The sequence below is a fragment of the Motacilla alba genome, chromosome 2, assembly GCF_015832195.1.
Source record: "Motacilla alba alba isolate MOTALB_02 chromosome 2, Motacilla_alba_V1.0_pri, whole genome shotgun sequence".
In the NCBI taxonomy this organism is placed as follows: domain Eukaryota; kingdom Metazoa; phylum Chordata; class Aves; order Passeriformes; family Motacillidae; genus Motacilla; species Motacilla alba.
In genome coordinates, this window is record NC_052017.1 from 69,524,983 (window position 1) to 69,664,709 (window position 139,727).

General features: G+C 41.4%; 9 protein-coding genes and 1 long non-coding RNA gene across 20 annotated transcripts; 2 read left to right on the forward strand and 8 right to left on the reverse strand.

Annotated features, from left to right (window-relative positions):
- The first annotated feature begins 6,277 nt into the window (after positions 1–6,277).
- Positions 6,278–32,498, forward strand: WRNIP1 (WRN helicase interacting protein 1). Its single transcript, XM_038125031.1, has 7 exons — positions 6,278–6,968; positions 16,836–17,027; positions 18,038–18,282; positions 24,924–25,156; positions 30,216–30,371; positions 31,200–31,279; positions 31,725–32,498. Exons 1-7 carry the CDS (start codon positions 6,288–6,290, stop codon positions 31,998–32,000), a joined length of 1,863 nt encoding a protein of 620 aa, XP_037980959.1. The 5' UTR covers positions 6,278–6,287; the 3' UTR covers positions 32,001–32,498.
- A 4,638-nt stretch (positions 32,499–37,136) lies between these two features.
- Positions 37,137–45,758, reverse strand: SERPINB1 (serpin family B member 1). 6 transcript variants are annotated; one of them, XM_038128474.1, is made up of 8 exons: positions 45,054–45,190; positions 44,589–44,679; positions 44,100–44,275; positions 41,881–42,018; positions 40,963–41,080; positions 40,205–40,347; positions 39,360–39,527; positions 37,137–38,625 (listed from the first exon to the last, which is right to left on the reverse strand). In XM_038128474.1, the coding sequence occupies exons 3-8, from the start codon at positions 44,265–44,267 to the stop codon at positions 38,224–38,226; spliced, it is 1,137 nt and encodes a 378-aa protein (XP_037984402.1). In that variant the 5' UTR covers positions 44,268–44,275; positions 44,589–44,679; positions 45,054–45,190; the 3' UTR covers positions 37,137–38,223. The 6 variants fall into 6 exon arrangements, with proteins under 6 accessions (XP_037984402.1, XP_037984400.1, XP_037984403.1 ...); XM_038128472.1 differs by lacking the exons at positions 44,589–44,679; positions 45,054–45,190 and adding an exon at positions 45,624–45,758; XM_038128475.1 differs by lacking the exons at positions 44,589–44,679; positions 45,054–45,190 and adding an exon at positions 45,395–45,504.
- Positions 38,517–42,043, forward strand: LOC119697564. 2 transcript variants are annotated; one of them, XR_005255874.1, is made up of 3 exons: positions 38,517–38,608; positions 41,543–41,741; positions 41,844–42,043. It is a non-coding gene; the product is annotated as an uncharacterized LOC119697564 (long non-coding RNA). The 2 variants fall into 2 exon arrangements; XR_005255875.1 differs by having other exon boundaries at positions 41,827–41,966.
- A 1,950-nt stretch (positions 45,759–47,708) lies between the features above and the next one.
- Positions 47,709–53,699, reverse strand: LOC119697562 (serpin B6-like). Of its 5 annotated transcripts, none has more exons than XM_038128470.1 (8): positions 53,645–53,699; positions 52,867–52,976; positions 52,311–52,488; positions 51,150–51,287; positions 50,444–50,561; positions 50,073–50,215; positions 48,860–49,027; positions 47,709–48,185 (listed from the first exon to the last, which is right to left on the reverse strand). In XM_038128470.1, the coding sequence occupies exons 3-8, from the start codon at positions 52,476–52,478 to the stop codon at positions 47,781–47,783; spliced, it is 1,140 nt and encodes a 379-aa protein (XP_037984398.1). In that variant the 5' UTR covers positions 52,479–52,488; positions 52,867–52,976; positions 53,645–53,699; the 3' UTR covers positions 47,709–47,780. The 5 variants fall into 5 exon arrangements, with proteins under 5 accessions (XP_037984398.1, XP_037984397.1, XP_037984395.1 ...); XM_038128469.1 differs by having other exon boundaries at positions 53,569–53,694; XM_038128467.1 differs by lacking the exon at positions 53,645–53,699 and adding an exon at positions 53,590–53,621.
- A 558-nt stretch (positions 53,700–54,257) lies between these two features.
- Positions 54,258–60,830, reverse strand: LOC119697561 (serpin B6-like). The gene is made up of 7 exons (XM_038128464.1): positions 60,696–60,830; positions 60,110–60,287; positions 59,080–59,217; positions 58,337–58,454; positions 57,957–58,099; positions 56,202–56,369; positions 54,258–55,255 (listed from the first exon to the last, which is right to left on the reverse strand). The coding sequence occupies exons 2-7, from the start codon at positions 60,275–60,277 to the stop codon at positions 54,851–54,853; spliced, it is 1,140 nt and encodes a 379-aa protein (XP_037984392.1). The 5' UTR covers positions 60,278–60,287; positions 60,696–60,830; the 3' UTR covers positions 54,258–54,850.
- A 2,776-nt stretch (positions 60,831–63,606) lies between these two features.
- Positions 63,607–75,162, reverse strand: LOC119697560 (heterochromatin-associated protein MENT-like). The gene is made up of 8 exons (XM_038128463.1): positions 75,106–75,162; positions 73,442–73,617; positions 72,286–72,372; positions 70,659–70,796; positions 68,602–68,719; positions 67,666–67,808; positions 65,460–65,627; positions 63,607–64,555 (listed from the first exon to the last, which is right to left on the reverse strand). Exons 2-8 carry the CDS (start codon positions 73,607–73,609, stop codon positions 64,154–64,156), a joined length of 1,224 nt encoding a protein of 407 aa, XP_037984391.1. The 5' UTR covers positions 73,610–73,617; positions 75,106–75,162; the 3' UTR covers positions 63,607–64,153.
- Positions 75,163–80,257: 5,095 nt separating this feature from the next.
- Positions 80,258–88,078, reverse strand: LOC119697057 (heterochromatin-associated protein MENT-like). The gene is made up of 8 exons (XM_038127138.1): positions 87,956–88,078; positions 86,532–86,708; positions 86,102–86,188; positions 85,569–85,706; positions 84,913–85,030; positions 84,079–84,221; positions 82,814–82,981; positions 80,258–81,779 (listed from the first exon to the last, which is right to left on the reverse strand). The coding sequence occupies exons 2-8, from the start codon at positions 86,697–86,699 to the stop codon at positions 81,366–81,368; spliced, it is 1,236 nt and encodes a 411-aa protein (XP_037983066.1). The 5' UTR covers positions 86,700–86,708; positions 87,956–88,078; the 3' UTR covers positions 80,258–81,365.
- Positions 88,079–91,073: 2,995 nt separating this feature from the next.
- LOC119697056 (serpin B10-like) lies at positions 91,074–98,816 on the reverse strand. The gene is made up of 8 exons (XM_038127137.1): positions 98,556–98,816; positions 97,385–97,562; positions 96,291–96,404; positions 94,546–94,680; positions 94,059–94,176; positions 93,552–93,694; positions 92,810–92,965; positions 91,074–91,972 (listed from the first exon to the last, which is right to left on the reverse strand). Exons 2-8 carry the CDS (start codon positions 97,550–97,552, stop codon positions 91,568–91,570), a joined length of 1,239 nt encoding a protein of 412 aa, XP_037983065.1. The 5' UTR covers positions 97,553–97,562; positions 98,556–98,816; the 3' UTR covers positions 91,074–91,567.
- A 9,995-nt stretch (positions 98,817–108,811) lies between these two features.
- Positions 108,812–113,660, reverse strand: LOC119697059 (ovalbumin-like). The gene is made up of 7 exons (XM_038127141.1): positions 113,457–113,660; positions 112,778–112,828; positions 112,112–112,240; positions 111,397–111,514; positions 110,584–110,726; positions 110,251–110,406; positions 108,812–109,207 (listed from the first exon to the last, which is right to left on the reverse strand). Exons 1-7 carry the CDS (start codon positions 113,622–113,624, stop codon positions 108,812–108,814), a joined length of 1,161 nt encoding a protein of 386 aa, XP_037983069.1. The 5' UTR covers positions 113,625–113,660.
- A 14,127-nt stretch (positions 113,661–127,787) lies between these two features.
- LOC119697060 (ovalbumin-related protein Y-like) lies at positions 127,788–132,308 on the reverse strand. The gene is made up of 7 exons (XM_038127142.1): positions 132,129–132,308; positions 131,426–131,476; positions 130,704–130,832; positions 129,837–129,954; positions 129,459–129,601; positions 128,967–129,122; positions 127,788–128,189 (listed from the first exon to the last, which is right to left on the reverse strand). Exons 1-7 carry the CDS (start codon positions 132,294–132,296, stop codon positions 127,788–127,790), a joined length of 1,167 nt encoding a protein of 388 aa, XP_037983070.1. The 5' UTR covers positions 132,297–132,308.
- Between the last annotated feature and the right edge of the window lie 7,419 nt (positions 132,309–139,727).

Genomic DNA, 139,727 nt, shown 5'->3' on the forward strand with positions numbered 1-139,727 from the left:
ACATACAGAAGGACATACATCTGGGCAAGATTTACCATATTATATTTCCTGCCAATACACTCTTCTTTCCATCCTTTCCTGATCAATATAATCAAACTGCTCATCAGGCCATCAGACTACACTAAGGTCTTTTAAGAGAAGGTCTTGATTTTCCTTTTATCAATATTAACAGCCAGTTAGGGCCCAGTTATCCCATTGAGAAATTAAAAATAAATAAAAAAAATAATTAAAAAACAAACAAACAAAAAAACAAACACCAAAACCCAAAAATAACTAATGTTTATGTATCTGGAAGGCTCACTCTGATGAGGTATATTACCAGAGCTCAGTTAGATTGTTTTTCACCTTTGAAGTCTTGTTCCCAGGAGACTGACAAGCTAAAATGGGAATACAGAGCTATTTCTCCAGCTTGCAACTAGCCACCAGCTGTTCATCTTCTAAATGTATTCCTTTCTCCTCTATTGCACCACCAAAACCTCCCTACCCTTTCTTACAGCACTCTTAAGAAAGGGCCAGTTCCAACCATCAGATTAAAGAAGCAAATGACAATGAAATCAAGACAATGAATTAAGAGACTCTGCAGCACAAACTGGCAAAAAATCCCACCCTATCTGCAATTCAGTAGCAAGCTAAGATACATTAATACAGGCAAAGCAGCTCTCAGTCCTTTTGCTGATCTTTTGGATCGCTGGAAGAGAGAGCTACGTGGCAGAAAGAGCAGTTTTTGATGTCTCACTTGTGCAAATTGTTATTTTCACACTGGAAGTATACTCTCTTAAAAGAGCCAATAACATCTTCCAAACCCCAAACACCCCAAAATTGTAGGGGGTTTGTTAGTTCTCATTTTCACTGTAACACTAAATGAAACTCTCTAAAATAAACATATCCTACTTGAGATATGATTTGTTTGTTTCAATATAAAGTTCTCTTTCTATGTCTACAAAGTAAAAAATTGCAGTACCTTCCTGAAGACTGGAATAATTTTGAACAAAAGTGACTCAAAAGATTAAGGAGTTTCAAAAATTCAATTTCTTGATTGGATAATACAAATGGAAACACCACAAAATTTACCTAACACCAGTGCTCCAGGGTATCATCTGAACACAAAAATATTCAGAACCCTTGAAAAACTGCTCTGCCATATCAGCACAATCAGCATACAAACAGCCACAGCACAAATTTTTCAAGTATTTTCACAAACTGGTATGTAAAATTAATCTCTCTTCCTACTGCAAGTGGATTTTCTCAGTTCTTATCTAAATGATGCGTCAGTAAAAATACCGCTTCCTTTAGATTCTTACATAGAAAAAAACCTGTAATACAAGAAAATGTGCTGTTATTTCTAAACATATTTTAGCTGATCACTGAGGCATTTTCCTACCAGAGACCCCATACCATGATACCTAACACCATTCTTAGTGGAGACAGTTGGAGAACAGAGCCACACTGATAATACTCAGCCCTGAAAGTGTGGTACACAGCACGTAACCACGCTCTGCTCACCAGGTAGCGGGGAGCAAAGCACAAAGCTGCCTCAGTTCCTCTGGAGAATCTGCTCTTTCCATGGGATTCATTCAGTCCCCACTAACTCCAGAGCTATTAAACAGGACAGATGCTTTCAAAACATGAATCCAACAAAATCCATGTTTACCTTCTAATTTCGAAGGGTGGCAGAACCACACAACCCTTTTATACAATTTCTGAATATTAAGTCCCCTAGAAATTAATCCCCAGAAGAACAACACATGCTCACTTTTACGAACCAAAAAGATTAAAATATGCAAACCAGTCTGTAAGAACCTAAAGATCACAGTCGCCTGTCCCAATCACTGTTAGGGCTACAGAAGGACTTTGCCACAAGCAAAGCACAGAACGGAGCGACGGTGTGGTGCTAACTCCAGACCTGGTGGAGGTGAGATCTGGTTACCACATACTTGGTAATTCATCCAGACAAAAACTGCCAGTGTGACAAACTGTGTAAAAAAGCAACTGCTTGTATGTATATCACTAGTCAAAGATCATCCCAAGTTATGGAACAGACAGCATCTGCCACCACCAAAGCTCTCCCCCAAATAGTTAAGCTACTGTGACAAGAACTTGAAATAAGATAATGATGTTACTATTGTCTGAGTGTTATCTCAATAGAGTGTAACCTCTATTGTCTGAGGTTAACAAAGAGGGAGGAGAAGAATGTGTCACTGAAAATGGACACAAAGAATGCAGAATTTATGGGCCATGAGGAAAGCTTACTCAGCAACTGTACTGAAATCAGCTCTGACTGGGTAAAAATTAATTCCAGCAGGGGGAGATTGAAACCACCCACAACTCAAGAAACCCACCGACCCATAAGAAAAGATTCAGCATGTGCACTAGTTAGTATTAGAATTGAGGCAATCATTCAACCAATAGAATAAGAGAACTGTGCAGCCAATGAACATTGATTCCTTTATCTGCTAAGATATATAAATAGTGAAAAGTTTTGAATGACCTCATGACCTTCACCACTGAGAAGCCATGGGTAAAAAAGGACCAATGGGATGTCATTTGACCTACAGGTGGTGACTAGCTTCTGCTCGACCTCTCTCTCTCCCCCTACTCTTTTCCATTTCTATCTCTCTACCTCAAATTCATTGTTAACTAAAATCCACACTACTGACTTTGGCATGTGGTCTCATTTGCACCTTCATTTGGGCAGAGGCATCTCTCAATATTCAGATCTTAACATAGTCTCTCACAACTGCAATACATTTTTATAGATGATAATGAAAAATCCAGATTTACTGGGAAATACACAAAGTAAATTCCTTAACTAGCTGAAAAAAGAAAGAGGCAGTGCTTTTGAGAAAACAAAATTAATTATGCAGTTAGTTAGTTACCTTTTTCTTTTCTGTTCCAGGATCCGATTCACTGAATTTTTCTTCCTGAAAGCTTCTAGTCATCTTCATTTTCTCCACACTCTGAAAAAAGGCTGTTTTTTCTAGTCTGCTTGTGCTGAATCGTGTATTTATTTCTTCCAGCCTGTTAATCTTAAGTAGCTTCATACTATGTCCAGTTAATTTACTTTCTGTTCTCCTCTCCACCTTAGATTCATAAACCAGTGAACACTCATAACTTCTGATTTCTCCTCTTTCTTGGCTGTACAAAAGAAAGACAAATAAGAGGTTTTAGTGTTATTCATGCATTTTGGATTAGAAAATTACCAAGTTGCAACACTTTATATTTCAACTCTCTCTCCTTATACTTGCTGAACCAAAACTCAGAGTATACAGCACTGCCTGTTCACAGAGACTGTTTTACACTGAACACCAGATAATTCAAGAAGGCTACAAGACCAATAAAATTGAATTCATTCATAGAAACTACTTAGCTCAATGAAATCAAAATGCTTACTGCTGTTGCTGTAGACCTTGCTTATGGAGCACTCCTCACTTTTTAGCCATTTCAGTGGTTCCCTGCTGCTCAACATGTTCTCTTTTCTGTTACAGTTCCAGCAAGTTGATATGCAAGGACCCTGCTATTAAGTCCAGAAAGATTTCAGATACTAAACAAAGTAGTACAGGCATGAACACAGGCCTTTTCTCTCTCTTCCCACCATCCTGTACCACAAAAATAGGTAGTTACAAAAATGGTGGCAATTTCTGGCTCTCTCTTGAAGGGTGCAGAAGAGCACAGTCCTCAGCTGGGTTCTTCTCCTCTGCAGGCCCTTGTGATGTGCCTGGCAAGTACAGGATGTAGAATCACTAAGGCTTGTCTAACATTAGGATTGGTTGGAAGGCCACTGCAAGTCAAGCCTTCTCTGTAGAAGGCTTTTATTTCACAGCAAGGAAGTGGGTTCCCACCTGAAGTAAGCATTTGGTTACACTTGGAATATACGTCCTTCTGAACAACTAATTTTTTTAAAAGAGTACTCTAAAATTTTACTTAGCATCTCTTTATATACCCAGGAAATACAGGACCAAAACATTTCTATTGCTGTTTTTGCAACCCTTCCTTCACTGTATTGGAAACCCAGCTACAAAAGAACAGTGCTAATGCCTTAGCTTGAGAAAGCTGAATCTGTCAAATCTCATTACACAGCTCATAGTTTCAGTTTAACTTGCATAAACACCATAAATTATATGGTGTAATTAAGAACTTATATACAACCTTACAGTCACTGGCAGCACAGAGAAACAGCTTTCAGAGTACAATCAATGACCCAATTAAATCAGTAATTTTTTACCCAAACACCTTCCAACAGAAAATGTTCCTCAGTGTTTTGACCCCATATCTGTGCATGTGCAGCAGATCAAATGTGTACCTACACCAAGTAACTGCTCTGCCCACAGTTAGCCCTCCAAGCTTCCCAGATGTGAAAGATGCCACGTACTATCCCATGTGACACAAGAGATGGTTGGATAGTGGTGACATTTAAAGATGATGGACAGCAAAGAACCATGTAAACTTGTAGTTTTCAAATGAGCCTTCCAGAGAGATTCCTGCCACCATGTTGTTGTAGACTGTGCTGTTAATATGGGAGATGCAGGCACACCATTGTGGGCCTGTAAGGCATTTGTCATCTGAAGAAGTCATGCATCCAGTATATAAAAATGTCCAGCCTGCTGCATCTAGCATCTCTCACCAACTTTCACAGCTCTGACACCTCTCCCTTTTCATCGCCATCAGCTGAAAGAACACTTTATGAGATTTTCTTCCTCCAGTTCTCAAAAGCAGGTTTGTGGATTTTCTTAACAGCTCTGACAATTGCAAGTGAAATACCCAACAGCTCAATCTGACCTTTGAGCCATTATTCTACAGATTATCTGATCTACTCCACAGCAAGAGATGATAAGATGTAATCAAAAGCTGTCAGAAAAAAGTGGGACATGTTTCCAGATGCCCTCCTGCTACCTCCATGTCTGCAGCTACTCAAATCCTACAGTGATTTAGAGTGACCTGGCTGTGAAGATCTTGTGGCCTGACAGGACTTCAACCAAGGAAAGCTGATTCAGGTTCTCCATAGCTCTTCAAAGAGCACATCATCCTATGCTTCGATCACCAAATGTGGCCATCTATCTAATGAGAATGACACGTCCGAATTAAAGGACATGTTTCTTCAAGCTGACCAGTGAGTTAGTTATCTGCGAAAATATTAATGGGATGGCAAACTCAAATGTCTTACTGGGCTCTGTTACCAAGCAGATACTAGGATTGAGTCCAAATGTGATTGTGCTCTCCACCATTATCTTAATACATCCCTGAAACAGAAAGCTGAACAATAGAATGTGAAATTTGTTTGCAAGGGCCTCCTCCAAAGTCCCAGAGAAGAAATCTCACCCTGGTCATGTACCACTGAGCAATGGGAAACTACAACCTTCACATGGTGTGATGCTCCACTTTCCCCCAAAGGAGGAAAATGGCCACTTTCTAACCTTCCCCCAGTCATTTACATTTCCCAGCTCCGGCCTGGGAGATACTTTCTTCTACTTTATGGGTCATCTTCAGCAAGTCAATCCCTCACTCCAAGCAAAGTATCTTGCCTCATGAACCACATCTTCACTTACACACTCAGAGACCACATATGTCCTAAAAGCATTGCTTAGCTATAAGCACAGGCAGTGCATATCTATAGTCCTGCTGCTTTCTCTACCCTATACCAGCAAATCAATATATTTGCATTATAAAAATATAAACAATACAGTAATTGTTTCTAAATCTGACCAGGAATAGATATGCGCAGGTAAATAGGTATTAGCTGAAAAGTGGAACCCACAAACACCTCATTTCACTTTCAGTATATGGGTTTAGATTGTAATCCCTTCAGTAAGAACTAGGTTTACATGATGGGCCTTAAAGAACTTTGCTTCAAACTCAGTCCTTTGGTCTCCCTCATCAGTTCAACTAAAAATTTTATTTCTGACCTGTTGGCCACTTTCTAACTAGCCATTTTCAAATTTTAAACCTGGGGGTGCTGTTAGCCAGCAGCCAGACTTGTTTACCTCCTAATACAGCTGACATTAGACTGACCTGAATTTTACAAGCTGGGAACTATTATGTCACAGTGTATAATTAAACCTAAACATATACTTTAAGAAAGAAAACAAGATGTAATGTGGAAAGAATTACCAATGGGTCAAGTTCGGGTCATAAATTAGGATGCGAATGGACCCGCTTACTGCGCCCATCTTTGAAATATAACCTGCCCTGCATTCTGCAGAATACAAGAGTTCGATTTGAATCTAACTTTTTTAAAAAAGAGTAATTTATTGATGGTTTTTTCACAGAGAATGACGTTTTCACGTATTTCAATGAAAGACCAGGTGGACCCCAAATCCACAGACCTTTGCTCAGCAGCCGAGGGCAGTAAAGCCCGGTTGCTGGGGCGGGGAGCGGGCCCGGGCGGACTACAGCTCCCGAAGGGCTGCGGGCGGCTCCGCTTCCTGCCCCGGCCGCGGGAGCCCATGGAGCCGACGGAGGGCGCCGAGGAGGAGCGGGTGGTGCAGTGCCCCGTGTGCCTGCGGGAGCTGCCGGGCGCCGACATCAACCCGCACCTGGACCGCTGCTTGCAGGCCGGCGGCGCCGAGGCCGAGCCCCCCAGCAAGAGGCCGCGCCTCGCCGCCGCCCCGCCGGGCAGCCAGGCCGAGGGGCAGCCGGAGGAGGCCCGTCCGGCCGCCGGGTCCCCCGTCTTCTCCCTCTTCCACAAGGGCCGCGGCGGCGGGCAGAGCCCGGCAGCCGCCGGCGGGAGGAGCGGCGCGGGGCGGGACGAGGCCGCCGAGCAGCCGGGCCATGGATGCGCGGCCGCGCTGTGCGGGGAGAGCCTGGCGCAGAAGCTGGAGGGGAAGCCCCTGGCCGAGCGGCTGCGGCCGGACGCGCTGGGGGACTACGTGGGGCAGGAGCGGGTGCTGGGGGCGCAGACCCTGCTGCGGTCCCTGCTGGAGTCCCACGAAATCCCCTCCCTCATCCTCTGGGGGCCGCCGGGCTGCGGGAAGGTGAGTGCGGGCGGCCCCGCTCGCAGCCTGCGGGGTCGGCCGGTGCTGCTTCACGTGGCTCTTGAGGCTGCTGTACGTAAAACCTGTTAATTTTCGGACTTTCTCTCTTCTTCGCCCTTCTGTCTTCTTGGTTTCTTTTGTAGATTCCTTACGTTGGCTGATGTCCACTAGTTTTCACTTAAGATTACAAAAAACACAACCTGCCTCATGAATAAAATAGAATTGGTCCACCCCCATGAGCCCCGCTCCATGCAGTTTGCTCTTTGGTTACACAAGGCCTCTCTTGCTTTCAGATAATTCAGATTTTGTAACTCCAAAGTCTGTACCTAAAACATAAGCCGTGGTTTAGTTAATGGCTGAGAAGCTGAAAAACTGCAACAACACAGAATCTCTAAATATGTCTAGGAAACCAGCAGGTTAATACAGCACAGTTTGCAATGTTATAAATGTAATTACCAATTAAGCCGGATTAATAATTTGCAAGAGTCAAATTATTATAAAATAACAAAGTATAAAATTTATTTTGCATTTGAATTTTAAGCCAGCCACAAAGTGAAACGGACAGAGTCAAGCCCAGGACTTTGGCTCTGGGTAATACACGTACGCAGCTCTGAGCCTCTGTCGCGTCAGAGAGGCAGTGGCACACCATAGCCATGTCCAAGTCCAGTTTTTATACTCTTTTTCTTGCCAGAGGCAAGGATGTCCTTTGTCCTTTTCATAATCAATTGAGTTTCCAAAGCTTCTCTGGTCCAAGGATAATACTATCAGATGGGAAGATAGTCCAGTCCCCGAAGTCTTGGGAATAATTCGTAGGTTTCTTGTCTTCTGCTAGAGTCCTTAAGGATCACACAAACCCGTGTCCGGGAAGATATACAAGTTAAACAGTCTTTTACTGGTAGTCCTTTACATGTTGGCAGATTTCCCAGAAACAGACTATGGACTAAGTGAATTATCATTAAATATGCTATCTCTCCAGCTATCTGAGGCCAGATGTGCCACTGATATCTTATTCCTGACAGTTAAGATTCCCCAGTTCCTGTGCTGTTTTCCTCTTCTTCACATGTAAATGTAGCAAGACTACGGGTGGTATGTGTAGGACAGCTGGTTTCCCAACCCCTGAGAGCTACTGTGCAAACTCCATTCTTTAGCTTTGGTAACTAGCCTGGACATGTTTCCTTTAGCAGTTTTCATATGGTCAGTGCAGCTGTAAACCTTTAATATTCTTATAACAGATCTAAGTTTTTATAACAGAACCATATTTTAGTACATTCATAGTACTAGACTTATAATAACATTACATTCAGTATATTAATTGCATAATACTATTTTATCCACCTATGAATTTTGACATCTCTATAACAGCAAGTGCCAGGTTTATTTTAGCCTACGAATTCTTGTCCCTTAGAGAAGGCAGCACTGGTGTAGAAGGCAGGTAGCGTTACGGCTAGGCCATCATCCAACTTCAGTCACTTTTAGGCTGGTCGGTCTTTGCAGGATCTGATCACTGCATATTTGTGTTCTGCCTCCTTTAGCGTACCAGGGCCCATCATGAGTCCCCAGAGACGCTCTAGCACAGCAGTGAAGGGATTCACAGTTGTTGTGAGGGAAGGACCAAAGGAATGCCTCAGGTGTGGTTGAACAGTGTTTAAGATCTGTTGTTCCACGTATTTCAGATTTGTGGTGTAGCAGGGCAAACAAAATACAGTTTTCTGTGTCAGTCTAATGTGTTCACAACATTTAGTTTCATGTATTATATATTTATATAATTTGGTGTGTTGACTGCGTGAGAGTATGTTTGAGAAATCTGGGATGGGGAAATGATTAATGCTTAGCAGAGAAGTTAAGGACAGCAGCAGCTTGCTGTTGTCAGCACACTTAATTGAAAATAAAAAGACTTGCTGTGTGGTGTTTGAATAATAATGCTAGTCAATCAGATTAAATAAGGAGCAAGTGTTAGAATTAGATGACTACTATTAGCAATTAATTAGATGAATACTATTAGCAATGATGCAGCAGGTTTCTTAGGCTAGGTAACATACACCTCAAAAGAACCAACTAGTGAACTTCAATAATTGCCACTTCCTTTAAAATAACAAAGTAATAGCAGAAAGTAAGAGCTCAGAATAGATGGGGTAAAGAAGCACTGTTTCTGAAAGCAGACTAAAGAGGAGGTGGATTGACTGAAGTAAGGATGGCCAGAGAGAGAAGTGGAATTCAGTTCTTTATTAAGAAGAATTCTCCTTTCTGAATGAGTAACACATTAAGGGACTTGCTTCTATATTTTTTGTGGTCTCCTGTCTTTTGTTTCTTGTTACCTCTGTCAACAGCACGTGCTTGCTCTTTCTTGAAGCCCTCTTTGCAAAGGAAAAAAAAGCTGTACAAGTACAGTGGTAGCAAAGCAAGGGGTGCAGAACAGCCTCTGCAAACTGGCACTGGCTTCAGTGGCCTTTGGGTTGTGATCCGATGAATGCACCTGGCTTTGACCATGGAAGTGCTTTTTCATGAGCTCGTGACAGCTTAACAGTTGTGTTCCAGGTCTCCTTTAGGAACCTTCTGTGGTACTGAAAATGTCTTTGAGTAATGGGCAATCTGTTTTATGCCTGTAATGTCACAGCTTTCATTCTCCTTTCATATGGCACATCCTCCTCACCCATATGCTTTACGCACAATTCTATTTAGTAAGCTTGCTTTTCACTTTTCAGAGTTTAAATTCTGTTGCTCCTCCGTTGTCTGACTTGAATCTTTTCTGTGCCTTTTGACCCATCAAAGAACAGTTCCACAACTCATCTGTTATATTTTTACTCACTGAGTAAAAATACTATTGGGTAACTCATCTGCTTTCTAGGTTATTCCTTCTCAGCAGAGTTTTGAGTCTATCTGCTTTCATCTGCCTCCTGATGAAATGCCCATTATTGGCTGAACCAGAAATTCCTTCTGCAAAAAGTTGAGCATTCCCCCTTCACCCACATTTATCAATATTTCTAGAATGGTGCTAGAGTTGAGTTTTATCTCAGGCCTTCTTCCCCATAAATCATAATGTCAGTTTGAGTTAAATATCTGAAATTTCTGTTCTTTTCTTGCATGTGTCCTTATAAAATTCCTCTCCTAACAGATTTAACATGCAAGCAAAGTAGTCTTCCTGGAAATGAAAAAGGAGATCCGTTCTTGCCTGCCTATCTCGCCCACTTACTATTTGAGTTTTGTGTATATAATGTGTCTAAGAAGACATTTCATGAGAAAGCAACTTAGGGCTTGAAAACTTGAAAGATCCTGTGCAAGAGAAGTAAGTATTCTCACTGCCTCAGGACCTGGTTGGACTGATCAGCAAAAACTTCTTCCATTAAGTACAGCGCTTTTCAGCAGGAAAAACACTAAGAAATAACTGCATGCTGTGTAGTCTCATATGTAACAAGGCCATATGCTAAGCTCTGCCCATCAAAGAGCTAAAATAGCAGCATAATTAGATATGTTGGTCTAAATTCAGAAGTGCTGTGTAAGGTGGTCATACATTTCTTAAACCTCTACAGGCTCTTGCTACCCATGGAATCTGGTTATTGCAGTCCATCTATGCCTTCTTCCATTTCTACAGCCAAATGCCATGGTAACTGATACTTTTGAAAAGGGTAGAGCAGGACTAAGTGAAAAAAAATAAATGAACATGGAATAAATCATCAGGGCCGAATTTCAAATAAATTTATGTATTATTTTTCAGTCTGGATGTTTATGAGAAATTGTAGTTCAACTGACTTTTTCTAAGCAAGCAATCTTGCTTGTTAAAGTGCTATCAATTTAATATTTCATATTGTAGGTCAAGAGTATTTTTGGGGTATTTTTATCGTGAGAACAATAAAGCTAGGTACTGGAGTAAAAGCATGTGTGCTATGTAACTGCTCTGCCCAAGTCGATTTTGGCCTCAGCTGCACTTGAATATTCAAGGAAACATTCTCAAAATTGAAAAGACAAAATTGGGGTATTTTGTTGTGATCCTCTTTTCTTTTGAGTTTCCATCTGTCCTGAGTCCTCTTACTTTAAGGGAACATGATCTTTGTACCTTGAATCTCTCATCCTAATTACGTAGGAAGCCAAGGTGCTCTGGATGAAAAGACTTTGGCTTTTTGTTTGCACTTCTGTCACTCTGAAGTGTTGAACACAAGAGCCAGTTTTCTTCTTTTAAGAAGCTGACCCAGACTCAGGCCAGAAGAAACATTGCTTCAAAGAGATGCCGTGGTTATTAACTTAGGAACAGTTAGCTTGTTCATACTGACTATGCAAATTTTTAAAGGCCTGTATAAATCCGAGTGTAATGTGAGTAAGCTGTGCTGTGATTTATGGCACCTTAATACAGGGATTTAGATTTTTGCATGTCTGCCATTGGGGCACCAATTTTAGTAAAGAGTTAGCAGGGGGACACAGAGTAACTTGAGCACCGAATAATTTTGCTGCCACAGATGAAGTTTAAGCCTTATAAACCTGAACATTCTGTATTTAAATACAGTAAACATTCCCTCTTATGGCTGCTGCATAACAAGAAAAAAATAGGCAGCAAGTGGCATGAACCCGCTCCTTACAGAAGATAAGACAAAGAGCATTCATGCATGATTTTTTGAGGTTCATGTCTGCCCTCTCGTAATAAAATAAAATACGCAATGTTGGTATGAGTGCAAAACTTTGAAGTATCTATCAAATCTTCTCTGACATTATATTTTATTTCTAGAACTCTCTTGTATTTCTTTTCTTTGTTTGCATTCAATAAATGACCTATTGAAACACAGACAAAAAGTCCCAGCACCTGTTTTGATGCACACATATTTATCATCGCTTCCCAGTGCTTCCTATTTTGCTGATTCAAGTGGTTACCTAATGGGCTGTTTGATTGCTTGAGTGTGTTTTGTCTTCTCTTATTCATACAGCTTGGGGCCTGATTTGAACCATTTGAACTAATGAGTTCTGTAGATTGATTAGCATGAAATTTTAAACTGAAAATGCATCATGTCTTTTACATTATTGTAAACTGAAAGTCCAGGACAGCTCTGAAAAATGGGTTTGTCTTTGCAGTTGCTTGGGAGCAGTGTTGTAGTGCAGTGTGCTTTGCTTTGCTTATCTAAATCAGGAATAACTTGGGGTGGCTCTCTAGGAAGAGAACACTGGAAGAGAAAATACCATTGTATCCATAAAAAAAGTTGGAATTTCAGTACACAAATCAGGATACAGCAAATTGAGATACAGTTCCATTTCAATAAACATTATGCAATGACCTTGCATCTGTTTATGCTTGGTTGGGCTTGGATTCTGGAAGTGCTGTAAAGCACATGCTGTGTCTCTTGTTCAGTGACACTTACTCCTCCAGTAGTATCTCAGTGGGCTATTTGGGGTCTGAGGAACCAAACAAGATGGGTAAGAATAGCATCTGCCCTTATATAAACGCCAACTGCTGCTACTTTTGATTGTGTTTATCTGTATAGACAGTGTCCCCAGGCCATGTTCACCTGCTGTGCTGCCAATTTCCTTTAGACACGGCCAGGCTTATCTCCTGTGATGCAGTGTGGCACAGAGAACATCCACAGAGCTATATCCCAGAGAACTGCTGCCCTGTGCGGCATCCAGGGATGCTGTTGGTGTCTCCCTCAAGGCAGTGAAACAGAGCACGGCCTTTCTTGATCGCTTGGCAGCTACAGTATGACCCTGCTGCCAGCAAAAGGAGGGTTGAGGGTGAGGGAAGGCCATTGATGGCAACACCATGTAAACAAAGATTTGGAAATCCTGGCCAGAATAAAGGAAGAGCAAAAAATAGCTAGAAAGTCATGGTCAAACAACAGCAAATAAAATCAGGGTACTAGTTCAGCACTCTGATAACATGGCTTAGACCTTACAAGTCCGTAGGGTCTAACTAGCCTGTTGTGTTTTGCACTAGGCTTACCAGTCTCTTGTCATCCCTGCCACAAACATAATTGATACTGTGGTTTGCTCTGGAACAAACCAGCAAAGTCACCTGTTGGGGAAACCTGCATGCCAACTAGATTATCCCTGCTCAGGAATAATCCATGCTGCACTGCACTTGTGCCAGTCTGCCAGATCTGATTTGGTAACCTAAACGTGGCCTGGCAGAGCCTACAGCCTTCCAGACTTCCTGGGAGAACTGTGTATATTGGAAAAACCAATGAACCTTAGGTTTCACAGTATTCTTGATATGATCTAACCCTGTGTTCTAATCCCTTCCCAGTTTTTTCCAACTCCACTTCCTGAAGTGAGTTAGGCAGTACCACTCTTCATTCTTGTAAGGGGCTTTGGTGAGCTAATGTGATGAGCATAGTTTAATGGCCTGGTACAGGGCTGCAAAAATCAAAAAGACCACCTTACTTCTGAGCAGGTAGTCCTTGAACATCAGCATCAATAAGACTGGTTTAACTTGTACGAGCTTTTAACTGTTTTCTTCCGGCCGTGGATGTGAGGGAGCATTGACTAGTGGCAGTGGAGAGAGGAGAGAAATAGTTCATACTTAAAGAGTGTTGCCCAGTCAGGGAAACTTCTAGGTATACAGAACATTCTTGTCTCCTAGTACAAACACCCAGCTTACCAAACCACAAATCTGATTGACTTTTCTGCGCTGACAGTGGGAGGTGTGTGGAGCCAAGCATGATTTGTGGGTTGCTTTTGGTTCATCCATAACTTGTATCAAAACCTAGAAAAACAGGTAGTATAGTTGCTCTGAGTGAACTTGTTTGTTAGTTTGGTTGGTTGATGGTTGTTTGTAAATCTGAGACCTCTGAGAGGTTTCAGCCTCTGGGAAAGGATATTCTCATTTGGACTGCCACAAAGCAATAGGTACAGGATGGTCAAGGAAAGTTTCAGTAGTTAAGTGTTTGTTCTGTGTGTTATGAGTCTGGAAATAAATGACCACGGGCTGAAGATAAGCGTTATTCATTGGTGAATAATGGTTCAGAAGTTTCTAGGTGAATATGTTTCTGTTTTAGAACCGCTTTTTATGATGTCACTGCTTTAGCTTGTCTAAACAGGTAGGTCGGTAAGGTCTCACAATATTCAGCATAAAAGCTGAGATAATAATTTGAATGAGTTTGAATAGTTTGGCGTCATAGAAGAGAACTAAGAATGGTTTCTGGAAGGGGCAAGGATATTACACTGAGCTTTGTAAGGTGTTATTTTTAGTGAAGGTAGCAAAAGATTAGTTGGCAGGATCACTCCTTAATTTGTGGGAAACAATATTCCTGCTCCTGCACATAAAGAAAAAAACATGAACTAAATAAGAAACACCTGTATAATAAAAGGAGCACATTATCAACTTGTTTGGATTTCCTTTTTGGGCCTGTTATGCAGGTTCTGATTCAGGGGTACTTAGAGTAAATTGCAACATCAGTGTCACTATTTTAAAAGATTTGTTTTCCAGTGTAAGAATCAAACTTCAGAATTTATTTTCAATTATGAAGGATAATCAGTGTGTTTTCTTCTGTCTTATTCCATATCAGATTTCTAATTTTATTCTTGTCCCTTAAATACATTGCCCATGGGGAAAGTAGGAAATTAGCATATGAGTTACAGTTGTTCTGTGCTAGTGCCTTCATATTTTAGCTACTTTGCTTACATGAATTCTCCACTAGGTTATGTGTTCCTTTAGGTTGTAACCTGAAGTAACAAAGAGAAACTGTAGCTTGTTACTGACTTTTGCTTGAGATGGTAGGACAAAAAGCAACATAAAAATCCTGCGCTCATGGGATGTCTTTCAGAGGACCAGGGAAAGTTTTACAACTGTGTGATAGGCAGTTTGACTTGCTGAATGATTGATTGTGCAGAACAGAAGGAAGAGGTTGTGAACATGCCTGTCCTTGTCAAGCATTGGATTTGAAAGGCAATGTATGTTATTCTTATTGCAACCTTTGGTAACCCACAAGTTGGCAGAGGGGGAGAGGTATCTGCTGGCTGAGATCCATGCAGCAGATTTCAAGTAGATTCTTGGTCTAACAGTAACTTTCAAACAAATCTCTTTGATTTTTTCCCCCTAAATTAGAGTTAGAAATATGGACTCCTGTGCACGTGTATAAAACAAAGTCCTTACTGCTTTTTTTGTAAATAACAAAACTCTCTGAGTGACAACCAGGGTACAATGTGAGCTACCAGTCCGGATGGAGCTACAAGAAGAATAGCTGCTTAATTTTTTTTTCTTTCTCGTCTCACCACTGCCACTTTTAGAGAAGGAAGAGGTACATTTTCCTTTTTCATCCTCAGGTTTGATGTATTGGGTGTTTCTGTGCTTTCAGAGATTTTTAAGGCATGGATATATCCTCTGAAGTAACATTCTGATTCCTTTTGTAAGGAAATATGAATTTTGGTTTTAATTTGGTAGCTCAGTTTCAAAGATATTTTTCTTTTGGTTTTGATGGGGTGGGGGTGGAATTTGCTTGTTTGTTTATTTTCTCAGATCTTGCTAATATCTGTAGGCTTTGCTGCAAACACTTTCCAAGTATCTTTCCAGTCTTGTCCTCTGCAATGATACAACTTGGGGATGGGCTGGTGGATTGAGCTCCAGGAAGCAAGGAAGGATCTGATATGGGATGCAAGTCTTGTATCAGGACCTGAAATGACACCGCTTCTGAAGGCAGTCAGGAAGCCCTTACTAAAATTAAGGCAAGAATGAATAACAAAATATCCTTCTCCTTAGCCTCCCATTTTCTAACTTGGGCTGGTTGTGGTTTCAGGGACAAGGAAATCCATTAAATGGACAGAGCAGGGTACTGCAGAACTGTTGGTAGCCAAGTGGTAGGTGCTTGTTTCTGCAGCCTCCCTGCAGGAGGATCAGGTTGACACCACCTGCTGCTTTAACCTCAGCACTTAGAATATCTTCTGAGGTGATTTTGTTGGCACCTGTCCCTCCTGCTGAGGCTCGCCTGTCTTCAGTCTCCTATGGATCCTTCTCTAATAGAACAGTGAGCTTGATGGAAGAATCACCTGTTTTCTCTAGCAGTACTTTCAAATAGAGATAAATTCTCTTTGAGGCATACACCTGTGCTGACTAAAGGGTTGTGAAGGAAAGTCTCAAAATCATGTCTGTGATATGTTCTGGTGTAGTAAATCTACCCAGGAGGTTGGTGGAGGTTGTGTCTGTGCTTTGTTAGGCTAAGTGAAATTATAAAATTTGAAGAGCTTGTTCATGAAGACAGAAAAACAACATAGCTGCTTACTAAAAACAGCCAGTTTGTTCAGCCAGCTGCCTTTTGCTTCCCTGGGCCAGCATTTGATTATTGTTGACTATTTAGATTTAAGAGTTACATTTTCTTAAGTATACATGTAAATTTATAATACTAATGTTCTCATGCTTTTGTAGAAACTGCAGTCTGATTATTTTCATTTTTATGTGTATTTGAAATATAAAAGAGTTTGGTTAATAACATTGTAGCTTTTTATTTCTCACATGCAGTTGCACTGTAAGCTCTTAGGCAGGTGTCTTGGGGCAGTCCAGCTCTTTATCCATTAACATGCTCCACAAAATAACTGCACAGGGAATTGCAGTCAGCCTGTCTTCTGTGACAGAAATGTATTTGGCAAAGAGTTCTTCTTCCGTGACAAAGGAGACAGCTGTCAGTGCTGTCCTTTTCAGTACTGAGGCTCTCTGGGTCTGGTATGGAAAAGTGCAGGCATTGGAAATGCAGCAGAGGAATTGGCAGCTACCTCTAGCAGGAAGTTTTTAAGTCTTCTGTGCCATAGAATAACGTGAGCTAAAATGCCTTAACTCTGTAAACTGTCAACACTGTCCCTATGTCCAAAATATATAGCTTTGTTCTTTACAGATTTCCTTTAAATTGGTACTTTCTGTGTCTGAAATGATTTTCACAAAGCTTTCTCCTATTGCTGTTTCAGACTACACTGGCACACATCATAGCCAACAGCAGCAAAAAGAATGGCATGAGGTTTGTGACACTATCAGCCACAAGTGCCAAGACAAATGATGTTCGAGATGTCATCAGCCAAGCCCAGAATGAAAAAAGACTCTTCAAGAGAAAAACTATCCTCTTTATTGATGAGATCCATCGTTTCAATAAATCTCAGCAGGTATTGTACTACGCTGCTTTTTTTAAAAGAGCCTTTGTCAGCACTTCTGTAAAATCTCCCACTTTGCCTTAAGGTGATACCTTTCTCTGGGCTTTTGATTTCAATGGTAATACTTTGTAGTAATTGTAGTAGATGAATTTGGGAGAAACATAAAAATTAAACTCCTTAGCTAACTTCCAACCAACATTTAATTACTGTGATTCAAGGATTTAAATAAAAGGCTGAGTTACACTTATGTGCCAGTCTTTATATGATACTTTTATGAAATTTTATTTTTGCAAAGTAATGTTAGTAGTGTTTGCTGCACACATCTTAATTTCAGCCTCAATCTGGGGGGGTAGCATTTTGTATTACCTTTACAAAGTTCTGGAATGTGAATGTGCCAAAGGTGTGTATTTTAATGTTGTCCTCTCTTCTGTGTAAGAAAAAAATAAGTCATGGCATGGTACTTCAGGATAATACTGTAGCCATCACTTGGGCTTTTTTTTCTTTTTCCTTTCCTAGGTATAAGTTTTTTTTCAGTTGTGCCATGGAAAGCTTGAATTCTGTACTACAGAGTGCAGTGTTTAGATTGAACTATTCTGTAATCTTCTTGTAGTCTTCTGCGTACAGAATTAGGCGGGGAATTGTAGCCTTAAAGACTGATTCAGAGCATATTTAGGAATAGCGCCACTATTTGTTATACTTGATAAGGCAATTTCATGATTTCTTGTGTTGCCATGCAATAAACCAAAGTCACACAAACCCAAAATTTGCAGATTTCTTTACCCTATTTCTTTTCAGCTGCCAGAGTCATTCTCAGTGCAGTCTATTATTAAGGTGTTGGATGCATGAAATTAAATCATTTCCATATCTGTGCAGATGAACTGCCTTGTCAGTGTGGTTATTTGTCATATCAACAAGGAACCCAAAGTCTCACAAGATGCAAAAAAAAAGGAGCCTACTCACATGGGATGTTTCAGGTTGTCATTAATCGAAATCAGCTTTTTCTGTTTCCCTCCCATGCTCAGGACACTTTCCTTCCTCACGTCGAGTGTGGGACGGTGACCCTGATAGGAGCGACCACAGAAAACCCTTCCTTCCAAGTCAACGCCGCTCTCCTGAGCCGGTGCCGGGTGATCGTCCTGGAGAAGCTCTCGGCTGAAGCGATGGAGGCAATTCTGATGAGGGCGGTCAGGTTCTTAGGCCTCCAGGTTTTGGGCCAGGGCGACCAGCACGGCACCCCTGCGACTGGCAGCAGCAGCAAGAGCTCGGAGTGAGTACTTTATGGGCTGCGGGGTGTTAACGTGCACAGCCCGAGGAGCTGACTGCCTGCCAGGGAGAGAATGAAGCAGTTGGGGGGTGGGAAGAGAAACCCTAGCCACTTCTGATAGTAAAGAAAAGAAGTGGCAGCATATGGCAGGGGCGGGGGTGACAGGAGAGAGAGAATTCAAAGCATTGGCTCTCCCCATCCAAAACATAATCTCATCGTCTGGATTAGGAGAGAATTTTATACTTGGATCCGTAACTCCTGACTCACCCTCTCAGGATATTTAAATCTGTTCTGCTGCTGAGGATTTGCTGTGAAAGCCTGTATTTGGGTCTTTGTCATGTCCTAATGTGTGTTACTTGTTGCTACTGGTTGTAAAAGCATCATGTTGCCATTAAGTGCTGGATGGGCTATCCCCTCTTAATTCGGAAGTGCCTGGCAAAAGTTTGTTGTTTTCTGAGAATTTGTTTTTAATAAGATCAGGGAGGATGATGCTGCCTCTGTTCTTTAGTTGCAGAATAAGTCCTGTGCTGTGTTTTAGGATATTCAGTGACGAGAGTAGACTGTTGCTGTGAGATGTTAATAGATTGTTTTAAGAGAGACTTTGTTTTTCTCTGGCCCTTGATGTCCAGACAGATAAATTCATATTAAGCACTTGAGAATGTTTTGGAAAAAACAACATCCAGATTTGTCTACAAGAGGTGTTATCTGCCTTCTGAAACAGGAGGCTGGCAAATAAGAGTAATGTAAGGTACTGTGGTACTCATGTGCAAGCTATTACACTTCCTTCGTGTTGGTTCTTGGCTGCACTCCTAGTAATTTACAGTGCATTGGCATGGTGGTGATTGACAGACTTTATGAAATAAATGAGAGGGAATCCACTTGAACTTTGTCACAGAATGTAAGCACAAAGAATTGCCAACCTGTATGCTAAGGTCAGGACAGGTAAGGAAAGGCATTACTTTTTTATTTTTAGGTAACCCTGCCTCATGGTTTAGTCATTTGTAGCTTTTATGTGTTGTAGTAATGTGAATATTAGAACAGAAGGTAGTACTGCATGTCAGCATTAATGTAGTGGCACAGCTGTGCTTGTGGCTACACCCTGACTGGGGTTCAGAGACTTTCCTTTCTGTACAGGATTAAAGTACAAGGCATAGTTTCAGCTGCAGTTGTTTGGGTTTGGGTTTCGCTGGACTCTCCATGTCTGTAACCTTCTGATAGCTATGGATGATTTAAACAGCACGGTGCTTCATCAAACTGAAAGAAGTCTGGCAGGCAGACTGTCAGACTAACACAGTTTCAGAAATCTCTCCTTGGCGAGAGAGGGCCACACTCCAAAGGCAGTCATGGGAGCCAAGCGTTTAAAAATAAAAAATGGGGGTTTGAATTGAGGAGGTTTTATTGCAGTTGTTTGTCAGGACTTTCTTATCTTTCATTATGCGATCTGGTGCTGAGCCACAATTCCTACATTCTGTTGCTGATAAGTTCAGATTTTTATAAGCCATCCACTCTCCTGTGGTTCTGGTTTGGATTCCTCACTGATTCCTGCTTCTTGCTTCAGTATCCATACCATTTCTGCTTCTTCATTTCCTCTCCACTGTTGTGCAGGAGCAGCTGTCTCAGCTTTTTACACCCTTGCCTCTGTGGAACAGGACTGTCATTATTAGATGCAGGCAAGTAACTGTTCATGCTATCCTGAAGAATAAATGGGAATCACCAATTACAATTGATTTGGTTGTTAACGGTGCTCACCTTTATACCAGAGTGAGAAAAGGAGCCGTAAGGCAGCACGTCCCCAAACCGTGGGGTGTACCCACTTTGAAAAGAGATCTAGCAGAAAGGCACAAGAGATGTGTACGTTGAATTTTCAGTTTCATTTCCCATGTGAGTCTCCCTTTCCAAGCCACAGCAGTGTAGTATGAAGTACTGTGTGTGCTACTTCGCCTCAGTTAATCAGATGGTTTTAGTATCACATCAGTTGTCTGACTAAGATTTTGAAAGAGAGGATGATTCTTTGTAGTCTCTCCTATTACCTTGAGGAATAAGGTGAGGGTGAATCTTCCTTAGTCTTTACAAGCATCTTCTCTGCTTGGCAAGAATGCAGCCATCCCCGAGTGATTCAGTGGATTTCATCATCTGCACTCCACAAGTGTGCTCTACCCAAAACTGTTCCTTACATTTTCTTTGTGGATTTTTCTGCTCTTGCTTCCATCATTGGTGCAGGTTTCTGATAAGGTTTGATCACCTGGATTCTCTTTCACTCCACCGTGGCCTTTTTTTGCTCTAAAGCTGGAGCAACTAGCAGTGAGTTTTACTTCTTGGATATCTTTCTATTTGTTGTGTCATCATGGCTTACAAAGGTTCTTTGACAGTTTTTATGTTAATTACTGGATTTCTTTAGGATAACATGTGCTTTTTGTTATATTTTCATCAGCATTACTGCCCTCAAACTGTGCCTCTGAAGTCTTCAGTAAATCTGAAGACTTTACTGAAGTACAGTCTTCAGTATACTGAAGATGGAGAAATGAGAAAGGAAGAAACATACTCATGATGAAGAAAAGTAAGAAGTCAATGTAAAGATGTTTTTTATTGCTGCAACTGCTTGTGCTTTCTGCAGTTTATGCTGTGTCAGTAGTAGCACCAGCTGTTCCAGGTGTGCACTGATACATTACACTTGTATGTGCCAGTGGTGGAAGAAACCAAATTCTTCTCTTGGCTTTTTGTCATTCAAGTGCTGCCTTCAGAATGGTATCTCTAATTGAAGTCAGACAGTAAACTGGATGGTTGATTAATGTGTTTGAAGCTAGATAGCACAGAAGGCACACAGCTGAGGGGAATTGAAGGAACCCCAGGTTCCTGTTGGCAAGCCCAGACATCATGCGGTTCAACTTATTACTGGCTGTATTACAAGTTCTGGCGTGTTTTGAATTCACTGGTTCGTAAATCACAACACTGAAGGTGGAATTCCTCTGGATCTTCGGTGTTCAATACTTCCTTAAAAATTATTCCTTAATTGGAATATCCATTCAATTTCCTTGCAGGAAATGAGTTGAAGTGAGAGTAAATACTGGGAGACAATGCTGTGAGGCAGTGAGCAGTACATATCATACTGCAGTAGTTCAGTTGAACAACTGTGTTTGCCTGTAAAAGTGTTGCAATCTGCCAAGGAGTGAACATAGTGAGAATAATTGCGCTGAGAAAGTAAGAAAGTACTGATTTATATGGGAAAGAAGCTGTGGGTGCTTTGTCTCGTGTTTTCCTCAGTAATTTTTAAAATTTTGATCACACAGGTTCTCCTTGCTTGGGCTTCCTTATATTTACTCCCTGATAACTGCTTATGCTCTCTTGTCATTGGCTCAAATGCTGGTGTGCTGTGTGGGTTTAATGGGTTGTTCATCATACATTTCATGTTGGTTCTTGGCACAAGCTGTCTCGAGGGTATGGCGATAAAGAGGACCTGGAAGAAGGATTTATTATCCTGTAGTGGTAGTTTTCCATTCCTTGAGCTAGTATATCACCTTCAGCCCAGTGAGTGATGAATCCCAGCACGTCCCTTTTGACTTGTTTATGTTTTGGTCTCCGTATCATTGGTTACAAGGTACCAGCATTGAACATTGGCATCCAGTGGGTGTTCGGTGTTAATTTTGGAAGTTGAATAAAATATGGGATTGCCCATCTGCAAGCGTATCAGGAGCTTGGAAGGAAGTCAGGAAACATGGGAGTTACTCTGCCTTGCGGTTCTGATGGGTGCAGAAGTTGGATAAACTGGAGGGAGTGGGGCACTTGAGCTTCTGAAGACAGGATGGGCTTAAAAATGTAAAACACAACAGTGGTTTTTGGAAGCCAAGGTATTGAAATAATTGCCATCCTGATTTTGAAAGTTAAATCATCAGAAAATGGAATTTAAGGTCTTAATTGCTCAGAAAAAAAATCTCAATTCAGTTATTCTGAGTATAACATTTTACTATTTTGAAATACTGAATTTGTATGGAGCTGAGATTATGCAACAGAGAAGCATTGTGTTATTTCCAATCAGTAATTCTCATCAATGTGCTGTGCAAACAGCTTGTATGTGGAAGTTTTCTCCATTTATTCTTGTTCTTTATCACAGCCTGCATGTCCATGTAGGCATGGACTGGATCAGCCAATACATAATGCATTATTTGGATTGGATTGCTGTTATCCTTAGATTACAACTGAAATTTCACCATGGAAATGGACAAGGCCATTGCTTGTAACCAGATTTTTCATACTTTCTTGTGAATATTTGTTTCACTTGCTGTAATATAAATTGCTTATGTTGAGTTAACAGGGCAGTTAGAGTCCTATAGTAAAACAAGAGACAGGAATACAACTCAGCTTTAAATTAGCAAATAAATTGCAAAAGTGCTCTGAGGCCTCAACTTTTTTTGGGAAAGACTGTCCTTAGCTTCTTCTGAGGTGGCCTTTTAGTGCTCTCAATGCTTCCACTTTCTTGGAGTCACTGCCTGCAGTTGTGGTATCAGTGTGAGGAGGCCTCAAGCACATGGTGTGCTTCTCTGCAAGCAGCAGGCAAAGAGCTTAGTCCATGAAGGTGAAATCTTCTCTCAAATCTTCTCATGCTCTGATGGTGTGTGAGAAGTGTTTGCTCAGCATGTTGTATATTTGGGGTCATTTCTGTTGAAGGAGGTCTTAGCAGCAGGATGTCTGTGTGTAGTGCCTGATGTTTTTTTAAAAAGAGCTTTTGCTTTCCTTGCTGGCTTTTTTAATTTAATGCTTATGAAAGATCTGGTACCCATCTATAGTGCTGAGGGATGAATGTTGCTTCCTGATTTTCAAGGAATTTGAGGCTTGAGATAATTGACTAAGTCTCTGTGCAGTTGCATTGTTCTGCTTCCTTGTTCAAAGACAGTGTTTAAAACAACCTGGCAAAAGTGCTACTCTATGTGTGTTAATATTTTTTACTAGATTCATCAAATACATGAGAAATAAGGAAATGGAAAAAAGTCATGATGAGATGCATGTGGTGCATCTATTTTTGCCAGGGTGCGATTCCTACTGTCTACTCTCTGCAGTATGGGATTTGCTTCTAGAAGACATTTGTCAGCTTTCTCTTAGAGTGGTTGATTGAGATTGCAGCTCTACTAGTTTTTCTTTTTTATGTGTGGCCATGAGAGGACTCAAATATTAACTGCTAAATTTTTTTCAGAACCTACAATCTTTTTCTTTTGTGTGACAAGTGCAAAGTGGGTTTGCAAGGAGGAAGAGAAGGCAAGTAAAGAAAATCAGTGGACACGGCTGTCTGGGAGCTCTGATGCTGCCTTTTTTTACACCACTGGTAGTAACAGTAACACATCTTTTGGTAAATGAAGTGCAGGGCTGTTGTGAATCCTTAATTATTTGACACACAAGAATTTCATAAGAAGTGGCCTCTCACACCAAGCCCTATGTGCTAATCCATACTGATACCTGTCACTCTTGATTTACAGTGGAGCTACTAGAAGTGACTCAGTTAGGGCCATTAATGTCATGTTTGAATTCCATTAGCTGCTCTCTCCAAATCAGATCAGTAACACCCTCTGCCTGGCAACACCTTAGATGTTACCTTGTCTACATAACTGAGGTTTGAGGGTTAAATCCACAACAGGGTGCCTGTGAAACATGCAGAGGTGAACTGGTTTGGATGTGTCGCAACAGTGAGGACTGCAGCCTAGCAGGTGAAAACCTTGAGACAAAACTTGAGGACTTTGTTGTTCTCACAGATTTTTCACGGACTCATTAGAAGATCTCAGGAGATCCTGCAGCTGCATTTCTCAGGTCTTCCTGTCTTCACAGAATCACTGAATTTTCTGAGCTGGAAGGGACCCACCCACAAGGATCATCAAGTCCAACTCTTAAGTGAATGGCCCATACAGGGATCAAACCCTTGATGTTATCAACACCATGCTTCAATCAACTGAGCTAACCTCGGTGACTTGTTCATTTAGATTGTGATTTCACTGGAATTTGGCCTTTTTCACTTTTGTTTAGTTCTGGCACACTTAGAGCAGTAGATGGCAAGAAGAGTGATGGACATGTATTGGGATGCAGCTTCTTTCTAGTAAGATTTTTTTTTGTACTCCAGTGACTAAGTTGTAATACCAAAAAAGTAAGATGAATGTGTTTTACATTGTAAACAGTCTTTTCAGTTGTTGTTTTCTAAAGAACAATTGATAGCACCTCTTGCTGTTGTTAGTAGTTCAAAACGTTATGCTAATGACTTTATAACTCACTATATTCTCTCACCTGCATTTGGATAGCTTGCTGCCTTTTCACTGTTCTTCCACCAAGGAATTTGAACTGCTAGCAGGGAAATGCTGATGGAGTAAAACCCTGTAAAGTTCAGCTGGCTGTATCAGAATTGGGCTGTGATGAAAACCTAATCCTAGTTTTTGTTGAATTTAATGAGGTGAGGAAAAATAAGGGGGTTAAATAGGTGAGAGTTCCTGCCCTACATCTTTCATGTGCAATTGTATTTAGCAGGCATTGGAGCCGGAGGAAGAAGGTGGGCCCCTGGTTCTGCAGGACAGTTTAAGATCTTAAACCAGGCTGTGTATCAAGATCTCCAGCGCAACAGGCAGGGAGAGGAGTGTGATGGGGACTAAGGATGTGTGGTTATTCTGTTGCAGATTCCCGGTGTACATAGAGGAGAAAGCTCTGAACACACTTGCCTATCTTTGCGATGGGGATGCCAGGACTGGGTTGAACGGACTCCAGTTGGCAGTTCAGGCCAGAATAGCAGCAGGAAGGAACGCTCCTTTGAACACCACTGCCAAAGGTGGTGCTGCAGATGGCATTCTGGTAACAGAAGAGCATGTAAAGGAAGGGCTCCAGCGATCTCACATCCTGTATGACCGAGCAGGTGAGATGCAGTTTCTGAGATGCAGTGTTCTCAAAATGTGATAGCTTCTCTAATTCCTCTTTCTTCTCCCTTTTTTGTACCAGCTGCTCTATTGAAACAGTGGTTGTACTGAAGTTTGTTCTAAAAGTTACTTTTCCTCTACAATGTAGTTCAGCTGGAAATTCCTTCTCAACCAGGAAGTGTAGATTAGCTGAAAGACCTATTTCCTGTCCTGAGAACAGTTAGTTGCATGGTGAAATTATTTGTTATTTAAGGTCTATGAGGGTTTCAGTGAAAGGGGCAGAAGGATTTGATGAGGACATTTTTCTTGAAGGGTTGGATATCTTCCATTGCACTTTTACTCCTTTGAAAGTCTTGGAAGTTCTCACATCCACAGCAATATGTTATGTCAAAACCTGAGAAGTTTGCTTTATTTTTAGAGTTGCTTTTTAAGGTAATGAATTCTGTAGCTTGCTTAGGGCAGGCCACATAAATCACATTGCACTTAATGCTTCCTAGTGTGATAACCACTCTTGCTAAATTTGTGACTTGGCAATCTTAGGCATCACAGTAGTTGGGCCACTAAACCATTTTATGTTAGAGGGTCAAAAATCAGTGAGTATCAGATTAGGTGAATCCCCTTGAATGCATATGCTGGTTCTTCAGCAACACTTGAATGAGTGTGCAGAATAGTATGAAATGATTATGCCAAGCAGTATTTGAAGAACTGATTTATTTTCTTTTTTATTTTTTTTGGGCCACTGTTTCTGATATTCTGCATTAACTGCCACTGTTCAAAACCTGTGATGAGAGGTTTCTTGAAGTTGGTTGTAACATATGCCTGCTTGCAGCCTTCTTGCTACAAAGAAATAATGATGACTCACTGTCAGGAGAAAGGCAGCTGGGCAGATAGTGATCTATTGGCAGCTGAGAAGTCGAGGGCAGGCAGGGGGAGGGAGAAGAAACATTTTATGGGGTCTGTGGCAGGAAGAGGTCATGATTAGAAGGAAGTGGAAAATCTGACTGGTTCGCTGGTACGAGTCTCTTGCACAGTGTAGGTCCCTTGTGTGTTTGCTGTCGCCTTGTGGCCACTGTCACACAGAACTCTTGGCTGTGTCCGTTGCTCCCAGCCCTCCTGCACCTTCTTGCTCTGGTAGAGATGGCACAGAGTGCCTCTTCCTGAGGCTTGCATCAAGTCTGGGTAGCGTGTGTCAGGCTCTTCTCTGTTGCAGTAATCTTTGTTGTGGTTTATTGTGGGGTTTTTTGGTTAGAGATTTTCAGAATGGTGAAAGCAGTAAAAACCCTGTTTTTCTGGATCGTATAAACACCAGAAAGCCTGACACAGTAGCAGGTTGCCCAAGTACATGTCTTTCCAGAATTTCTCTCTTCTGTGGAATGGTCTGTGTTGACCACTGACTGTTGACTGCAGGTTGACCACTTTTGTCCACAGTAGAGATAGCTGTTTGTACTTTTAAATACAAAGGAATTTCAAATGGTGGCTACTGCATAAATTTATTTTTTTTTGGTAGCATGTTTTAGCTGACACATTTTGAATCACAGCTGTGGTGGTGGGATCTACAGTCCTCTAAAATGAAACGCTTCAGTCTTTTAAAGTGGAGGGTCTAATCATGATGGCAGCAACATACATGTGTTTCATGTTCATGTAGAAAGCACCAGATAATTGATTAGTGTTCAGAGTGTAAATATGGACTTTTTATTTTACATTACGTATTGTTACCTTCTGCAAAATTTGCCAAATATGTGTAATTTGGCCTTCTCTTCTGTATTTTCATCAAGTAATCTAGGAAAGAAATCATTCAAAATGCAGTTGTTAGGCTGTTGTTCTAATCTACGTGCAGACATGTAAAGAAAAGGTCTTTGTGCAGATAGTTTATGCATTTTAGCTGGAAGATCAAAGAAACAATCAAATTTCACTGCTAGCAGCTGCCTGAAGCCCTTGCAGTTGGAGAGGAAACAGAAACTATTAGTCATATTTTAGTTTTTAATTGCAGTTGTTAAAATTTTGACCATTTTAGAAAAATGATGTAGCAACCAAATTCATTGAAGTTTACCAGCAGATGGGCAGTGACTAGATCTTTTTAATCGAGTTGTATTATTGCCCCTTCCTTTTACAGATCGTATCACTCTGCTAACACTGATTTAATAAGATAAATGTCAGTAATTTCACTGTGTGGTGACATAACTTCAAGTATGTTAAAGACTGGGAATGTGTTATGCTGAAGTTGATTTATTTTGCAGTCTGGAACACAGTTTTTTCTTTACCTTCTCTGGAGGAGGAAGGAGAAGGTATCTCACTGTCCCGGGTTTGCTGTCGGGGCAGAGCTTAGAGCCATGTAGGCAGGAATAAGTTGCTATTCCATACCATGCACATCATTGCTGGGGTAGGGGAGTGGCTTATTTGGAGTTGGATTCCCAACTGGTGTTAAATCACCACACTCACACCATAATGGTTTTTTCCTGCTCAGTTTTTTCTGCTGGATCAGAATGAGAAGTCTTTTTATCTATGCTTTGGTCTAGTCTGACTTCCAAGGCTTTATTCTTTCCTTTATCAATGAGCAGTTTGATGTTTACCTTTTGCTAAGATAGAAAATAATTTGAGATAGGGACTGATTTTAGTTTTGCCCACTGCTTTGTGAATAGAAATTGTTTAAGAAACTCAAATATTAATTATGGTCAGTGAACAAGACCTTTTCCCTATCTTCTACCAATATGACTTGAGATAAATCGGTGTCTTAAAGTAGTCTGAAAACTCCTCATGAGCACATAAAGCAATCTCTAGGCATATGTTGGCAGGATTTCTGCATCTGTATATGTCAGACACTAGAAAACTGTCTCTTCCACAAAGCCTCTTTGTGCAGCGTCTTGTTTCAGAAAGGTATTTGCCTTTGTGGGAACTGCATAGAGAAAATTTATTTTGATTCCAAAAACTCTTCATAGTTTTGATTTCAAGAGGCATCTGGAATACAGCAGAGATAGATAAACTGGTATGTGTCTGTCTCTCAACTGAATTGATAAGGCCCAAACCTATATGGTAGCTAACCAGCAAGAGAAGGCTAATAAATAAAGGTTACTAAAAGTTCTATTTTTTAAACTGCTTTTGGTATCTCAGGCTATCTATAAAATGTATTTTTAGACAGAAATGTAAGATCTCTCTCCAATGCACATCACTGTATTTTGTCTTTAATTGGTAATGCAATGTGATTATTCTGATATATAAGTATTGTCATTGTAGCTCTGTCACCAACACTAACTTTGTAAGGAAGGAAATAAAAGGCACTAATTCCCTTCTCAGCCTGAAGTCTGAAGTTCCCTGCAGGTTTATATATCTAGATCAAACCTATTTGCTGGATTCCTTCTGCCTCTCCAGCTGGTATCCCCACATATGACACTTTACAGTCGCCCAAACAGCATATAAAAGCCTCCAGCAGAAAAATCTGGGTGATTGCAACCTCTGGAGATATTTAAAGGCCATCTTCCTTACTTTCAAGAGACCAAGAGACGCCTCCTGCAAGAGGATGATGCGAGTTCAGCTGCTTGGGGTTATTGCTCCTGACTCAAGTGTTATGGTGGAGCACGGACATGCTGTTTGTGTTGGCTCGAGTGAGGGCTGCATACCAGGGCTCTTTGTGTGGAGTCCTAGCAAAAATAGCTGTCTGACTGCCTGTGCTCGCCAGCAGCGTGCTGAATTCCCCACAGAATCACACTCCAACAGGAGCAGAGATGGGGGCAGTGGACCTGGCAGGTGGAGGTCTTGCTGGCTACAAAAGGAGCAACTGCGGCAGCATGGTGATTTTGGTTCTCAGACTCACTCAGGCAGCCCTTTTATTTTTCAGGGCCTACAAGCCACTGGTGTGTTCTGGTGTTGCCCTCAGTCTGTAAATCCTTTTAGCCTTAGGAAGAAGAGGAATATTAACAGATGGCTGTGCATGCAGCCAGTTGCCTTTAAAATACATACTTATCTGTGAGCCAAGGAATGCCAGGCACTTGAAAAAATAAAAAAGGCAGATAACATGGAAAGTATAACAATATTGCTGCAAAATACTCTTACAAGTTTGATTAAAAGACATGCATAAGAATCAAAACCAGTTGCACAGAGGAAAATTGTAAGCAGGAAGAGTCTCATTCAGTGTTTGTAATACTGACTCTCTATTTTTAAGTGTAGCCCTAGAAGATCTGTGGAATAGCTTTGTTTTTCCTTGGAGTCCAAATCTAATAATATATTAAGCTTTAATATTTAAAAAAAAAAAATCCTTGTATTTCTTTCACTCTTCCCACTTTTTACTTAGAAGCCTGGCATTTCAAGTGTTGTTGCAGTAGGGCAGGTGTCCACAGTTGAACTCAGCATTTCTTAGGGGTTTGCCAGGGTTGTGCACTGCAATTCTGTTTTTTCCAAATTTCTGTTTGATTTTCCATCATAGTATATCCATGGCATTTCCTTTTTTCTCATCTCTATACAGCACATCAAACTTGTGTTTTACTGCACACTTTATTTTCAAGTTTTAGATGATGTGAAATGTCTTTTTTCTAAAATATCACTACTGTATCACTGTATCCAGTGATATCCTGTATCACTGGATTTCTCTGATTCCTGTGTTGTCTTCTCAAAGCTCTGTGTGTGTCCAAAAGCAACGATCAGTTATTTGTATGTGCTTGTACTTTTGGGCATAACTTAAGTTATTTATGTAGAGTTTTCTTCCTAACTGCTTAAGATATCTGGGGTTATCTTTTTTAATTCTTTTTCTTTTAAAGTGAATGCAGTTAGTTAGGTTATGAAACCCAAACTGTTTGCCTAGCAATGTTTAAAAAAAAAAAAAAAACTTCCTTTTCATCAGCAGTTGCTCTGTTTTGCTTATGTAGTTAGGGAATCATTCACATGGGAAACCATGAAGGCACTGAAAACAATAATGAATGCTGTAACCACATATCCATAAAAAGAGCTTGAAAAAGCAGCTTATGTTTACTGATGTGATGTAATAAAATATATTTTGTTCCCTTAAATAAATTTCACTTAATTTCCTCCTAACAGCTTTGTGTATTGCTTCTCCCCCATCCTAAACAGGAGAAGAACATTACAACTGCATCTCTGCCCTGCACAAGTCTATGAGAGGCTCTGATGAAAACGCCTCCCTTTACTGGCTTGCTCGAATGCTTGAGGGCGGTGAGGATCCACTCTATGTAGCAAGGAGGCTGGTGAGGTTTGCAAGTGAAGACATAGGTCAGTATTTGCAGTATTTCACATTGGAAAATCACGTTGAATGAAGATCGTCCAGGCTTCTCTGGTTTCTAAAAGTTGGCTTTTGAAAAACAAACAAACCCAAAACAGTTCTATGCAGAATAGGTACAAAATACTGAAATGCTCCACACGGTATAAAAACTTGGTATATGCAGGCAGAGACCTACATGAGGTGTCATTGGGATGATTACCTATTTCAGGAAAGACAAATGGTTTTGAGGTCATGTTTGGTGCATATTAATATGGATTCTTTTAAACCTTGCTGGTTGTAGGTCACCAGTAAACTTGTACCACAGAGAGTGTGTATTTCAGGGATGTCTGATTTTCTGATAAGTCTGGCATGTGAATACCTACCCTGACCTGCAAACCTTAGGTTTTATACCTGTAAGGCATCATTATTTACTTATTCAAAGTAGCAGATCCAGCAACAGTTTTAGCACGTATGTGATAGGTGAAGAGTTAGGAGACCTGTGGAAGCTATGTCTGTACAGCAATATTTCCCCATTTCTTTGCTAACTAATTTCAAAAAGTAGGAGATTCATATGTGGTCAACTATTGCTCAGGCTGCCACTGTGTGGCAGCAGATGCAGTCTAAATCGTACCCACAGCTTACACTTTTTTTTTGTGGATGGAGGGAATGTATCTTATGCATGGTGTGGTATTGTACCAGAAATTCCAATATCTGAGAAAGCATCTCTGAAAGGTGCATGGATACCTTACAGGAAAGAAAAAAAAATTTAACCAAAAAAAAAAAAAAAAGCCATTAAGTTAATTGACTTTAACCTGCTTTTATCTGCTTCCTTTCTGTAGGACTGGCAGATCCTCTGGCTTTAACGCAAGCAGTTGCTGCTTATCAAGGCTGTCACTTCATTGGAATGCCTGAGTGTGAGGTAAATGCTTCATTAATTCACTGATTTGAAAGTTCTGCAATCTGTAAAACCTATCTGTAACTATAAAAAGAAGCAGATTGCAAGGACAGGGCAGACTTAGTTACTTGTTCATTCTGCATGTCCCTTCTTTGACAAGAGAACATTGTAGCTCTTGAAATAGATGCTGTAGTTTAAAATAAAAGTCACTGCATATTTATTGTTAAAATGTGATGCATGAACATGTATCATTTTTCTCTGTCTGTTTTTTTCTATGATAGATAAAGTAGCTATTATTTTCTGGTAGTAAAAACCATGGAGCTATGGTGTTGTTAAATAATAGTATTCATATTATAGTAGCAGGCAGAGGTCAGTTTAAAAACAATGCTGTACAACCAACCTGAATAGCAGGCCTTTTCCCAAAGAGCTTAAAAGAAGTAATTTAACATTTCCCTCTGCTTGTTTGCAGGTGATTCTAGCACAGTGTGTAGTGTACTTTGCCAGGGCCCCAAAGTCTATAGAGGTGTACAGGGCATATGGCAAGGTCAAGGAATGCCTGAGGATGCACACGGGACCACTGCCCCCTGTTCCTCTGCACCTGAGAAACGCCCCAACAAAGCTCATGAAGAACTTGGGCTATGGAAAAGGCTACAAATACAACCCCATGTACAAGGAACCTGTGGAGCAGGACTATCTACCAGAAGAATTGAAAGGAACAGACTTTTTCAAGGAACAAAAAACATGACTGCTGTGCTCAGAATGGGTTTTGATTTTATGGCTCATACATTTCTACTGGGATCAAAATTCCCCTACAGTGTCAGCTAGCTGTTACTGTGGTTGACAGGATTAAGCCACCAAGCCTTCCATATACTTTTTTATCCTTCTGCTTTTATTGCTGTTGTTCAGCAGTTACTTTGTAAAGGATTGCAGTTAGGCAGTGTAGAAATGCAAAAATAAGCTTAATCCATATAGTGCTGTCACTGGTTTAAATGAAATTAAGAAAAATCAAGAGACTTGTGTTTCTGGCTCTTGCTGTGAGACAAGAAATATTACTGTGCTGCTTTTTAAAATCAGTGTCTATTTCAGATTTGGAGAACATCATTTTCCAGAAAAATAATAAATTGTACCCCCTCTGCTAAAATACTGTACAAAATACAATTACAGAGTAATTTTTGCTTGTTATGATGTTTCAAAGACCAATTTTGTACGACAGTTATTGAACCAATAAAGCTGTTACAAATAGGGTCTTTGCATTTGTTTAAATACTCCTATGACAGCAGTGTGGTTTTGAAAGTTTTAACTCCCTTTAATTTTAATTATCCCTACTTTCCAGGGGGGAAAGTTTAATTCATTTTGTAAGCAGAATAGTCATGAAAATGGCCACTGGAGTGATACGAGCCCTTTGCACCTCTCTCCAGCTGTGATAGGACTCGGCCACCTGCGGGTCAGCTGTCTGGAACACACCAGTTGCAGGTGGGTATTTCTTGACAGCTGAGGCATTTGTGCTGTGTGGGCTTAGATAGAGAGGTTGCCACAGCTGCGCATCTGGAGTTCATTCAGTGCAGCATTCACAAGCCAGGAGGTCTGTGGGCTGAGAATGCAGTGCCAAGTCCAGAAGCAAATTTTATTCTGCTTATTGCTCTTAATTCTCAAGGCAGATTGCTGACCCTTGGCCTCGATCAATAGTTTTGGATATACAGCCTCCAAAACTTTGTGATTTTTATTGGAAATTAATTTTGTTGTGAGACTCCCTTCATACAAAGTTCTGCGTAATGTAGGAGTCAAGCCAAAGATCCTGGTGTAGCTGAAGTGTTTCAGAATTTGAACCTTTTGCATGATTATGTACTGTTAGAGGGCTTCACTCAAATTCCTTAAACACTTCTGTGTTCTCCTACCTTAAATAAGTAGGTTTTGAATGGGCAAAATGTTCTAAAGACAAGCATTTCAACAAGCTTTATTTATGTACATTTGCATGCTTTTCTTTTTAACACAATTCACTTTGTTATTGTTGTTGTTTGTTTGGAACTTGCTTGTTGCATAAATTAAGGGGGTAATTAATTAGATTAGTATTTTTATCCTGATGGACCTCTAAAGTGCCTTTGGAGGAATAAACCAAGGCGTGGTCTTTTCCAGTGCTGAACCAGCATGTGCTCACCTTCAGAGGGCAGCACAGGTTGGCAAAGGGTTCAGACGTGATGCTTCATTCCTCAGCCTCCGATGGAGACAGAAATCGTGCTCCTCAGGGCAGATCCATCAGACAGCGCTGTTTAATGGGCTACTAAAATATTGGTAACTAGAAGTTAATGGTGTTTTAAAGCCATTGTGCCTCATGGCTGCTCTCCAAGCCAAGTATTACTTACATTTTCCCTTCCTCCCTGTGGTAAACTGGAGAGGGCTGCTTCCTGCCCTCTCCCCTGCTGCTAATGTGCATCTCTTTTATAGCCCTTTATGGAGGGTCATCTCCTCTCTTTAAAGAACTCCATGCTCCATTAGAAAGTCCATCAAGACCAGATGCACTCGGAGGTGAACATCTCCCATCCCTCCAAAACAGACCCAAGGCAAAAACATCCATTTGCTCTCTCGGCAATTTATGCAGTCTCCACACGGGATTGGCAATGCTGCTTTCAACAAGCAGAAGCCAATCTTCTAGTGAAACTGCTTCAAAAGCACAAGATGAAAGAATAAAATTCAAAAATCACAGAGCACATTTTCTTTTTTGTTTTCTGGCTTTTGACTACCTGAAGTTTACCCTGAGAAGCTCACTGAAGGGCAAAAATGGTTATGAATTGCATGTTGGTATAGTGGTGTATTTATTTACTGTTCAGAGTGTAGAGCTTTAAGGAAATACCAAACATTGCAGTGTCACTAGAAAATTTGGATTTCATCAGGTAGCAATTGCTTCTGCTGTGAGGAACACCATCAAAATCCACCATGGCACAATCTCTTTTTCTCTTACATAAGTTGTGCCACTAAGAAATAATGTAGATCATGAGAAAGGCCATGCCCTAGCCATTCCATGCTGGGGAATTCAGTACTTTGGGAAACAAATTGTTCTCATGTAAGTTGTTTCTTCCAGTAGTAACATGCCCTTGTGAGAGATATGGATAACCACCACAGAAATATCAATTAAATAATTCCCCAAATTAGTTCCATTGCAGGATTTTTTTAGAAAATTACCTAATGAATATTGTTTCCAGCATTTAGCTTGTTTGACTCTCACAGATAAAAATTTGGATGATACAGCTGGCAAGGAGTTGTCTTATACTAAATATTTATGTGAAAACATTACTTGAATTTTATTTTTCTTGTCCTGTTCTCTGTGCACAAAAAGTTGAAACCCTCAGTTTAACCTCTGGACTGCATTCTTTTTCTCTTTTCTGTGAGCATTTTCTCTCATGTTAAGAGAAAAGCGCTTGACCAAAATGACCGCATGCCATTTTCCATAAAATTACTTTAAAAATGTAAGTGTTTATACGAGCTAGTTGTTTGAATTCCATCTATCCTGAAGATGCATTTTCTGGCTGCTGTGATGAGTTCATTATCTGAATTGCCAGCAGCTACCCTGCATGTTCAGCATGTTTCCAGACAGGCTGTGGTCTCCAGGATTTTGGCTGTGGTTTTTGTCTTTTATTGTTACTAAGTAGTCTGGGATTGCGTAGGCCTCTTAGTGAATGTGGCTAATAGCATGCATTTAGATGGTACCACAAGATAGTATGACAGAACTATCGGTTCACTACAGTAAAAAAATAAAATAAAATAAAAGGAACCCCAAACATTAACAACAAAAAAAAAAAAAAAAAAAAAAAAAAAGGAAACCCAAACCAAAGCAATGCTCTGATTTCGATTGTACCTTTTTATCTCAGTAGGTGCAAGAGAACTGGACTGGTTTTATTTCTGTAATAAACCATAGTAAATCAACTCAACCATCCATCTCCAAGACCTGATGAGGTTTATGCACTTTACGAGGATTTTGGTCATATGTAGACATGTAGAAATGTTTAACAGCAAAAGTATAGCTACACATGCTCTGAGTTAAATCATCTGTGTCAATTTATCTAATAAATTTATCTCTTGTATAAAGTGACGTAAAATGCAGAGATAACTGTCTTCCTTATCCACACAATGGTATGTACTTCCTAGGATGAGCAATTTCAAGTGTATGAATCAGACAAAAAGCAGACAATTTGTGGTAGGTGGTGGTGATTTTTCTGTTTACATGACAAAACCAAAGGGCTTTCCTAGGAAGTCTGTTAGCAGAAGTACAAAGTCTGGATTACTCATCACAGCACAGTGAACAAATATTTCTCAGAGTTCTGTCTTGTTATATGAAGGCTGGTCTCCTTGGGAGAGGCCAAAATGGAGGGGGAAATCCAGCTACTGTAATCCTCTACTTCACTGGAAGAAACTCACATATTATCTACTCAAACCAGCAGCCTGTTGCAAATTGGTTTTGAACAGGGCACCCAAGTACTCAACATGCTCAAGAATTTACCAATTCCCTCCTAGGAAGTTTAACTGCAGTCAGGCTGACTTTTTGATGTTGCATTCCTAAGAGTTAATATAAACCACAGATTTTGCAAGCAGAATTTTTTATGTGGTGCGTGTGGATTTATGAATGCTGCTTTGCTAAGACTAAGGCTAAGCTCGTCATTTTATACTGAGATTTTTGATGTTTCAGTCTCTCATCTTGTATCTCTTTAACTCATTAAAATTACATTTTCTACTATTTTTCTGAGTTAAGACATCTTCTACTCAAAATTACCCTGCTTTGAACTTAGTGAGGCCTGTGTTCATTCAGTAGTTCTACAAACAAAATCCTTCTCAAGATTATAGTTGAAGCAGCATATTATTATTTAGAAATGTGAATACAGATAGCATGCCAGCTTTCTCTGTTGTAGTCAGCCTTTGTCAGTCATTTGTTCTGACAAGAGCACAGTAAGAAAGCATGAAGTACTAAGGAAAAACACAACCATTTTATTGTGGGGCATAAATTATGGGAGGGGAATACCGGCCAGTAGGGTTGCTGGGTTTTTTGAAATGGTTCAATGTGAAGCTGATTTTACTGAGATTCTTATTGTTGATATTTTGTTTTGTGCACCCTGTCTTGTCAACCAAACTTGTCTCAGTGTAACTGAGTTACAGTTCAGTTACTGCATGCTGATACCAACACAATAAATACAGACAGACATCAGTCTCCTCATGAAGCTGATTTGTACCATTATGCAAGTTTTTATCTTTCTTCTGATTTCCTGGTAATTGCTGCCCTAAAAGCCTTCATGTATCTTGCAGGCATTGACTGAGTTTGTGCAAATAAAGATAAGGATGCAATTATAATGGAGTTTTTGAGCCTTGCTTTGGCAAACCCCATCTACAGCAGCAGCAGCTTTTTTTGCTAAAATGCTGAAACAAGGCCCAGAAACTCAGAATAAACACAACATCAAAGTGTTCCAAATTTTTGCATGGGTTTTGTGCTAGTACTTTTTGTTTGCAAGTCACTGGGTTTTTGAAGCACTTGGACCAGAAAGTATTGCACTCACATCTGCAGGCCGCAGTACACGCTCTCCTCTGCAAACCTACTAGAGCCTTTGCAACCACGTATTGCAGACCAAGATCTTGTGCCATTTCATAAAACAATGTTTCTCCCTGTTCCCTGTGGGGGTGAGCAGCTCAGCTTACACTCCCGGGGGAAGCTGCTGGTTCATGCAATCATGTCTTCTATTGAGTAATTTGGTTTTCAGTATTTTCACGTACTCTGAACGGCTTCAGACAGCCGGTGGCACCTGGAGCACCAGTGGATTTCTGTGGCTCTACTCTTTAGACAGTTATTTTGATACTCTGAAATAATAAATTGCATGCAAAAAAATGCCACTTTGAACAAAAGTTTAGGTTAAAGACTTTTATTTGTTGCTTAAAGACAAGATTAAAATACAGTTTGCAATTATATAAATTATTGTGCCCCATTCAGAGCTGAGGATGTACAGGTAAATGTTACACTATCAAGATACAAGCAAAGAACCTCCAAAAATAAACACAGAACATGACAGTATGTAACTGGCTACCAGGAATAAGGCTGTGGTACAGTAACAGAGGTCTCTGCAAAAAGAGGTAGCAGAAGTCAGCTCAGTACATGTAGAATCCTTGTACATAAAGAGAAACATCAGATATCTTGCAGATCCTCCTCTGAAGTCTCTTTTGGGAATGACAGAGGTACTGGCCAGAATCTAATGTCATATTGGCAGCTTCTGAACTTTCAAAAAGGCACTTAAAATCTCTAATCCCTGAAACATTTTCTTTTAACACTTAATGTAAATTTTAAAAATCCTTTTTAAACATATCACCTAAAGTCTTAGTCATTTTTTCTTTCTCATTCAAAAGCTGTGTTGCAATTTTTCCCAGCTACTAGCTTCAAGGGTTTACTTTTGTTTAAATAGCTTAATCCATTCTCTATTAATAGATGTCTCTAAACAAATGTTATCTGACCTTCTATTTCATGACAGAACTGGGTATACCCAGCTGTTTGAGACATGCCTTTTAGTGCCTAGAACAATTTTATTACAATATTTTTCTAAAGCAAGATTTTAAGGAAGGGATAGCTCTGCAAGAACAACCTAGTGTTTATGCATAAGGAGTGACTGGATTATTATGGAGTGACTGTTCATCGCAATGGGGAGCTGTAGACACAAAAAAAACCCATGTGAGGATGCATAAAGGCTGATATTGTGCTTTAAGAGACATGCATTTCTTCCAAGAAAATTTATTTCTACTCCAAGATTTTCCTTGTTCAATTAAAGATGATGTCAATCTCAAGAAAGAAAAATAAATTACTCCTCATTTTCTCTGGGGCTGTTTAAATGGAAAGGCAGAATCTCAGTCAAATTACTAGGAACTCACAACAGGAGGATTAACTTGTTCAGAAACAAAGCTTTCATTAACAACAGCAGGAACTGCTGCAAATGCTAAGTTTTCTTTTATGGGGAAGCATATCTGCCCAAGAAAAGGATGTTTTGTGTTGGGTTGTGGCGAATAAAGAAAAGGAAAGGATGGTCAGCGTTGAAATCCTCTTCTATGGCCATGCAGAGCATAGCAATGCCTGCAGTGGCAGCTGCAGCTTCCGTGCCTTCCTCATTCACTTCCACAAAAGCCTTGTGGACAACTGCAGAGAGGAAGAGGTCACGTGCCCCTGACATTCCTGACAGGTCAGCCTTGCCACTGTCAAATACATCCAGCAAGCCCATAGCAGCTAAATCTGACTTAAGGTCATAGCTTTCCTCCAGCTTAAACTTTGGCAAATGCACGCGAACGTCAGCGGAATACAGATGCTCTGGACGTGTCCATTCCTGGAGCTTCTCTAAGGTAAGCTGCTTTTCCATCTAGAATTAAAAGGATAGAGAGCATTACTTATCATCAGTGTGGTAATTCATTTTCAGTAACATTTATGAGGCTTTATTTATAGAATATTATAGGAGGGTAAAGCAGCTATGCAAAAATGAACATACCCGTATCTTTGATAGCTAAATAGAGATAAAAAAATACCATTAAAATTAGGTGGAGTCAGGGCAGTTTTTTACTTTACAAAGTAATGCAGACATTTGCTTCTTGCTGCAGTGTACAGAAGGGGAAATCATGCAGTGATAGCAAGCCAGTCTTCTTACTGTTTCATCTAACTAAATGGAATTACCTATTTAAAAACAGGTAACAAAAATCATAGTCGGAGAGCTCAAAGAAGCTGGTCATTTAATGGAAAACAGTCTCAGAACTTCATGGATAAGAAAAGAAAGATTTTCAAAGCTACTGAAAGACTAATTCTGTCACTAAAAACAAACAAATGAGGCAAGGTAATGCTCACAGTTAACTCTGTTTTCAGTATTCGTCATGGTTCACTCAGTTCAGCGGAGGACACATGAACACAAGCTACAAAATTAGAACACAACTTCTCTTCCTGATGCAGTACCTCCATTTATTCTTTACTGCTGTACTAGTAGAGACTTGTCTAAAAATACACCAGATAGATCTGGTGCTCTGAGAACATGGGTTCACTAAGGCTTTAATTTTGAATAGCCAAACTTAAAAATATTGAACAACTGCTTTGGCTTAGATGGGTCACCTTCTGCAGTCCAGTGGAGTCCTCTTCAGTATCATCAGGTAACAGGATGATCATACTAAGTTCTCTTCCATCATAAGGCAGCTCTAAAACACGGATCTTCTCTTCAGGGATGTATCCAAAATTAAATTTATTTTTCTGATACATCATTTTTATTGTCCTTCTTTCATTCTGGATGGATAAAAGGCACCAAAAGTAACAGTTAAGGAAATACTCATTTAAAGAACCACTAGAAGACAAGTAAGTTAAAACTGCATTTATGTAAACACTTATCCTCCATTATAAAACTTCTTTCAAACTTCTGACTGCCTGTTAATAATGATTTCTTCTGAAGAAATAATGAGCTTGTATTATATTTGGTTCTCCTTTGGCTTCTATAGCACAGTCCTCACAGAAGCCGCAAGTTTCTTCAAACTGTTGTATGAAAATGTTAAGCCAACAAAGATCAACTCTGTTCAGCATAAAGCAGATGACTGCACACAGTAACTTGTAAAGCTGTTAACATAAGCAGAATATAGAACAAGAAGATGAGGCTTAATCAGAATGTCCTGTCATTTTAAGACTGCTTACCTATCATCACACACACAGCTCATAGCTGCTGATCTGCTGCAGACAGAAACTCTGCTAGGTCCTAAACCATAGCTGAGAATTGTCTCTAACATTATTCTGGTAAGAAAACAAATATCTTGCTGAATATGGAAAAGTACTAAAAGCCATAAAAATAATTAAAATATTAATAAGTTACTTCATACTTAAAAAAAAATTATCTGCAAGCAATGCTTTACATTACCACCTATATTTTTAGACCTTTTCATTAGATATGTCCTGCCAGGACATATCTGTATTACCTTATTTAACCGAAATGGTGCATCAGTGGTGTCAGCTTCTTGAAATTTCTCTGCCCAGTTCGCTTTGAAATAAATAGCATTCACCAGCACCAGCTTGGTCATGCTATCAACTGTGCCTTCAGCCAGCAGATCAGGGATTTTGCCTTCAGAGGCAGCAGAAAAAAGGGTTACAACAGAATCATGCAGTAAGTTGATGGCATATAAAATATACATTGAGAAACTGATGCCATAGAAATACTACAAATGTAAAACCAATCTATTCCTCTAATAACATGTATTTCAGTACCTCTCTCACTACTTCACCATATTTTTTCTTAATACACTCTACCGTAACTTTTGACATACAGTGATTTGATGCAAAGGTAATATTGTTAATCTAAACTGTCACATGCAACTCATCTACTCCTCATACAAGAACTACAGAACTCACACATTAAGGAATACTGAATTTAGAAATACGTATATACAATATATATACGGACCAAGACAGACTAAGCCAAATTCTCCAGCTCATGAGTACATCTCCATGTTTAGCCATCTCTCCTGCACTCATGGCACAAACACAAAAACAGAATGGAAAAGTCTCAGGACTTATGGAACTGTTTAAATGCCTTGCTTAGGTAATTTCTGGCTCTGTCCATGCATCAAATTAGTATCCCAGGGCAGAATTAAACTGTTTGAAAGACAGCAGAGAATAAAGCTCATTCCTTCTTCCAATATATGAAACCCTGCCAGTTATTAACAAAAAATTAATTTACCTTCAGTTTTCTCCTCGACCCACTGGTTAATTTCTTTCCTCGCTTTATCACAAGCGTGAAGAAAATCAACTGTAGCCAAGTCAGCTCCATATAATTTCTGTGTATTAGTCAGGAAATCCTAGATTTTGGAACGATAAGAATAGCGTTCACTGCATGCAGATAAGAAAATATCTAATTATCAGGTAGATGAGGTATACTCAGATTGTCACCAACTCTGAGATGGGGTTCTAACAGTGTGTTGCTTGGGGGGATTCTGAATTTAACAGGTTTTTTTCCCCACACTTAGAGCAAGCCTCATAGTACACCAGCCATGTTTAGAGCTAATGGGGTGCTTACTGCAGGTGTTGTAATATTTACCTATCATTCTCCTGAAACAGGCTCAAGCACAGTTGGGATAAAACAAAACTTTCCAAAACAGCTGAAGAGGGACAAAAATATCACACAAAGTTGTAATTCACTGGCAAAGAGGCATGTTGTTAAAACATATTGGATATCCCCTTCCAAATAAATAGTGTTTTCAAAAAGATTGAAGTTACGTAGTACTACTCTGACGAAAATCCTAAAAAGCTGATTGCAACAGGAACAGAACTGGCTGCAACCTAAAAAGCTGGCTGCAACAGAGTGGGATGTCATGATAGTTACTGTAAACTAAGAACATAGACCAGTGATTCTTCTCCTGAGAACAAGAACAGCAGAATTGAACAGGAAGAGAAAGGGTTTTTTGTGTTACACCCTTCAGGTGAGAGGCACAGATACTCACAGCTATGGAAATGCACATGGTAAGTACGAAGCACTTTTGTCAACTTCCCAGAAAAGTTTAGAAATAGGCTTGGAAATAGTTCTTTTTCATAAATATTCAAGCAGCTGCACTTTCCCCCCAGACCCCACAACATGCCATCCTGATGTGCACCACTGTACCTGAAGAAAGCTGTAGGACTTCTCTCCAAAGAGCCGACTGGCCAGCCGCAAGAGATAGGGAGCATTGCTTCTGTTTATATCCGTTGTCAGATCCTGGAATCTTGAATGAACATCTTCAACTTTGTCAAGATGAAGCACCTGAAATAAAAAGAAGTGAACTAGCTGCTGTTAATACTGTCTTAAAAGAACATACTGGGAATCTGTAGGGTAGGTCTGATGCAGCAGGGTATGATCCAGTAGGTAGGCTGAAGAAAGAGAAAAGAAAAGGCTGGAAGCTGCATAAGAGACTTCTGAAAAACCCCAAAGAATGAGTCAAACTGTCCCTTGGTGCTACGCTACCCATGTCAGCCACTTGTACTGTGATCCTGGTTTATGCACAGTCACAGCTGAAGCTCTTGATCACAACCCCAAGTCCTGTCTGCATTTCTGTGGGCCTCTCCTCTGTGGGCCACTGGGCCCAAGAACTCATTCCCAGGTGAGAAATCAAAAAGAGAGACGATACCATGGAGATTCTTTTGCTTTCTTGGTTCCCCCTCTGGCCCAAGGGCATGTGGGTTTGTGTATTTTCACAATATACAATCATTACTATCACAGGTGGGGTATTAAGAAAACTTAGAGCGATTATCTTTTATAATTTTATGAAAATGTAACTCCATAAATATATATGCAATTCATATATACTTTGTATATATGTATGTATATATATATATATATATATATATACACATACATACATATATATATATATATATATATATATATATATAGTAAGTATTAAGTTTAAGATCAAGTGCATTACTGCAATGTCTCTTTATCAGTACCTCCTCTTCCAGAGGCAAGCTGGCTGGCCAGGGCTTAAAGATATGACAGCAGAAGCTGCCAGACCTCACGGACACAGATGGCTACACCAAAGAAGGGACACTCATTTTCAAACTCAAACCATGTGTTTCCCAGTAGGAAACACTGCTGTGAAGGTGTGATTGGATTCAAAGGAAAGCCCTCTCTTTCTCTCACTGGGTTTTTGGTCAGGCTTTGCTGACCACCTCAGTACAAGCTGAGCTGTACAGGTGCATGGCTGAGCAAGAACATCACAGAGGCAACCCTTACAATAGAATTATGATCCCGCAAACAAACGTTTGTGTCCCTGCAAACAGCTCTTGACAATGGCTAATCGCACCCTCTTTAATTAGCACTGTGTTCATAGGTGAAGTGTTATGGTACAGAAACATGCCCTGTTGAGGATGACTGTGTTGAAAGACATTTATTTTTCCCCCAAGTTCCTTTTGCATGATTTGTGCTGTCAGTAGGTTTATCCTAGGTGGGGCTGTCTGTCTGATTACATGAAATATGTTCAAAGTCTGTTTGAACAAGTAGTGGGGAAGTAATTTTATTGAGTAAGCCCAGCAATACTCAACAGTGTAAAACAGTCCCTCCTAAAGTCCAGAATACAAAGGTGAAATTATTCATAGGCAAATGCATGAGGATGACTGCAACGAGGAGACTCCCACACCTTTTTACAGGTGTTAGCCTAACGAGGGTGCAAAAATAACAGTGACTGAGTCCCTTCCATGACAGAGGTTTCAGGGGAAACTGGCACACTTCCAGCACCGTTTTTGCAATTCATAAGGGTTTTTTTAACTATCCTACCTACTTTAAAGCTATGGTAAGGACAACCATGCAGACTTAGCTCCTTTGAGATATCTGAGTGCCTGTTAGTGAGAGATTGGTACTTAGGTAGCATCACCATGTATCATCATAGCTTTAGATATAAAACTAGAGAATGCTACTTTGTTTTTTACAAAACCACACAGAATTATTGAAAATTACCATACCATTGGTGATCTTGTGTTATGAAGTATAAAGTCTGTCAAAATGTCTCATGAAAACTCATAGAGCCTTGCTGCTAGAACTTATGATCTATTTAAAAGGAGACTGACTAATTAGTTTCCTCTGTCTAATTAGTAATTAGTTTCCTCTGTCAAGAATTACCTACTGAAATTGAATTAACAACAAGGGCCATAGAAAATATAGACAGAGGGCTCTGGAGCAGGGTAGGCAGAGGGTAACTAGCTGCAGAGTCTGAGGAAAACTGAGTGTGCATTACAGAAATCTTGTCCTGAGCAAACAAAAACACCCTCATTTCATCTTCCCTCCTCTAAAACACAACCCTTTTTAACGTAAATAAAACAAAAAAATAATGACCATTTTATTTTACTAACCTTCAACACCTGGGCTTCTGTATTACCTTTGGCCCCCAAAAGGACCATGGCCAGAGCAGCAGAGATACTGACAGGAGAAAAGAAGACATTTCCTGTTGGGTTTGCCTCACTAAACCTTCTGAACAGATCAAGTGCAAATCTGATGTTGGCGTTGGACAGGTTCTCCATGGTTATAGCTGAAAAATAAAACAGTTGATAAGGACCCTGGGAAACATTCTTCAAACACCTTGTCTAACCTTGTGTGACTCACAGAGTAAAGACTGGATTAAACTGCAGGCAGCTGCTTACAGAAACAGCAAGAATATCGTCATCAGTGCACCTTATTCTTTAAAAAATCAGTCACATTGAAAAGACAGGGGATTTTTTCCATGCTAATTGTTTGTTCCAACCTTCCTTATCATACTAACTTTATAGACATTATTTTTAAAAAATTCCTTTCATGCAGATCTGAAATTGAAAGTATATGTGCTGGTAGGGTTGCAGAATTACCTCAGCCTCACAGACCCAGCACAGGCCAGGACTCTCCCTCCTGCAGCATTCCCTCTGCTCCTCCACAACGCACAGAGGACATTCAAAGTATCTGCTCAGGGACATTCAGACACCTCTCACTAACTCCCCTCGCCTTCATGCCACAAATCCATGTCCCTGAGCGGTGTCAACCCTGCCAAAGGCTTCCGTGCACGCTCTCAGCAGCGGAGAGCACCGCTGTCCCCCGCCCGCGCTGCCAGGAGCACGGAGCTGCCTGCCCGCCGCATCCAGAACCACCGGGGCTAAAGGCACGGGCAGAGAGTCCGGCGTCCCGGGGGCTGCAGGTGACCTCCCGACAGGCGGGGACACAAGCGAAGCGCAGAACAGGCAAAGCGGCAGGGCTGACACGGAGCAGCGATGCGTTTTGGGGAGATGCTCAGGAGCGGGCTGAAAGGCGAAAGGGCCGCGTCAGGCACAAAACCCCACCCAAGGGCCAGCGGCGGCACCGCTGGATGCTGCGCCGGCTGCCTGCTCGCCCAGCTCAGAGTCCCGCCGCTCTGTGCTTGCTTGCAGCCGGAGTCTCGGTTTGTTTCTTTTTCTCATCCGGACGCAACTGCGTGGAGGAACTTACGCCAAAATTTGGGTGTTTCCTGCACAGTCTTTCTACAGCAATTGCAAATCATCACGATGGGCTTCCCCCGTGCCAGACAGATAAACGCCCGGCAGCTTTGCGACGTACTCACCGAGCTGCAGGCTAAGGAAAGACCACCAAAACCCCAAAAAATAACCAAACCCAAGCCCCAATGCGTACTTTCACTTTCGTTTACCTACACCTCACTACGCAAGCCTTTCACCCAAGCCAGCTGTTCGACAGTGCCCACCCCCGCTGCCCGAGAAGCGCCCCCCGCCCCGCGCAGACCCCGCCCGCTGAGGCGGAGAAGAAAAATTTCCCCTTCTCGTCCCGTTCCCGTCGCTTTCCCGTAGGATGCGCCGGGGGCAGGGGCGGAGGCAACCCCGCGGAGCCCCAGCGCTGCCAAGGGCCGCTTGGCCGCCTACCTGCCGGGCAGCGCGGAGCGGGCTGGGATGGGACGGATCGGAAGGAGGCGAGCGGCGCAGTGACACCGCGGTGTCACCCGCGGGGACCCCGCCGGGGCGGGGAAGAGGACAGGGGCGGGGCGGCAGGTGTCACCCCGCGGCCGCTCCCGTACGGGTGTCCCCGATTTTGCGGCCGAGAGAAGAGGGAGCTTCGGGAGAGGGAATAACCAACAGCCCCCACCCTGCCCCAGCGGTAAGAGATCCAGGTGTTTTAGACCCATGGGGCAAACGCACCCCTGCTGCCCAGGGAGGCTCCTCTCTGCCTTACCACCCTGTGTCTCTATTTACACTCATCTTTTATAAGGTTATTTTGCTTTTTTTTTTTTTTTTTCCTTTTTAATTTCAAAGAAGGTAACTGCATAGGGAGGTTTCTGTGGTTTATCACTGTCTTCGTTCTCCATCAGTCCTCGGTCTGGCTCCCAGGACATCCCCAACTATACTGCCCATTTAGGCTTCAGCTGCACAGCCCTTTAACTGCAGTGTATGGCATGCTACCCGGTGACAAAAGTGTTGGGTCTCATCCCTCTCCCCTGCACATAATGCTTTTGTTTGCTTCACCTGAGACAGCTGGGTTTCTGTGCACTGAATAAAGGATAGGCCCATCTAGCACCTTTTGGATACTGTCCACCAAGCCTTGACGTCAACCTATGCAAAACACGAAGAGGAAGCAATGCAGTGCTGCCCAATAAAAAAAAAAAAAAATTATCTAGGGAGCCCCTTGGTATCCTTTGAAATACCTTGAAATCCTTTCAAGGACAACCACTAATTCATGGCGAGCCAAGTAAGCACCTCGGGTTTTCACTTACCCAGAAAAATCTTGCTTTTTAGCAAAGAATTCCAAACAAGCTACATAGAAGCGAGTATTACAAGAACTAATTTTCAGAAAAATGGTTAAAAATGCACAATTAATAGTAGCAAAAAGAAACAGACCTCTACAGCACTTGGAGTTCTCTCAGTATTTCAAAAACAGAAAGTGCAAAAAACATCCTTATGTCAGGAATGCCGTTTCAACTTTGTCTTTGGTATTCCACAGTCAGACTACATTCCTGTTAAAGGTCTAGAACCAGGTGAATGGTAAAAACCTCAGGATCTCCTGTGGTGATGGTTCTCACCATAAACACCCTCTAAGGACATCTGCTGCAAATTGTTATTTACTAAGTATTGGTCCAGTTATTAGACAAAAACCCCACATCTACACAAGAAGCTCAGCTAGAACCTGGAACAGGCTGCCAAAGACTCCTTTCAGCTCCAGGCAATCTATCAAGGCACTCAATGCATGAGTCTGGAAGGTAAAAGGGCAGGGCAGCTACAAATGCTCTCCAGCCTTGTCACAAGCAAAAGTAACTTCACTCCTGTGGACTCTCACTGCCTGACTCTGCCTGCTGGACACCAAAAGTGAAGTCAAGCACAGAAGAAGCACTCACAGAGCAAGTGGGATGGTTTTTGTGTCAACAAGAACCTAGAGACCTCTGCACACAGGTGTTGCCCGAACAGAAACACAAAACCCGTAAGCTTTGTGCGGTGCTTTATTGAAGGCCCGGGAGTCTGGGGACCCCAGTCCCAAATCAGAGCTCCAATGCTACTAATACATCAATCTCCTTATATACTACAGTTTGTTACAGATTTCTCCAAGTAACGGACGCCCCCCCCAACAATTCCCTTTCTTAGCAACTGGCTTCTTGTGAAACACACGATATACTCCTTAAGCTACAAACAAGACTATAAATCAGGTACCTATCATGATTTCCAGTACATTGTATGCAGATCAACATTCTTGCTTCCCTCCCTGATTAAACATTCGTTACGGTTGCTTGAATACTATGGTTACACATTCCAAAGGTTACACCACACTTCAAACAGCTACTAATTCCTACATACTATACTTTACAAAATTTCTACATTTAAATGATTTCCAACACAGGCACAGCAGGGGTTGGACATGGCAAGTGCTCTGTTTATCTAAGCAGATCAGTTATTCCTGCCAAGACCAAGAAAAAGAGCACAAAAGAAGTTCAGGCACAGCTGAAAGAGACAATTAGTGTAAAAAGGAGTTGCTTTATTCAAGGGAAATATAAATTTATTCTGTAATGGCACCTATGCAGCCAAGACATCACCTCCTTAAGGGCAGCAAAATCTACCACAGAACAAAATGCTGGAGGTTTTGTTGTGCCGGATGAAGAAGAGGAAGGGGTGATCAGCAGTGAATTCCGGAACTCTCAGTGCACAGCAGTTCATCACCACTGCAGCTGTGGCAGCAGCTGCTTCAGTGCCTTCTTCATTGACTTCCACAAAGGATTTGTGAACCACTTCAGAGAGCACCAGCTTGTTCCCAGATGAGATTCCTGAGAAGTCTGCCTTGCCCATCTCAAAGGCATCAGGCATTCCCATGCTTCTTAAAATAGGTTTCAGATCATAATCTTCTTCCAGTTTAAATCTGGGTAAAGACACCCTCATGTGTGCAGACTTCATCATTTCTGGACTGATCCAACCCATCAGCTTCTCATGTGTAAGTTCTCTTTCCAGCTGAAGAAAAATCAAAAATTTACTTAATTACAGTGGGAATTGAGTCAATATTACACAGCCAAAGTAGATATTTCTGTGTGTTTCTTCACATAGCACATAACATTCCTCTTTTTTTTTCCTATGGATTAAGCATGAACACGGTGGAGGCTTAAATTTTTGATATGGGAATAAAAGGCACACAAAACTTTATTCATAAACTCCTGGTGGAGAGTGCCAAAGAGCCCAAACTAGTATCCTACCCTCAGCACAAAAGAGATCCTGCCCTTTCCTCTGAGCCTCTTTCCAGACCGTGAGCCACACACCACCTGCCAGCTGCTCAGCACAGAAGACCTACAGGACAAGCCACAGGACTTCCAAGGAGCCCACCCAAAATCCCCCTCTGCACATTCCATCCCCACCATACTGTGCCTTCACCACACCCACAGCTGACCTCTGCTCCTGACCAGGGCCAGCTCTTCTTCCAGTTCCGCTGCCCAAGGGAGCAGCACACAGCCTGAGCAGCAAGGACATAGCAGGGGCTGTCACATTGGGGACAGGGAGCAGAGGGACATTTCCGCCGGCCTCCAGCACCAGCGACACAATTGCTCTGGAACTGAACTGCAGGTCTCTGTGAAATATCAGGCTTTCTTCCCTGAAGGATTCAGGCTGTCTTTGCCCTCAGCTCAACTACTTACTCTTTCCAAGCCTGTGGAGCCATCCTGGATTGCATTAGGCAGCAGGATGATCATGCTCACTTCATTACCCACATAGGGGAGCTCAAGGATTTTGGTCTGGAAGTCTCCAATGTAGGTCATGTTAAAATTTGCCTCCTTGAACATCATCTGCACAGGTCTGGTTTCATTCTAGAAATCAAGAGATGCCAACAGTTAGTGCTGAGCTTCTCTGCCTGTCTCAAACTACAAAGCAGGCAGCAAGTTAGTCATGGTCTTTTAGGGTTTTACCAAAGGGAACTGATCACACATTGATCTACAGCAGCCTTACTGACTGCAGCCCTACCACTGCCTTTTGTAAAGCACATGGTAAAACCTGGCCAGGTGCACAGTAACACACAATATTCCACCACAACTCAAAAGGAAATTACTCATCAGCCCTATATCATGTTGGTGTTGCAACTGGAAACTTGGTTCTAAACTTTCATTAGTGCAGGGAATAGAAAATGGAACATTGTCTCTGGATACTGCTGCCAGCTTTTTCAACAGATTCCAACAGGGAGAGAGCAAAGTGGCAGGAACCGAGTCAGTCCAGCAGTCTCTGAAGCGCTGTAGGGCTAGTCAGGGATGAGCAAAAACATTCTCTTATAAATAAGTTATATCAGCACTTTCAAATATTCTTGGATTTATTTCACCATTGCAGGGGGAACAGTTTCCAGACAGACACGAGGGCTTCAGTTTTCCTCAATGGTTGCTTCAAGCAGGTGAGTTAAGGAGGGCACATTACCAGGTCTTGTTCATGACTCCTGGAGGCCAACCCAGAGCTGCAAAGAATCCTGAGGGGCAGCCATGGCCTGCCCATGCCCAGGAACAAGTCCTCCTCAAGAGCAATTCTAAAAACAAGACAGCAGAGCAGATCTTCAAAGGAAATTTGCTTTTCCATTTATTTTGGATTGCCTCAGGGACAGAAATGCAGCAAGGAAGCTCTGACTGAAGCAGACTGAAATTCACAAACTTTCACAACTGTCTTTGTGCTATATGAAAGGTTCCAGTAATTATGTGAAAGTTCAGAGAAACTCAGCAAAGAGAGACTTCCAATGAAAGGGAGGGGGCATAAGGAATTGCAGACAGCCTATCCAAGGTAACCCTGACTGAAAGATCTAATTTCTTCTTAAAGGTGTTCATTACATACAACATCCACCTAACAGTCTATTGTCAGCATTTCAGCACATCATACCTTATTAATTTGGAATGGCCTCTCTCTGGTACTCTGTTTGTTGAACTGCTCTTCCCACTTGCCTTTGAAATAGATGGCATTCACCAACACAAGCCTGGTCAGGGAATCAAGAATTCCCTCTGCCAACAGGTTCTGAATTTTACCTTTATGACACAAAAGAAAAAACACTAATTAAGAGGTTGAAGTGGATCTAATTACTATCCAAGGTAGTATCAAGTCTGTATTAAATGCACAGTTGAGAATTATGTGCCAGACACAGCAATAGCTCACCATTTCAGTTGGTTGAATTCACAATCCTCTAGCCTGAACTAGGTGTTTACCCAAACCATGGCTCCCATTAAACACAACTGGGCACTTGGAAAAGCACTCACCTTCAGTCCTTTCCTCTACCCAGCCATTGATTTGTTTCCTGGAATCCTCCCAGGCATGCAGGAAGTCCATCTGTTCCAGGCCAGCATGGTAGGACTTCTGACTGGACTCTATAAATGACTAACAGGGACATTCACAACAGATTTTCAGCAAGGGATTTACTCTCATTCAGACACAGATGATGCTTACATTCCCCAAGGAAATCTGCCAGCTTTTCTCCCCCAGCTTCATACAGAGCCATTAAACTTCTGGCCGACAAGATCCTACTAGGACTTATACCACTGATGCACTGTACTACAAACTTGTGCACCTCATTGATAATAATGGGGGGTGGTTTTTTCTTGTATTCATTTTGAGCTGCAGGGGCATGACATATGATTTTATATGCTTTCTTTGTAAGACTTTTGCTAAGAGATACATCAGCCATTTGTCCCACAGCCAAATGTATGAATGGATCACAGAATCCGCAAGTGTAGAGACTGATGGATTTTATCCTGCTTGGTATCACTTGTCCACTTAGAACACAAAATATTTAAAAAGAGATTCTCCACCAGGTTCACACACCAGGCTCTCGCAGAATCTATTGCAATCCGGGCTCCCAGCACAGAAACATTGGAAAGCAAACCCCAAAGCCTGCCGTGACCTCCAGAGGAAAGAGGTAGCAAGCCCATTATCCCAAGCATCCTGACAAATTTACTGGCTACTTACTGGAAGAAACTCCAAGGTCTTTTCTCCATAGAGCCGGTTTGCAGTTCTCAGGATGTATTTGGTGTTTGGATCATTAATTTCAGACAGAAGGGACTGATACCCATTGTGAGCATCCTGGGCATTCTTCAGAGAGAGCACCTGCACAAAGACAACATCCAAAGTGTCCTTACCTTTTCTAAACACACTTGCTTCAGCGTGATTGTTTTTATATTAAAATTACATTTAAGTTAAAAACTGTGACTTGAAGCCACAAGATTTTTTTCACCACACCTCCCATCTGGAGCTTATCATGCAAGGCATATCAGATGTACCCACCAAGGTATTGCACAAGTCAGAAACTAGGGAGCAGCAGAGTCAGCAGTCCTGATTTTCCTTCCCTCAAGCCAAGCCCTACAGGATCACAGAATGGCTCAGGTGGGAAGGGACCTGTGGGGACAATCTGCTACAAAGCCCTGCCCAAGCAGGGACACCTAGAGCTGGTAGCTCAGACTGTGTCCAGATCGATTATGGGTATCTCCAATTATGGCAACAACATAGGTTTCTGAGAAATTTGTATATAGTACATGGAAACAAGATCTGAGCTTATACTCCTTTCCTACGTTGCAATGGAAGCAAACATCCAAACCAAAATGACTCATCCTGCAATTCAAATAGTCACTTCCTACATAAAACACATGCCAAGAGATATTTGCTACCTGAGCAAATTTTTAAAAAGGAATAAATCAAAATGCACTTACCAGTTTGAAATGCAGACTGTGGAATTTTTTAAATATATTTATGTGCCTGGCTTCATTTTCAAAACATGTCTCATATGATTTTAAGCCCAAGCAAGCAAGGAAAAGAAAATAAGTTGTGTAGCTACCAAGTGATCAATTAAAAAGTTCAGGTACATGCTAATTACAACTCAAGATCAGTCTCAAAAACCATAAAATAACCCACAAAGTAAATCCAGAAACCTCTTCATTTTATAATGAAGGAATCCCACACTTCAAAAACAATGAAAATTGATTCCCCTTACAAACACAGCAGCAGAAGAGCTCTGATCTCTCACACCACAGTGATATTCACAGTTTACAACACAAGCATTTCAGACTGGATGACACATCTGATCCTCATATGATCCCATCTAATGCAATCCATTTTAACTTTCTTTTGACCTACCTTGCTTATTTGGGCTTCAGTGTTACCTCTTGAACCCAGCAAAACCATAGACAAAGCAGAAGAAATGCTCAATGGCGAAAAGAACACATTCTGCCCACTTTTCTTCTCACACAGCTTTCTGAACAGCTCCACAGCAAAAGTGCTGTTTGCTGCACAGAGGCTTTCCATGCTTCCGAGCCTGGGACAGAAAACACAGAACGAGAATGGAACAAATTTATCTGAATGCAAATCAGTTGTCTCCCTTCTACACTTCCCAGCATAAAGTAGGCAGAAAAGGTTGGAAAGTTATCTGCTCACTGGAGACTGATTTGGTTCCATAAGCACCTGAGATCCCAAACTACACATTTGAGCTATTTCACCAATTTTGAGTCAACTTCTTAATTTCAATCCCATACTCACACAGTGTGACTTCTTTTGAGGTGATCAGGCACAACAGCATTCTGGTCAGGACATATGGAAAGAAGTCTGTCTTGACTTCACACAGAAAATATTTTCCCTTCATTGCACCACCAGAGTCAAAGGCAGGCACTGGAACAGCAGAATTACCAACTCTTACCTTCTCTAAGTCTACAGTCCTGCAGTGCTACCTGCAGCTTGCTTCCACCTGTGCACACTGGGTTTTAAACCTGCCAGCCAGGCTGGGACAAGTCAGCAGAAGGACTTTGTCTAAAAGCAAGAAAAGTAGCAGGAATTTCATTGTCACTGAAACATGCTTTCACCAAAAAATAAGAAAAAATCCCCCACAAACAAATCCAAAAAAAGCACAATAAGAAATCCCAAACAAACTCAAATCTTCTCCCGTACCAAGCAAATATCAGTCACATTATAATAGCATATTTCTTCCCCACATTACCAACAACTTTACGTATGACTCCAAGTTAATGGCACTATATCTAAAAGAAAACTTCCTTGCATTATAACTGGAAATTGGAAGGATTTGTGCTGGCAAATCCACGTTCAAGTTCTTCAGACTCACAGACCACACACCCTCACAAATGTAACTCACACAGCGCCTTCCCCCACACTTCTTGAAGGAGAACTGGCAGATTTGCTGCTTCCCTTCAGACCCAAATGCGGGGAGGAGTTTACATCAGAGTTGGGGGATTTCCTGCACTGCCCACCCACAGAAATTCCAATTATCACCGGCAGCTCTCTCCGGCAGACCCACAATGGGCACGGCAGCACTGCCATGGTCTTTTAGCAAGCCCCGTGCTAAAGAAAACACCAGCACCTCCCGACCCAGCCTCTAAACCGATACCCCGGGGGTGCCTTCACTTTCCTTTCCTTCCACCGCCCGTGCGAGCCGCGCACCCAAAGCCCTCCACAGCCCGCACCCCTCGCTGCCCGAGAAGCGCTGCGATTTCGGGCAGCCAGGCAACATTTCCGCCTCTCACCCCGACACCGCCCCGTTCCCGTAGGATGCCCCGAGGGCGGGGACAGCGCGGGGGCTGCCCCGGGCCCCTCCCGCCCCGCGCAGCCCCAGCGCAGCCCAGGCCGCTTGGCCGCGTCCCTGCCCGGCCGGCGACAAGCGCGGAGACAGCGCCCGCCCGGGCCGGGCCAGCCACACCGGACCCCGCCGGCCTCTGCGAGAAGTCGCTTCCCTCTGCGCCAGCCCGACAAATCCTTGTAGAATCTAGGACTGAAAAAGGAGAAAAAGACCCATGCAGCGCTTACACTTCTTTTATTATTCCAGCAACAAGACCCAGAAGATATATCCCAATGCAAGGAAAGCTGTCACATCTCTGTCTTTGGTATTATTGTGGTAAACTGTGGTGTTTAAGAAAATATTAACAGGATAAAGATATAAGAGTAGCAAACAGAAAAAAAGAAAAATTAAGACTTTCTCCTTCAAATATTGCATAGGCACCATGTGCTGCTTTATTTCGTTCTTTGCTAAAGGACCACAACCAGGGGACAGGGAATAAACCCAGGTGTCCTGGAGTGATGAAACAAAGGTACTCACACCACAAATACATCACAGGGACATCTGCTACAAAAGCATCCTTTCATTCTCATTCTTGCCTAAGTGGTAGTCCAGCTGTTAGTCAAAACCCCACCTATGCAGCATGTTCAGCCATACTTGGAACAGGCTGCCAAAAACTCCTTTCAGCTCCAGGCAGTCTATCAAGGCACTCAATGCATGTGACTGGAAGGTAAAAGGGCAGGGCAGCTACAGATGTGCTCCAGCCTGGGCACAAGCAAAAGTAACTTCACTCCTGTGGACTCTCACTGCCTGACCCTGCCTGCTGGACACCAAAAGTGAAGTCAAGCACAGAAGAAGCGCTCACAGAGCAAGTGGGATGGATTTTGTGTCAGCCAGAACCTGGAGACCTCTGCACACAGGCACAGCAGGGGTTGGACATGGCAAGTGCTCTGTTTATCTAAGCAGATCAGTTATTCCTGCCAAGCCCTAAATCAAGACCACAGAAGAAGCTTTAGGCACAGCCAAAAGAGACAATTAGTGCAGAATGAGTCACCCTGTTCCATGGAAATACAAATTTATTGTTTGAAGGCAACTATGCAGCCAAGTCATCTTTTCCTTAGGGGCAGCAAAATCTGCCACAGAACAAAATGCTGGAGGTTTTGTTGTGCCGGATGAAGAAGAGGAAGGGGTGATCAGCAGTGAATTCTGGAACTCTCAATGCACAGCGCATCATCATCACTGCAGCTGTGGCAGCAGCTGCTTCAGTGCCTTCTTCATTGACTTCCACAAAGGATTTGTGAACCACTTCAGAGAGCACCAGCTCGTTCCCAGATGACATTCCTGAGAAGTCTGCCTTGCCCATCTCAAATGCATCAGGCATTCCCATGCTGCTCAGAAGGGGTTTCAGATCATAATTTTCTTCCAGTTTAAATCTGGGTAAAGACACCCTCACTTTTGTAGAGTCCATCATTTCAGGATTGATCCAATCTATTAGCTTCTCGTATGTAAGTTCTTTCTCCAGCTGAAAAAATATTTTAAATTTACTTAATTACAATGAGAATTGAATCAGTGTTACACTTGCAAAAGAACTGATTATGTGATTTGCTTACATACTGCATAAGAATCATCTTTTTTTACCTAGTTAGTGTTTCTCAAGCCAAAACTGCAAATTATACCTGTCACTAGAGCATACTGCCCCTGCCAAGATCAATACCTGATGTTTTTTCTGATCGCTATAATAGGGATTAATCTCCTCCATGTAATGTTTACTTCTACAGAACATGTTAATTTGTTCAGGGATTTTTTTTTTTAATTTTTACTTATGGGACAGAAAGGCACAGAAGAACAGCTAACAAGGACCCAAAGGATCCAAACCCAGTTCTTCTGTCACTTTATCAAAGGTTCATCCTGCAGGTCAGTCAGCAGCATCATGAAAACAGTGCGTTCACAAAGGCCCTTTGCAGTCAATCTTATAAAACTTTATTCATAAACTCCTGGTGGAGAGTGCCAAAGAGCCCAAACTAGTATCCTACCCTCAGCACAAAGGAGATCCTACCCTTTCCTCTGAGCCTCTTTCCAGACCGTGAGCCACACACCACCTGCCAGCTGCTCAGCACAGAAGACCTACAGGACAAGCCACAGGACTTCCAAGGAGCCCACCCAAAATCCCCCTCTGCACATTCCATCCCCACCATACTGTGCCTTCACCACACCCACAGCTGACCTCTGCTCCTGACCAGGGCCAGCTCTTCTTCCAGAGCTGCTGCCCAAGGGAGCAGCACACAGCCTGAGCAGCAAGGACATAGCAGGGGCTGTCACACTGGGGACAGGGAGCAGAGGGACGTTTCTGCCGGCCTCCAGCACCAGCGACACAATTGCTCTGGAACTGAACTGCAGGTCTCTGTGCAATATCAGGCTTTCTTCCCTGAAGGATTCAGGCTGTCTTTGCACGCAGCTCAGCTACTTACTCTTTCCAAGCCTGTGGAGCCATCCTGGATTGCATCAGGCAGCAGGATGATCATGCTCACTTCATTACCCACATAGGGGAGCTCAAGGATTTTGGTCTGGTAGTCTCCAATGTAGGTCATGTTAAAATTTGCCTCCTTGAACATCATCTGCACAGGTCTGGATTCATTCTAGAAATCAAGAGATGCCAACAGTTAGTGCCGAGTTCTCTGCCTGTCTCAAACTATGAAGCACGTAGCTAGTTAGTCAAGGTCTTTCAGGGTTTTACCAAAGGGAACTGAACACAGACCACAGAGCACAGACACCACACTGTCGTTTGTAAATAACTAAAATTTCTGAGATTTCCTTTTTAATTATTAATGTAAAAATGTTTGGGAAAATTCCTTTAAGGTAAATACATGTCCTCACCCTTTTGTTGACTTAAGAACCAGTGACAACAACTAAAGTGAGCTAGTAATAATCAGGGGCTTTGTTCTTAGGAATAAATGAGTAAGGTATTTCAGTGTATGTGTTGTTAGTCCTTGTGGTTCTGTGCGGCTATAACAAAAACTTACAATATTTTAAAATGTATATACTAAAGCTATCAAGAAAGGATATTATTATGAATTCTTAAAAGCCATAAGGATAATAATAAGGGAAGAGATTTTATTCTCATTTTCATTATCTGCTCTCTCACTCCATTTCCACATGGAACATCAGCTACCATTGTTTACATCATTATTTTCCTTCTTCTCAGTTTCACTGCTTTCTCCCTTCCCTTCATGAGATTGTTGCATAAGTAGCTTTTTGTAATTAAAGTAGTGCCCACTGCAATAATGCCCAGAAAGAATATGGCAGAAATTATATTGAGGCAGCAATGACACATAAAAAGGATTGATAAGCAAAAGGAAAGCCACACAGCAATAGAAAATCATCCAGTGACTCAGAAGAAGTGCAAGAGTCACAGAAATAATTTCAGAAGATGTTGGAAATGTACCTGGGATCTCAAAACAACTCTGTGTTACTGAACAGCATGTACAATAACTAGCTTAAGGTTTCACCTTACAGCTGGCATTTCCAATTGTTCACAGAGGACAAGGTGTCAGGAACCAAGCCAGTCCAGCAGGCTCTGAAGTGCTCTTGTACAGAGTATGGGGTTAACAGTAACACACCCTTATATAAAAGTGTAAGTAGCATTTAAAAGCCTTCCTGGATTTATCTGAAAACTGCGGGGAGGGACAGTTTCCAGACAGTCATGAGGGCTTCAATTTTCCTCAGTGGTTGCTTCAAGCAGGTGAGTTAAGGAGGGCACATTACCAGGTCTTGTTCATGACTCCCGGAGGCCAACCCAGAGCTGCAAGGAATCCTGAGGGGCAGCCATGGCCTGCCCATGCCCAGGAACAAGTCCTCCTCAGAAGCACTGATCTACTTCTAAAATCAAGACTGCACAGAACACAGATCTTCAAAGGAAATTTGGTTTCCATTTATTTTGGATTGCCTCTGAGGCAGAAATGCAGCAAGGAAGCTCTGACTGAAGCAGACTGAAATTCACAAACTTTCACACCTGTCTTTGTGCTATATGAAAGGTTCCAGTAATTATGTGAAAGTTCAGAGAAACTCAGCAAAGAGAGACTTCCAATGAAAGGGATGGGGCATAAGGAATTGCAGACAGCCTATCCAAGGTAACCCTGACTGAAAGGTCTAATTTCTTCTTAAAGGTGTTCATTACATAAAACATCCACCTAACAGAGTATTGTCAGCATTTCAGCACATCATACCTTATTAATTTGGAATGGCCTCTCTCTGGTACTCTGTTTGTTGAACTGCTCTTCCCAGTTGCCTTTGAAATAGATGGCATTCACCAACACAAGCCTGGTCAGGGAATCGAGAATTCCCTCTGCCAACAGGTTCTGAATTTTACCTTTATGACACAAAAGAAAAAAATCACGTTTTTCAATAATTGGAAATGTATCTAATTATTATCCAAGATATTATCTGCTCTGCATTTAATACACAATAGAGAAGAGAATTGTGTGCAAGACACAGCAATAGCTCACCATTTGAGTTGGTTGAATTCACAATCCTCTAGCCTGAACTAGGTGTTTACCCAAACCATGGCTCCCATTAAACACAGCTGGGCACTTGGAAAAGCACTCACCTTCAGTCCTTTCCTCTACCCAGCCATTGATTTGTTTCCTGGAATCCTCCCAGGCATGCAGAAAGTCCATCTGTTCCAGGCCAGCATGGTAGGACTTCTGACTGGACTCTATAAATGACTAACAGGGACATTCACAACAGATTTTCAGCAAGGGATTTACTCTCATTCAGACACAGATGATGCTTACATTCCCCAAGGAAATCTGCCAGCTTTTCTCCCCCAGCTTCATACAGAGCCATTAAACTTCTGGCCGACAAGATCCTACTAGGACTTATACCACTTCTTTGAACTAGGAATTGTTATTAAATCAATGGCTTATGTACTGTAGAACAAACGTGTGCATTCATTTAAATAAATTCATTTAAAATGATATGGCTATTTTTCTCCTGTTTTTATTTTGTGCTTCTGGAACATGACATATGATTTTATAAGTCTGTTTATCAGACTTTTGTTAAAAGATACATCAACCACTTGTCCCACAGCCAAATGTATGAATGGATCACAGAATCCGCAAGTGTAGACACTGATGGATTTTACCCCGATTTGCCATATTCAGATCATGCGTTATTTAAAAAAGATTCTCCACCAGGTTCAGACACCAGGCTCTGGCAGAATCTATTGCAATCCGGGCTATCAGCACAGAAACACTGGAAACAAAACCCGAAAGCCTGCCGTGACCTCCAGAGGAAAGAGGTAGCAAGAACATTATCCCAAGCATCCTGACAAATTTACTGGCTACTTACTGGAAGAAACTCAAAGGTCTTTTCTCCATAGAGCCGGTTTGCAGTTCTCAGGATGTATTTGGTGTTTGGATCATTAATTTCAGACAGAAGGGACTGGTACCCATTGTGAGCATCCTGGGCATTCTTCAGAGAAAGCACCTGCACAAAGACAACATCTGGAGTGTTTATACAAACCATAAATTAGGGAGCAGCAGAATCAGCATTCCTGATTTTCCTTCCCTCAAGCCAAGCCCTACAGGATCACAGAATGGCTCAGGTTGGAAGGGACCTGTGGGGACAATCTGCTACAAAGCCCTGCCCAAGCAGGGACATCTACTGCCCGTAGTCCAGGATTGTGTCCAGATGGATTTTGAGTATTGACAACTATGGCAACAACCTACGTTTTTGAGAAACTTTTATTAATAGTAAATATTTTTTAAAAATTACATTTTTTTACTCATCTTTCACCTTGCAAAAGAACTGACCCAAGAACATCAGAACCAAAAGGACTGATTCTGCACTTAATTTTGTCAGGTTATATGTAAAACACATGACAAGCACCATCTGCTACCTAAGCAAGTTTAAAACAAAAAAAGTGTAAACCATGCTAACAGTTTGACTTTCAGTCACTGTGGATTTTATTTTTATGTGTCTGGCTATGTTTCGAAAACATATATTGTCTGATAGTAAGCCCGCACAAGGAAGCAGAACATAATATTTATGGAGCTAGAAACTGATCAAGCCAAATTAAAAAAAAAAAAAAAAAAGAAAAGAAAAACACATACCTCTCCATTACATATTAATGATGATCTCTCTCAAAAACCACAAAATCCCCACACAACAAAACCTGGGAAACTCTTCATTTCATAATGAAGGAATGTCCCCTTCAAAATCAATGAAAATTGATTGCCCTTATACACACAGCAGAGGAAGAGCTCTGATTTCTCACACCACAGTGACAATCACACCTGTATGTCACAGACTGGATGACACATCTGATACTCATATGATCCCATCTAATGCAATCCATTTTAACTTTCTTTTGACCTACCTTGCTTATTTGGGCTTCAGTGTTACCTCTTGAACCCAGCAAAACCATAGACAAAGCAGAAGAAATGCTCAATGGCGAAAAGAACACATTCTGCCCACTTTTCTTCTCACACAGCTTTCTGAACAGCTCCACAGCAAAAGTGCTGTTTGCTGCACAGAGGCTTTCCATGCTTCCGAGCCTAGGACATAAAACACAGAAAGAGAATGATCAAATTTCTTTGAATACAAAACAGTTATTTCTCCCTTCTACACTTCCCAGCATAAACTAGGCTGTTCTACACTTCCCAGCATAAACTAGGCAGCAAAAGTTGGAAAGTTATCTGCTCACTGGAGACTGATTTGGTGCTATAAGCACCTGAGATCCCTTACCACACATTTGAATTATTCTACCAGTTTAGAGTCAGCTTCTAAATTTCAATCCCATACCCACACAGTGTGACATCTTCTTAGGTGATCAGGCACAACAGCATTTTGTTCAGGACTTCCTGAAAGAAGTCTGTCTTGACTTCACACAGAAAATATTTTCCCTTCATTGCACCACCAGAGTCAAAGTCAGACATCGGAACAGCAGAATTACCAACTCTTACCTAAGTCTACAGTCCTTCAGTGGTACCTGCAGCTTGCTTCTACGTGTGCACGCTGGGTTTTAAACCTGCCAGCCAGGCTGGGACAAGCCAGCAGAATGACTTGGCCTACTAGATAAAAGAAGGAAAGAAAAAAATTTATGTCGCCAGCATGACAGATCACTGCAATTTCCTGCTGTATTACAAAAGAAAAAAAAATCAAAGTTCATTTTAGTTCCATTTTATTGCCTGCAACATGGCAACGCACACAATCATAAACTGTCATAGTCTGCATTCATCTGCTATAGGCAGTGAATCTGAGATTAAACACCACACCTATTAAATGAGCAATAAGTACTAGAACACTGAGTTAACCACAGATATGTATCATAAGTCATCATAAGATAAATGCTGATAGTAAAAACTATCTCTGTCTTTTATTCTTCCCATTAGGCAGGGCCTAGTGTTGACACATTGCTACCAAATACAAAACCACCACCTAATTTGTACTACTGATTCATTATCTTAGGCAGAGAGTTGAAAAGAGCAAGTTTCCACATGCATGCTTTTCAAACCAAGAAAATTTCTTGCTATCAGCTTTACTGTAAACAGTAGCAATTGAATCCTATTTCTCTTCTGCCATAACTTGAAAAAAGTACAACCAAAAAAAAGCATGCTTAGATGGAAACAATCCCCCAGTTGTGTCTGAATGAGTAATTTATGCACTGCACAGAACAAAGAAGAGACACATAGCATTCACATTGGTTTCAATGTAGACCACAATTTTCCTACTATCCCAGTATCTGCAGATTGCTGGCAATAAGGTTTTTTTGACCTCCGGGTCACAACACACAGGAACAGTGTGTTCCTGTGTGTTAACAGGAACACACTGTTAACACCAACAGGCAGTTATTTTCTAGAAAGTGTCTGTAGGGCTTCCACAACAGGCAAGAATTCACAGACAAAAGGACACAAATGACACTATTTGCCTGCCTGAAAATCAGGTGCATTTAAATAATAAATAATATTCATAAATATCCTAAATAATATTCAACAGCTGAGACACAAGGCTAGGAGTTACATCTGCACAGTCAACTATATTTTCTCTGCAGCTCAGGAGTAGCAACATAACTACAGACACCCTTCTCATCAGAGAGAATGCACAATCTGGAATCCACAGTTTCAGAGACTACACACAATGACCACACTTTAAGGAACAAAAAAACCTAATGATACATATTTGTCAGTCAATTGTAAACTGCTGCAAAGCCCTCAGTGGTCAAAGGGTTTGCTGACAGCAACTCATTCCTTACTCTGCTCTCCCCACCCTCTGCAGGTCAGCAGTGAGACACCTGTGCAGAGGTTTTGAAGCATATATTCTCAGCATATATTCTCAAATTCTCTGAATTTGAAGCATATATTCTCAGCAGTCGGCACCTATGCTTGAGGACAGTCTTTATGGACCAAAAGGCTGTATGTTAAATCAATTAGTAGACAACCACTGCAGGGCCTCGCCGTGGGGAAACCACAGCAGGGTGAAGCTCTCCTCCAGCCCACGACCCAAGAGACACTTCCCACAAAAACTACGACGTGGATCAGTGTCCGGCAAAGGAGGGCACTTCCCCACGGCGAGCCAGCTAACATCAGAGGAGTCTCAAGCTGACCCTTTCAAACTCAACCCCAGAGGGAGCTTGGGGCAGTGAGCACCAGGCCATGTCCATCTCCACAAACAAAGCCCTGCCCGTGGCACGGACATCCCTTTTCCCACGCTCTGAACCAAAGCAGGCATCCTTAACGGAAAAAGCTTCATTTAGGATTTGGAGAGGTGGGAGCGACGTTAGAACACTTGTAGGGCGAGAGCGCGGACAGCTCCTAGTGATGGCCCTTAGCACCGCAGCTCCCCCTGGGACGCAGGGAATGACACGGCCCCGCTGCTGTCGAGCTCCTGACCCCTGTGCCACTGCAGGAGCGGGGAGGGGCAGGGAGGAGCTGTCGCAGAAAGCTGAGGCACAAAAAGCCAAAGGTTTGGCTCTCCCTGGAGCGAAGAGTTCCTCTTCCGCCCCCACCCCGGGCTTGGCCCCGCGGGAGACGTCTCAACCCCGCGGTGCTCCCGGCGCTCCCAGAAGAAGCGCTCCAGCCGCACCGCAGCGGCTCCAGCTGCAAGAACCAGCTGTGTTTAGGGAACGTCACGAAAGAGAGAAGGAAAAAAAAATAGAAAATACAAAACGCAGTAAAAGCAACGCCATTCAGCTCTACTTCCTAAAAGACCCGCAAAACAAGAAAATCCTAGAAAACACAGGCACGGGCTTCCCCGTAGAAAACCTTCAGGACAACGCAGCAGCAGCAGCAACGCGGCCGCCGCACTCACCCTGCCGGCCGCCGCACTCCCTGTTCCCGGAAGCTCAGCCGAGCAGAGGGAAAGGACGGGAGCCCGGCCCCTCCCGGGATCTAGCCAGAGCCTGAGGCCCTTCACCCTTGGCCGCCGGGAACGGGAGGCGCCGCAGCCCCTCCCGGTAAAATGGCGCGGCCCCCCCGCCTCAGGGAGTCCCGGCAGCCGCCTCTCCCCTCCCCTTTGAGCTCCGCCGGCCACGGCCCGAGTTTCTCCACCTCTGCCTCCCTCTCGTGGCAGAGCTGACAGAAAACACCCCCGCTCCACGAGGCGCTATTAATTGCTATTACTTATTTCTGAAGTTTTGTTTTTTTTTTTTCTTTAAGTTTCTTTGAATTTGAATTTTTTTTTTTTGAAATTTCTGATTGGTTTGAGCCAAATTGAGCTGTTGCTGTAGCCAGACACCGTAGGGGCTTAACCCTTCCTCGCATTCCTGAGGGTTTGAGTGAGGCAAATAGCCCTAAGAGAGGTGTATTCTTTTTAATTTTTATTTTATTAAAAGTAATCTGTGGAGCAACATGGGATCTGATGGGATCTGATTGGGATCTGATGAAGACTTGCAGCTGAGATGTGGAAGGAAAGCAAGGGGATGGCCACAGGGTGAAGGTTGGAAGGATCTGCCTCCAGTAGTGACTCCAAGGCTTAGTCTAGGACTAAAAAGCAGGAGCTGGGTCTGATTGCTGCAGGCTGGAGTACGTGCTAGGACCACATCAGGATAAGTGGCCTTCATCATAAGGGTGAGGAGAAAGACTGGCAAAATATATTTGTGCACAGTGCTGTGAGTGGGAGATAGAAATGCCATGGTGATATAAAGTGATAAAGGCAGAGCTACCCATGATGGCCTGATCCAAATGATAGTCAGGATTGCTCTGTGGGTGCAAGGCATCGCACACTCCCCGTGGCACTGCCATGGTTGTCCCTTCAGCTTAGGAAGGAGACATCGGAGAAGCTGTGCCTCAGGCAGCAGAGTGCATGGTCTAATGAGGAAGGGGTTCAAGTCCTGCTCCGCCGGTTGCAGAGAGCCTCAGGTTTGGGGTTTGCCTCTGTGCTAGCAAGCAAGCATGCCCTGCTCTGCAGGGCAAGGACTCAGCGACTAGGGTGAGCAAAACCTGCCAAAGAAGAGGATGGTTTGTGATTTGTTGTGTCTGATAAAGAAGATAAAAGGGTGGTCAGCTTTGAAAGTCATTGTGGGGACTCTTGATCTCATCATCAAGACACCTGTGGCAGCTGCTGCCTCTGTACCTTCTTCATTGACCTCCACAAAAGCTTTGTGAATAACTTGTGAGATGAAAAGATCTTTCTTCACTGACATCCCTGTGAAATCAGCCTGACCTGGGTCAAAAGCATTTCGTATCCCCATGCTGCTCAGGGGGGATTTAAGGTCATAATTTTCTTCCAGCTTCAACTTGGGCAGGTATAGATCCACTTCAGCTTTCATCATATTGTCTGATTTGGTCCATTTAGACAGTTTCTCATACGTCAGCTCTCTTTCCACCTGCAATGAGTTGAGGAAGAAAGCAGTTGGAATGCAAAGGACGGAGACAAGACATGCACAGACCAGTGTCTTATTGCTCATCAAGAACACGTAAAGCAAGACCCAGCTACCAGCAGTGACTACAGATGGAACGTGCATCATATTTAGAGGGCATGATCTGACAAAGTGCTGAGTGACTTTTACTCCTGTTTATTTTCTTAAAGGTGGGAAGGTGTAGGCCTGAAGCCTCAGAGTAATTTGTCATTTTTTTTCTCTGGTGTGAAGAACATTGCTTGTTTTGCAATGTATTACTTATAACAATAATAATAGGTGCTTGATGTGTATGTATATGGATAAATTTTATCTTAGTAGTGATAAATAAATGGGATGCATGGGAACTGAGGTACAAATGAAAATATTTGCTCTGCTCTGCTTAGAGTCTGAAACTGATCCTGGCATAGTTGCTGTTAAGCAACATATGTAAGTAAGTTGTAAGTCATGAGTTGCTGTTGGCACCTTCTGGGTCAGGTTAGTTTGAGAAACCTCACCACAAATTATCAGCTGGAAATTCAGACAGAAAATGACATTAAAAATCATTAATACAGCCCTCAGGAGAAGATAACTCTAGGGCATGGTGATTCAGAGGTGATCCTTGCTTTTCCTATGCTATACTGGCAGTTAGAAAGGGGATAAAGAGTAGTCTAAGACTGTTGTGTGGACATGGGTTTCAGATGTCCTATGTTTGCAATGTTACTGCATGTCCTGAATCCTAAGCTGAAAATCATGGTGTTACAGTTTCTGAAACAAACTACGAGCACATCAGAGCTGTTCTACTGTGATTTTGAAGCTTGTTCTTCCTCACTCTTTTTATCTGTTTCTGTTACTGTTTCATAGTGTGTGTGATGCAACAGTAGGTCAGCTTTACCAGCTCCAGGCCAGTAGTGTTATCACTGATGTCATCGGGAAGGAGAAGGAACATGCTGAGTTCATTTTCCACATACGGCAGCTCAATGATTCTGAATTTCATGGTGGTTTCATGGAGTACAAGAAATTTATCTTTCAAAAACATCATGTGTACAGGTTTGGTCTTGGTCTGGAAAAAATTCGGACATAAAAATTACCTTACACATTAAAAGGATGATAAAATTTACTTGCTTCATTGAACTGAAAACAAGTACAAGATTCAGCAGCATACAGATACCAGGACGCTTTTCTTTAGACAGGATCGCATACACCCTGTTTTCAAAGTCTTTGAGATCTTTATAAAAAATTAGTATAAACACACAAGCTAAATACCTATTAACCTAATCCCATATAATATGTTTCTAAATTTAAAATAAAGATTAAGCTTTGATAATCAAGTAACTCTCTTTGTAGGCCTTGGTATTCATCAAACCCTTTCTGGCACCAATATATTTTGTTTGCATGGTAGTGGGGAAGCTGCAGGGATGGCTTCTTTGAGGAGACCTGAGAAGATGCCTGTGTCAGGCAGAGCAAGTTTCAGCTGGCTCCAGGATGGACCTGCTACTGTCCAAATGTGAGCCAGTCAGTGACATTGGTAGTGCCTCTGTGATTGCTTGTTTAAGAAAGGGTAAAAACTGCTGCATGAAAGCAGCTGGGAGAGCTGAGTGAGATGATGTGGGAGAAACTGCCCTGAAGACACCTAGGTCAGTGAGGAAGGAGGGGGAGAAGGTGCTCCAGGCCCTGGAGCTGAGATACCCCTGCAGTCCATGGTGAAGATAATGGTGGTGCAAATATGCACCCTGCAACCCCTGGAGAACCCATGCTGCAGCAAGCTCCTGGCAGGACCCATCATGCTGTGGAGAGCAGACCTTTTCTGGCATCACCTCTGACCCCACAGTGGACTCACACTGGAGCAGTCATTGCAAAACTGCAGACCATGGGAAGGACCCACATCGAATGTGAAGAACTTTATCCCATGGATAGGACCCCACACTTGAGCAGAGGAAAAGTGTGAGGAGGAGGAGGAGGAAGGAGCTGTAGAGACAACATGCAATGAGCTGACTACAACATTAGCCCATTCCCAGTTCCCTGCACTGCTTTGGGGCACAGGTGAGTCATAAGTGAAGTTGAGACTGGGAGGAAGGGAGGGTGGAGGGGAAGCACTTTATGTTTGGTTTACTTCACATTAACTTACTCTGAGAATTGGCAGTTAATTAATTTCTTGAAGTTGAACCTGTTCTGCCCATGATGGCAATTGGTCAATGCTCTCCCTGTTCTTTCCCTGACCCATGCATGACCTTTTCATCCTATTTTTCTCCCCCTATCCTGTTGACAAGGGGCAGTGATAGAGAGTCTCAGTGGGCACCTGGTGGCTGGCCAAAGTCATCCACCACAACTATGTGCTGTGACAGATCCTAAAACTGCACACATAGTGTAGTAGGTTTCGGGTACACAGTCACATCAATTGCTTTACATTGTCTGGCATACAAAAGGTATTTTCACCCTTAATCTATGTCAAACAAAATGTTTGTTTCCATTGACAAATAGTTTTGCTTGCTTTTGACGCAGTCCAAAAATATACGTGTAGTCAGCTACTGGGAAGTGTCAGTGCATGATCATTTAAATACTGTTAGCTCAATGAATAGATCATCTGAATAGATCACCCTCACACACTCAGCTAAAATGACAAACCCCATGAAAATTCCCTGTGAAGTTTGATGCAACACCCGGGGTGCATGGCAGAACAACAGCTGGATTAAATCCCATGATCTCAGGGTCCCAAGAGCAGAAGTGAGCTCTAGGTGTGTAAACATTGCTCTCCAAAGCAACCTGGTCCATTTGGAAATAGTACTTAGAGAAATTTCTTCTTGTCTTTAAGCTACTTTTATTAACTTACTTTGCTTAGCTTATTTTTTAAAAATAATTAACTTTAACTGTTCCCAAGTATTTTGATACTGTGGAGTTATAAATTAAAAATCCAGTTTTCATGGATATGCTTAAACAAGAAAATGCTGAGTTATTTTCACAGTTGGTATTCTCCCTGAGTTTATACCACTTTCTCAGCTATATGTAGTGTGGCAGTGGCATATGAAATACAGGTGAAGTATTTTCTCCTCAGTAATACACATATTGACATAGGACAACAGGCATATCGACAAGGAATTTACCTTGCTTATTCTGAAGGGCATCTCAGAAGTATTTTTCTCCAGAAATTTCTTCTCCCACTTTCCTTTGAAATAAATGGCATTTACTACGACCAACACAGTGCGAGAATGGACAGATCCTGCAGGCAGCAGACTCTGTATTTTCCCTTCAAAATCAGACAAAGAGACTGTTATTCCAGTGTGACTGCCCAACTTGCCAGTTTTAACTGTTCCTTGTCTGTGCCTACCTCTCTTTCAAAAATGTTTGCATTTGGGAGGTTTTTTTAATATGTATTTATGTTGTACGTATGGTAAAAATGACCTTTTGAAGTATCTCTGTATCCTTTGTCCAGAGAAGCTGTGGATGCCCCATCCCTGGAAGTCTTCAAGGCCAGGTGGGATGGGGCTTTGAGCGACCTGGTCTAGTGGAAGTCACTCCAGGACAATGTCCCTGTCCATGGCAGGGGGGTTGGAATGAGATGATCCTTAAGGTCCCTACCAACCTAAACCATTCTGTGAATTCTCTGGTTTTTTGTTGGTTTTTTTTTTTTATTTTTTATTATTATATTTATTGGAGTTTTGATAGTAAATGGCATTGGAAAGTGGGTAAAGCAGAATAGCTTGGATGTTCTGTGAAGTTGATTGCAAGCAGCTGAAAGAATGCAGAAGTAAAACCCTCACTAATCATTGTGTAGCCACACAGTATCTACTTGTGCAGGCCTTCCAACAGCAATGATTCAGAGGAGGCTACAGCATAAAGAATTGAGGGAAGGACCTTGTGAGGAGCAGCAGTTAGGCTGGAGAGAGGCATTCTTCAGACTATTTAGCTGTACTTTACTCATCACCTCCCTGCCCTGAGTTTCCACCTTTTATGTATTCTTGGCTGTGAGAACAATAAATGTGGAAATACAAAATATTTGAAAGTTAGACAAGAAAAAAAGCCATCAGAGTGATACTTACTCTCAGTTTTATTTTCTACCCATGAATTGATCTGTGCTCTGACTTGTTCTGCAGCTCTCTTAAAGTTTACAGATTGTGGCTTTGCATTGTAATAGCTCGTTATGAGTTGTAAGAATTTCTGAAAGATATGATTAAAGAATGTGTGCTTATTTAGTTAAACATGAGTTACAAAAATATTAGTAATAATCAGTTTAACAGATTATACAATTTGCTAATACATAATTTAAGAAAACTTGGTTTATATGCAGTAACCTTTATAATAAGGCCTGATACATTCTGTTCTAAATATTAAGTAAGGACTGATCAAACTTCAGTCTCAAGGAAACTGATACTTCAAATTTTTGTGTTTGAAATCAAAGGTGGGAATTTTTTGTTTTGAAGTATCCATGAAACCTTTACATTTTTTTAATTTCTCAAAATGACATTTTTATGTAATTTAAATACTTTTTTCCCTGCTTTATGAACTAATGTTCAGTACAAGATGGAAGAATAGTCTCATATGAAGTTGGACAAAGGCTTTTAGTTTGCTTCAGAGGTGAGGAACCTGCCAAAAATTTGTGAGGACAATAAAAGGAATGTTCTGGTGGAATAAAGTCATGTCAGAAAAACAGAATTAACATTTCCATTGCTGTCTGCTGTGAAATCATTCACGGAGATTCCCAGCAGGAAATTCCCTTGATTCTCTGTAAAGCAAATGCACATGAGATTGTGGAGAAAATGAGCAATACACATTCAGAAAGACAAATTGCTGATTACTCAGGAAACCAAACAAACTCCAAAATCAAAGAACAGTAATCTCATTTAAAACCCCCTTCCAAGTACCTGGAAGATGATTATTACAACATCAATTTTGAAAAGATTTCAGAGATACAGATAATTACAAACTCATGAGTCGGTGTGGGGCAAGTGAATAGAATGGGTGTAGTGGGTGTATGGGTTAACGTGACTTATTGGAGAAGTGTCAACAACATTTTGTGATAGGAAATCAAAAATCACAAATCTGTTGGAGTTTTCTGAAGGTGTTAGGAATATGGATAGAGGGGCTGAGCCATTAGAGTCTTTTTGGGTTACCAAAAGGCATTTTGTAGGACTTGTCACCAAAGGCTGAGCATCAATGGGACTACAGAGATATGTCTCATGTGTTTAAAAGACTAGAAACCAAGAGTAGGAGGAAAAAACATTCACAGTGAAGGGTTATTACTGCTGGAGTACCACAGGGATGTGTGTACTGGCATCTTTGCTACAGTGTTTTTTCTATAAAACCCAAGTCTAGACGTTTACATTAAAATATATATATTAACATATTTATAAGTGATCCATTAAACTGTAAGATACAGAAAATTATTGTTATGGTTTAGGAATGAGGTATTGGTGCATGAAAAAAACCTGCCTAATCATGGCCAAAAATGCAAATAAAAATTTAGGAACTATGAAGGAAAGAGTAGGCAACAAAAGAGAAATTTCTATAATGGCACTTTATAATACTATAGTGTGTCCAGTCTCTGAGTTTGCAATGCAGCTGTGGCCTCCCCAGTCTCAGAAATGCTACACTATAAAAAATACAGACACAGGGGATGAGGGTGACCCGAGATGTGGAGAAATGTCCTTCAGAACAGAGATGAACCAACAGTGATGCCAACAGGCAGCAAGCTCAGAAAGCACAGGGGCTTCCTGCATGTATAGCTCAGCTGTGGAAATCCTGGTGCTGAGGGCTGAAGTAGATTTAAAAGACGAGTGTGCAAAGTCCTGAAACAACAGCTCATCAGGGTCACTTAAGTAGACCTGCCCTCTGGTTCAAGAAGTCCCTGAGCTGCAGATCAGTTGGTGACCACAGCAGATTCTGGAGAAGAATCTCTACACAGTTTTCTCATGCACTTGCCAAACTATTGCCCACTGCTGAAAACAGATGCGCCTCTTGCCTGTCCAAGACTAGCCCTCTATGTCTGTCTTCATGTTCTCACTCAAACGCCAGTGCAATCATTTGGAATTTTTTCATCATCTCTATTGATAATAACTCTTAATGTCACCGTATTCCGAAGTAAAGAGGTTCAACTCACAGGCAGTAGTGGGTAGGTCTTTTCCTCATACAGTCGGTTGGCACTCTTCAGCAAGTAAGTGCTTCTGTGTTTGTTGATGTCAGACAGGAGCTTTTTGAAGCCAGAGTGGATGTTCTCTGCTCCCTTATGCTCAGGATCCTTGAAAAGAGACACCAATTAATATGGATTTTTTTTTCTGTTGCACCTGCTTTATTTAAATTGTTCATGTTTTTTTAATTATAAAAGAAGTTTCAGGGAATTAAACTCTTTTTTTGAGAATGTTGCATGTTTGCAGCACTGTGTATTACTAGGTAAATGATAAACTACTTATCTGGATAACGAGATAAATAAACCTTTCAGTTTCACAGCCTGGCAGCTTTTGAACAGGTGTTCTGCCCTCACAGAAACTAATATCAGGGCATGGAGTTACCAGTATTCAAATTTGCCTGTTTCACATGGATGTTTTTTTTGCTGTTTGGATTTTGGAGAGAGCTCCTTTTGGATGTCATTGTTTATGGTTTTAGGGAGGATGAGGTTGCTTTGCAAATGGAGGAATGAGCTGCTATCTGTCAGCTGCTCCCCACCAGCTGCCTGGATGCAGTGTCCTCCCTCATGTCATGTACTGTGCCCTGCACATGAGACACCGAGAGTCTCTGCCACTGACTCAGGGTGACTTGTCTGTCATGCCTTGCTATGAACTTTTCTCACTCATGCTGAGATGTGGAGATGTCCTTCCTGCCAGGAAGGACACCTAGGAAAGAATTTGGTAGCCAGAGGACACAGGATAGCAGAGGCTGGTTTTTTTTTTTTTCAATGGGATGGGAACAGAACAAAGAGGCAATAGGGAGAAATATCTGAAGGAAAAGATTAGACAGACTTTGGTACAATTTATGAAGTCAGTGAGTTGCTAAAATGAATGTGAGTGCAGTGATTCATCTTGAAGAACCATCTCACACCATCAAAGGAGAGAATGATATCATCCCCTTGCCCTTTTTATTTGAAGTTAGTCTAATTTAATTTTTTTCAGCTCTCTTTTAGTTTCTATGCTGAAAAAAAACCATGGCTTGATTGAGTTTAATACTTTTCATTGATTAGGGAGTTAATTTGTTGAAAAAGATCTGGGCCATTTCTCCTGCTGGCAAGTCTCTGGGGAGCTGATCAGCAAGGGTGAGTCAACACACATTACCTTAAAGGGGAATTTTGTCTGCCTAATGTGTCTGTGCATACAAAAGGAGGAAGGGACATTACTGGGTAGGGCTGGATTCAGGTGAGAAAGCAGTAGTTGTTTATCACTACAGAAAAAATATCCCTACCAATCTGAAGGTGATAAGAAATGGAATTGTCCAAAGCCTATTTCAATAAATGATTTTTTGATATTTCCACAGCCCAGCTAAAACCAAGTGAGACAGTTTTCTGGGCAATCAAAATGCTGTTAGTGTTTCAGTTCTGCTTTTGAACGACTGAATTAATGAGTTTTACAGCCATATTAACTCCTTGTTCACTTTTTCTGTACATAGTTCTTACTGAACCGAGACAGTAGGTAATAGACTGAAAACAAGCAGATGTTAAAAGCCTAAAAGCAGTGGTTGCAACGGACTATCCCATTCTCAAAGATTTTTGTCTCAGAATCTTTTGTTGTAATAAATACCATCTTTCTTTTCTTTGGTCTTGCTGGAGAAGGCCTTGTTGTCTCAGATGAACCTTCTTCTCTTGCAGTCTGGTTAAAATGAAGAACCTGTGATGATGATGATAAATGTTCATAAAGACAGCTTGTTTGTTTGAGATTAATATGCCCAAGGTTTGTAAGTATCTTAGTTTTCTGTGGTAATCCACCAGCCATGCCCAATGATAGTCTGTTGAAGTTATTGAGGACAATTATGTTATATGTTATTGAGGACATTGATTAAATTTCTGTAACTGTATCATTACCATATCGATTTTGGCCACATTGATTACTTTATAATGGATCAGTATTGTGACTGGAACAGGCTTCCCAGGGAGGTGGCCACAGCACCAAACCCTGGCAGAGTTCAAGAAGTGTTTGGACAACACTCTCAGGCACATGGTGTGACTCCTGTGGTGTCCTGTGCAGGGCCATGAGTTGGACTCAATGATCCTCATAGGTGCCTTACAACTCAGTATATTCTATGACTCTCTGATATTTTCAGTACTCACATATCTCCATTATTCATAGAAGAATTGCTATTTTTATGGACTATGTCACAAACAAAGATTTCTGCCTCTCCTCTGTAGCCAAACACATGTTCAGGAGAGCTTGCTTTACTGTATGCAGTATGAGAAAGCAGATGTACTGCTGCCAGAACCAGCTGAGGTCTAGAAGCAGTCATATCTTGCTCAAGAGATTATCTCCAGATTTCCTTTCTCTAGCATATCATAGTGAGTGCCATATTAATTTTTTCAATAAAGGTGTGTCCTCTTTACTTTTTGGGCATTATATAAAGGTAATTATTCTGTTCAGAGGCAGTTAAAATGGAACAGAGAGCTCCAAGCAAGACCAAGAGTAGCCTCTAAATGTCAATAACTGCTCCTTGGCAGATCACTTGCAATGCTCTGTGAACTGTAAGTGTAAGCTAAATGTAGGGTTGGTGGAAAGCAGAGATCTTGGAAATAAATTGGAAGTGACCTGCCATAGTGTTGGTACAGAAAATAGCCCTACTCATGCTGTCAGCATTGCAGATCACTGTCCTCCCATGTTGTTCCTTGCTGTTCTCCATAGGTAAAATAACAGTGTAATTAATGTAGGAACCCCCTGAAGGTAGTAAATGTCTAATTTCAGACCTTACCTCAGCCATCTGGCTTGCAGTGTCACCTTTTGCACCCAGGTGGACCATGGCAAGAGCAGTTGCAATACTCCAAGGAGAAAAGAAAATGTTTTGGCCTTTGGAAGTTTCATTCAGCTTTCTGTAAAGGTCCAGAGTGAAGCTGTTGGTTGACACTGAGAGAGATTCCATTGGTACACCTGAGACAAACAAGTGTCAGAGAAGGGTGGTGACTGCCTCTTCATTTCTTTTAAAACATACAGAGCTGCCAGTGGGAGATTGCCTGCACCTCTCAAAAACAGCCTGAAGATACCGCTGGGTAAAAAAGTATTTTACCCTGGGTAAAGTACTGTACAGAGACCAAGTACAGTCAGCTAGTAGGTTTCTTTCTAGGACCTGCATTAATTTTTCCTTCCTCATCACTTTTAGTGTCCTTGCCAGGTTTATTTGTTTTTCATCAGTTGAGTACAATTTTAGCTAGAAATGTTTTCAGAGTTTAGACTTGTTTCAAGAACTTATTTGCTCTTTTCTGTATTTTCATAGAGTTATTCTTCAATTCTGAGAGAGTGAAGCAGAATTTCTCACCATGCTACTTAGGGCTTTTTTCTAATTGTTTAAACTTCCTCTAACATTATTTTCTGCTGAAAAAGAGCTGAATTCAGGTGATTCACTACAGATGTATCCTGAAGGCTACTAGAGAGATACAGATTATTACACATTCTTGGTGTAGGTAAACCCATATTTGGAAAATGTAGCTGGATTTGCTAATTTCTGTTTTTCAAGAAATACAACCCCAAAGAGTTCCTCTTTAAACCAACAACAAATTTTTTCTGGTTTCCTGCTGGTTTATCCAGCACATTTTCCATCCTTCTTCTGCTTCTTTTCTTGGGTATGCTTTGGCAGGACAAAACCAAAGCAAACAAATAACCACAACCCTAGGATTAAATTGATTTTTCATACATGGTTCTGGAATAAACCTGTGCATCCTAATAGTATTTTTTGGTCCATCTAATAATTTGATAAATATTAGAACAAACTCAGACATTTCCATTGCCTTCATCAGAATAAAGACTAATAAAATATTTGGTAAAGTCAGTGTAAGATGTCATCAAGTAAAATTTAAGCATTAGATCAACAACAGCAGTTGGGTATTTAAATACATTTTCACCCACACTTTGTGGGGTTAAATCAAAAAACACAGTCCTCAAAGTGGGCTGCTCCCATGAAGTGTCCAAGATGCCTGGAGCCTCTGAGGTCCTCAAGTTCTGTTTTTAAAGCTTCCTAGAGCTCTGCAACAGCTATGAAGCATTCCCAGGAGTGCTTCAGAGGTAAATGCCATGCAGCCTAGCTCACATCTAAGCATTTTTGGGTCCTTCAAATCACATATCCCGCTGCTGTTCCCGGAGATGATTATACTTCCTGGTGATTAAGGCACTCTTCCTACAGGTCAGGAAACTTTCTGCCCTCCCAGGCTCTGCAGGTTTTGCCCAATTCCGGTTTGTATTCTGTCCACTGTGCCTCGGTACAGGGCTTTCTTGAGGGCTACACTTTGTAGTGAAAAAATAAATACTGCCTTCCCCTGAATGACTTTTGTGTCATCATTTAACCCCTCAGTTCCATAGAATTTTAAATGAATTTTTAAGACTTTGAAATAAAAGCTAGTTATTTTGGTAGGAATATCTAATTACCTGAAATCCTGAGAGAGAAAAGAATTAAGATCTGTCTTCAGTCAGAGTCTGTGGCAGTCTGTGGGGCAATAAGTACTTTTGGAAATGTAGAAATATTTGCACCTCCCTTTTCTTATCTACATCCTCTTCTGGTATTAAATGCGCACGTTCCCTCTTTTATTCCTAGCTCTCCTCTCTATCACCTGCTTTCAGAATTTAGAGACCTCCTCAATTCAAGGTCAATGGTAGTGCATGTATGTCCTGGAACATGAAGACCAGTATTCCAATTCCCTACAGGTGTCCTCCACAAAAAAAGTAGGAATTGCAGAAAATAATTCAACTACACTGCATTGCCAACAGATATGGTGAAATTATTTAACAGCTTCCTTTTCTCTTTACCAACTGGGAAAATTAATAGAAACTGATCTCAAAGGTATGGCTAAAAGGGAATATTGAAATAGACTGTTAATCTCATTGATCCTCTGGTTAAATTTGAGGGGAAGCATCTAAATACTTGCGGACCTCAGGTCCCATAAAGCCCTTATTTCATACAAGGATATTTTGTGCTTTTGGTTTTTGTGTTGGGTTTTTTTGTTGTTTGGTTTTTGGTTTTTTTTAAGAAAACACATCACAAAGGAAGTTCAGAAGTTATTTACACAGTCAGGTAAAATAAGTGATGAAATAAGTGTGAATGCTGGGCTCATTTGAACTGGTAGATGTTGTTTTGAAAGATTTCTGGTCCTAGCAAAGTCAGTGAAGGTGCTTTAGATACCTACAGGCCCTGCATAGTATTGAGCTTATTATCCCTCTCTGATGGACTTAGGGAGTTTGAATTATCCACCAAAAGCTGAAAACCTACTTGGAAGCTCTGCTTGTAATGATTTCTTTTACTGAAACTGCCATATAAGAGCAGGGAGCAAAACCAGGAGAATGTGTAAAACTGGATATCAGCAAAGGTGTAATGTAAGATATGCACAAATGTTTTACTTTAAACCAGTGTAATTCTGGTTTTCATCTGTGTAATTCAGATTAAATTGTATTGATAAATTTCCTTTGTGATCATGATCTGTCTTTTCTGCTACGTTCAACCTTAGCAAAGAATGGCCCCTGCCCACCAGTATGGCACATGAAGAGTAAACAAATTACCTGCATGCTGACAACCTACATGGAAAAAGCCTGAGTTTGAAGTTCATCTTTTGAACAAGGATTATATTTTAGTGCTTCTATACACCTAAAATCTGACTGCTGCATATGCCATGCAAAGTTTCAAGAGAGATATGTGTGCCTTGCTTTCTTCATACCTTTTGTTTTAAAGTGCAGTTTTTGTGCCTTGCATGTTCATCTTATTTTCTTGCTTCAGAAATGTATTGCTGTATTTACTTACGAGCTTAAGAAATGTTTCTGCTGTGTATATTAATATGCTGTTGTTTGTTTTTTAGATAAATTCATAGAAGAAAAACCCCCAAGCAGTTAGTGATACTACAAGCTCCAAAAATTGGCCAAAAATACAGGAAGATGAAGAAAGGGTTCCCAAACTGTGAGGACACTCTTTGTGGTATATACTAGCTGCTGCAAGATCCTGTTTGGTAAGAGACATTGGAGTTACAGAAGGAAACACATTAGCCAAATAAGTGCTCTTGGTTTTGCAGTGCCAGATGTAAACAGTGAGAGCAAGTAGTGAATTGATGCAGACAGAATGGTAAAAAAAAGGTTTCACCGCATCACAGTGCCTGACCTATAGTCTTCAAGTGGATTGACCTTTGACAAATGGTCATAAAAAAGTTTTTTGATAAAACCAGTCATTTTGCCCTGACATACTGATGAAGAAATTTGGTCGTTTTTGAAGCCATTATTATCTGGCTTGAGAGGAAGGTTGCATCTTTCTGCCTGATTGGCTGCCATATTCCTATATCTGTACTTTGTAAATTATCCACTCTGGGTAGGCCTTTTGGACATTTGTTGAAGATGAGTTCTCTTGCAGTTATTGCTAGTAATAAGCAGCAGAATTGAAAATCAGTGTTAGACTAAGTCTAATTATGGATTTTTGCTCTGCAAAAAATCCTATTCAGCTATGTTGCTTAGGAAGGAAATGAAACCAAGCATCACATCTGTTGCAATAGAACTGTAAAGACAGGACTATAAACAACACCTGAAAAGTGGGGTTCTGGTGCCTATTTCTGTTGACAAAATAAAACCTTTAAAATATGGATGCATTTGCATTGCAGCTAGAAAGAGTGGGGGTTTACATGTCCTTGTCTTGTATACTAACAGTACACCAATGCTGTAAATTTTCTTGACTTTATTAATGTAATCTGTGTCTACCATTTCTGCTTTTCATGAATTCCATCTACCACAGAGGTGCCAGGGATTGTTTTATGAATCTGAGATTGGTACTGGAACACAAAACTGCCCCCATCTTTCATTGTAGGATAAACTGAAAGGATGTTAATATGCTGTGTTTTGACAAGCATGGAATCACTAAGTGACAAGCGGTCTGTGCTCACAATGTGTTTGTGTTGAGGTTTGCTTTATCAGTTTCTAGTAAGTACTTACTTCTTTAGATTTCAAAGTTACTGTGACTTTTCAAAGAGGGGTTCATGGACATGAAGTTGCAAATTTTGATGATACAGAACAAACCCAAAGCTTCTTGAAAACAGTTATTTGGAAATGCAGTCACGTTGCACCTGTTACTTGACTAAAGCCTTAACAAAGTGCAACAAAGAAGGAACCAGGCTCTTCTCAGAGGTTCCCGTGAGTTTTGCATGGCCTGGTTTTTGGTAGCAAGGGAGCCACAGAGGTGGTTCCTGTGAGAAGCTGCCAGAAGCTTCCACCATGTCCAACAGAGCCATTCCCAGATGGCTCTGAAGGTGGACATGCTGCTGGCCAAAGCTGAGAAAGGTTGGTAACACCTCTGTGATAACAAATTTAAGAAGAAAATAAAAACACACAGTGTTTTTCTAACGTGAGAAGAGGAGGAGGTGAGAACATGTAAGGGAAACAACATGGAGACACCAAGGTCAGTGGAGAAGGAGGGGGAGGAGGCGCTCCAGGTGCAGGAGCTGAGATTCCTCTGCAGGCCGTGGTGAGACCATGGTGAAGCAGCTGTGCTCCTACAGCCCATGGGGATCCACAGGGGATGCAGAGATCCACCCTTAGCCCGTAGGGGAGGTGCCCATGCTGGAGTAGGTGGATGCCTGGAGGAGGCTGTGATCCAGTGAGAGACCCAGTGGAGAGAGAGGGCCTTTGCTTCCAGGCTGGAGCAGCCTGGCCTTGGAGAACTGCACCCCATAGAAGAATGACCCACACCACAGCAGTTTTGGGAGGACTTTGCTTGTGAGAGTAGACCCATGCAGGAGAGGTTCATGGAGAACTGTCTCCTGTGGGACGGACCCCACAGTCTCACAGGGGAAGGACTCCTCTCCCTGTGCAGCTGAAGAAAACCCCAGGTGATGAACTGACCAAAACCCCCATGCCCTGTTGATGGGAAGGAGGGAGGGGTTGGGGGAAGAAAAGGTGTTTAGGGGCTTAATTTATTTCCTATTATGCTCCTCTGATTTGGTTTGTAATAAATTCACTTTGTACCACTAAGCCAAGCCTATTTTGCCCTTGGAGTGTTTTCTCCCAGTCCTTATCTCACTTCATGAAACCTTTGTCAATTTTTTTTTTTTCTCTCCTCTGCCCAGTTGTGGCAGGGGAGGGTGAGTGAGCGACTTTGTGGGTGCCTGGTGTTTGGCCAGTGTCAAACCATGACAGATGATAAGAGGCAATGGGCACAGACTGATAACATGAAGTTCAATCTGAACATAAGAAAGGATGAAGATGGTCACTTATGAGGGTGGTCAAGCACTGGCACAGGTTGCTGAGAGAGTTTGTGTATCCTCCATTGGTGGAGACAGCTGTTCAAAATCCAACTGGATTTTGCCCTGTGCAACCAGCATCAGTTTAACCTGTTTGCATAGTGGGTGGGACCAGATGATTTCAAATAGCCACTTCTACCCTGACAATTCTCTGTTTTGGGGAGGGTTAGCCTGACCTGAGAGTCAGATGCTGGTTACCATGACAATAATGCAGGGAAGCACAAATGAAGCGCCTCCAGTGTTGCTTGCAGTAGATGAGCTCTGCAGCCCTGGATGGGTTCCTTTTCTTCTCTTTCACACTTTTCACTTGTACTCCAAGTCATATACTGGAATGTGTACTCTTCAGTACTCTTCAAGGAAAGCTGAGACTGGGAGTGGCTTGGTAGCCAACCTAGCCTGTTTGACCTTTTGCATCTCTCACCAGCTGGCAGTCACTGTGCTGTAGATCCTCAGAGAGCCTCAGAGGTTCTGTTTTCACTCTTCTTCTCTTTCACAGCCTTCACTTATGTGTTCTTCCACACCTAAAGAACAAACTTCTCAGTAAAGCTGAGTCAATAGCACACATCTGGGCTGCACTTGGGGAGGCCGAGGGACAGACAACTAAATCCTGAGCTGTGGTTTTAGAAGCAGTACTTTGTGCAGGGAAGGAGATGTGGATATAGATTGTTGAAGGGAGATGTAGTTCCAAATAGAATACCTTCTGGGTAGGTGGAACAAGTTGTGATTATTGGTGGAATTTTTTTGAGAGTAAATGCTTTTATGGTACCTCCCTCCTGCATTCAGATCCTGTTTTCTTACATAATGTTCTCTGACACATAATTGGACTACCACAATGGCTGCAAAATTTTATGCTGTTCCTTATGGCCACTGGGATAGCATAACTGCTGCCCTCCCAAGCTGTCAGAGGGAGCTGAACAAGCAGCATGGCTTGTTCATTATTGTACATGGGTAAGAGGGATGTGTGGAAGGTTCATTTTTTTCACATTGCTTGTTTGCTCTTGAACAAGGTCAAAAGGGATATTTGGAAGGTGCTGTTCTGGGCCATAGCCTCTGGTCAGACTCCTTATATCTAGTGTGTTGTGAAAGGTATGTTTGTAAATGCCTAGGATAACATGCAGAATAACAGTGTTTGGAGGCCTGTTTGAAACCTAGTGAAAATAAGACACAAGTGTGTTAAAGTTTCTCAGTTTTGTCAGTTGGGATGGTGTGGTGGTTGATTTGGAGTGACAAGAATGGAAACATGCTCCAGCTGTGCAGATTGCAGGATGCTATAAGAGAACCAAGTAACTCAGTGTCTTGAACAACACAAACACAAGTTCAAGTTTATTTATTTCATTAAATGCAGCTCATGGTAAAATAGTAAGTAAAGCATCCATCAAAATCAAAATTTCCCTGGTGTTTCTGTCAATACCATGAATATCTTTGCTAAAATGCACTCAAAAGGTACAAATCAAATATTGGTCATTATTACAGGTGGCAAGGAAGTTTTTGCAGGTATTAACCAGGAAACAGGTATAATTAAGTAAAATTAAAAAGAGGAAGAATTTAATCTAAATTCTAACAGGTTTAGATTACATATCAATAAAAGGTGGCAAGAAGGCATGTTGCTAATAGTTTTCTTAGCATTTTTGCTGGTTGGAAATCTCAGCAACCTTAAACTAAAGAATTTAGAAACATGAAGGAAAAGAATGCAACATGATTAGAAGTCAGCACTTTAATATTAAGGATTGGACAATTTTCCCTCAGTCTTACTTTTTCAGGAAGCTGCAAGAGCAGGAGAGAATGAATGTGATGTGCCTATATCCATGTGGTGAGACAGGGGATGGTAAGGAGCATTCTGAGATTATTCTGGATTTGTATTAAATTTTGTTAATTTCCAACAGTCATTGAAATTTGAAATTGAGGTTATGAAATAGCATTGTAGTACAAATGCAGGTTTCCCAGTAAGGGAAAGAGAGCAAAAGGAAACATACAGATTTCTATGAGTTGGGTTTTTTTTTTCTTTTAAGGGTTCTTTTTCCTCTCTGTGAGAGTCAAGGGAATGAACTGCATTTCCCTTGAAGTCAGCATTTGACATAGGGCTAGATGATGGCCTGTGTGCAGAGAGCTTTTATGACTCCACCTTACTTTTAAAGAACAAAGCCAGAAGAGCAGATTTGATCAGAGGGCAAAACATTCTGTGCTTTCTTTTCTGTTTAGGACTGTCTCATTAGGACAATAGAAAGAAGCAGTAGAGGGGTGTTCTTTGGGGACACAGCATAGTTTCTGTTTGCTGCCTTCTTTGAGGGGGGTTGGGTGGAAGGAAAAGAACAAGCACTTCAGTACAGGTGGTTACATGGCTTAAGGTTGAGATTTTAGCACCACAGTTCACATTTTTTCCATTGAACAGTGAACCTTGGTTGCTGTCTGACCGTAAGTAATAGTTCATTCTAGAGGAGAGCAGAATCTACCAAAAAAGAGGATGCTCTTGGACTTGTTGTGTCTGATGAAGAAGTAGAAAGGGTGGTCAACCCTAAATTTCAGAACATGGCTAACATGTGCGCTTGTTAGTTCTATAATGACAGCAGTAGCAGCAGCTGCCTCAGTGCCCTTCTCATCAACTGCAACAAAAGACTTGTGGAAAACTTTGGAGATCATCACTTTATCCTTCTCTGTCATTGCACTGAAATCAGCATTGCTGCTGAAGGCACTGCGCATCCCCATCCTGATCAGATTATCACTGAGGTCATATCTCTCTTCCATTTTGAATTTAGGCAGGTACAGATCCACAAGAGTCTCGGTCATCTTATTCGAATCGGTCCATTCAGACAGCTTCTCATATGTCAGTTCTCTTTCCAGCTATCATTTCAGAAAGAGAAGGAATTTGGTTTTTGCAGGGAAAAACAATCATTAACTATGAATTAATCAATTTTATGGTGATGTAATGAATTAAACATTTTAAATAGCAAATGTTACATTTAGCTGAAAGCATGAAATAGAAATTGTTTTTACTAATGATCAGAGACAAGGTGCGCCAGAAGTATATGAATCTTAATTCTGCAAAGTTTTGAGCAGCGCCCTTTCCAAATTCATATCAAAGAGGGATGGGCATTCAACAGCTACCATGCCCCATGGTAGTTCTTTCCTCACTTTTAATTCAGTCCTGCTGTGACTAAAATTGCTGTGTGGCACATGGTTTGGTCCAGTTCTATAAAAACAGGTGTTAAAAATATTGCATATATTTCCTTGACAGCTTTGAAACAAAGTGCTTCCAGCAAAGTCTTTCACTGCCACTCTATATCCTGGGAACTATGCCACCAGGGTTCAGCTCAGATCAAATGGAGGAAAGCAATGAATGTTGTAGACTCCAAGAATTTAACAATCTTGGAATTATAGTAACTACAGTGGCAGATCTCATTATTGTAGCAAATGCAGTCTCACCAAAATTCTAGTTTTCATCAAGCAGACAAATGGTGGGAGGGGAGTGGGGGAAAAAGAGTGAGAATAATGTGGAAATAAACTTCCAGGCCATGGAGAAAAGATGTAATCTCAGGAACAACCTATGACTTCTTGTGTGGTGGTGTCTTTCCTGAACATGCAAGGAAGGGAGGTTCAACCCTTACAGATCATGTAAAACTGGGTGCCAGTCAAGGGGGCTGTTGAAGAGCTGAGCATCTGATTATGCACAGTGTAGCCTGTCTTCAGTTCCTGCCAGACTAAGGGCACTCAGCATGGAAGAACTTTCTTGGGATTAGATAAGTATTAAAGAAAACTAATTCAGCTGGTGGAGGAGGTCAAACAACATGATAACATGTCCTCAGGAAGGGAGATACTATTGTCAGCCTGCCCTTCTTTTTTTTTAATGACTGAACAGTAATACAAAATGGTTGTACCTGTTCGAGACCCGTAGTGTTGTCTTTGATGTCATCAGGAAGGAGGATGAACATACTGAGTTCACGTTTCACATATGGCAACTCAATCATTTTGAAATTCATTTTTTCCATGATGAGAACTGGAAATGCTTTTCTCATGTACATCATCTTAACAGGCTTGGTCTTGTTCTGGAAATTATTTTTGATAAGTAAGAAATCATTCATTGAATGGAAGGGTGATGATGTCTCAGTGCAGTGCAGGGAGAGGAAATTTTATAAACTTTTAAAACAGTGATATATCATCCATTTTCCAAAGCTTTTCTTGACTGGACAACATTGCTTATCTTGGTGTCTGGCCCAAAGCTTTTGTAAGGGGCTGAATGGAGATATTTTTCTCTTCTCCCCAAAACATGTCCAAGGAGGAGGGAGGAAGGGAGTTAGAAATGTCTACAAGGATTAGGGGCATGGAGCGGATGTGGGTTATGGCCTTAAAACGTGCTGGCAGAAAAGCAGCTGTGGTTTAAGAGGATGAGTGTTGTGTAGCTTATCCGTGGTCTCCTCTCTCTGGTGATGAAAGGTAATTGCTTGAAACAAAAAGCTGATTGCTTGAGAAAAGATAACTCTAGTGTGAGAGCAAAAGGGCTCATGATGAGAGGAGTTCCTGGGAAGCAGTCACATTGTCAGGAGTATGTAACTTCTATTAACATCTGTATCCCTCCATTCAAGGAAGCAGACCATGTGTACATGCTAATCATAGAGCAGAAGGTACACTTTGTGGAAGTTGCACAGAGTTCTTTAACTGTGAATTCATTAACATCTCTTCTGGATACATGTCATTAACAATGCTTCTAGCCTCACGCAGCCATGCATCAGTTCAGGGCACCCTGTTGCAGCTGTGTTTGATCAGGAATGATTGTGCCCAGCCTGGTTGCACAGCACAGAGGCCTGCTGCTGTACTTATGCATGGCATGCCCTGTAGTTCCCATCCATGAAGCCTGGACTTTCAAAATCATGTTTTTACAATTTAGTCAATTTTGGCACTGCTTTACTGAAAAGTTTTAAATGTCTGCAGTGATTTTGGAAACAGTAGCTGTTACCTGGAACTCACTAACATTTACCTGAGCACATCCTAATGCTTCAGTGAGCTGAGAACTGACAGATTTTGCTGCAACCAGCTTTTCACAGGGTCTAATTACCACAGGGCTACCTAAAAGACTTATGAAATGGAAAGATTTCAGCAATAGCTGTTGCGACCAGGTTGTTTACAGTAAGAAGGAGGAACTTACCTTGCTCAGTCGGAAGGGTTGCAGCTCTGTATCTTCTGCCTTAAATTTCACTTCCCATTCTGCCTTGAAGTAAATGGCATTTATCAGGATCAGCTTGGTGGAGTTTGTCACATCTTGTGGACCCAGCAAATTCTTGATTTTGCCTTTTGAAAGCACAAGAAACAGGTTTCATTCCAGCATAGCACAGTGAGGACATTTTGATCAGTTTTTCTCTCAGTTCAGCTTCTTAGTAAAAAGTCCATGCCTCAATGCCTTGCTTCCTAAAATGCTCCCCTGACATAAATCAGTGCAATTCTTTACACTCTCCAAAGCTGTTTCCTGACCTGTCCTCCTGGCTGACAGGAATTTACTCCTTCTTCCAGAACTGTCTCAGCTTCATGGCAAGCAGCTAGAAGCAGAAAGCCTCACTGACTGGTTACACCAGGTAGAAGGAGGAGCCCTTCTGCCCAGTGCAGGGTGGTACAGCAAGGCAGGCATCCCCCCCTGCCCTGGAGCACTGTGGTAGGCAGAGGTGCCTCTCCTGTCTGTGTGCTCTGCCAGTGGTGCAGCACCAGGGCATGTTTGTGCCAGCACACCAGCTGCTTCAGAGCACAGTGGAGTCAATGGGAATCTCCTCAGGGAGCTCAGTGAGGTCCAGATCAGGTGTTCAAAGCTGCTTAAGTGTGTTGCTCTTTCTCTGTCCTCCCACCATATCTCTGCTCACTGCCCACATCCACATCAGAAGGCAAGACCTGGCTGCTGCAGTAGCACATGGGGAAGCAAGGACACTGCCCAAAGGAAATGGCAGACTGACTTTGTGGGAGAGCAAAGATGTTGGGGTTGAGCCCAGCTTACCCTCAGTTTGTTTTTCAACCCAAGTGTTGATTTCCTTTCCTGACTGTTCTGGTGCTGTCTTAAAGTTAACCTTCTGTGGCTCTGCTTTGTAGTAGTTCTTACTGTGCTGTATGTATGTCTGAAAAATAACAAAAAAAGTGAGCAAAAAATTCTGTACTAGAGAAATATCTTATTTTTAGTCTGAAAAGGAAGTTGTTAGCTCTTCTACTTGATAGATTCTTGGACCTAGAAGACTGTAGGATCTTGCTTGTTACTTTGTGCTGGACTATGGGCTAACAAGTAAGAAATAACCAAAGAACAGAAATTTCACATCTTTTGTTCCAAGATTCATCTGGAAAAGTGATGAAGGCTGCGCACATCCTATGGATGTGCTTATTTTAATGTCTCATTTACAATTTTGTATATTGGGGGTTCCAATACTAAAGGCACATTTCATGTAAAGGGTTGTAGGGATCTGCAATGCAGTCAAAGGGCAATGCATCCTTAAATTCTGTGAGCAGACTGACTGGTATTTTCCAGTTAAGGTTATCACTGGAGTCCAGAGCTCCTATTTCCATTATTGAAGGTCAGCCTCCAACCTGTTCTATTAATGGCAAGTAACTAAAAAGAGAAATATTTTTGCACCTTTTCTTCCTCTTCCCTGAGATTTAACTTACAGGCAATAATAGGAAGGTTTTCTCCACGTAAATGCGGTTGGCACTTTTCAGGGAGTAGGTGCTTCTGGGTTTGTTGATGGCAGTCAGGAGCTTCTTGAAGCCAGAGTGGATATCTGTAGCTTGCTTGTTCTCAGGATCCTTGGAAAAAGAAACCAAGCATTCAGCAATTTCATTTTTGCATGAAGCTTTCAAAACATGCTAAGCAATGCATATAGGAGAGGGATTTGGGTTCCTCTTCCTTACTTTTTATTTTCCCAAGTTTACCATCACTGCAAATTTGCGAAGCTCTGTTCATGACTGGATTAACTGAATTGTCATATAACAAACCTTCCAGACTATCTCAGTGACTCATCCTTTCAGCTTCTGAGAGTCTGAGTGAATGAAAGGAACCGAACATCATCCTGTTGTTAAGTATGGCTGGGGTTTGTATTTTAAAGAGGAGTGCAGACAATAAATGCTGGACTCCTAAAGCTATATCTGGACATTTTGATTCTGCAGGTTCTTTATCATGGAATTTCAGTTCAAATAGATACCAATTTTCTTCTCTTTGGTCTCCCCCGAGAAGGTCTGGCCACAGAAGAAGAAGCTTCAGCTCCTGCTCCCACGGTGAAATGAAGGACCTGCAAGCAGAGTTTTCAAAGATAAGAAATAGGCATGAAGGACCTTGTAAGAATTCAAGTCAAATGGGGATCAAATGGTTGTCATATTTCTCTCCTTGTGATAGCTCACTGTGCTATCTGCTGTTTAGGTGACTAATCAAAGGGATGCTGAAGCTGTAGTGACATTAAATCCCGTGGAATAACAATGAGTAGCACCATCCTCCTCCCAGACCACCAACACTGTGCTCTTATCTACATGCTGCAAGGCAGAACTCCCTTCCACAGCTGTTTCTCCCAACAATAGGAATGTGTTTGTGCAAATCCAAATGGTTCTCCCCGCACTAATAGTACAAAGGTGACCTACCTCTGCCATCTCAGTTGCTGTAGTTCCTTTTGCTCCCAGGTATGTCAGAGCCAGAGCAGCTGATATGCTCCAAGGGGAGAAGAAAATGTTTTTTCCCTTGTTGTTCTCATTTAGCTTGTTGAAAAGATCAATGGTAAAGTTGCCAACTGATGTGGAGACCACTTCCATTTTTACAAGCTGGAAAAAGGCAACCGATAGAATTGTATCATTTGAATGTTTAAATTTTTGTACACAGTACCCATTAGTGAGAAATGTTGCATGTGCAAGAAAATCCATTTAAACCACTAAACTAATAGCATAGTTGTATGTTTATCTTCCACACAGGTACTGTTTCCCACCTGTTACGAGCACAAATTTTTTTGGGGTTTTTTCGCTCTTTTATACAGCTGCAGTTTTCTTTGTGATTCTTTCTGACTGTGATTTCCAAACATGTGTAGATTTTTAACCTCTGTATTTATTTTGTTTTTGTTCTTAACTAATGATTTATCAAAGCAGCGTTCCCAGGGGAATTTATATGCATTTTTAGTGCATTGGTTCACACCATGTTTGAGTTTCCCACTACTACATTTGGATCTCTATAGAATTGACACCTGATACTGCAGAAGGATTTAGGCATAATTTTGGGGCTCATTTGCTTTTCCTAGCCAGCGACATATTCTGAGTAGTTTCATGAACAGCAAAGCTGTTTTTTCCATATAGACTTACGCAGTTTATTCATTCTGTGTACCTACCAGCCCTTCTGTATGTTCCAGCAATTTCTCAGTCCCCAGAAACTGCCAGATGCCTTGAGGTTATGATGCTCCAGGCTTTACGATATCTACCCAGTAATAGCTGCCTCATGTAATTTATCACTGAAGAGACCAGAAATGCTTAGATTATTGTTGTTATCATATCTATGGAACGGAGCAAAAAAACATTGTGGAGCAATCTCTGAAGTCTGCAGATATTTATGAAGTGTTTGGTTTCCAAACAACTAAATTCTTTCTGGCAGTCAGTATGCCCTCAGGGCCATGTCTGTACCACAGAGTGATTTTCTTTCCTTGGAGAACACCACCAAGAGAGCACCAGGATGGGAATTTCTGTTTTCAGCTAATGAATACTCCTCTGAGTCTCTGTCCTGATAATGTGCAGTGCCATGCCTTCACCTGAAGTACAGAATTCTTTTATCAAAATGAAGATTTTACTTGTAATGCAGTCACTGCCCTAAGAAAACTTTCCTGCTTGTGAATAATTCTGCCCCAAATTAGCAGTTTTCTGTAGGCTTACAGCATTATTTTCTCTAATGGTTGACATTTAGAAAAACACAAGGCAAGAATAATGCATTATAACACAGGTATATTATCACTTATCCATACAGTCACACATGGCACAGATTGCTTTTTAAAGACACCATAAAATTTACTTAAATTGTTTTAAATATTTACCTTTAATCCCGTGAGAGAAAAGACTTAGGTCTTGTCCTCGGTCAGGTTCTGCATTTGTGTGTTAAGCAATTTTTAAATTAAGGAACACAGTACTGCTTTGCCCCTCCCTTTCCTTTTTATCTACATCCAGGTTGTTTCCACCTACCCAAAGCTCCTTTCTACTGCATCCCCAAAAGATCTTAAAAAATTTTGTCCTTTTTGTTGTCCTGGTCACTTTTCAGGTTTAGAGATTTCAAAAGGACAACAGAATTAAAATCTCACGTCTGTTGTTGCGCCACAATAGCCTACTGACAGGATAGCAAAGCAAGTTGCTGATTCCAAAGGTTTTCTGGTGTTGTGGAGATAACTACTCTGTTGTTTAAAATAAGTGAGTTTTAAAAAGGTTACACAATACTTTGTTTTGGGTTTTGGATTTAAGCAGAAATTGAGGGTCTGGTTCTCCTCTCTGTGACTCTTGAGTTTCAAATGCAGTACCTCAGCATAAACCACCAAGTTTAGTGATTGAACTGGACACTGGGAGTCCAGCTTCAGACTGAAGATTATTAGGAACACAGACAGAGGCAAAGCTGTGAAGGAGGGTAAGGGATGGACACACCACTGGTTGTGTTGGTGAAGAAATCTCATTGCAGTCATGGCTGGGAATCATTTGAGACAAACACTGTAAAACCCTGAGTTACTGCACAGTAAGGAGGAGGGCAAGAATTGAAACAACCCTGCTGGGAGGGCTCAAGCAAAGACAGAGAGACACTAGAGAGTGAAACATGGCACAAGAGCTGTCACTTTGAAGTCCCAGAAGAGAGACAGTGATGGAAGAAGAACAAGGTGGCAACAACTCTAAGACTCTAGAGGGCAGCGGAAGGTGCAGGAAAGGAAGGAAATTGTACTGTTTGCTAAGCATTTTACTGCAAGCCTGATTACAGGAATACAATGGCTCAAGAATTTTAAAAAATGTCAAAAATCAGTGTTGTGCAAGGCAGTGAAGAAATGCCAGAAATTAAACAAGTGCTAGTTTTAGTATGGGTGTACATCCTCCAGAAATCTGGATAGGAGAAAAGTCAACTGAATGGTTAGGTGGTGAGGAAGCCCAAGCCAGGAGACTCCCAAGTCCCAAAGATATATGCTGTGAGCGAGGTAGTTGCCTTTGCTAATCAAGATGCGAGGAAGCCATACAGGATGAGAAAGGGAGATGGCAAGGCAGAGTGGCTTTTGACAAGAGAGAAAAAAAATCACATGTATTAATTGAAAGGGGCATCCAGAGATCAACCTCCTGCTTGGAGCAGGGCCATGAGTAGATAAGGTTAGCCATAGCCCTTCCAAAGATGAAGATTCCACAACATTTCCAGCACTGCAGTTCACCCTGGGAGAAGGTTGTTCCCTAATGCACAACTCACTTTTCATGTGTTGTGGCCACTGCCACTCAGTAATGATATGGCACTGCCAAAAGGACATCAACTGTGTCGTCTTTGCAATCATGATTAAAATAATGAAAGAGAGAGAAAAGGTTGTCGGGTCTCACCTCCGGATTGGGGTGACCCCGAAAGATGGAAAAGTTTCTCCTCCAACCTGTGCCTTTAAAGAAAGACTCAGTAGGTCCTCTGTTGTCTGGTCTCAAGGTAGTTTATTGTTGGTTATCTAAAAGATTCTTCTCCTGAACTGCTGCGGCCCGTTCAGCAGGTCAGACAAAGGCACACTGTCCTCCCAGGGGGCTGGTGCCATCTTCTATATCATACATTATGTGTTACATGTTTATACTTTTCCCCAATGCCTACTATCTATATTGAATGGTGACTTTCTACTCTAAACCAATCTGTGAGTGCCAATGTCACCAAAGACATGGAGGCTAGGAAGGAGAAAGAAAGAGGACAGGGCACACCCAAATCCCTCCATCTTAGAACCCCTTGACCCCCGTGTACAAAACTTGGACCCCTGCGTACAAGGCTTAAAACCCCCTGTACAGCACTCAAAAATCCTTCCTTTCACTTTGAAACTACTTCTACTACAATACCTAACTTGTGTGTGTGGCTTGTAATTCTTCATACAGAGTTGGTAATTTGCTCCATGGGCTAAGATCAAAACCCCACGTGTGTCTTTGGCTGCATGCCAGGGTGTCAGAGCCCCCTGCCAGCGGCTCTGGCCATCCAGGGCACCCAGAGGGTTGTCCTGGGTTCCCACAAAAGGTGACTCACGTTTCCATTGACTTTAAAGGCCTGAGTGAGTTTGTGTTCATGTTGTCATAGTTTTGTTCCTCCTTGGCCTTCCAGGTGTCTTTTCTGTCTTTATTCCCAAGGCATATCAGGAAGTGCTTAAGAGGCTTATCCAGACATGCCACTCTTCCATGAGGTAAAGGAGGGCATGGCAGAATTGGACCTGAATGCACTGGGATCCAGTGTCATGTTTCATGACTGAGACAGGCAGAAGGCATTTCTCTTGGGGCTCTAGAGGGATAAAGCACGTGCTTCATAACACTTTTCCTATGTTCCTTCCCATTTGGGAAGCAGAGCCAGAAGGGATCCTGGGAGGAGCTGACCACTTGAATAAAAAGAGAAAGGATGCAGGGACAGTCAGCAGTTTCTGCCAGGAAAAGGGAGTCCTGCTGTTTCAAGAAAATGTGTTTGTAGTAAGATGCTGTTGATGTGTGCAAGTCCATTAAGAAACTTGGCCCTTTGCTGTCTGTTGTGAATTCATATAGTCAGGAGCATTCCCTGCAAACATGCATGACTGATCAGGACACTCTCTTAGGAGAAAGAGCAGTGACAGGAGTAAATATGACCTGGGAGATTCACATTCATCTTCCAGAAAGCACTTGTGGCCATTAGTATTACCTGTATTAGCTTTAGACTTGGTTCTCCCATTTGATCTTGTCTCAAACCAGTGAATAAGAGGCAAAGTAAAATAAGAGCAAAGCAGTACAGTGCTAGGCTGGAAATAGTGTTGTAAGGGTGAAAGTTGACAAAGGAGAAGGTTGTGAGGCACATGTGTTTTATTTGCCTAGCTCTGTAGTGCTGTTAAATATTTTCCAGTTGCTGTGGGACAGAGATTAGAAAGTACATGTGTTAACCCCTTTTCGAGAAAAAAAAAAAAAAAAAAAAAAAAGAAGCACCAGTATCAGGAACAAAGGTGATTTTGTAGGTTTATTTCATTGCCAGTTCTGCCAGACTGCAGAGTTGGTAAAAAACTGATAAGAATGCGGGTGAGAAGCCTGCCTTGGGGATCAGCATGAGCTGAAACCAATGGAGATGCAGCAGCAAGGATGTTTTCCTGGGTTTTCATCTTCTTAGGTATCAAAACTTTAAAATTACTGGTTGAGCTCAACTCAGTCTGTTCTAAATTGTGGAAGTTCTGGTTCAGAAAGTGCTAAAAAGACCCAGTAATGTTCTTCTTTGCACAGTTTGGTGCTTAGTGTGTAGTGCTGGCATTTTGGAGTTCTTTGGCCAGGAAAATGAGCTAGAGGCATAAATTTGAGGTTATTTTTCATAAATACTCTCTTCTAACATTGAGAGATTTGTCAACAGTACAGGAAAATTAAGAAGTGCACAGGCTATTGAGATGTTCTTTGTGGTGTGTATTGAGTTCATTTTTGTTGTTGCAATAACCTGTTTAGTAATCGAGTTTCTAGGGGGAAGAAAACCTTCCCAAGAAGAGGATAGTCTTGGTCTTGTTGTGCCTGATAAAGAAGATGAAAGGGTGATCAGCCAAAAAGATAACAGTAGCGCCAAGACTTCGTGATGCCAGTGTTGCCGAACTGGCAGCTGCTGCCTCTGTGCCTTCTTCATTGACTTCCAGGTAACACTTGTGGAAAACTTGTGACAAAAACAGGTCACCAGTCTTGGACATTGCTGTGAAATCAGCTTGACCTTCTGTGAAGGCATCTTGTATCCCCATCCTGCTCAAAGTAGATTTGAGATCATATTTCTCTTCTAATGTGAACCTGGGCAGATAAACTTCCATGTTCATTTTCTCCATTAGTTCTGGATTTGTCCATGCAGACAAGTTTTCAAAAGTCAATTCTCTTTCTAGCTGCAGTAAGTAAAAGGAAAATTAGAAAATTAAAAAATGTTCAAAAACCTGTGCCCTAATTGCTATTTCTTCTCTTAAATGGAGAACTTTTCAAGAGGTTGTAAGTGTACAAGAAAAACAGTAATGACACACCACTTTGGAGATCTTTTTAACTAAAGGAGAATGTTGTTCGATGGATGCAATATTTGAAATGTTCTCAGTAACTGTCAGGGAATATAGCAGAGCTATGGTAGTCTGGCTATTTTTCTGTTCCCAGGGCTGTCTTCCTCACATTTTAGAATTCACTGAAAAGAGCATTCCCCTGCCCCCCACCCAACACCTTAAAAATTAAAATTTCTTAAGGGTTTGTTATCCAAAGGCAGAATCAGGCTTTTTACAGAAGGTGGCAGTATCCATACGTATTAGTTCTGGCCATCCTGGAACATACCTGAGCCTGCCCAATTTTTGGTGAGTTTTTTCCAGAATGAAATCATATCTGCCTGAATTGGTGTGGACAATGGACTCAGCAGGGCTGGTTTTGTGTCCTCATTTTTGTTTTGCCAGAAAAGGGGCATTTTTGTTTTGCTTACAGGGTTGGGTTACCTGTTTCCAGGACTTACGAACTTTAGCAACCACAGACATGCTGGCTTCCAAGACTAAGAAATCTAGTCTGAGCTTCAAGAGCTTCAAGCTCCCAATACTAGATCAGATTTGGGATTTGCTTTGCCTTGAGCCTGATCAGCATCCTCCCTGCTAGAAAAATGACTGCAGCCTGGTCTGTTACCTCACACATGCATAAAGTAAGGAAATAATGACACTCTAACTTTTTCACAGTATTTATGTTCTCTGTTTTTTTACCTTTTGTAAGCCAGAGATGTCACTCGGTAGCAGGATGAACATGCTGAGGTCGTTATTGACATATGGAAGCTCAAGAACATCAGCCTGAACTGATTCTATGTAGTTTAAGTTAAATTTATCCCTCAGGTACATCATGGGCACTGGTTTAGTTGTATGCTGCAAGAAATCAAATGGAATGTTTTACATTTGTACTCTGAACAGTAAAAGGACTGAGTTAAAGTAGCACAGTGGATGTTTATTGTATTTACTCTACAAGCTGCCCAGTGTGTCTGAGGCATCTTTATGGGTAGGACACAGAACATAGGATCTTCAGAGGATCCCTGCAAGGCACTGGAAAGGCACTGGGAGGCATTGCATGCTATCTGAGCTGTCTCAGATGACACCAATTGTAGGAAACTGAATGCCACTGATTTGCTGAATGATTAGAAGTGAAAATGTAAAGAACTAACCCATACATTTTTGCTCACCTCTTTTTTTTTCCTGCCTTTGGAGAATGGAAGCTTTTTTGAAGTCAGCTTCTGATAATTTACTTGTGCTTCAGGGCCTAGCATGTGTGTGCAGTTTTAGTACTGAAAGTGTGGTGAAATAAATATACTGAATACGCTGTATGCTTTCAAATAAATAACTATACTGCCACATGGATTTAAAGGGTGACAGGATTTCTCCCTCCCCCTCCTCTCCCCCCATCTTTTTCAGGTTTTTCCACCTGCAGTGTAGGAAACAGGGCAGTATATTGCCATACCGTGTTTATTCTGAAAGGCCTTTGCCTGGTAGCTGCAGCTTCAAACTTCGTTGCCCAGTTTCCTTTGAAGTAGAGTGCATTTATCAGGACTAGCCTGGTGAGTGAATCTACGGATCCAGGAGGCAGCAGATTCTGGATTTTACCTACAGAAAACAGAGGGACAGTCACACATCTGTCCAGTTTCACTGTGTCAGTCTAAGTGCTGGCACAGTTTCTGGAGATATAAACCAGGGAAATTTTAAGTGCTGCCATAGCACTCATCTAGCTTGAGATTATTTGCAAATATTTAGTTACTGGGATAATCTTGATTTACAAAGAATAAGCCATATTCCTCACACACTGAGATGCGGGACACTAATTTTAGTAAGAGCTTGTTGTTAGATGAGTAATTTAGGAAAAGTCTGATTTACCTTTCTGAGGTGAATTGTTTTCCTTCCATGGGCCCCTTGGGCACAGAGAAGCCAAAATGACTCCTTTTCGATTTGGAGATGAGAGGCTGGAACTCACCTTCAGTCTGTTGTTCAACACTGGAATTGATGTCTCTCCTGATTGCATCTGCTGCTCCCACAAAGTCGACTGATTGTGGCTCTGCACCATAATATCTCTTGACTAAAAATAAGTATTCCTGCAGTGCAATAGAGACACCTGACTTAGGTTTCCTGCCTGCCAATATGAGTACTACTACAGCCAGAGATGAAAATTACATGGGCACAAGCACAGTGTTTTCTCAAAGGAGCAAAGTATTTTTTAGTGGAAACACTCGATTTAAACATTCTTATCTAACTACATCTACAAATCACTCTGAGATTAGATACGCATCCCAAAAAACTAAAATTTTAGTGTCCAAAGTCTAAGGAAAAGTATCATAGAAAATGTTAATGTTAAGGATAATAATATAATTTGTAACAAAAATATTTAAAAGTATATAGCTTATGTTGCCATAGGTAGATCATGATGATTAAATGACACTGCATAATCTGAATAAAAGTCTTACCTTACTGAAAGGCAATGATTTCTCTCCATATAGCTGGTTGACACTTTTAAGTAGGTAGTTTCTAGTGGGTTGGTTAATTTCAAAGCTGAGTGCTTTAAATCCAGTATGGATATTATCTGATTTGCCAGTCTCTGTCTTGGAGAAATAGAAATAAATAGGACATTATTCATCTGTTGTGTAAAAATCCTGGTTTTTTCTCTCACACAGATCCAAGTAAAGCATTTCTCTTTGGGTGATCTGTTACCTATATTACAACAGAAGAAGTACGTTAAACTGGACATCTATTAAAATTATAATTTTAAAGTATTAAAAGTTGCAGGTGTGGTATAGACACACATAGACAGTATGTGAAATGCAAGTGTTAAGAGCCTGAATTATGTAAACTATTTAAGGGTTTATAAGTGGATATTGTGAAACTTTGGATATCCAGAAAACAAAAGTCTGAGAGTAATTCTTAAACAATGCGTGAGATTTGGCTCTATCACTCCCTTAGTTTATGAGAGTAGTGTTGCGTGGAAGGTTTGCCCCTAAATTTCTTAATGTCTCTCTTAATATTTTGTGGTTTGGGATTTTTTTTTATGTTTCAGTAATTGCAGTAAATTCTCTATGTTGAAGTGACAGGATTAAATGAATGTGGGTTCAGAGTCTCCAATGAGCTCAAGGAAGAAGTTGTGAATTAGTAAATTAAAAATCTGCACCTGTGCTGTATTCATCTCATCATTATATCAGTATCAGAGGCACAAACAGGCCCATAAATCTCCAAAGTGTTAGAACCCATAGCACTACCCATAGGGCTACCCATAGCACTGTAATTCTTACAGTGAGGGTAAGTGTTACTCATGAGGAACAATCCCTTTCCTGTTCATGCAGTGCAAATAAGATGTTGACATAACCCCTAAAATAAATCTTCCCACCATGGAATTTGGCTGTGGGATGCAGATCCATTCATCAAAACTAGCAGCAGTTGGGGTTTTGTGGGCGGACTGCAGGGAAACATCTCATGCCCCTAAAGAATAAGGATGACGGGAAAGAGCAGGGAGAAGAGTTTGATATCACCATCTTTGAATTATAAACTAGGAAAAAGGCTTTATTTACTCAGAGGGATTACATTTGCTCTTCTGTATTGTTCTGATATGTTAAATTACATACAAACTGGGACAAAATGCCTGCCAGTGTGGCAAAGGCTTATCTCAGGAATAAAATTATTCCCATTTCTCTTAGATTTATTGCAGGGAACTGGTCTACTTTGGAAAATCCCAACACATAAATTCATATTGTTAACTTCTCAACTGAAATGGAGGCTAATTTCTGAAACATATCAAGAATAGGTAGTCTGAAAAAGTTAATGTTCTGATTTTCTTTGTCTTGATGCTGCAATCAAATGTGTGGAAGAGCATCTCTTTTCTTGGGATTAGCTCTCTGAGGTAAGAACTATCCTAGCTTTTGAATAGTAACAATTTGAGAAACTAATCTGTCCTCAGAGCGAAAGGGAAAAGATCAGATGATCTATTGATCATCAAATGATCAAATTTTGCAAATTTGAGGTTAGATTATGCAATTCTGTGTAGAAGGGGGAAGCATGCAGTAAGTGTTACATTAGGTGAAGGTATCACACAATGCTACACCAATTAATTTTGTACACTAAATCTGAGGAAGGCAAAAATAAGCAAACACAAATGTGGAAGGAAAATACAGGAGAAAATGTGGCCATGCCCTTAGCTCTATCACCAGCTTGGGTGAGATACCTTCTGGAAACATGCCCGTCGATTTGATAGACTCTCTTCTGTTCTGGCGTAGACCTGCATTCTTATGGTTGTGGTGACATTTTTGGCTCCTTCAGCTTTGTTGAAGTGAAGTACCTGTAGTGGAAAAAGCAATAACAAATGCAACAATAGAAAATTTGCTGTTTCAGTGAAATTTTTCAGTGACATCAAGGGGACTGGTAATGAGGACAGTCAAGCTCAAAATTTATTATTGGGTCCCGTCCTTACTGAATATGAAATCTTTGTCTAGGTCTCAATGCCCATGTGTACAAAATGGCTTGTGCAAACTAAGCTGAGGGCTGCAGGGTGAAACTCTTACGTACCTGGCCTTTGTTGAGGAATCTGCCTGCTTTGAGTCATGCCCTGGGATGACCTGTTAATACCTGGAAAGAGCCACTTATCCCCAGATGGAGTCTACCAAAGGAGAAGTCTTAGTGGAACTCTGCTATATGTCAAAAAGCCTGAAAAGTGTGCAGGCAGTTCCATGCCTTAAATCCCTTTCTCTGGACTTGTTCACCTTAACCAGGCTACAAAGGGGTGCGAACAACCTTGGAACACTTTTTAGAAGAGCTGAGTCTTTCATTTTGTTTTCTCTTCATCCTAACAGAAGATCTCTCCTTTTTTACCCTACTGGGTCTCTTTTGTGCTATAAATCAGGGGTTAGATCACTGCAGGTGGGACAATTTCTGCCATAGCAGAAGCAAACTCACAAGCCTCCCTTCCTCCAACAGGAGCTACATAGCTGCATTAGGTGTTTAACAACCGTGCATTGGGACTGTTCTCACTGTCCTCTTATGAAGCTACAAGCCTTGAACAAGTGTGACTTGGCAATTTCAGTAAGTAATTTTGCCTGTAAAATACATACCCCAAAGAAAGCGTTGTAGTCTCAACATAGTTTTTCTCTAACCTTGTAGATGTGGATTTATGTTAAGCAAAGTGTAAAACTTGAAACAACTATAGAGGAGAGTCCTCAAAACTCTTTTCCTCTGTTTCAACACAGCAAATTTCTGGCATGGAGGACATTACTCCAAGAAATCAACCCTTTCAGACAGCTACTTTTTGAAGCCCAGACTCACCTTTGCCATCTGATCTGCAGTGTTACCTTTGGCTCCCAAATAAACAGTAGCCAGGGCAGATGAAATACTCCAAGGAGAGAACAAAATATTCTTGTCACCATCTTCCTGCAACTGCTGTTTGAAAAAGTCAAGAGCAAAGCTTGTGTTTGCTTTATTCAATGTATCCATTGTCCTGAAGCTGCACAGAAAGACAGAAAAGATGCTATTAATGAACCACCAGCTGTGATTGCTATTTTTTCAGAAATTCCTCTTCACTGTTTGAACTTTTTTGTGATTCAAAGGCTTTCTAAAATTGCCCAGCCTCTAGCTGTGCTTCATATTTGTTCACCAGGAAATTCATTGCACTCCCCTTTGCAGCATCTTAGAGTGATAGTTGATAGCAAATTTTGATTTTTTGATTACTCAGCAAAGCCTGGGCTAGAGACCACCAAGAAACTGTCTCTTAGGAAAAATTTTATGCTTCAATTTGTTCAAGAGTCTTTTGATGCTTATCTCTGTAGTGAACAAATACTCTGGTGACAGGAGTCAAACTATTCCTTTAGGTCAAGACAAAACACATCTTCCTATACTTGAGAAAGCACTGCCCCAACTATAAGCATCCTGAATTACCTTTCTGACTTTTAAAAATGTCCTGAAACCCTGCCTTACAGCACTAGCTCAGATCATAGCTTCCCAGTTCTTCTGCATAGCAGCTTTCTATATTCAGCAGACCACAAAGGCTGCTATTTGTTATTTGACTTGCAGGTTTAGCTGAGGGTTCTAGTCAGGGACTAAGAGCTATTTTGGTTGGTGTAGGATGGCATTAGACTAAAAAATAGTTTGTGACCCTAGTAGCTTGCAAACCAGGAGCTAAACTTGTAATTCTAATCACTAAAGAGTACAAGAACAAATTACCTGACTTAGGCAAACATAATGGTTCTTAGTGTGCTGTGATATATATGCTAGCCAGTGAGCTCTAGAAATTACAGCACTCTGAACAATAAATTGTCTTCCTGTATATTTTTAAGACTTTCATCTTCTAGGCTGTGCCTATGCAATCTTAGTTATATACTTTCCCCAAGCTTTAGTTGTTTCCAGTTCAGATACCTGCTTCCTTTTTTCCTATTTGTCAACAAAGCAACATCAGCCAAGAATAAGTAAAATAAATAGTATCTAGAAGTCATTACAGTACCTTGTTTTGTGCAGGGAGTAACACAGCTGCTCTGGGTGTCTCCAAGGTTTCTGCAGTTCACATGAAGGGTAGGATGAATTTATAGTGCGCCTGGCCGGTTCTGCAAAGGTTCTTATGACTCATGACTCTGCAATGAAATTTGCCCTATAGGCCACATCCCTGTGGAAGAACTGAATCACCTCAGAGTAGGATGTGAAGTGATGGTAAGAATGATACCATAGAAGAATTTTACAAAAGTGACTGCTTAAGTATTTCTATAAACACTTTTGTGGCAACAGGCTAGTAACAACTTGAACCCACACTACTTTGAACAATCTTTCCTTTGTGGTTTGGAGAGTTTAAAAAAAGGCAGTCACTGACCTACTTCTTTTATGGTTTGTATTACAGAATTTATCTCTGAAAAACACACAGACAGAAAAAAAAAGAAAGGGACTTCTTATGTATGAGTTTTTCTACTGCCTGCTTCCTTCTGAGAAAGTATTTGTCATTCCTGGTGGGTTTCTCTTTTGGAAAAATAGGGTTTGTTAATCTTGGAGGATTCTAAGACAGACAACCAGGGGAACTCTGTAACTGTGAGATAGGGAAGGTTAAGACCCAGGCACCAGACCCTGACTTGTATTAGCAGTGGGCAACATCACTTGAACTTAGTGTGGGTCTTAGATTAGACTTCGTTTCTATTTCCCCACCCAGTCTGGAAGCTGTTTGACCTATCTAGCAAATCAGAGATCTATTCCTTATTTTCCATTCCAGAGATGAATATTCTGTCAAATCTTCTTTTTCTTCTTTCCAGGGCTACTAAAATACCTCCTTCCCTGATTTTCCTTGCAATCATTCTTCTGTAGTCCTTCCTTTATCTGTTCGTCCCCACTCTCACTCTTAACTGAAACACCCTTTAAAATCCTACTTTGCCCTTTATTTAATTTTTTTCTCTCTGCACTGTTGATATCTCCACCTTGAAAACCTGAGTAGGAATTGGATACCTCCCCAGCACTGAGAAGGACTCACTCACAAGGTCTGTTTCCTCAGCATAAACTGTCTTTGGAGAGCTTTGTTCTGACCTGCTGTCTGTGAGCATACATTTAACATGGATTTATGTTACAGGGCAGAGGTTTGCATGAAGCATCTCCTAATGAGGATGGAACGATGGAAATACCTACAAAATTTGGTGCAGGACATAGGAGGGTTCAGCTGAAAAGGATCCCTTGACAATTGTGAAACTTCTATTTCAATATAACTTGGGAATTGAAAGCTTTGCTAAAGTTGCTTTCTTACCTGTGAGGAGCCACATTATTTTAATTGGATGGTGTTTTCCTGCCCCTCAGATATTTTGAAATAGTAGCTATGCAAAAGGGGCATGTTTCAGTGTGAGTTGTAATTAGATGTATCTGTTATGTTTTGCAGAGAGCAGCATAGTGTAGAAGAGGTGTTCCCTGCAGAACTAATTGTGCTCATAGCGCCTGGGGAAGTTGCAATCTGTTTACATTGGCTTTAAATGGTTTCCAAAGCATAAATGATTTGAGTAATCTTTGCAAATTTAGCCTTGTTGTTGAAGAGTGATAGATACCCTGAAAAGACTTCATCCCTTTAAGCAATTGGTGTGGATTTTCTGCTTATAAAGTGGGGATGAACTTAATTTGCTAACTAGTGCTGCTGCTTGCTGCCTTACAAGAAGTGACTGAGGTGTTCTGTTTACACAGAAATGCTGGGTTAGGCTGAATGAGAGGTTTGTGCTTTTGCACAAAGTTTTACAGCTCCCTCTTGAATGGCATGGCTGGTGGTTAGGACATAAAAATAAGAAAAAATATACTGAGTAACTAAAATTATACTCATCTCAGAAGACAAAATATGCTTTATCAGCATGATGGGCTGATAATATTTTCTAATATCCATTTAAATTAGAATCACTGGAGAACACAACTCACTGCATGGTGCTACTACTGACTCAGTAGCAGTGATGCTCCCACTCCTTACTAAGTCAACACAGCAGCACACTAGGAGACTTATATTTGTGTTAGTAGTGTTCTTCCTGTGGGAAGTAAACCTGTGCTCCCTTTCACTGCAGTCATTCATGTTTCCATTTGGTTAGGGCAAATATTGGCAGGATACCAGCACCCTGGCCAGCTACATAAAAGCATTTTATTTTCCTCCAGTTCCAGTGGAACTTTGCACACGTCATTTTGACTACACAGTGTGTTGCTCAGTTCATTAGTGCCTGGGTTCAGGAGTAGGTGATATGTTTGATGTCTGAACAGAACATTATAAAGTGCCTTATGAAATTTCTTAAGGGTCTTGAGAAAAAGACTTGCTGTCATAGAGAAGTGGTAGCTTCTTCTCTCACACAGTATTTTTAGGATACAACTTTCCATAGCTGGCTTTCATGCCTATTAGTAGCTTATTTTTACTATCAACTCTGTATAGCTCTTGGAAATCTGATTTTATTTGCAACTGATATGTTCTATATTTCAGGTAGATCATAAGAAAAAGTGGTATTTGAAGGAAAGCTCTTCAGTTTCCCTGACATCCTCAAGTATTTTTTACAAGTACTAGCCCTGTATATTTACTTGGCAGGCAAGAATTTCTGATTCACTCAGCAGAACACTCTATTCAAGTTTTTGACTCAGCCAGAGTTGGTCAGTAGATTTTAAACATGAAAGGATTTTAAATAACTCCAAACCTTTAAAAATATTTTAGGAGATACAAGAAGCATAGGGAGGAAAAGAGTTTATAAATCTGCTAATATTTTAATCCTTTTGTAGGTGTGATGTATTTTTTTTTGTTTTAAATCTCTGTATGATTTAAATACTGTAAGGAGGAGAGGGACACAGAAATGGAGAAAATAGTAAGAGTGATAAGTGCTTTACTCTGCATTCATGTGGCCTCCCCTTGTGCAATTTTGTGCATCACAATATAAAAAAGACATTAAGCTATTGGAGAGTGTCCAAAGAAGAGCCATGAGGATGGTGAAGGGCCTTGAGGGAAAGCCTTCTGAGGAATAGCAGAGGTCACTTGTTCTGTTCAGCCTGGAGAAGAGGAGACTCAGGGGTGACCTCAATGTGGTCTTCAGCATCCTCACGAGGGGAAGTGGAGGGGCAAGTACTATCTCTTCACTCTCATGACCAGAGGATGATTGGGCACTGGAACAGGATCCCCAGGGAAGTGGTCACAGCACCGAGTCTGTCTGAGTTCAAAGAGCATTTGGAAAACACTGGCAGGGCACATTGTGTGGTTCTTGAGGTGTCCTCTGCAGGTTGTACTCAATGATCTTCATGGGTCTCTTCTACCTCATATTATTCTATGACTAGAAACATAACATTTTCTGTGCTAAGGAGGGCTCTTTCCTGGGTGATAACTCTGTCATAGTACAACTGAGAGGATGGCATCAGCTGTACCTAACATTGTCAACTAAAAAAAACCAACTATATGCATCACCTAGACAGATTATAACAGATTTTGGGCTGTGCTGTAAAGGAATTTTATGTATGATGATAAGGTTTTATCAACCTGAAATCTCAAGTAGTTTTTAAGTTAAAGAGATATTAATTCTTTGAGCATCCTTTTTTCCTTTTAAAGCTTTGGTCGATAATACACGTGTCTTTATTTTGAAACAAAGTAGATAGCGATCTGTTGTGCACCTCCTACAAGTAAATTTGCAAGCCTTCCCTTGCCAAGCAATCCTTGCTGACATACTCTAACGCTATGTAAAACCTTATGAGTTCCCAAAGGGTGTGGTGAGGTTCTTGTATAAATATTATTGAGGCATTTTGTTCCACACCTGCAGAGGCAAAGGTGTGGTAAAATTTGACAGTCCCAGCAGAATTCCTCTTACTTCAGTATTCCTTCTACATGCTTTAGCTTAGGCACTGTAATTAGTAAAGGCAATGTTTGTCCTGAGAAATTCTGCTCTGGTAAGAAGCACAGCACTTCTGATAAAGCACTGATTTGTATATCTGAAAAGGGGCAGTTTATCTGTGAATGAATATGCATACTGTTTCCAAATGTGGAAGGGTGCAGTTTTCCTTTGAATGACTCAGGTGGTGAGCATTTTAAAAGTATCACAGGTCACGGATGATACCAAAAATATGAAAAGTGGCCTGAATTTCTCAGCCATGATACACAGTTCTGCATCATGAGTCATGACGTATGTGTGGCTTGTATGCACTTTGGCTGAAACATGTCATTTCTCCAAAGAAATATCTCAAAGGGTGGAACTGTATGTCAGCTACACAACTACTGAATCAGAAAGCTGATCCCATATTCCCCTTCCAGTGCTATTGTGAAGTATGTGCCACATCATTAGGTGAATATCAAGTCAGGGTATCTTCAACACACATTTCTAAACAGGTGCCCATCCTAAACAGGAGCCTTGTGCTGATGTGTCAGAGCAGAATATAGAGGAAAGACTCTCTTTTAAGAAAGCCATTTAGATATTTGCTCTGTTTTTCATACAGTTTGACTGCAAATATTCTTGCTTTGTGGAAAGACCCGGAGTTTCCCAAGGCAGTTGGTGTTTTCAGGAGTTTCATCAGGAGAATTTTCCCAATAATCACTTGAGGAGGTGTACAGAAAATCTTTGCTATTCCCTGATCTGCTTGGCACTTGCTGCCCCTTCATAGTTTCGTGCTTTTTAGACTAATCTTGAAACTGATATAAACTACCTGCTTAAGTGCACGTACAGCAGCATTAATGCATTGTCCTGGAAGACGAGACCCCAAAAATGAGGGCTTGAACTGGAATTCCCCCTTTGGATTGACAAGGACGTCAGCTAAGCTGTAGTGTCATCCGCATCCCTTGAACATGTCTCATCAATGCCTTTGCCATTGCATTTTTCCATCTCTCAGATTCCCTGCCTGTTGCACAAAGGATCTAAATCTCTTGAGAGCTGACATCCTTTGCATGGTTCAAGTTAGCAAGGTTTTCACAACCAAGGAGAAATTAATGACCTGATGCACGACAAGTAATACAAGATGATCTCATGTTTGTTTCTGCTCTCTGGTAAAATTAGATGGAAAGATTTCATTTTGTTCCTCAAACTTTTGTGACAAAGTGTGAACTTACAGGGTATTGCACTGAGGACCTTCTTTTAAACTATCCTGATGACCATCTACTCTTTACCAAAGCATTTCCAAACTCTTTTGATTCAACTGTAAGGAGATCTTCATGACTCTATTATCTTTTGTACTGATATCTGTGGCTGTTTTAGCTCTTTGAAAGCCAAAAGCAGAACTCTCTCTGTGTAGTTTAAATCTAGTGCAGTAGTCCCTTTCAGTTGCTTTGGACTTTTCTTTCTTCTTGGTGTATCACCCTTACTTTTCTAGACCTTTGGCTTAATCTTCCTTAATATTCTTCATCTTTTTTAATATCCCTTGCTTCTGTGGTTGCTGATTCCTTGTCTGGGAACATGGACAGACCAACACATAGGTCAAGATCAATTTGAATTCAGTGGAACAGAGACAAGGTCAGGCTAAGGAAAGTTACAAGAAGACGTGTAAGGAAAGGCAGAGCAATGGCTCCCTGTTTGTGGCTGGAGGAAGGGGCACTCCCCCCACATCATGCAGATGCAGCTGGGATGCAGCTTGGCCTCTGTAGCTGACACAGCATAATTTCAAAGCAGATGGTCCCTCCAGGCAGTAGGAGGGGTAAACCGTCCTCCCACTTTCTTTGTCTCCCTGACATTTCTCCTATTAGACTCAAGCCTTGACTCCAGCCCTGCCCTCTTCCCTCACTGCCCACAGAAGTAGAAATTGGTGAAGGGCAAGTAGGAAAAAGGAGGGCATGGTAAGGGAGGGGTTAGTCAGCACTTTGGGGAAAGATGGTTAATGAACCACATCCAAAAGAAATGAGGCAGAATGAAAGAGAAAAGAGGGAAGACGAAAAGAGGAACTGCTCCTGCATACAGCCCTGTGAAGTTCAATGATTCCTCCTCTGCCCCCTTTGATCTGTAATTCTGTTCCTTACAAAAACACATCTGGCACCTCACTATTCTCCCACTCCTTATTGATGTCTTATCAGAGCCACTAGACTGGAATTTTATCTGTGTGACTAAGAAGTCAGCCTTCCTTGTAAAGAATCGCTCACCTCTAGGAATCTTTTCCTGTTCTCTGAAGGTGCCACTAGTAGAAATTCATTGTTTGCCTGCTGTGGGATGCTATTGCTAGCATTTAGAAAAAGTAGGAAAGTGATGAATGAGTTCAAGAAATAAGAGCTTAAAATTAGTTTGAATTTTTTTTCCCCCGGGAGTAGGATGCAATTTGAGACTGTTCCTTTCACAAGTTGGACTATATGGTATTAAACTCTTTTTCTTGGAAAGTTGAATATTGTAAAAATGAGGAAATAGAGGCCAGGTGCAAACAATATCCCAGATATATTGGCACACAATAAAATGTATTTAAAGTACAAATTATGCTTTTGGACTAAAAATGCGTAGCCTGAAACTATCTATTATCTCACTTCTGTTCCTAGTCGTTGTTAGGAACAATGGAATTTCCTAGGAATTTCCTGTTCACATGGTTGACTAAACACTCCTTGGGATTTTCAGAGGTATTCTGCATTGGCTCCAAGAGGTTTAAAACTAAGGGAAAATAGTGAGAACTTTGTGGACTGGACATGGGAGAATCAAAATGAAAGAACTGGTGGGAACATTTTCACATGTGGCTAACTCTCATTTGGTGAGAGAAAACTAAGCTGGCTAGATAGTCTACACTACTTCTCCATTAGTAAGATTTGGATTTATGTTTAAAATTAAATTAGTCCTAGCACTGTGGATTCTCCAAATTTAAAGATATGCAACATTTGGCTCGGAAGGGCCCTGATATGTTTCTGAAGTTGAGACCAGGTGACTGTCAGCTGCCCATTCCAACACAAGTTAGTCTCTAACTCTGTGAACTTCAGGAGGCCAATTTTTGCAAATATCTGACTTTGTTCAACCAAGCAATATTAGTTGCATTTTTATGTATTAGGACAGTTAGTACTGGAATAAACAGTAAGGCCCTAGGGTTAAATTCTGTCATCTCTATGGAATTAGCTTCCCATTGTAAGACCACAGGAAAGCAAGCAAGTGTGGTCTTGTATTGACACAACTCATTAATCCTTTGAATGCATGCTTGAAATTACAAATATATGTGGGGTGTGGTGGTAGAGCAATAAAAGCCTCTAATGACAGATCCTAAAGCTGTGAGTATGAGCCTTCTTCCATACTTGTGCTGAAAGACATTCTGTGGGCAAACAAGAGAATAATCCACCTGTACTTCATGACACAGCAGAAAGCTGAAGTCTCTAGGACATGATGCTAACTATTTTGCTTCTTTGAGGATGGCGAGATGAAGCTCTAGCCTCCTTTGTTGGCACAAAGGAGAGGATTTGTTCCTCCGTGATTTTGTTCCTCTGATGCTGAGAGGTGGAGGTCTGATATCTGGCACGACTTGGGGCTAGATCCAGGCATGCTCCTCTAGGGGCCTGTACTTTGGATGCCTGTTATTACAGAAGCTAGAGTACCTCAGATGTGGAAGGCTATTGAAACTTTTAGCATTCAAATAAACATTTCTCTCTCTGGGGTCTGAGGACTCCAGCATTCATTCCTTAATGGGGGTATGATTTGCCAAATTCCCAAATGGTTTCTGAAAACAGGACTGGGAACACATGTGCATTTTTTTTCTTTTAAGGAAGTGACTACTGAGGATAAGAATATGACTGCTTGTTGCTGTGCTGGCAGCTGAAGTCAACAGAAATCAGGAGACAGCACTAAAAATATCTGTCTACACACAGGAGCAGATGAACTTCTTTGTGCCTTCTGTATGTGAAGAAGTATGCTTTAATTGATAAAAACCTAAACAGCCTAGAAATATTGCAGTTTTAGAAAAAATCTGCTGAAATTTAAGTGTCCTTAGGAATTTAGGTGTCCTATTTCCATGACTGGATCAACAGAAACTCTAGGACCATGGTAAACACACTGTTACCTCTCTTGCAATAACTTTCCCCATTGTTATCACTTGATCAGCAATCAGCTAAGATAAAAGAAAGTGAAGGAATATATTTGAACTATTTACATAGGTGATGTCATGTTATCTTTGTTCTTTTGCATCATCTTTGCTACCAGCAAGTCGTGTCCCCTAGGTCCTGCCAAAGTATGTGCTATTTTGGAGGATGGAGCAGGGGAAGCCAAAACAAGTAGAACAAGTAAATATTGTGTGGTGGAACTGAAGAAACATTCCACCACAGTTCTCCCAGCACTGGTGCTAAGCTGTACATACTGGAATCAGTAAACAGCATAGCCTTCTTCCAGTATCTGCACTCCTAAAATCTTTCTGTTTGATTCTCCTGGTGCTTCTTTGGGACAGTTCCTCACAGTTCTGCTTCCTTTCTTGCTTCAGTGCCAAAGAGACAAATAATTAATTCCAGAGAAAAACTATAACTCACCATAGACATCCCATCTCCTAGCATGATTGTTCCCTTTAGCTCCTGAATAAAAGCCCATAAAGCTTTGTAAACACACCATAAAGATAAGTAAAAAACTCCTTCCTATTTCCCATTCCCCTGTATTCTCTGAGGCAATGCTTTGTCTCAGTGGCATGTAGATTCTGCACATATCCAGCTGCCTTTCGGACTGCTTATCAACTGCTGTTTCAGAGAAACTGGATGAATCATGTTTTGTGCAGAAATCATTCCATCTGACTAGTTTGAGTAGCATGTATGAGGGAGTATGGGTCACACAGGTCCCTTCCTGGCAGAAAACTGGTTTCAATATTCTGTCTTAGCCCAGAGTTATGACAGACTTATTCCTCACCTCTCTGAAATCAATGAACCAACTCAGGCAGAAAAATTGCAGAAACATAGAATATTTCAAGTTAGAAGGGACTCATAAGGATCACCCTGCTCCTCACAGAACTGTCTATAAATACCCCATATGACTAAGAGCATTGTCCTGATGCTCTTTGAACTCTAGCAGGCATGGCACCATGACCGCTTTCCTGGGAAAGCCTGTTCCAGTGACCAACCCTCTGGATAAAGAAACTTTTCCGAATGTCCAATCCTGATATATCCTCATTCCATTTCCTCATGCCCTTGCTGGTCACCACAGAGAGAACAGCACCTCCCCCTCCCCTGCCCCCAGTGGGGAAGTTGTAGGCTGAGATGAGGTGCCCCCTCAGCCTCCTCTTCTCCAAGCTGAACAAGCCAAGTGACCTCAGACACTCCTCATAAGTTTTGCCCTTGAGAGCTTTTACCATTTCGGTTCCCCTCCTCTGCACACACTCTTAGAGTGTGATATTCTTGTTATACAGTAGCCCCCAAAACTGCCCCCAGCACTAGATGTGAGGCTGCCCTGGTGCAGAGCAGGCACAATCCCCTCCCTTGCCTGGCTGGCCATGCTGTGCATTATCCAGGACACCCCAGGTTGGCCCTCCTGGCTGCCAGGGCACTGCTGACTCATGTTCAACTTGCCATCCACCCAAAGCTGCAGATTTGTACACATAGCCAGGATTACCCTGTCCCAAGTGCATTTAAAATACTCCAAATGAAAAGCATTTGCTTAAATAAGTTTTTATTATGATTAAAGGAGCAAAAGAGTACACCCACAAGACCCATTGTACACAGGGATAGGATACACGGAGAAAATTTGAATAGCAACCTGCAAAACCACCACACTTGGTCATGATGATTGATCCAAAAAGGCTTAAGAAGAAATAATAATTATAACATTTCTATAATGCATCCTTAGAAAGGGAGGAAGAGCCTTGCAGTATCAGGAGTAGGAATAAAAGCCAATTGCTTTGTCAGAGTAGGTATGGTTGGGAGTAGTTTAGAGTTTAATTTAGGAAATTTTGAGTGATTTATTCCAGGGGACTCACCATGAAATTTGTCTGTAGAAAAACCTGGCTCAGTAAGAAGACTGCTTTTTTTTCCCCAAAAAGATGATGTGTCTTTTCAGTGTGATGATTTGGCACTATAATTGTTAAATTTCACCAGGAACATCTCTGTTAATGCTCAGGCTTTCTTTGGGTCAGATTTTCATTCCTTTAACTCTTCATCTATGAGTAAACAATAATACTCAGGAGAAAGGAAAGGCAAAGGGCCTCTGCTTTCCTGGCAAAAATTCTTTCTCTGCCTTAACTTCTTTTGTTGTTAATTTTTTTTTTTTAATAAAGCATTCTGGTTTTAGAAAATATGGATAAAAGAGAAAGTTTGTGTTTCTTTTTACCCTTGATACTGCAGAACTTTGAGTCTTGCTGTGGGGGACAGAAACCCTTTCAGCTTTCCGCTTTTTAAGGGGAAAAGCATCTGCCAAAGAACAAGATGCTGTCACTTGGGTTGTGCTTGATCAAGAAGAGGAAAGGGTGGTCAGCTCTAATCTCTTCAGAGACACTTGTGTCATCTACCCCAGCTCCTGATGAGCGTGCTGCCTTACTGCCTGCTTCATAGATCTCCACAAATGCCTCATGGAATGCTCCAGACACCTTCAGGCTCTGTGCTGAAGAGATGCCAGACAGATTGGCTGATGAGCTGAACAGGTCGGTGATACCCAAGGATTTTAAGACAGATGTGAGGTTATATTTTTCCTCAATCTTCATGCGGGGGAGATAAACTTTAATTTTCCTCTCTTCCATCTTACTAGAACTGGTCCACTCCTTGAGATTTTCAGAGGTGATTGCAGTCTCAAGCTGCAAGGAAACAAACAAATTAGATCTCTGGGGTGAGAGCACAACATCTTTTGTAGCAAAGCAGTTCCATTTGTGGTTTTTTTCTCTTAAACTGACTGCTTTTCTTATGGTGTATTTTCTGGGTATATATGGATTAATGTGTCTAGAAGAGGAAAGCAAACCATGGCCCTCTCTTCTCTGTCCTGCTTCCTATTTCTTTAATAGGCTCACTGGCAATTTATAGTCTTGACTAGACGGCTGCTCAGCAAATTTCCCAAAGCTCTTGCCAGTTTATCTTCTTAAGAAATATATTCAAGAAGTCATTCCGTGCTTACAAGTTGTAAGCTCTATTTACATTTAAGACCTCCAAGTAAGGAAGTGTTAAAGGTTTTACTAATACCTGAAGGATCAGTAATAAATGAGCTATCAGTTATTACTGAAGAAATTTAGCTGTGTTCAAATCACTCTTTAAATTCTTAGAGTTAGTGCGCAATCATGTCAATGAACTCAGATTTATTGCATAACTTTTCCTATTGAAACTGCATTCCTGCTAATGACTATATTCTTTTCATACCAACAGTAATATGTCATGTATGTTTTACTTTCTGAAATTGCTTTAACCATTCCAGTACTCGTATTCCATTTTTAGATAGTTTAATTTTTGAAGGCATGAAGGAAGCATGTTGAAGGCTGTCAAACCATTCAATAATTACAAATACTCAAGCTAAGATGAACTTCCCAGTAAATTCCTCAGTATGCAGAAATTGAGATATAGAAGCTTTGGCGTTCAAGGTGCTGGAGTAACAGCTGCTTATATGAGAAGAATCTGTTCTGCAGTGACAAAAATTTAACCCACTAAAGCAGTTGCTTAGCAATCCATCCTCACACAAACTTTTGCAGGACCACTGAGAGAGCTGCGTGCCTCTATGCAACCATCTCATGCTGCCACTATTCAGATCTGTCCTGGGGATGTGCTCTAAGATAACTTTATTGTGAAGAGTTTATTTGCACCTAAAATTTCACAGTGTTTATGGTTTTCTGAAACCCAGCTGCCAAGGCCATACCTGCTCCAGGCCGGAGATGTCATCAGGCAGCAGCACCCACAGGCTCAGCCGCCCACTGGCATATGGAAGCTCCAGGATTCTGCATTTCTCAGAAGGGATCTCTGCCACTTTAAATGTACCAACCTGAGACATCATCTGCACAGGTTTGCTTTCTTGCTGCAAAACCAAAGAAAATAATATAGTTTTCAGAAAGATTATTCCTAGAGTGTAGAAATGCCTACTTATGGTTAAAGCTGATGATTACTCTTTTTCAGGAGGATTGTACAGCAACTTGTTGACTCTTTTCATAAATTCTAGAAGATGACACCTTAAAAGTGATGTATGCCCACATACCTCAGAAATTCTGAAAGGAACTGTCTGGGTATCTTCCTCCTTAAATGCTTTCTCCCACAATCCCTTGAAGTAGATGGCACTGACCAGGACCATGTCAGTTTGTGAACTCACAGAGCTTGGTTGAAGAATATTTTTGATGGATCCTTTCAAAGTGCACAGGAAAAGAGAACATGTATAATACATCTGTGTATAACACATCTTACTTGGCAATTACAACATTAAATGGAGGGTAAAGAAATTTTGGGAAGGAGGGTGTAGGGTAATGATATCGCATTGGTTTTGTAGCTGTTATCTTGTAGTTCCAAGGTTGATTTGTTTACTGCTGTTGGCAGTGGATGTTGTTTCTCTCCCTATAAAGAATTACAGTGAGAGATATAAGATCCGGAGATTTACTTGATACAAAACTAGCATATTTTGTGTCAACAGGAAGAACCATCAGAACCTTGTATCACAGGATGGTCTCCCAACCAAACATTGAATATTTTTGCTTCAAAAAAAAGTTGAAACATTGGTGTCAAACTATTTCTCAATGTGTAAAAAGCATACTTCAGTGCAGTCCTTTTTATCAGAACTGGAAATATTACATATTCACAAATCCTCTACAGATAGAGAGAGTCCTCTAGCAGGGGGGTATCTGAGAAAAACAAAATTGTTAGATGATAGTTCTCTATATGGGAACTGATGTCTTATCCAGGAAAAGGAGCAGAGGGAGAAGTTTGGGTTTTTCATCACCTGACTTAAATGTTCTCACATGTTGCTCAAACTCGGTGGCAGAAGGGAAAATACGTATGCTGACATTTGGCTTCCTCTTACCATTTGTCTGACTTTCAACCCAGGAATTTATGAGCTCTCTGGATTTTTCTGCAGCTGTTTGAAAGCTGATAGATTCCAAACCTCCTTTATACAGTTCCTTCACACATTGAATGTATTCCTGCAAAGAAAGAGTATGTCATTTTCAGATCAGAATGTCAAAGCATTTTGCAGATGTAAAAGGCAAGAATGAAATTAACAGCTATGAGCAATCTGCTTATTAAGGCTAATCAGTAAACTATGAGCTAGTTCATAAGCATCTTAAGATTTGACATGCATTGTTTCAAGCAAAAGTATATGCCCAAATTAAAAAAAAATATTTCCCAGAACTGAGCTCTAAAACCAACATTCATTTCAGTGAAGGGGGGGGGGGGGGGTGTCTTTGCCCACTTTTAATCTTTTTTTTTTTTTTTTTTTGCAATGGTATTCTCCTTGAATTTCAAATTAAATGTTCATTTCAATGGAAAACCAAAAAGAGTTGGAGTTATCTCTATATTAATTATACCTTGACTTGATTGGGTCTTTATTGTACTTTGCACAAACAACTTTTTGGCTAGTCACATTTTTTCTCAAGACTTTCAGGGGTTAAGGCTGGGGTAGACAGAATCTTTCCATATGGAAGAAAATTTCTTTTGCAGAGCCTAGACTTCTGACAGTGCTTTTTGCAGTACAAGAAGTTACAGTTTTGACATTCAGATCATATCTTAGAGCAACTCACCGGCAGAATTGGGTATTTCTCTTCAGCATAAAGTCTGCTGGCAATGCTGATTGAATAATTGTCACTTGGTTTGGTGATTTGGGTGAAGATGTCCTTAAGTGAAGTGTGGATGCTCACAGATGTCCCGCACTGATTGACATGAATACAAATAAAAGTATTGGTATCCTAGTTTTAATGATGAGTGTATACTATATGAAAGGAGTACAGTAGTTCAGAGGCTTCTGCTTATAAAATTGTTCATCCTATGCTGATATAGTAATTTTATAATATATATAATTCAGTGCTGGTTTTCTACTGAAATTTCCTCATACCATTTGGGGGGGCTTTTAATTTTCTACTACAGTGATCTAGCTTCAGCAGATCAGTTCCCAACCAGTTCTGTTTAACCTCTAGCACCCAGCTACTTTGCCTAATTATACAAATATCCATAATTTCCCCCTTCTGGCCCAATATTATGGGGATGGGTTTCATTTTATGCTTGCTCTAAATTCTCTGTTGCCCACCTCCTCTGTTCATTCTTATGAATGAAGTGTTCCCCCAAATGCTGGATGAAGAGCACTAGCTGCACATTGGAGTGGGGTTGGAACTGCTATGAGAGTGCTTTATTGGATAGATTTTGCTCCCAGGAGAAACTGACATGGAGAAGGGATTAAATTGTTTCTGTACCTGAGATTCAGTACTCTCTCCAAATCCTGGGATTTTATCAAAGTGGATAGCCTGTAATTAAGAATAACAGTAGTTGAAATAACTGGTATGACAAGAAAAAGGTTATGCAACTGAGATTAACACATAATGTTTGAAGCAAACCTATTGACTAACTGAGAATGACTCAAAAACTACAATCTATCTGTACCATCTCTGAATAGCCATGCATACTGTTGCTTGCATAGAATATCTTTTTTTCTATTGAGCATCTAGGATTCAGCTCCAGTGTGTGCTACCAATAATGCCAACCTTCTTGTAGGTAACAAGCCAGCCACTCTCTATGAAGATAGTGAGAGATAGTGAGAGCTGTAGGAAACACGAGAAACACTTTGCAATGTGTGGATATGTTTTGGCTCTTTCCCTATAGATTTTATCTCCTTTCCCTATTGGAAAAAAAAAAAAAAAAAGTGTTGCTAGAATGTATTTTTGTCTTTGAGAATTCTGCTGCTAACCTATGATAAAATTTAAATCCAGTCCCAAGATTTTGGGTGTTTGTTTAGCACTGTGGGAGTTTCAGGTGGCCACAGCTTTTGATAACTCTAAGTCCACATTTTTTAGCCTCTGAGGGACATTATCATATCATTAAGGGCTATAGCTCTGTTGAGCAGCACGAGGGTTTAAATCCCAAATGTAGTCTCACCTTTTCTATCTGAGACTTGGTGTTGTCTTTTGCACCTATGTAGACCATGGAGAGGGTTGAAACGATGAGCAGAGGGGAGTAGCAGACATTCTCCCGGACACTCTGGCTTCTCAGCTCCCTGAATATGTCACAGCAAACTTCTGTGCTCACTGGACCGATGGAGGCCATTGTGCAGCAGTATTGCCTAGAGCAAAGAGCAAAAAGTACAATAGCCATGTAATGATGGGAATAGCATGCACACACAGCACATGCACTTTAATAGGAATTTTCAGGCTATAAAATATAAACAAGTAATTTGGAAATCATTCTATGTTAACATGTCTTTTGCTATGCTCACCTCTCATGCATGCTAGAAACTGTTTTCACAAATCTGTTTCCTTCAGCATTTCTATACATTCACCTTTTTTAACAGTTCCTCAGAGCTCTGGAATCTGTATGTCATTTCTGTTTACCTTTTCAAAGAAGTCAAACAACAATTGCCTGTACTTATTTTCATTCATTGAATGCTACAACTCCTTAGTACTTTGTAGTAGCTTGATGAAAATAAGAAAATGTTATCTCTTTCATGTACTTGCAAAGCTGGAAATTTAAGTGCAAATTATATTTCCATTTGCTTTAGGTCTGAGCAGATAAAGGTAAAAGCAGAGGCTAGCTATTTTTATTTTCTAAAAATAAGTAGGTGTAGTAAAGTATCTATTTGTTGCACAGTACTTACTGTCAGGAGATCTTCAGAGGCCTGTAGCTCACCCTTGTTTTAATAATGGACAGGCAATGGACAAGCAATATAATTTGTCTAAGGTGACTGAATCTAGGAGCAAGACTGATGCACAAAATTCATGTTTCATTGTATTGTGCTTTCAAATATAGTTTGCTTTGCATAAACATGCTATGTTTTCTCAGACTATAACCTGTCTGAGAAATTAAATTGCTGTTTTTCAAAATCCAGCCCCTTATGTAGGAGCTAAATGCTAGGATCTCAAGTTTCTCTTTGTAGTGTTGAACTCCACCGAAGTGTTTTGTGACTGGCCTTTTGGATATACACAAACAGACACACACATTTTTCTCTCACTTTCCTTTCTGTATACGTTCCCATTTATAAGTTATTTAAAAATCGTACAGCTGTGCACCCACGTACCTTTTTACATTGTGTTCACCAACTGTATTTTTCAGGAATGCAACTCTTAGAGAAATTTCACACTAAAATAAACTTAGCAAATTCACTGAACACCACAGTTCTGCTCTCAATACACTCAAAAGAACCAGAGATCAAGCAAGAAAATTTATTACTTATCTCTCAAAATCGATCTTAAAAGATACATATGGGGAAGATATGGGAAGATAAGATGCTCTGAAATAATGTTTTGAGCACAAAATAACATTTTAAGCACAGAGAATAACTTTAAAAACCTCCCCAAAACCACAAACATTCAGATTTTACACATAATAAAATAGTGTAGAATGCATATACACTGGTGAGATTTGTAGAGAATATCATGTAAATATTCTGTCCTGAAAAATATCAAACACAAGACAATAACTTCTCTCTTTTTAAGTTTAGTCAGAACCAAGGAATAATGCAGTAAGAAAGTAAATTTTTCTAGAGAAATGCTTACCTTCAAGCACCAAAGACAATACAGCTTTCCAGCTGTATGTGGGTATACTGGCTGAGCACTTGGGAATTTATACAGTCTGAATTGTGACCCACCCCTTGCTATCCTTCAGAAGTTTGACTTTTGACACCATAAAAATAAATTAATGGTATTAGGTCAGGTTTTTTTGTTTCAATGGGTTTGGGTTTGATTGAAGGGAGAACAAATATTAGTATTTTATTCTGTGTAATGGTGCTTTCCACCAATACATCAGGTCCATTGGGCTGGAGAAGAGGCTGGGAAATAATGCCTCATTTGCAACGAGATACTGGGATGGCAGTAAAAAACTAAAAATGTGAAAACCTTAGTGATGTCACACATAATTAGCAGTTATTAGTCAATACATCAATAATTAGTCAATTTGTTATTATGGTTGTAGTAATAGACCAGAACTCTCTTTCAGTTAGTCCTTTCTGAATGTGCAAAATGCAGCCATGCTAGACAGAAGAGATGGGAGGACAGGACTTAGCCTTATATTCTTCTAAAAAAATTGGGGAAATAAAGTAGGGTGCATGTGACAAAACCAATTGAGATGAAAGTCAAAAACAGAAACATTTTCTTTGAGAAGCTGGAATATTTATAAAAGATCTTTCTATCAATGTGGTTTTATAGCAAATTATTTTATTCTCGGGGGTTAACAGCAAAACATAATTCTAGACAAAGTAAAAAAACAGTCAGTTCCAAATGTATTTGTGAATGCACTTGCCTTGTATCTCTCAGATCTTCCATGAGTAACTTAATGGCATGACAGATGATGGAAGAACTGTGAAATCCAGCTAGAATGTTCATGGTCTGTGGGGCAATCATAATATATAATAGCAAATATATTTCATTTATAAAAGCTATTGTTCTGTATTGGAATAATAGAATGGACTAACAGTTAAGAAACCATTCTGACCTCTGCAAAGCACTGTGTGATTTCTACAAGCGGGGGGGAGAAGGGGGGAAGGCGGGAGGGGGATCTCTAAGTCTGTACACGTAATTCTTTAGAACATATGGGACATAGCTGTGATCTCTGTCAAGCAGAGTAGTCTCCCGTACTACTGTCAAAAGGTTAGGCAGTGCAGTGTTCTTCGCCTCAGTCTGCTTCCTCTTGTGAAAATAAATGTGCCATATAAATTTACATTCCCCTTGATGAGTTGTTGTCTGTCAGCATGTAGCTCAGGAGGTGAGGTGGTAACACGGACATCAGGAGAGGCAGAAGTGCTTTCTAGAAGTGCTAGGTAGCCAGAAGAAAATCTGACATATGATGAAATATTGGGAGGTATGCCTGGACCCCAATGTTAACATTGTATGTTAACAATGTTAACACAGGGCATGTATCACACGTTGCTTTCCTTTTAAGCTTTGTGCCCACAAAATAATGATTATTAGTCATCCCTCTAAGGTGATGATGAAAAATTTGAAGTGAACATGCCAATGTGGGCTAATGCCAGCTATGATGAACTAGGAGAAGATGTGGACTCCCTTGAGGGTCTTAGAAAGAGATCTGGATGGACCAGAAAGCTCAGCAATCACCAAATGTATAAAATTTAACAAGAGCAAGTGCCAGATTCTCCATCTGTGATGGGGTGATCCTCATTGCAAGTACAGACTCAGGGATGAGAGGTTAAAAACAGCCCTTCATAAAGAGATCTGTGGGTTTGGGTCAGTGGCAAGTTGAATATGAGTCAACAGTGTGTCCTGGTAGCCAAAAGGACCAACAACATACTGGGATGCATCAGGTTCAGCATCACCAGCTGGTTGAGGAAGGTGATTGACCCTGCCAAAGGCAGGGGACATCTTTAATGTCCCTTGAAACCCAAACTATTCTCTGATTCTATGATTTTCCCACTCTACTTTGCATTGATGAGGCCTCACATTGAGTCCTGTGTGCAGCTTTGGGCACCTCAGTGTAAGAAGGACATCACACTGTCATAGCATGTACAGAGGAGAGTGACAAAGATGGTGAAAGGCCTCAAGGACATGGAGAGAAGGCTGAGGGGGTGACCTCATCTCAGCCTACAACTTCCTCAATGGGTGCAGTGGAGGGGGAGGTATTGCTCTCCTCTCTCTGGTGACCTGTGATGAGCCACAAGGAAATGGAATGAAGCTGCATCAAGGGAAGCTCAGATTGGACACTGAGAAAAGGTTCTTCATCCAGAGAGTGGTCAGTCACACCCTGAAACAGGCTTCCCAGGGAAGTGGTCATAGCACCCAGTGTGTCAGAGTTCAGTGAGTATCTGGACAATGCTCTTAGTCATATGGTTTATTTATGGTAGGTAGTCTTGCAAGGATCAGAGAGCTGAACTCAATGATACTCATAGTTTCCTTCCAATTTGAGATACGTCATGATTCTTCAAACCTGTGTGTCTTCACTTAATAAGCTGTTTTCTCACATTGTTCATAGTGCGCCTCAGATTTATGCCACTATTTTCACTCCTTATCCTTTTTTTTGTTCAGGGCCACTTTACGTCCACTTTATTCTTAGTGGTTTAGTTCTACTTCCACCACACTGGTCTTCAATTGCTGCATGTGAGAGTTGGTCACTGTATTTAACTCAGTGAAATCTGCCTTTCAAATGGCCTGCCAGATTCTCTGCTAAGCAACCATGATTCCCATTCACTTAGTCTGGTCAATCACACATGAATTACAGAAGTGTCCAGACCTCTAACACTAGTCCAGCTCATCTCATATGACCTTTATTTTATTCATATGACCTGAATTTTAGGACCTACAAACATATTCAGGAAGAAGCTGCACTTTTGTTAGTGGTCATTTTTTTTCCACACTATCACACTGCAAGAATAGAATAAAAATTATCCCAGTGGGTTTTTTTATCTGGTGAGTTTGACTTCTGTGTAGTGTCCTGGTTCCAGCTCTTCAGAACAGCTTTGTGTGCATTTGATGCAGAGCTTTGTTCCATGAGTTATACAAAAATCATGTTTTCTCTCCAAGAATTGAAGTTTCAGGTTCAGAACACACCCACAATAAACAAATACATTGAGGATAATAAGCTCTGTTGTGATAATGTTTGAAAAAGGGAAGCTGTGTTCTTTGTGAGGGGTCTGGTGTGGTTTTCTGTGCTCAGACTGGGAGTTAATGCAAGGCCAGTTTTAAGTGACAGAATATACCCATAAGCAAATGAAGAACTGGATCAGAGCAGACCAGCAGCATAGCATCAACCCTAAAAGGTCTTTTACAGTCTGCTTGACATGAGGTTTAAAGTAAGCAAACCTTCCTGCACTTGGAAGACTACCTGGGACAACTGACAATGGATTGTCCTGTCCAGCACAGCTGTGCAAGCAGTACAAACAGCTCAGTCACACATCCTTGTTTCACAATGCTTGTCCCAAGAAAGAGGTCAGCTAAGGCTCAGTTGCCCTTTCCTCTGCCAGGCATTTCATTGTGGAGCTGTCCCTAAACCAACAGACTCTTGAGTACCTGAGCTTTGGACAACTGACAGTATAAAAGCAACTTCTTAACCAAAAGGGTATGAAGTCCAGGTCAGCTCACAGAACAAAGCCTCTCCTCTAATCACAAAAACCTACTTAGAACTCGGGATTCTGTCCTTGATCCTGCTCTTTTGCCAATAGAAAGGAGCATTTTCATTGTTTTGTGTTTGTCTTCATTCCACATTGTGACTCTGGAAGCTGGCTTTCTATCAGGGTAATCAGTCACAGAGAGATTTACTGATTGCAGCTGACTGTCTAACTTGTTACCATTGCAGACCTGGGTGCTGCAGCTATCAGTGATGGTTTCTCTCTTCATTGTTCTGTGGTTCTGGTTTTTCCCCAGTACAAAGCAAATGAAGTATCTGGTCAAGCTCCTTCAGACAGGTGCCCACAGCCCACCTTTCCTTGTTCTGCGACAGCTCTATGCCATTGGAGATGTACACTGTTGCCTGTAGTGCTGCCCTGATCTCTCACAGACTGTGACGGGCATTTGTCATTGCTCTTAATTGTCATTGCAATATCCCGTATGACATCTTACATCCCTTTATTCATTTGAACCTGACACAGGCTTAGACTTCATTGTACAGATGATGATTTCTTACTACTCCCCCTGACATAGGTTGACGTAACTTTCATGGCATAATTTTCAGTGATCACATCCCACAAGCCAGCAATGGGTTGAATGGGAGTCTTTGACTAAGAACTTGAAAAACATCCTCCCTGCGGTTGAATGAGTTTTAGCCTCACAAACATGCAAAGCCTTTGCCTTGCTTCCATACATGCCACATATCTTTCTGTGGAAGCAACATGTGTCTCATGATAAACGTGCCTTCATTCTGTCAAAGCTCAAATGCAAAAAGCAAGTGTACAAGAGTTGAAAGCAAGAAGAGTCCACCAGGCAGGAGTATAGAAGCTTTCACCATGCACTCAGAGATGGAATCTGAAAAGCAAAAATTGTGCTGGAAGGAAAACTGACAAGGGATGTGAAGGACAGTAAGAAAAGATTTTTCAAATACAACAGCAAAATGGAGATGAAAGAAAAGTCAGGATGATTGGAGAAGGTTCCTGATGATTTGAAAAAGTGACTAATTTTCAGAAAGGAAAAGGAGGACAGCTGAGGAGACTACAGGTCTCTGCAGTCACTGAAAAGGTGCAGTGCACTGCTGCAAGGCACTAAGGGTTAGTACTCATTATGATCTGTGTCAAGAAAAATACAGCCTCTAAGACACTGCTTAAAATACCATTTATTGCAGCTAACATTGAAAGGAAAAAGAAGATAATATAGATAATTTTTATTGTCACTCACTACAACTACCTGAAAGGAGGTTGTAGCCAAGTGAGGGTCGGCCTCTTCTCACAGGTATCTAGCAATAGGACAAGAGGACATACTCTTAAGCTTTACCAGGGGACATTTGGGTTGGACATTAAGAAGAAATTCTTCACAGAAAAGGTGATTGGGCACTGGAATGGGCTGCCTAGGGAGGTGGTAGAGCCACCATCCTGGGAGGTGTTTAAGAAAAGACTGGATGTGGCACTCAGTGCCATGGTCTAGTTGACATGGTGGTCTTAGGTCATAGGTTGGACTTGATCATCTCAAAAGTCTTTTCCAACCTAGTTGATTATGTGATATTCCCTTAGCTGCAGAGAACCCCAAGCTGTGCAGCATTGGAAAGATCACCAGTGAAGGAATGGCATGCAGTGCAAGTCTATCCACGGAGATAGATGTTCACTGACACTTTAGAGCTCTTGCAGGAATTTTTAAAGAAGAAAGCAGCTCATTTCCTCTGAGAAAAAGAAGGATGTTCACATGAAGACTTGCTGCTTCACTTTATGATAAATGCAAGGAGGCAGGGAATGCAGTCACTCATGCCAAGTGGGAGCTACCTACAGGTTCCTCCCTTCTGACTTGCACACAAAGTTCATGCTGCAGCCCAGGGCAATGTGCAGGACAGCACAGGATGGGGAACCAAGCTCTACTCTTGGCAAGTTCAGGCCTGTGCCTTCTCCTGTCAAGCACTGTGTGGGTCACTAATGCCCTGGTGTACAATTGTATTTGAGCTCAAATCCCTGCAGAAGGCTTCCAAGCATAGTGTCCTGGGAATATTTTGAGACATGTGAAGGAATAAAAGATGATGGAGAAAACCAGCACAGATTTACCAAGGACTAATCTCTCCTGACAAACATCATTGGCGTCTAGGATGGGACAGCTTCTTGTCTAAACAAAGGGAGAGCATATTGCACACCTGACTTTAGTAAGGCCTTCAGGATGATCTCCCATAATATCCTTGTAGTCACATTGGAGAGCTATAGCCTGAGTAAGCAGGCAATATTTTGGGTGGAAAGTCTGTACTGAGAGAAGCAGCAGGAGCAGGGCTGCTCCATGAGGACAGTGATCTGCGCCAAGAGTCAAGCCCCCACGGAGGGCAGTGCCCTCACCACAATATCTGACCATAGAGAAGCAGAAACAAATGTCAGTGACAGGGTCCACCAACATCCATGGACACAGCAAGAGGAGAACCAGGGCCATGGTCCATTTCCAGAGCCTAGGGTTAGGGAGCAACGAGAGCTGGTTGCTGCCTGTGGAATGGGAGGCTCGCTGACCAGGGCCCAGCACCATAGCACCTGAACAAGGGAAACAGGACAGACCCTGAAAGGGGGGTGACAGATCCAGGCCTTCAGAACATGAGGCAACATAAGTGACAGGGCATGTCCAAAGCTAAGCTGGGAAGTCTCTCCACAAGTGAGGACTGCAGTCAGATCCAGGGACTACGAGGCAGGTCAACACTGACAGAGTAGGCTCAAGTTCAAGCCAGGAAATGAGTGCACAAGTTGTTCTCAAGCAGGCCATGGCTAAGCAGGAGAACAGCCCCTGATGTGATGTCACTGGGGTAGGGGCTGATGGCCTGGGGCGGGGGGTAGCATGGGATCTAGGGATGTGGGCAGGAGAGGTCCCATGGAAGATCAAGGCCACTGAGGGCTTCTAGTTCAGCCTCCCCTGTGAGGACAGCATGCCCTTGCTCCTCAGGGAGACCTGCGCTTGGGAAGGACTCACTTCAGAGTGACTCTGGCTGTGGGGTATTAGGGGGCTGTTTCAGGGGACGCAGAGCTGGGACAGGGGCAGTGGATAGGAAATGGACATGGCACAAGAGGTGAGTGAGATGGTCAGGCCACCCCAACAGGCCCCAGAGAATGGTCGGGAACAAGCCAGGAAGCATGGTCTGGCTGGGTGGAAGGAGATTATTCAGGAGCCTGGCTCTGAGCAATGAGTGAGTGCTTTGTGGAGATCAGGAAGGTTTGTGAGGACAGAGCTCTGTGTGACCAGAGGCCCAGGCTCCTCGGTGCTTGGCAGAGGGCTCAGGCAGGGCTGAGATCACTGTCAGGGAACCACAAGGGCCATCTTTTCCCAAAGAAGAACAAATCAGGAGGCAAGGGAGATGCCACAGCTGGAGCCTCACCAGCTAGGGCTCAGCAGCTGAGCAGAGCAGGCCTGGAGACCACAGGCAGTCCAGATCCTAAGGCAACGTCATGGCTATGAGGCAGGTGCAAAGACAACATTGACCACAAAGTCAATTCACACTGCAGAGGTAGGTCCAGGTCCAGTGATCACAAACCAGGGCCAAGGTCACATTAGGAGTCCCTGGCCAGGAATGGGCACAGCTGTGTTTGAACTGGAGAGTGACACACTACTGATGTAATACAGATGGGAATTGAAAGTCCAGCACATAGCTTAGAGCTCCTGGGGTCACAGGTGTGAGAGAGGCTCCAGGACTCTTACAAATTCATTAGTGCACTCAGAGCTCTGTCATACACTTATGAGCGAAAGAGATGGGCCTGGAGACAAGGCTACAAGGCTTAGGAGTGAGGTCTGCCAGGAGGTGGAACTGGAGACAGGAACCTGCAGTGCACTTCAGTGCTATGTCTTGGCTGAAACAAGGTTCTGTTGTGGGCAACAGCTTTGACTTGGGGAGTTTCACTTAATTTCTTGCTGATTAACATTAAATTTTTGTTGTTTATTTGGTTGCTGACAAAATCAATGTAACAAACTATGAAACAGACCTTTCATCCTGCTTCCCCACATTTCACTTCAGTACAAAAAGTCTCCTCTTATGCTTACTAGTTTCAGCTTCTTTGTTATACTCAGTGCTCACTTGTCCCTTTGGTGAAGCAGCAAGCAATGGAAGAGGTTGTGACTGGTGTAAACTGTTTATATCTGCCAGATGCTGCTGCTCACTTTTATCCTGAGCTCTAGTCTGCTTCAGAAGCTGGAGTTCCATAGGGATGTCCTTGCTGCAGCATCAATGACCAGAAGGCTGCAGTCTCTCTGGAGTGTCACAGCCTTGGCACGAGCTGCCTGTGGCTGCAATGCCCTGGAGGTGACTCCCAAGAGTGTGCCTTCAGCTGTGCTCTTTCTAACATCCCCTACTTATTAACATCCCCATGTCATCTCTCTTTTGTTTCTCCAAACATGTCACATGTCTCTGTCCACTCTTTCTTAATTACAATTGAGCAGAAGTGCTGCACGCTCCTCTGACTGGAGATTTGGCACACAATGAACTCTTTTCATGCATTACAAGGTCTGCTGCAAATGGCCGAGGACAGTTTGTGTTCTCCTCTCACAAATGGTGCCAGCGTCCAATGCAGGCTCCAGACCCATGTGCAGAGGCTGCTGGGGAAATCTCCTGCTGAAGCTGGTTGTGCTCACAGGGTCCTAACACTGGCTGTTGTCAGTCCTGGGACTTAAATAGCTGATAGTATTTTCTGTATATTTATTACTTCTCAACTGATTTCTCTTCCATGGTTTTGTCCAGTTTCCCTTTAAAATCATGTGAAATTTTATCATCTTCCACATTCTTTGACCATTAATTCTATCGTTCAGCTGTTTGTTGTCAGCTCCCTCTATGTGTTGGGGTTTTTTCACTGCTTTCTGCTAACCTCTTTTAATGCCATTAAGTTCCTATGACAGAAGATATACCAAATAGTCAGCCTCTGTCACTGCTTCCGTAACACTCAGGACTTCAGAAACCTCTGCTCTTGAGATCATCCCTCTCCCAAGAGTCTGACTGCGTGGGCTCAGGGACGTGCGAAGCAGTTTCCAAGCCTTGAATCAGGGCACTGTTTGTGGCAGAGCTGTGAGATACCTCCATGGGGGTCTACATCCCCCTCAGTCAAGAGAAGAATTTAAGTGGAGTCTCTTGACTGGCTCTTGCTAGTATGCATGCCTTTGCCTGTCCATGAACCTCAGCAAGATGGACACTGCAAATGCTCATTTTGGACACTAGTAAGAAAATTATTACATTTCCATTTCCATTTTATTGGAAATGACATGAGAAGGGAAAAGGAGAGAGCATAGTCAATTTCATGTCCCTTCCAGTGGTCAGATCCCGAAGTGGTACAGCATTGGATGGATCTTTCTTCAGGGAGCAGCAACTGTGTTCCCATGTATGGAGAGGTTCACTGGTGGTGTGATCTTTACACTTTTATAGGTATGTTCTGTTTATCATTTCTACTGATGAATGAAAGTATACAGAAAAATGCTGCTTCACTTTAAGATGAAGACAAGGATATGCCAGCAACATCATCAGAGGGTGCCAGTTCCCAGTTCGGACCATCTGTGAGGCTCTCCATTCCTCCATCTGTGAGGTTCTCCATTATGATTAGCAGATGAAGTTGAGCCCACAGCCACATGATGTGTTCAGCACTGTATAGTCCCAGACACTAAGCAGTATGTGCAGCATAACACAAAACTGCACACACTAATCAGCCTGCTCAGATTCATTTTTACGTGGTCACTAACTCCTCAATGTACAATAGTGTTCTGGTTAGGAGCGCTACAGACCCTGATTTGTGGATTTAACCTGCAGGCTTGATATTTGACCTGCCTCATCGCCACAGGCTTGTTTGGCAATCACTGGACTGTAGCAGTAGTGTAGGGAACTGCAGCATCTAATATCTTAGGGGGAAAGCCCCTGCCCTGCTGGTCTTGTTGTCACCTCCTGCTGTGTATCTCCTTTCCTTGCCAAGCAGCCCCACCCTTGCTGCTTTGACAATCTCCTCTCTGCTGTCCCTTTTCCCTACTGATAAGTCTTAGCTCACTAGCCAAGAAACAGAAAGCCCTGCTGTGTGTCTTTCTAGCAGACACGTAGCTTTCTGTTTGATTCAGCATGCTGTGCTTTCTCAAATACCATTTGAGAACACAGGATAGCTCTGCCCTGGAGTCCAGGGGGTTCTCTGCACTTCCTCTAGTGACTATGTTTACAGTATAATGCCTGCTGAATCTTGTGCCTTCAGCCATGGATTCGGTTTGCTTAGGAGACAGCGGGCCTCTCTCACAAGTCATATATGCAGAGGGATGTGGAATGGTCTCAGAAATTTATATTTCCTAAAGGGCAGGGAAGATATGTCATCTTCAGCCCTTCCCCAAATCCCCATAAGAAGGAAAGGCACACGTAGTTCACACAGCATTTCAAATGCTGTCCTGTGTGTGTCTGTTTTTGTTCCACACACCCCTGGCAGTACAGTAAATCCAGAACAACACAGCACATAGTGAAAATGGAGTGTAGTGAATAGACAGATGGCAATTTATTGACATACCAGCTTCAATGATGCTGCCAGGGAGCAACAAGGGCTGCAGGACAATACCCAGGCTTTATGGGAGCTAGGATTAGTGTTATTAAACTCTTACCAGACTTCAGAGCCAGGAAACAGCAAGCAGAGTTTGCTCTCCTCATGGCTGCTCTTCCCTCATCCCTTTGTAACACCCTCTACACTGGTCTTTTCAGAATTGCTCCCCATGGGAGCTGCAGCAGCCCCACTGACCATGGCAGAGCCTTTGCAGCAGGTCCTGCCAGCCCAGACCAGCAATGCATTGCTGCAGTGCTGGACCCAGCCATTGATGCAGGGGTATGGATCTCATTCAACCTCCCTGAATCTGCACTTTTACCTCTCATTGTAGCCTCTTTAGAGGATGCTTTCTCTTTCATAAACAAAACTGCTCCATCCATTCGACGGTGTTTGACCATGATATTTTTTCCACAACACAGACATTTTAAAATGCCTCTGATCTTCCACCAAATAATATTTCAGTCTTTTTCTTCAAAAATTACTGGGTTTCAAGCCCAGTGCCACTGGTTTACATTTTCAATATATTGGTCATAATCATCTGCTTGCACAAAAATTAAGAAAAAAATTGGAACCTCTGTTAAGCTCCCAGATCTAGTTTTCAACAGATGTCTCTCTGTCAGAAGACTTGAGACATCATTTTGTATCCCTAGTGACACCTAATGGCCCAATGTAAAATGAGTCAAATAGTTCTGTTTCGCAGTGAGGACATTAGGTGGACCTCTCTCATATGTAGTTTTAGGAAACCACTTACAATTTCATTCATCTTCATTTTGTTACCATTGATTTTCTCCACTTCTCTTCTTTAAAATAATCATCAAGGAAAGGAACAATTATACAAAAGAATAGGAGGTTTTTTATAAGCATGTGATATAATTCAATAAATATTAATTTTATTTTCATTGTATCTATAAAGTGCAGAGTGACAGATACGCTTGTTTCAGTATAATAACAGATTTATAATTGTTTATAAACTTTCACCCTCTGCTTCTTAGAAAAGTATTTTATACTTTTTTGTTTTAGTTGTAGCAAAACTCTCTTTGCTGCCTTAAGTTTTAAGGGAAGCAGAACATTATATGCATAGTAATGCTTGAAACTGCATAAATAAGTTTATGTTTTAATTTGAATACTTCCATTAACCATGTCTAATCCCTTAAAACTGTCTTGGGAAAACCAGTATTTGAAGTTCTTCCATAGGCTTCATAGCAGCCATGACACGTTTCCCTGTAGTCAGCATCATAATTTCAAGTTATATTTAATACTTACTTCTGAAATGTCTGAGGCAGCTCCAAATACTGCCAAGTACCTCCCCTTTCTAAACACTTTTTAAGTACTGTGATTTGCAGTTCTGCTCCTGTATGCCAGCAGAAGGAAGATTGCTTAAGTCAGTGATCAACACTAATAAAGTCTTTTAATTGGATAAACTGCAGCCTAAAGAACCTTCCCCCTAAAGACTCTGAAATGGGAAATGATAGCCCTAGGGGATGATGTTATCAAAAGGCAGTAACAAAGGTTTTCTTACATGGTTCCTGTGGGCATTAGACAGCTGAAGCAGTCTGCCTTTTAAGAAACATAGCAATCCTTTCCTCATGTTTTTTGACTTGTATCTCTTAGGCATCACCTCAATGTATTTCCTGAGGGCAATTAGAGAAAGTATTTTAAAACTATCTGGGAATACAATAGCGGATTAAAAAAATTGAGTTATTTGATATGTCATATGGAGATGAGCGCAAGGTAAAAATAGGAGCTATAGGGCTTATCTTGCTTAAATTCAGTATTTTAGGAAAAAAAAAAGTTAGGCTCTTGAATTACTTCATATATGGGTACATTCTGGTTTTGAAAATAGTATCTAAATCTTAGTCTAAACACATTCTGTAAAGAAACACAACCCACAATATGTATTTTTATTGTGTGGTGCAGTAACAAAACAGGTAGAGACAAGTTTAGTTTGCAATGCTTTTATTAGAATAAATAGAAGGACCAATAATTGACATCCACAAAATCAATGACATGTCATGGGAATGAAGATGGGAAATTGTATCAGTCAGGAAGGTAATGGGTTTGGAGGTGATGATTTAAGAAGAAATGGTAAATTTTCTGTATGCCCCCTCAGAACAAGACCTTAGCCTTACAGTATGTGCAGCACAAAGAAGCACAAATGCATTACTCAAAGAAGAATGATTTGCTGAAATTAAGAATTTCATCTGCATGTCGTCCAGGCATCAATTCAAGGATGGTTGCCCAGTGAGTTCAACAGAAAGGAACAGGATTATTCTAATAGCTGTTTTTATTTCAGAGAACTCCTGTAGAAAAACCAGACTCTTAATATCAGTGTCAGAATTTCTCACAAGAATCAAAACAGTGGTCCTGAATCTTAAGTTATTCAATCATGATGTTAAGCTACCTCTTGAAGTTCTTATTTATTCCTGGATACAAATCCTAAGTACAACTTGTGTAAGCAGAAATATCAGCACCCAAAGATCTGAAAAGTCATACATTTCTTCAGGAATATCTCCCTAGATACTGAAGGCTTTCCACTTAGTGATGAGATAAGATTATACTACAATGGTAGAGTAAAGGGGCTCTGTTTCCTAGGGGTAGGCAAGCATTACTTCCAGCCCTTTTTCTCCTTAGGGAGAACAATATCTACCAAAGAAGAGTATCATGTCACTTGGATTGTGTTTGATCAAGAAAAGGAATGGGTGGTCAGCCCTAAACTCTTCAAACTCAGAGGAATGTTGGATGTCTCCAGTCACAACCTCTGAGCCACCTGCCTCAGTGCCCTCTTCAGTGACTTCCATGTATGCCTCGTGGACGGCCTCAGACACCCTCAGGCTCTCTGCTGCAGAGATGCCAGAGAGGTTGGCCGAGGGGCTGAACAGGTCAGTCATACCCAAGGATGTCAAGACAGATGTAAGGTTATATTTCTCCTCAATCTTCATGCGTGGGAGGTACACTTTCACCTTCTTCTTTTCCATCACCTTGGGACTGGTCCATTCCTGGAGTTTTTCATAGCTGATTTTGTTCTCAAGCTGCAAAGAGAGGTAGGGAATAAAATATCTGAGACAAAAGTTCAATCATCTTAAAAGCTGTGTTTTTACCACCTGTTACTGGTTTTTTTCCATTTACTCTAGGCACACAATAGAACTGATACTTGTTCTTAAATGCACTTGTTTATCCTGTGAGTTTCCTTCTGACTATGGAGCCTATATGATCTGTCTGTCTTGAGGAAATTCCTCACATCTTTTTCATCTGAAAATTTATTCATCAGATCAAGTCTTTTTTTGTAAAAGTATAGTTTTTGAAAACATCAAATCAAATTGGCTCTAAAACTGTTCCTCTTGGAAGATATTTTATTGATCCCTTTCTGCAACTTTTTTCCTTTCTAATGTTACTTTTATCATTTTCCATTTAGTCAGTTCTTGGAATGCTTTTTTCCATCACTTTCATTTTTTATTTCCCCTAGGATAAACTTTTCTTATTTAGCAAACATTTGAAACCACTGACAGTAATAAAAATTCTTCTACCTTTCCTGCCTCTGATACCTGATGGAGATTGGTGCATGTAGCAACATCCTCTTCTGCAGGGCTGCAGCAGCACTACACTGCTTTACCTTCATTTTATTAAACTGAGCTTTAGGACTCTCCTAAGATGCTCTGCCTCAGCACCTGGGCAGATTTTGTGCTCCCCTGCCTGCCCAGCACAGCCATGGGGTGGGCAGCTGGGATGTCAATGGGCAGCAAAAGGTCTGACAGAAGCCAAGCCCCACTAAAGTCATAGCCCTTCTGCTTGCCCTGCCAGGGCCGTACCTGTGCCAGGCCAGAGATGTCATCAGGCAGCAGCACCAACAGGCTCAGCTCTCCACTGGTGTATGGAAGCTCCAGAACCCTAATTTTATCTTCAGCCACTCTTGCCACTCTGAAGGTGCTATTCTGACGCATCATTTGCACAGGTCTGCTCTCTTGCTGCAAAAACAAAAATGTGAGATGATGTGATGTGGGAGCAATGTTTTTCTTTGGTCAGACAAATGTACAAGGCCTTTGAAAGAACAGGACTCAATCTTCTACCATGCTGCCTTTGGAAAAGAGCTGTGTCTCCATTTTCCTATCTTGCTTGCTTGTGTGCCCTGGAAGCCTGGTCAGACACAGGTCTTGTGAACACTAATTGACTTTAGGCCCACTCAATGACAATGATGGACTCAGAAAAATCACCCAACCTGTGACAGATATTTGTAGCACCCAGACTCCTGCCTCTGTGAGGCAACAACTGCCCTGGCCAGAGGGGTGTCCGTGCCCTCCTACCTCAGTCACGTTGAAAGGCTCTTCCTGAGTGTGTTCTTCTTTAAATGCAGTTTTCCATAACCCCTTGAAGTAAATTACATTCACAAAGACCAGTGCAGTATTGAGATCAACAGAGTCTGAAACAAGGAAGTCTTGGATCCGTCCTTTAAGAAAGAGACAGGGCAGAGGGAGGTAAGATACAGCTCCTCTGGTGTGCACAAATCTCTGTGATGTTGGGGTGAGGTGGGGGTTCCTGCTTTGTGAAGTTTCATTTTCATAGCAATAAGCAACCTGTGCTTGCTTGGCCAACCTTTTCTAGAGGTTATGAGGAGAGGAAGACAAGGATATAATTTATGGTAGGGGAGGGAAAATGCCTGCTACCAATTTTTAAGTCCTTACCATTTGTCTCTTTCTCCACCCAGGAGTTGATGAGCTGTCTTGCTTCCTCTGCAGCTGTTTTGAAGTCAACATCTTCCAGCTCTGCTTTGTAGAATTTCTTTGCACACTTTATGTATTCCTATAAGCAAAAGGGTTACAGTTGCCAGACTGATGAGGACTTGGAATTATACAGATGTCTAAAGCAAGATTGTGAAATAAAGCAGAATGTTTTAAGGAACAGTGAATGTTTACTCCTGGGTTGGAACATCAGACACTGAACATGTCAGTCACATCTGTCTTCCTGTAACTCAATCTTAAAGCTGTACAAGAAAGACTGCTTCACATATATAGATCTGGCACTTTTTGATGAGACAGAGTTCCAAGTTAAAATTTTGATATATTTCCTTTGTTTTACCAAAACAATTTCAGTTTAACAAACATTTCTAAGGACAGACAATGTTTGTCTCCTTCTCTTTGTGTCCACTCTTTTGGGTTTTGAATATTGTGTTCTCATATTCTTAGATTTCAAAAGCAAATCTTCCTTTCACTAGGAAAACTGACAATTTCAGGTTTTATTATTTCAAGTAATAAAGTTTATTTAATTTCCCTTAAAAGTTACATTTTTCATTACAAGCTATTTTTCTAGTAAGTTCACAGCAATCTTGATTACTCCCTGTGATTTGCAATATAGGCATATTTTATGCCTGTATATCTTTTGCCTTCATCTAACAGACACAGAAAAGTCTAAACTCATTCTGTACCAGTTCCCCTCATGGCTCACGAGCACCTCTTCATCAACAGAGAGTGGGCTTCTGTTGGTTGTGCATCTCTAGGGCAGAGTCACAGGGGATTTACAGGAAATCTCATGGAAATCACAATATAACTCACCTGAAGAATAGGGTATGTTTTTTCAATATAGAGTCTGTCAGCAATCCTGAGTGAGTAAGTAGCATTTTGCCTGCTGATGTCTGAGAGGAGATCCTTGAATGTTTTGTGGATGTACTCAGCAGTGCCACACTGAGGCGATGACATGAAAAAAGAAGATAGATGGTATAAGGAAATAAGATCTTAAAGTCTGGTCTCTTTCAGTTAAGAGTGATGCTACAGGGCAGTCTTTCCCCACAGACTGTCACCTTTGGGACAGCCAGTGCTGTGGTGGTGGTGCATTGAACAGGCAAGTTCATCCTTGTCAAGACAAGTCCCCTGAAATGTGCTTTTTAAAAGATGCAGTTGAGTTCCTGTCACTGAAACTTCTGGGTTTTTCTCTGCCCAGCATCTTCCTGCCCAGCTAGAAATCAAACTGCTGTAGCCTGGCTCCCCTCTTCACTCATCCCCCCGCAGCACTTGCCTGGGAAGACACCCTGGTGCCCAAAGCATTCTCCCCACACCATTACTTGTTCTGCTGCGAGATGAGCAACCTGCTGTCTTTCCGTGTTTGTTTAAAAACAGGTGAATCACACCCTACTTCCCTCCCTCCACAGGTCCCCTTGATTTGAGGCTATTACTGTAGTTTTTGTCAGGGTCTGAAACTGGCAGGAGGAGAGGCAGAAAAGTTCTACTTTTGTTCTGAGGAGAATAAGACAGAAAGGAAGATTAAATTATTTCTCTACCTGGGAGTCAGAAATGTCTCCATCTCCTGTCACATTATCAAAGTGAAGAACCTGCAAGAGAAAATACCAGTAGTAATGAGAAGAATGACCAAAAACAATGCGAATTTGCGATTTAAACATGTTGCTTGTGTAAAAAAACCTGTTGGCTCAGAAAAAAAAAAAAAAAGATGCTGGGAAAATAGATTAACTGAAAATTCACAGGTAAGCTTGCAACTGGTCTATGCCCTCTGTGACCTTCTTGGAAACTGTCAATACTATTCTTTTCTTAGATTATATTTTTTTTTCTAGTCAATATCTAGAAATCAATAGAGTTACATATTATGTGTTGCTAGAAATAGTCTGTCTTCCTGGCTTTCTGGGATTTATCTTTTATATATATTAAAAAAGAAAATCTGGTTACATTATTTGGAACTTGACAGAATTTAAAAATTATAAAATTGCTGACTGGTAATCTAGTTTGCTATTGTCCCTGAGATTTTTTTTTTATGTTTAAGTCAACTGCCTGTTATATTGAAATATACACCTTTCTATTAATATTTTCTATATGTAACTCTTGATTCAGTTCTCCATTTTGTGACTTTGGCTTAGGTCTTGTGTATTGAAACAGGTGAAAACCTCGTCAGTGGATATTTTTCAGTGATGTTACTTAGAAGGAACAAGTAGCACAAGTAGAAGTCATTTTACACCTGTGTAAGTAACTTACCTTCTCCATCTGGGATTGAGTCTTACCCCTCGCTCCCATATACACCAGGGCCAGGGTTGAAAGCATGCTCAGGGAGGAAAAGAGCACGTTGTCATTGCTGCGGTGAAATTTCACTTCTTTGAATACGTCAAAACAAAATTCTGCATTTGCTGCACTGATGGAGCCCATTGTGAAATCCCTGTTGTCTGAAGGAAACAGAAAGAGTCTGACTTACAGTAGTGAAATAGGTCAATTGTAATGCAAATAATTCAGTTCACATGAACCCCAAACTTAGTGCACGGAGTTTTTTCAGCAAACAGAATCCAGTGGTGTGGATTTAAAAGGCAGATATGCTTTTGGATTCATGAGCAATCAAAGTGATGGACATCTGCCAGCTGTGCATAGGCTGGTGAAAGAAGAAAACACAGACTAGAAAATACAGTGTGAAGTTGCTAGAGAGCAAAATCCAGGGTACTCTGCCATATGTATCACAGTCCCTATCAAATCAACATTTCCATGTGTCAGTCATCTCCTAATGTGAGATAATTTGAACAACAATGCATCTAACTGGTCTCCTGATAGAATGAATGCTCATTCTCTCTCTAACTGATTTAACTGATTGTATAGGTGATATAAGGTAGATTTTTTTATTATTTACCTATTCTGCTTACCAATATTTTAGGCTTTAAGCTCTGTTTTTGTTCCTGGAGAAGAAACAGATTCATGAAGCAAATGCTGGGGTTTGGGTTTTTTTTGTTTTGGTTTTTCTTTTTTTTTTTTTTTTTTTTTTTTTGTTGTTGTCATTTATTGTTGTCATTTATCTTTGAAAATGTAACTTCTAAAGATAACACAGAACTGTAGTATGATGGGATCATTTGAACATTCTGCCCTCCTTGATTTCATTCAGAGAATATCTTACATAACCCCCAGAATTTAAACAAATTCAGTTTTGTCTTTTAATACTAAATGAAAAGTTAAAGCAATAGAGGAAGAAGAAAGCAAGCCTGTTGTAGCTTATCACCATCTTTTCAATGTGGAAGAGTTAGTAAACAAAACTATAGTTCATAAATACAAATACTTTGACTTTATGCATGGCAGACTGTGAAACAGCAAAATAATACAGACGATACATCTGAAGGCAGGTAAGGTTTCTGCAGAAGGCATCCTGTGATAATTAGTTTCTTCAAGGACACAAACATGAGGTTACATCAATACAGTTATAAGTATTGTGAAGGACAATTGTTTTTTATCTTGCAGATTAGAACTTAAATTATCATTGAAAGAAATGCTTACCTTATCCAATTCACCAGGGAAAGGTAGAGCACAGCTTCTCAGCTGTACTTGGGGCAGACTTGACAAACCCCTTGAAATATATCTTGTGTTATTTTGTGACACGCCCCATGCTGCCTGTTCTGTGTTTACCCAATAAAGTGATGGATGGAGCTCAATGTCAGACACACACTTTTACTTGGAATAAGTCCATTCTTTGAACCAAAAAAAAAAAAAAAAAAAAAAAGCCTGAATAAAAGGATTTTAACTTAAAGTTTCCAAAAAGGAAGGTTTATTTATCATAGCACATGAAACCTTGCAGAAAATACAGGAGAACATTAAAATGACTGAAGCAAAAATAATGATAAAAGCTATTAACTGGAACTTGACTAGTAAGTATGATTTGGTTATGGCAGCAAATAGTGTAACATAGCTTGTGAAAATAAAACAAAAAAGAATGGTGAGGAATCCAGTCTTGTAGAATGTCTGTAGGGAATTTTGTCTTATTTTCCTTAATATTCCTCTGTCTTGAATAATGACAGGCCAGAACCATTTCAGAGTCACCATTTTGTGAACTTACAAATTTTGGTAAGATCAGCATATGCAGGTCTGTATTTATTGCAACTTTTCTCCCTTTGTTGGCTGGACTACCAGTATCACCAGTCTTCCTTTCCACCAGAATCCATAGCTCTTCCTAAAGAATGGAGAAAATTTGCCAATGAGGAATGTAAGAAAGAACATTTTCTTTCAATGTTTGTTGCCAAATTTAATAAAACTGAAGTATATTTTTCTGCAAGAAGTTATATGTATTGGTCTGGTGTCCCGTGATGCATTGTAAAAGACCACAGACGTAGTGTTTCACAGAGCACAGTTTTTCATTCCAGAGCAATCTAGTTCAAGGAACTCAGACACAGTCACAGTCTGAGGAGCATATCAGTGGAACAAAACCCTCAGTGAGAGTATTTTGGGAATACAAATTAATTTCGGCGCATCTATACAGGGAAGAACTACAGAACTAATGAAAAATGTGTTGGGGAAAGAGAAGTCAAGAAAATAAGACAAGATTTCTGTAACTTTTTAATTCAGGCATCAGGATATTTACATCCTAGTCAGATGCTACCAGAAAAAGATTTGAAGTCGCCACTATAATTTTGAAGGGTAGTTTAAGGTGTGCTGTTCTTTTCCACAGGTCACAGCACCAGATTCTAGGTTCAAAATGTGCCTTTTTGACATACATAGACTATTCTTACAAGACCATTCTTACATTCTTCCACAAGCAACTTCGTGGCACATCAGCTGAACAAACCAGCTGAAGAAACATTCATGGTCTGCAAGACAGTCATAATATACAATAGCAAGCAGAAACCACTTGCATAATTCCTTTGAAATAAAAGAATGGACAGACAATAAAAGAAACTGCTTTGACCTCTTAAATGCCACATAATTTTAAAACAGAAATCCAAAGTCAATAGACAAAATGGCTCTGAAATTGTCTAGAACAAATTATGCCTCAGGAGAGTAGATGTGAACTTTTTAACCCTTTTCACTGTCTATGAAAGAGGAAAGCCTCTGCATCATTCCTACCTTCCTCTCTAGTACAGCTCTTCATAGTCCCATTCAGCTGAAGTTTCTCATACAATAGGAGCCATGAAGAGCTCGATCTGGACTGGTGCATTTACATCACTGGCACATTACACAGTATAGGGTGAGGTCTAGGCCTCTTTACTACAACCCTTGTTATGCAGGAACAGGGCTTTTGAGGAAAGATCTTTAGACTTTAACCTGCTTGGGTGGCTCATCACTGCAGAGGAATGAGATGTTCTCTTGCTGGAGTAGTGTTTAAACGGGTCACCACTGTTGTGAGACCCATTTAGCTGAAAAGGGTCCCACCTTGTGGAAGGACAACAGGTCAAGTAAGTGCATGTGCCTGGGTACCGTGAACCTTTAACCACATAGCTGGGAGATGCTCCCTAGACTGCAAGCTGTTCCTGCAGCTGCTGCCCCTTCTGCCTCTTCCAGAGACTGCCTTGTTTCTGTTCAAACTGCCTTCTACACTGGTGGCCATGATCCATTGGAATATACTTAACAGCTCAGAAGGCAAAGGACTAGCTAGTATGTTTGTCCCTGTCACTTCTAACTTTTGAATATGCCTTGAGTCGATCAAACTATCTAGTGGTGTGCTTCAACTCACTGTATGTGAGCCACCTTGGCCCTTGTGCACCATCTACCTGAATCGTATTTGTATCATCACAGACAGCCTGTAACTTGGTAGCTACAAAGATGTCCAATGACTTGGTACAGGTGTTTTGTAATGAGCAACTCACAGCATTAATGTTATTAGCAAAATATTTCTGAGTTGAATATATTCACTAATGAGAGAAATTTTTTGGTTTACAGTGGAGAAGGGGCAGTCCGCTGCTTGGGAAGTGGGCTTATGCACAACCCAGGTTACTGTTTTTGTTAGCGTTTCTATTTTTTATTGGTCAAATGAATGATTAATGTAAAGCAAATTGCAGAAGCAACTAAATCATTCCACAAGTAAGTAAAAATCTTGATTATGATCAGCTATTAGCATAGAATTGTAAGAATATGAGAGGTAATGCCTAGTGAACTGGGCAACTTTAGATCTGTCATGGAGTCCAGTGAGGTTAAGCAAACCTTCCTGCAGTTGAAATGCTTCCTCTGAGAAAAAATAATGTATTACCATGTTCAACACAGCTGTGCAATGCAGCACAAACACAAAAGGATGTGTTTATCCACATATCCTTGTTTGACAATGCTTGTCCCAAGAAAGAGGTCAGCTAAGGCTTGGTTGCCCTTTCCTCTGCCAAGCATTTCATTGTGGTGCTGTTCCCTAAACCAACATACTCTTGGACATTTGGACCTTTACTAAAGGATATGAAGTCCAGGTCAACTCACAGACCAAAGCCTCTCATCCAATCACAACATCCCACGCAGAGCTCAAGATTTAGTTCGCATCCATGCTGCTGTTCTTTTGTCAGTGGGAAGGAGCATTTTGATTGTTTTGTGTTTGTCTTGCTCAGAGTAAATGCCAGTGATTATTCAGTTAGGTGCTACTGTAGACCTTGGTGCTGTAGCTAATCAATGATGGTTTCTCTCTCAGTTGTCCTGTAGGATCGTGTTCTTCCCCCAGCCTGAAGAAACTTTAGGTGTCTGGTCAAGCTCCTTCAGACAGGAGCTCTTGGCTCACCTGCTATATTTCATTGGCAACCCTGTGCCATCCTGAAGAGTTGGGCATCTTTGCTTGCAGTGCTGCCCTGGTCATCCACAGGCTGTGACAGGGCTGTGCATACCTCAGTGTTGCAGAGTGAATTTCTCCAGTGAAGGCACTTCAGAAGGGTCCTGTGATGGATTTGGTCACAAGTTGCTCACCCTTACTGCATCTGCTTAGCAGTGCACACAACATCCAGGGTCTGCAGCTGTACAGGTTCTGGACCAGCACATACAGATGTCCCTTCATCAGTCACCACAGCCCATGTGAAGTCCCTTATTCATCCCTCAAGTCCATGGAATCAGTTAGCAGCCAGGGTGATGCTGGGTATGGCCTTACTCACTGGTTCCTAAGGAGGCAGCAGGGTAGCGAGGGCCTTACAGCCAGCACACGCACAGGGCAGGAAAGATGGCAGCTGGCATTGGCACAACATTTGGCATTGGCTGTGCCATGTGGGAGCTTAATTACCAGCATCCCTCCCCACAGAGAAGCCAGTTTGTGGCAGCCTGTGGCTAACACTGCCCATGTCACCATGCCTGCTACAGTACGTCCCCTCACTCAGTCTGCCCACGTCCTTTATCTCGACACATACTTCCAGGAAAAATAGCATTTTTCTTTTGCACAAAATAGGATAAAATAATCTCTTGGTTTGTTTCAACACAGACATCCTTCCACAAAGCCTTCCTCTCCTCTGAATAGCAGCCTACTGAGATTCTTGGCAATACTCCTGACATGCCTCCTGCAGGAAAAGACTGTGCAGAAAAGGAGAAATGTCATCTCACAAGGGTCCATGCCATCATATTGTCTTTGCAAAAAAGAACTGGGAGGCCTGGCAGACATGGAGCTGACCATGAGTCAGCAATGTGTCCTTGTGGCAAGTAAAGTCAACAGCACAAAGGGATGATTTAGAAAAGCACTGCCAGCAGGTAAAGGGAGGCTTTCCTGCCCCTCTACTCAGCACTGGCGGGACCACAGATGGAATGCTCTGTCTGGCTCTGGGCTTTCCATTCCAAAAGAGATGGGGATGTCCTGGGGAGCAAGACCGGAGAAGATAATTAAGTGCTTAAAGTATCTGTCAGGAGAGGAGAGGCTTGGAGACATGGGATTTGTTACCCTGGAGAGGAGAAAGTGCAGGGGGTTTTATCCATGTGCATAACCTTCTTGATTGGAGGGTAAAAAGAAGATGCAGCTAGACTTTCTCCTGTGAACAGACAAGAGAGAAAGGACACAGCCAGAAATAGCAGAAATTACATTTAAACATAAAAAAATACATTTTCTTTTGGATAGGGAGGTAAATCCAGGTTGCCCAAAGAGGCTGTGGAGTCTCCATCCTTGGAAATATTCAAAACCCAGAAGGACATAATCCCAAGTAACCTGCTGCAGCTGACCCTGATGGAAAGGTGGAGCTTGGAATAAAAAATCAGCAGAGATCACTTCCAGTCTCAGGTGTTCACTGTTTCCATACTATATCTAGAGGAAGATCTCAAGAGAGATGGAGAGAGCAGGGTTATTGCACATTAATGTGCAAAGAAATTACAGCAGTGTGGATGAGGCACTTGGAATGGGAGTGTACAGCCCGTTTCACAGACAAGGATTGTTTCCATGCTGTACGGAGAGAAATGTTGCCTCATAGTGGCAGGCCCTTGGATGTCTCTTTGTGCTTTCTGGAGGGGTGCAATTTGTACCACTAGATCCAGAAAGTTTCAGATTTTTTCTTGTTACCTGCCAGGCCTTATTTCTGGTCCTGCACAGCAGTCTGTATGAGAAAAAGGGTCTCAGTTCTTCAGAAAACCCATTTGGAAGGCTGGGACAAAAATGCCAATCACAACAAGGATGTTTTCAAGGTTTATTTATTTTTGCCTTTTTTCATGAAAAACTTTTGGAGCATTTTAATATTGTTAAAAGCAAATATTAAAGCAAGTTACAGGTTTAGTACAGTAATTCTGAATTTGTACTTTTTACTTCCTCCTGTCTTTTCTTTTTGGAAAGGAGAAGCTTTGTACTTGCCTCTGAGTCATGGCCCCTTTGCTTTTCTCCTATTCCTTCATTTTGACCATTATAGCTGTTCAGGAACCAACACTGGTCACTGAGGCATATCTTTGTACTTTGAGCACTTTCTGGTTTAATTATTGTAGGAAGGAAAGTTTCAAATATAACCCTTTTGAAATCTTATTGTTTAAGTGTACAGACTTTTAAATTTAACAGACTGGATCAAGTGCTTCTGGCGACAAGAGATGCAGAAAGTGATTAAACTGCTTATGGCAAGCCTTGAGATGTTGAAATTTTGCATCTCTTGGAACAGTTTAGACCACTGCTTTAATTTCTAAAGAAAAAGAATTAAAATTTACTTGGTGAAATAGCTGTCTTTACTACTGGAAAAAACCTGAATCTGTATCACAAACATCCTGATGATATTCAAATAACGTGGATGTCAGACAGTAGCACCACCTTCTTTCCTCTACAGGTCTGCTTTTATCATGCCACACTGTATGTTAATGTGGAAATAGAATCATAGAATCATAGAATGTCCTGAGTTGGAAGGATCAGGATCATGAAGTCCTACTCCTGGCCCTGCATACAACAGCCCGAAGAATCACAGCATGTACCAAAAATCATTTGTCCAAACACTTCCTGAATTTTATCAGGCTGGTACTATGACCACTTCCCTGGGGAGCCTGTTCCAGTGCCCAAACACCCTCTGGGTGAAAAGTCTTTTCCTAGTATCTAACCTAAGCCTACCCTGACACAGATTGCTGATATTGCCTCCGGGCCTGTTATGAGTCACCAGAGAGGAGACGAGTTCCTGGTCCTCTGGTTCCCCACCTGAGGAAGCTGCAGAATGCAATGAGGTCTCTCCCTCAATCTCTTCTTCTCCAGGCTGAACAAACCAAGATCTCAGCTGCTCCTTCTATTGCTTCCCCTCAAGGCCCTTTACCATCCTCACGGCCCTCCTTTGGATGCTCCCCAATAATTTATTGTCTTTTTTATTCTGTGGTTCCCAAAACTGCCCCCAGCACTGGAGGTGAGGCCGCCCCAGCTCAGAGCAGAGCAGGGCAATCCCCTCCCTTGTCCAGCTGGCCTGATGGCCTGATGACCCCCAGGACACACTTGGCCCTCCT

What these genes read in the sequence shown, in the direction of transcription:
- WRNIP1 (XM_038125031.1), top strand. Translation starts at nt 6,288, where the DNA reads ATGAAAGACCAGGTGGACCCCAAATCCACAGACCTTTGCTCAGCAGCC. An exon ending in AGCAGCAGCAAGAGCTCGGA is followed by an intron (nt 18,283 to 24,923) that starts GTGAGTACTTTA and finishes ATTCTGTTGCAG; the next exon opens with ATTCCCGGTGTACATAGAGG. An exon ending in TTGGAATGCCTGAGTGTGAG is followed by an intron (nt 31,280 to 31,724) that starts GTAAATGCTTCA and finishes GCTTGTTTGCAG; the next exon opens with GTGATTCTAGCACAGTGTGT.
- SERPINB1 (XM_038128472.1), bottom strand. Translation starts at nt 44,267, where the DNA reads ATGGAGAACCTGTCCAACGCCAACATCAGATTTGCACTTGATCTGTTC. An exon ending in AGTCCTACAGCTTTCTTCAG is followed by an intron (nt 41,081 to 41,880) that starts GTACAGTGGTGC and finishes TCCAAAATCTAG; the next exon opens with GATTTCCTGACTAATACACA. An exon ending in ACTCCACTGGACTGCAGAAG is followed by an intron (nt 38,626 to 39,359) that starts GTGACCCATCTA and finishes TTTTAATTCTAG; the next exon opens with ATGGAAAAGCAGCTTACCTT.
- LOC119697562 (XM_038128470.1), bottom strand. Translation starts at nt 52,478, where the DNA reads ATGGAAAGCCTCTGTGCAGCAAACAGCACTTTTGCTGTGGAGCTGTTC. An exon ending in AGACCTTGGAGTTTCTTCCA is followed by an intron (nt 50,562 to 51,149) that starts GTAAGTAGCCAG and finishes TGTCCCTGTTAG; the next exon opens with TCATTTATAGAGTCCAGTCA. An exon ending in GGCCATTCCAAATTAATAAG is followed by an intron (nt 49,028 to 50,072) that starts GTATGATGTGCT and finishes CTTGATTTCTAG; the next exon opens with AATGAAACCAGACCTGTGCA.
- LOC119697561 (XM_038128464.1), bottom strand. Translation starts at nt 60,277, where the DNA reads ATGGAAAGCCTCTGTGCAGCAAACAGCACTTTTGCTGTGGAGCTGTTC. An exon ending in CTGAAGCCCAAATAAGCAAG is followed by an intron (nt 59,218 to 60,109) that starts GTAGGTCAAAAG and finishes GTCTTTGTGCAG; the next exon opens with GTGCTTTCTCTGAAGAATGC. An exon ending in GGCCATTCCAAATTAATAAG is followed by an intron (nt 56,370 to 57,956) that starts GTATGATGTGCT and finishes CTTGATTTCTAG; the next exon opens with AATGAATCCAGACCTGTGCA.
- LOC119697560 (XM_038128463.1), bottom strand. Translation starts at nt 73,609, where the DNA reads ATGGAATCTCTCTCAGTGTCAACCAACAGCTTCACTCTGGACCTTTAC. An exon ending in TGCCCTTCAGAATAAGCAAG is followed by an intron (nt 65,628 to 67,665) that starts GTAAATTCCTTG and finishes AATTTTTTCCAG; the next exon opens with ACCAAGACCAAACCTGTACA. An exon ending in ACACTACTGGCCTGGAGCTG is followed by an intron (nt 64,556 to 65,459) that starts GTAAAGCTGACC and finishes AACTCATTGCAG; the next exon opens with GTGGAAAGAGAGCTGACGTA.
- LOC119697057 (XM_038127138.1), bottom strand. Translation starts at nt 86,699, where the DNA reads ATGGAAGTGGTCTCCACATCAGTTGGCAACTTTACCATTGATCTTTTC. An exon ending in GGTTGAAAAACAAACTGAGG is followed by an intron (nt 84,222 to 84,912) that starts GTAAGCTGGGCT and finishes TGCTTTCAAAAG; the next exon opens with GCAAAATCAAGAATTTGCTG. An exon ending in AACCCTTCCGACTGAGCAAG is followed by an intron (nt 82,982 to 84,078) that starts GTAAGTTCCTCC and finishes AATAATTTCCAG; the next exon opens with AACAAGACCAAGCCTGTTAA.
- LOC119697056 (XM_038127137.1), bottom strand. Translation starts at nt 97,552, where the DNA reads ATGGATACATTGAATAAAGCAAACACAAGCTTTGCTCTTGACTTTTTC. An exon ending in TGTTGAACAACAGACTGAAG is followed by an intron (nt 93,695 to 94,058) that starts GTGAGTTCCAGC and finishes TGTTTTCTGTAG; the next exon opens with GTAAAATCCAGAATCTGCTG. An exon ending in ACATCTCTGGCTTACAAAAG is followed by an intron (nt 91,973 to 92,809) that starts GTAAAAAAACAG and finishes TACTTACTGCAG; the next exon opens with CTAGAAAGAGAATTGACTTT.
- LOC119697059 (XM_038127141.1), bottom strand. Translation starts at nt 113,624, where the DNA reads ATGGCCTCCATCGGTCCAGTGAGCACAGAAGTTTGCTGTGACATATTC. An exon ending in AGAAATACCCAATTCTGCCG is followed by an intron (nt 111,515 to 112,111) that starts GTGAGTTGCTCT and finishes CTTTCTTTGCAG; the next exon opens with GAATACATTCAATGTGTGAA. An exon ending in ACATCTCCGGCCTGGAGCAG is followed by an intron (nt 109,208 to 110,250) that starts GTATGGCCTTGG and finishes GTTTCCTTGCAG; the next exon opens with CTTGAGACTGCAATCACCTC.
- LOC119697060 (XM_038127142.1), bottom strand. Translation starts at nt 132,296, where the DNA reads ATGGGCTCCATCAGTGCAGCAAATGCAGAATTTTGTTTTGACGTATTC. An exon ending in AAACATACCCTATTCTTCAG is followed by an intron (nt 129,955 to 130,703) that starts GTGAGTTATATT and finishes TTTTGCTTATAG; the next exon opens with GAATACATAAAGTGTGCAAA. An exon ending in ACATCTCTGGCCTGGCACAG is followed by an intron (nt 128,190 to 128,966) that starts GTACGGCCCTGG and finishes CTCTCTTTGCAG; the next exon opens with CTTGAGAACAAAATCAGCTA.